The 144,179-nt window shown below is 40.8% G+C and overlaps 1 protein-coding gene across 1 annotated transcript; it reads right to left on the reverse strand.

Moving 5' to 3' along the window:
• Nucleotides 1–10,375: 10,375 nt before the first annotated feature.
• CCDC6 (coiled-coil domain containing 6) lies at nt 10,376–115,635 on the reverse strand. The gene is made up of 9 exons (XM_012762811.3): nt 115,152–115,635; nt 64,799–64,948; nt 47,502–47,630; nt 31,809–31,912; nt 29,792–29,952; nt 24,471–24,627; nt 21,654–21,754; nt 13,438–13,562; nt 10,376–11,697 (listed from the first exon to the last, which is right to left on the reverse strand). Exons 1-9 carry the CDS (start codon nt 115,452–115,454, stop codon nt 11,503–11,505), a joined length of 1,425 nt encoding a protein of 474 aa, XP_012618265.2. The 5' UTR covers nt 115,455–115,635; the 3' UTR covers nt 10,376–11,502.
• Between the last annotated feature and the right edge of the window lie 28,544 nt (nt 115,636–144,179).

Below are 144,179 nucleotides of genomic sequence, written 5' to 3' on the forward strand. Positions count from 1 at the left end.
GTCCAGGCTAGAGTGAATGCCGTGGCGTCAGCCTAGCTCACAGCAACCTCAAACTCCTGGGCTCAAGTGATCCTCCTGCCTCAGCCTCCCGAGTAGCTGGGACTACAGGCATGCGCCACCATGCCCGGCTAATTTTTTATATATATATCAGTTGGCCAATTAATTTGTTTCTATTTATAGTAGAGACGGGGTCTCGCTCTTGCTCAGGCTGGTTTTGAACTCCTGACCTTGAGCAATCCACCCGCCTCGGCCTCCCAAGAGCTAGGATTACAGGCGTGAGCCACAGCGCCCGGCCAACAGCATATGTTTTTTAAAGAAAGAAAGGAGGCACACCTAGTGACAGGGAAAACCCTCTGGCGCCGGGACACGGCCACTTGCCACCTCCCCCTGCTCCACATCCTCGCGGGCCAGCGCTGCACAGGCCGGTTGGAGGATGCTGCAGTGCGAGCTGCTGGGGCCGGGCCCGCTGTCCGCCCTGCTCAGGTGCTCAGCCTTCTGCTCCAGTCCTCCAGCGGAGCCGGCTGCTCAATCTTGATTGGACATTTTGAATCCCACTGTTGCTGATTGGGTGTTAAAGCTTGGTGCTGATTGGATATTAAAACTTGTTGCTGATTGGATGTTAAAGCTTGGTGCTGATTGGACGCTTTTTGAGTCCTACCAAAGGTATAAAAACAGGAAGAGACCAAGGAAGGGGGATCAGAAGTAGGTTGAGCTTGCTGGAGGAATAATGACTATTCTCTGACTCTTCCTGTGCTGCTCGGTTCATTACCTGGTCAAGAGCACTAACGCTAGTAGCAACTGAATTTACTCCCTGTAGCCAGATTCCGTAAGAGAATCAGTCCTTACATTCTCAGAAATTAATTAAAATGGAGAGGTCAAAGTAGACAAACACTAGCCAGGTCAAACCTGGCTCAGAGTTTGATATGTGGGTACTTTCTATCCAGCCTTTGAAGGAATTCTTATAAGGAGGGCCAATAACATGAATAACCTTCACTTTATCTGAGTGGCAATAAAACTTATGTAACAGTTGAGGATCTTAATGTCAACCTAAAGAACCTGTTCTCTAAAGCACACAGAAAGGAACATAAAAATCATTTGGTTTTTAATTGCTTTGCAAATAGAATCACTCCTTTTTCTATCCAAGCTGTTATAATTCCCATCTCAGTAAACCACCTCTGGATAGCTAAGCCAAACTAATCTCTGAGGTATTTTCTTTGGGACAAGGAAACCAAGCACGTATTTTCAGAGGAGGGGACCATGTACGAATACAGGATTCCTTGCATTTAAGAAGGTGCCAGTAGAATCTGATGAACCCTTTGCTGGTTCCATGGCTCTAACCTAGATTCTGACCCAATCAGATTAACAAACTTGGCCCTTGAGGAGACGTTAGGAGAAGAGTAGAGAAGACTGGAGGTTTCCTTCACCCTACATTTCTCTATTTTTTAGTTCTATTAAACTAGTTTAGTTTGGTTTAACAGCTAAAGTGAAAGGTGTGATGATCCCTTTAGAGAAGAAGCTCAGAGTATCAGAAATGTGCTGCCCAGACTCACATGGCCATTTACAATTTTTTTTTTTTTAAGATGGAGTCTCACTCTGTCACCCAGGCTGGAGTGCAGTGGTATGATCATAGCTCACTGTAGCCTCAAACTCCTGGGCTTAAGTGATCCTCCCCTTTCCCAAGTCGCTGAGACTACAAGTGTGAGCCACTGTGCCTGGTTTATTTTTACAAAAAAATTTAAAATTACTATTTTTAAGTAACGACCTAGATAGAGCTAGTAAGACAAGTTAAAAGCTGCCACAAATCTCTGAAATTGGTCAAACCAGACATTAAGCCTACCTCAGAGCCATACAATCAGTGAATTGATCACTTAGTCTATATTTCACCTTGATTTTTGGTCAGCTGCGCTACCCAACCTGGGGTTATTTGTTGCATAACTTGAAAGGCTTCTGCAATGAGTCACAAATGCCCCAAACAGAGAAAGGCCAGCAATTTAAAAGGCATCCAACAGTTGAACCTTATATTTCCACAAGGAAATTGAAAAAAAATATGGTAAGATGACTAATGACTTCCTCTTCCTAATTGGTTCTCCAGTTCTGGCATACTCATGGGTGTACATTTGGTTCCATGTGGATTATTTCTTCAGCAGCCTTATCACTGATGTAACTTCTTAAGGACTGCCACACCACGTGGATTCATTCCAACCTTCTTATGGTCCCAGAGTTCCATGAGGTCAACTCAAAATATAATGACAGCAGTATCACACCCCAACTAAAAAACTAGAACCCCATGGGGCAACTGCAAGTGGGGGCCTTTCCCAAGCAAAAGGGAAGCCCCCACCATGCCACCCCTATTGTCTGTGGGAAAATGTAGATAGGAACAAAGAGAATAAAGAGAGAACATTTTCTTGCTTTCGACTTCACCAAGATGTCAATCACCCCAGATGCCCAGAACCCACAACTCAGAAACTCGGGAAAACTTACCTCAGTTCAGAACAACTCCTTGTCATGTTTCTCATGTTGGAAGGCGGTGTATAAAATACGCTTGCTTTCTGGCAAAAATTAGAATTTTCTATGGTGGCATCTCTAGCACTGTCTTTCCTAAGACTTCCTTCTTCCTTTTCATCCTTAAAATCTCTTGATGCCCACGCTCTTCATTTCTGAAAATTTTCCTATAAAAATCTTAACCACACACCAAAGTAGAGAACAGTCTAATGAACACTCAGGTGTCCATCACCTAGTTTAGGCAGCTGACATACTGCCCGTCCTGCTTCCTTTATACCCACAGCCACTGCACCCTCCCTATGAATTATTTGCAAGCCAACCCGAGATAGCATACCATTGTCCCTGCAAGTATTTTATTTAAAAACCTCCAAAAGATACAGATATTTTTTTAAATACTCTTTTTATTATACAGATAAGAAACAGGCTGAATGCATTTTATACATCAATAAAAAGTAGACAAAATTATTATGACATGGGAAGACTACTGAGATTTAGGAGTTCCCATAAATCAGGAAAGAGTCCACCTTAAACCTGAATCTGCTGCTGCTTGGACTTCTGCCCTTTTCCAGGCAAACCCTGGTAGCTCTCAGGCAACCCTTCCATCTCCGGGCTGGCTCTCCTGAGTAAGCCTTTGAACTCGGGATTATGGGGAAAGCTCCCCCGGGTACACAATCTGCCTAAAGCCCTGGAGAAATGTCTCACAGGCAACCTGGAATCTTCCCCAGCACCTTCATTCCATGGTGCTGACATTTCCCATGGGGATCTGGGGCCCAGGTTCTCAGGGAAATGGCTGTAGACTAGGGAAAGAAAGAAAGAGAGAGAGAAAGAAAAAGAGAGAGAGAAAGAAAAAGAGAGATAGAAAAGAAAGAAAGAAAGAAAGAAAGAAAGAAAGAAAGAAAGAAAGAAAGAAAGAAAATAACACAATACTATTATCATAGCTAGAAAAGAAATTAACAATAAATCTTTAATATCAACTATCCAAGGAGTGTTCAATCCATTTCTCCTGTGGTCCAGGCGTCATGGCCACGCAGGTGCCACACTGAGTGTGGAGAGGCAGGGCACACCTGTACACACGTTCGTCCGGTACCTCTCCAAACAAGGTTCACAAGCTTCCCTTCTCTCCAACGTGAGCCAAATCAGCCCCCTTCCTCTTTGCTCCTATATCTCCGACAGCTTCCTAAGGATTTTGTGGCAGCTGCCAAAGGCCACTGCTCTGAAATTCCTTAAGTCTGCCAGGCCTGCCTCACAATGCCACACCCACCCTGTTCCCACATTTTTTTTTTTTTTTCCCATCAAGTGGTTAAGATCACATGTTCTGGAGCCAGCCTGTCTGGCCTTGTCACTTACTGCATGATTCTGGGCAAGTTAATTAAACTTTGCGTATCTCAGTTTATAGTCGAACCAAGACAAAGAGGAAGGAACAAGGGGCAGCCCGTCCGGTCTGCTCTGCCTGACGCCGAGCACAGAGAAAAGCAATCACCCAGTGCAGCTCCTCTGCCCCCCCTTGTAACAGCCCTGCTTCTGCAGAATCAACTTCTGGCCTCCTGTCCTGGCTGAAAATTAGGATGATGGAGAGAAGATGGCAGGCTGAGGAAGAAAAACTGTGAATGCAAAAACCTAGCTGCCAGGGAAACTTGCATACCCAAGCTCCTGAGGTGAGCGTGCCCCGTGTGACTGACAGCCTTGCACTTGGCACGTGGGACACTTCCCACAAAAGCAGCTGCCTCAGCTGTCTTGAGAGTCCTGAGGGAGTCTCCCTCAACCTTTTGTCCTGTGCCAAGTCCAGACCAAGCTTGCTCTGAGCCTGCAGCTGTGACTGGGATTTGAGCTTCCCAAAATAAATTACCTTCCCCTCTGTCACCACTGCACTTACACTGGGACCTCTAAACACCAGAGGCCTTCTGAAAGAAGTGGCTTCAGCAACCTCCTGGGCTCAGAGATATGCTAGAACTATCTCAAAAAGGCTCACGAGAGCTGACTGTGAAATTTCCAGGAATCTTGTGAGCTGGTTGTTAAAGCAGACACTATTACAAATCATACAGAATTACAATTTAAAAGATATTAAAAACAAAGGTAATAACTACTCAACCCTCTCCCCCCACTTCATAATTATTTTGCATTGTGCTTTTTTCATTCTCTTAAGGTTATTTATATTTATTTGTATGGTAGAAAAATTATATTATGGTGTGCTACTGCACATCTCTCTCCAAGTTCAGTGACTGCACACTGTGGCTTAAAACCTGCTGTGGTGGGGAGTATTTACACCACGGAAATTGGCAAGCAGTACAGATCTGAGCTTCCCTCCCAGAACAGAACTGTTAAATACTCAGCAACATACCCTCTCCCCCCCTGTCTGACTCACTCTATGCTTCTAGACCTGTGAGTACATTCCTCACCTCAGGCTGTTGAAACCATGCCATATATTGAATTTGGGGACAGTAAGGGACAAATTAGAGTTTCACAGCTGAGAGAACCCCGTAGTACTTTCATTCTATCTCATGTCAACCTTGGGGCTCACAAGAAAGAGGTACACCAGTCCCCTGTGTGTCTACATACCACCTTATCAGCTGGACTTGTGCAAGGAATTTCCAGCGTAGGGCTCTCTCCAAATGAGGCTTCAGTTCTCACTTCTCCTCCCCCGTCCTCCCTTTCCCAAGCAAACACACAAGCTCTATGTGTGTCAAATTCCCTTCTTTTCTTAAATGCCTCATGCCAGGGGACCACAAACTCAAAAGCCTGCTGGGGTCATCCTGCAGGAACTGTGCGTGGGCAGTGATCACGGTGGCTCTGAAGAGGGGCAGGTGGTTTCCGCTCTCCAGGTGCAGCTACTGTCCAGCCCCAGCTGACTGTGCAATGCAGGCATGTGACCCTGCTGCCATCTTATTTTTCAAGAGAAATTAGGAATCTGGATTTTTTTAAATTAAAAAAATCCCCCTCATCTTGAATGAAAAAGTATTTCAAACTGTCATGAACACATCGGGCCGAACCCAGTGACAGTGAGCGATACTCAGCCCCCAGGCCCCCCGGAGCAGATCTGGTGCAGTGCGTCCTGAGGCCCACCTGGTTTCACCGTGGACGCTCAGCCACCTGCCAGCATCCCTCGTCAAGCACAGGCTGCCACTCGTGCCTTTGCTGCCTCAGACTTTCAGGGAAGCCTCTTAAGCACAACCCAGAAAACCCAAATGCAGTGGGGGTCCTTCTCCCCAGGGGCACTTTCAACAACTGGGTGAAAGGAGTTTGTAGATCCCAGTCCCAGCAGCCCTGTCCTCTGGTGGGACAATGCTGAGGCATGTTCTGAGTTATTTGTTGGGGATACCCCAGTGGACTTGAGCTCTAGCGGTTCACATGCTAACCAGCTCCTTTATTCACTTTCTACTGGAGTCTCACTTTCTCCACTCTCATTCCACTTCCTGCAATCACCTTGCAAATGTGCTTCCGGCACCCAAGTCCTTGTCTCAGGGAACCCAAACAGTCGCCACTTGGAGCCAGGCTCTTACCACCCAGTCCTCACTGTGCTGGTTCTGTTCTAGACTCTTAACCTAAATCCCACCTGTTCCTCAAGACTCTGCTTAAAGATCAATTCCTTTGGGAGTCTTCCCTGGCCCATCTGTCTTCCTAACATAACACTGTGGGGTCCCCATCCCAACACTGACTGCAGCTGTGAACTAACTGGAAGCTCCTAAAGAGAAGGAACAGCAGCTTTCTTGCTCCCCACTGCATTCTCAGTGGCTGACAGAGCTGGTGTGTTAAGAGTATTTGTAGAATGAGTGAAATGACATTGGAAAGAGTGAAGAGGTTGCAATACAAAGAACTTTGGAGTCTAAAGTTTTAACACTAACACATTCATTGGATTCTAAAGACATCATTCTTATTCCTACTTTATAGATGGGGAAATGCAAGCTCAGAAAACTGCACAGGCTTAGATCAGACTTGAACTCACAGGACACTTTCTGCAGTACCCTTCCACCTTGTGGCTGCATGCCCAATGCTAGAGTGACGAATTGGTGTGGTAAGTCCCCAGAGTTAGTAATTTCCCAATAGTTGCCCGCCAGAACCCAGGCAAAGCTCTTTGTGGGAGAAGGGAAGTCTGTCAACCAGACTTGAATATAAGTAGCTGCTGTTTAATGTCTCCCAGGTACATTTAAAGAGCACAAACCTAAATCTACAAAAGACTTAAAACAAGTTCCTAAAATGAATGGATGTGGGACTACTCCATGTCTTACCGTATGATAGACTGTATTGAACTTTCATATCAATTTTCTCATTTTAGCAAGGTATATATTGTTATTTTATAGGCAAGGAACATTTATCCCAGAGAGGTTAAGTAACTGGTGCAGGGAGAGAACTGGTACTCAAACCTAAAATTGGATCCTAAAGCCATGCTTCCTATAGAGTAAGGAAAAAACATACAGATGGAATTGAACTTTTAAGTTGCTCATTAATGTACCGAAGTGACATCCAACTCCTGTACATGTATTTATATGTAACGTGTTTATACGTAACATTTTGGGCCTATGTGGCTTTTCTTTTCATAGCCTCCTAGGTTTACTGCTTTAAATTGCAATGCAACACAAATACGGAACAGTGCACAAGTCATAGGTGTGCAGCTCAATGAATTTTCAAAATCTCAATACATCTAGGTAGCCAGCACTCTAAAACACAAAACCGTACCAGCCCCTTTCGTGTCATCTTTCTAAGCTTTACTCTGTAAGGCAGCCTTTAGAGTTTAGATTTAAGTTCTGCCTGTCAGAACAATAGGGAAATAATAATGTGTTTCCCCACTCGAAGACCAGAAAGAAAGAGATAGGGTTTAAGGCTCAAGAGGTACATTTTAAAAAATTATCTTTATTTAGGTTTCTGATTCAGCACATGTATCAAAGACTAATCAACATAAAGGAGTAAATAAGACATTAATTGGAAGTCTTACATCTCTCTAAACTCTGACCAAGAATGTCAAGATTGCCACTATTACCAGAACTCCAACCTAGTCAAGCTGTAGACAAGCTATCATGAACAACATACAGTGTGCACGGATACGCAGAGGCAAAAGGCATGCTAGCACTTGGCTCTCTTTTCCTTGTTGACATCTTTCCGTTTGACAGTCCACTTTTGCTTTCCAGGCTAAGTTCCAAATAAAGTCCAAAGAAGGCTCACGGTCAACCTGACCAGATACTCTTCTGGAGAAATGCACTCTTAAACTGTTGTGCCTGCAACTTTGTTTTCTGCCAGGATGAAGTTCGGACCGAGATGCATAATACAATCTAGATGACGGTGCAGACTAAGTCAAGAACTAAAGTTGAGCAGTAACCCGAGTTAAGGCATGAATGCACACACGCACACGTGCACACACACACACAGCACCCACACTATCGTGAACATAGGATTCCTTCAATTGCCCAACAAGAGGCAAACTGGGCTTGGCAGTTAATCACAACTGCTGAGCATTCTAACAAATGCTCCCCATAACTTTATGCTAACAGCTGTGTGTACGTTTTATCAAAAAAATTTAAAGAGAAAAAAATAATAATAAAAAAAAAAGTAAAAAGAACACCACCAAAAACCTAAAAACCCCTTAATCTCTTACAATGGCTCTTGAGCATGGAACTCATGTAGCAGCGTCAATGGCTGGCTCTTTAACAATTTGGAATTAAAAGGTTGTTTTACTATGTATTTCTTTGGTAGTCATCACTACAAAGTTTTCAGTGTTGGTTACCTATAAGACAAGTACTAGACAGAAGTTATACAGAAATTATTTCTTCTGTGCTGATAAGATACAAATATTGAGCTCTCAAAGCACAAGTTACTACACTTTTTCTTGCCTTATAGGGCATCCTCTACAAGCAAGGCTTCGTGCAGGAAAAGTTCATGTCTACCTAACAAAAGGTGATACATGTTCTATTTTCCTACAACTGAACAATGAACAAAAATTCACATTATCAATTATTTCTAGTTTGAATCCATTAGAAGCCAATTACAAAAGGACAGCAGCACTTGGTGTCAAAGCCACATTCTGGTCACACATTCATTCCATGGTTGCTAGTCAGTATCTCAGGAGCTCAGAATTTAAAACTCCTTCCAATCAACAAAGGAGTAAATTAAATGAAATCTTAAATACTTCCATCATATGCCAAATTTCTAGAATTCTGTCTAGAATGCCAGCATGCTTGATGAGAGAAAGCAGTTCAGAGCCCAGAGAGGTGTCAGGTATTAGGTAAGTTAATTTGGTTTTGTATAAAAGGCATGGTAATCTGGCAACAGAGTACTTATCCTATTAGCAGCACAGTGGTAGCCAAGGGTCTCTGTCTGCAAGACAGGAAAAGGAAGCTACTGAAGCCACTGTTGCTCCCACCTGCCTGCAGGATGGCTACTGATTTTACAAAGGCCTTCTGGGAGTCAATCCAGGGTTCACCTGGGCAGGTGGGCAACGGAATGGCAGTAACCATGTCTGGCCCCCATGAGAAGTGCCCAACTGAGGGAAGTCAGCTTCCATTAGGTGAGGGGGCTTCTTAACTTTATGGGCTCAGGATGTGAATCTTATGGTTCCCTGGGTGGCTAAACAATTGCTAAGAAATTGTCCTAGCAGGTACTGCCCAAGTGTTACAGGCTCCACATGGGGTTGTCAAACACTTTAAAAGGACATGAAACATCATAAATTCAAAAGAGTAGTGTTTGTTCTATCAGTTCTAAATGTCTACAGGGAGAAGCAACTAGAATTATGCTGAAAAAGTGCTGCTGAAGGAGCTGTGTTTTACGTGGAAGTGAAATGAGCATAGGGGAACCAGGAGTAGGGATCTGCATTAGTCTGAATGTCAAGAACCTGTCTCTAAAAGGCATTTAATTAGGAACTGTTTGCTCACTCTGAGTGCTTTTTTAAAAATTCACCATATGGCAATGTTTTCGCTTTTGTGCTTTCAGGAGGTAACTAAATGAATAGGAAGCTGAGGAAGATCATTACATACGGACTTTTCTTAATTTGAGTGCAAGATACTATCCACAGCATTGAAATCTATAATCTCACAAAAGATTCTTGTAAACACACACCATATTTTTCTCCTATAAGAAAAACCGAGAACTGTACCATGAAGGCAAAATTTCTTTGCCTACTCTCAGAATTCCTAGGAATGGAAATGTACCAGGAAGGTCAGTGAGCTGTTGAGTAAAATCCCAGGTTTGACATGGCCCAGTCTGATCACATGAAAAATCTAAAGCCTCAAGAATTAAATGCCAAACTTCTTCCCCGCATCTGAGAACTGTACTATGATTATGTATATTACACATACATTATAAATAAAATTTATATAGACCTACGATTTCTTCCAAACAATTGAGGAGTGATGTTCTCAGTTTGGGGGTGGAAGCAGGAAGAGGTGAAAAAATCTTATTGTTGCTTTCACGCTCAAGTTCTTAAAATGCTAGTCAAACACTATTATCCAACAAGACTTTTTTCATTCTGTTAACTCTTAAATATGCATTCGAAGGCAAAAATGGAGGTTTCTATACTGTACAATGTTAAATATCTACAATGTCATGGTTCCTTATTTTTAGGAGTGTGTTCAACAAAGAGTTAGCTATTAGAGATGGTTGTCACAAAACATGGACTCTTAAAAATTACTGATAAATTTTCAGTTCTCTGATTATATCCAACAGATACACATTCTCATCATAAAATATACATTCTCTAGTAAGTTATTTTCATCCACAGCATATATAAATATGCAAACACAGGTGGTAAAAATCACTTTACTACCAAAGTACAAAACAGTAACTGCTGAAAAACAAAAATTAAGGTGTTGCAAGTATTAAGAAAAAGAGTGACTCCGAGTTCCACTGCAAAGTGAAACCAAACAATCTATCTGTGCTAAATGAATGGAAATAATGTATTCAGAATATATTTCTTTGTACACTGCACTTGCTTATACTGGGTGAAATAAGCAGTCACCAATGCTAATGTGCTACTTTCCTCTAGACTTCTCTTCTGCCAAGCAACACAGTATTTTCTGGCCACGATGCCAGCATATTCCTATAATGTCCATTTCAAATAGTATTTTCTAATAGTATTTTGCACCTTTAAAATATTTGTTCAAACTCTATTTTAGGAGAATGCAAGTGAAGAAAGGAAGGGGAAATATCACGTTGTTTTTGTTACAATCACACTGCCTTCTGCAGCAGAAAAAGCATATTCTAATCAGCCACTGAAACCACTGTGGGGGTAAGGACAACATTTATCGACTCATGTAAGAGGGGGGCCAGGTTAGGTAGAATAACACTAAGGATAAAAGAATCACATCTTGATACACGATAATTATCCATCCCATGTATGTGGAGAAGTACAGCCACGTGATTCATTACTTTTGGCCATCTGTTTTACAAGAGACATGGATGTTGATGCACACCAGAAATAACCTGTAAAAAGTGTATCTGTAGACAGCTCTATTAAACAGAACATATGTCTTGGGCACTGATTCATCTAGCTTTCCATTCTACACTGAAAGCTAGATTTTCAAAGGTCTGTATTGTAGTGCTGACTCGTTGGCATGTTCAGTAAACACCGTTAACATGGGAGAAGGGATAACAACAGCTCGGTAATTTTTTGCAAATTCATGGGGGAAAAAATGTAAGAAAAGATATCCCTTTTTCTTTTTCTTTTTTTTTTTTTTTTGTACAAACTTAGAAGCCAGGAAAATGAAGCTCTGGGGCCAAGCAAAACCGCACACTGCTGCTGCATTACCAAATACCGAATAGCAAATGTCCCAGGCAGGGAATGGACGTACATGAAGATTCAAGTAAAACACTGATGGAAAAAGTCATCTGGTTAGTGTTGTAGACCCACAACACTGGCTGCGCTTCTGACAGACGTTTACAACACGATGAATAGTGAAGCCTAGATAACCTCAGTGCAAATAGGTCAGATCCAAATATGCCAGGGAAGGAAGCCTTTGGCGTTGAGTAGGCGGCTCCATTGGACGAGTCCCAACTTGAAATTCAGACTAAGCACATGCATTAAGGCTGGGAGGAGGGGTGCACCGAATGTGGCGAAGGGCTGGGCTGCGAGGTGGCTGCCGAGGGCACCGCGGGCTGCATGGGTGGCGGAGGTGGAGGCGGAGGCGGCTGGACTGGGGTCTGTGTGTTGGGAGACGGAGGTGGCGTGGGCCGCTTGAATTTGTCAGGGCTGTTGCTTCTCCGTGGTGAAGGCCTCTGCAGGGGACAGGAACAGCGGGTCAGTCTAGACACAGACGGCTCATCTCTAACACAGCCCGACTTGGCCTGGAGGCTAATGAAAAACTGACCAGCCGAGACAAGAAACCAGAGATTTCCTTCTTTACCCACTGGGTTCTGAACTAGTAACGAGAACTTCAACAAGGCAGTGTCTACACCTATGAAAAAGCTATACAAAAATCACTAAAAAACTTGCCTTGGCCGGGTGTGGTGGCTCACACCTGTAATCCGAGCTCTCTGGGAGGCTGAGGCGGGAGGATCGCTCGAGGTCAGGTGTTCGAAACTAGCCTGAGCAAGAGCGAGACCCCTGTCTCTACTAAAAATAGAAATTAATTGGCCAACTAAAAACATATAGAAAAATTAGCCGGGCATGGCGGCGCATGCCTGTAGTCCCAGCCACTCGGGAGGCTGAGGCAGGAGGATTGCTTGAGCCCATGAGTTTAAAGTTGCCGTGAGCTAGGCTGACGCCATGGCACTCTAGCCTTTTGAGACAGAGTGAAACTGTCTCAAAAAAAAAACACAAAAAAAACTTGCATTGACCAAACTACTGAACTTGTGCCCTTCAATGAGACAGTTGTGAAACTAAAAATGGCTGTCATGTCATCCTCTTAAATCTTTTCTGTGAGTTACATGTCCCTAATTCCTTCTGTCACTTGTCTCAAACAAGTTTTCCATAGCCTGAAAGCTACAGTTCAATGAAAAAATTCCTATTTTTACATAAAGTCCATCAAACTGTCAAAATGGTTTCAGATATACCTTAAATGCTTTCTTAAAAGAGTTCTCTAGGCCAGGCGTGGTGGCTCACGCCTGTAATCCTAGCACTTTGGGAGGCCGAGGCGGGCGGATTGCTCAAGGTCAGGAGTTCAAAACCAGCCTGAGCGAGACCCCGTCTCTACCAAAAATAGAATTAATTGACCAACTAAAAATATATATACAAAAAATTAGCCGGGCATGGTGGTGCATGCCTGTAGTCCCAGCTACTTGGGAGGCTGAGGCAGTAGGATCGCTGAGCCCCGGAGATTGAGGTTGCTGTGAGCCAGGCTAACGCCACGGCACTCATTCTAGCCTGGGCAACAAAGTGAGACTCTGTCTCAAAAAAAAAAAAAAAAAAAGAGTTCTCTGAAATATTCTCTTATTGGAAACACCCTCAATTCTCTCCAATTCTCTAATGCTATTAGCTACATTTCTAACTGCTCTATTAGTTAACTGTATTGACAGTTCTAAAGAAAACACTCCCTTGAGTGAGTTGAACCAGATGCACTTAAGCTTCCTTCTAATTCCAGGACAGATAATTCTGATAAAGCTAGAAACAAGGCTAACTCCAGGAAGAAAAGTGAGGGTCAGGGAACTGTGAAAGCGCAGACAATAAATATCTTTAGACACTGTAGCAAAAAAAAAACAATAATAATAATAATTCTTTATTGCAAGGAGCTGGCCAGAGTTCAATCAAAGCATTGGTCACAGTTCAAATTATATTTCACAAAAGGTAATTGTTCACAGGAAGCGAAGGTGAAGTTGTGCCTCCTGGGAAGCATTTTAGTTTCAATATCAGACTTTAGTATCAAACTATTGGGAAGTCTCTATAGTTTTAAGGTGAACTGATGGGGGAGGCGAGAAGAGAGAGAAATGTCTAAGGGCATCAATCCTGGTCTCCCAAAGAGGACAGTAGGTACCACGATCAGGAATAAAAGTGCTGCTTCCTACCCCATGGAGACTTACTGTGATACCATGGGATGTTCCCATGTGCTGCACATGAAGCCCCGGGGAATTGTAGTAAGACATTCCGGCTCTAGTCAGTGAAGTTGGTGGCGTGAAACCAACTGTGTGACTTGCATATGATAGACCTGAAACACAACAACAAATTATCATTTCTAACTCAACTGTCTGATGTCTTCAACTATCTAGGAGGTTTCAAAACACAGTTCAATCACTCACAAAAATAAAAACAGATGAGAAGAGTGGTGGGCTCACTGAATGGTATGCTAGAAAATGAGGGATATAAAAGTTAAGCCCTGGGACAAAACAGAGACGCCAGGAATAAACCCATGCATATACGGTCAACTGATCTTCAGCGAGGGCGCCAAGAATACACAATGGGGAAGGGACAGTCCCATCAGCAATGGTGTTGAGAAAACTGGATAGCCACATGCAAATGAATGACATTAGATCTTTATCTTCTATTACACATGATGAGCAACTCAAAATGGATTAAAGACTTGAATGTAAGACCTGAAACTGTAAAACTCCTAGAAGAAAAACTGGTCCTTGAGATTGGTCTCAGCAATGATTTCTAGGATATGACACCAAAAAAAGCACAGACAACAAAAGCAGAAATAAATAAGCGGGACTACATTAAACTAAAAAGCTTCTGCACAGCAAAGGAAACAATCAGAGTGGAAAACATCAACCTACAGAATGGGAGAAAATATTTGTAAGCCATATATAAGGAGTTAATATCCAAAATATATAAGTAACTGCTATGACTCAATAGCAAAAAAACCCCAAATAATCTGATTAAAGGTGAGCAAAGGACTTGAATAGATAGTTCTCCAAAGAAAATATACAAATGGCTAACAGGCATATGAAAAGATGCCCAACATCACTAATCAGGGAAATGCAAATCACCTTGTACCTGTTAGAATGGCTATTACTTAAAACAAACAAACAAACAAACAAAAAACAAAACAAAAAAAAAAAAACAAGAACAACAAAAAAAAAACCCAAAGATAACAAGTATTGGCTCAGATATGGAGAAAAGAGAACTCCTTACGTACTGTTGATGGGAATGTTAAATGGTTCAGCTGCTACAGAAATTAGTATGGAGATGACTCAAAAAAATTAAAACCAGAACTACCATATGATCCAGTAATCCCAGTTCTAGGTATTTATTCAAAAGAAATGAAATCAGGATCTCAAAGAGATACTAGCACTCCCACATTCACTGCGGTATTATTCGCAATAGCCAAATGTGAAAACCACCTAACTGTCCATCAACGGAAAACGTCGTCTGTAAGGTCATAATAGAATACTATTCGGACTTAAAAAAGGAAATCCTGCCATCTGCAACAACACAGATGAACCTGGGGAACAGTCTGTTAAGTGAAATAAGCCAGTCACTGCAGGACAAATACTGCATGGTTAGTCCATCTCATAGAAACAGTAGAATGGTGGTTCCTAGGGACGGGGAGGAGGAAACGGGGAATAAGTATAAAGGTGTAACGTTCAGTTAAGTAAAATGAAGCAGCTATAGAGAGTTGCTGTACAACATTTTACCTATAAGTTAATACTGTATTATACCTTTAAAAATAAGAGGGTAGATCTCATGTTTAGTGTTCTTACCATAACAATAATTATTTTTAAAAAGTCAAGCCTTGCCAAGAGTTCAACTGAGATAAGTCAAGAAATAGAAAGATATAAGAAGAAACAAGAATAAAGTAGAAAAACATACAGCAATGCGATAAAAACCAGATGCAAGTAAAACAGAAGTGTCAAAGGATGTATCAACAATGAGACAGGAGCATTTCTGTGTATGTGTGTGTGTGTGTGTGTGTGTGTGTGTGTGTGTGTGTGTGTGTGTGTGTGTGTGTAGCAGCCATAACAGCAAACAAAACCACTGACAACTCTGCAACTTGAGAATATCCAATACAGGGGACAAAAGCCCTATATATGCTAATATTCCCTGAAAGAAGCTAATATTTAAGGAAAAACCATCCCCAGCCCACTCCACTATAATGTTCCACATAGTCTTCACTTAGGACCCCGGAATCAACTCCAAAGTGTTTTAAAAGGACAGGTGACTAGACAGCTCTGGGTTGGAGTCCAAACATCTATATTTTGAAAATGTTCTGAAAGTGATCTTCACCTACATGCAGTATAAGCAGCCTTGGTCTTTAGGGTTAGGTGCAGAAGGTTCCACCGTTCTGGGGCATCACTTATTTATCACTGCATGAATGTAGCTAGTTGTCTTTGTATTTTTGAGTTTCCAACAGCTACCAGGATATCGAGCACAGGGTAGGCTCCATGCAAATGAATGGAGTCAAAATAGAATCGAAAACAATTTGGGGGAGTCTGGATGGGAACTGCCTATTGTCAATCAATTTGAACCTAGGATCAGCTATTGGATGCCAGGCAATATGAACTCTACCTATCACTTCTCTGCATTACATGAAAACAACAAGCTGTTAAGAATGCCTTTCTATACTGTTTTTTTTTTTGCTGCCATGACTGAGATAATCAGCCTCCAAGCCTTCCTTTGGTTGCCCTGCCTGCCACGGGCCTTTTCTATGCTCTCAACATCTAATGCTAAGAGTTTCTTTCTTGATTTGACTATCAATCACTGATGCTTTCTACACATTTCTATTTCCAATTGTGGATCTTTGATTTGCATTTACAAAATGGAGGTCTAGAATAAAGTACAAGTCTTTGGGAGCTAAGCAGCCATTTAATGTGATATTTACTGGTATCATAAGGACTTCATTCATCTGGGAGAGGAAACACAACGTTTTCTTTAAACAGCTTTGAGGAATAAAACCCTAATTGTATTTCTTATAAAAATGATGACATTTAAGAGAACGGCCATAAAAATGGATCCTTATTCCCAAGTAGGGGATTCAATTCATTAAAAAAAAAAAAAATTGAGTCCATTTTCTAGTATTACTAGGTTAATTTTTTTGAAGGGTAATTATGAGTATGTTAAACCACTAATCGAGAATCTTCAAAGACTCCTTATTATCTACCTAACTTAAGAAAAAAAAGTCCCTGCTCTGTCTGCTATAAAGGCTTCAAACTATTAAATATCTTCTCAGCCTCTAGGTCAGTGGTTCTCAACTGCAAGTATCAAAGCCCTGCCTTGCCTCACTCCAAACCAAATGAATCAGAATCTCTAGGGAGCGGGGCCCTAGGGCAGCCAGTGATGAGAACCACAGAGATCTTACTGCTCCTGACTCAGGTCTCCGTGTCCCTGTTTGGCCTGCCCTCTGTCTGGAAATGTCTTCCCTCTACCACAGTCCTTGTTTCTTCCTTCCCCCACCGTCACTCAGCACCTCACACACCCTTTGGAGAGGCAAACCACCTCGACTCCAGAGCCAGACGGCCGGATCATCTCGGATCCCAGCTCTGACACTTGGCACTGGGTGACAGTGGACAGGTAACTTAATCTCACTGTACTTTAGATCCTTCAACTGTCAAATGGGATCACCGTAGCCGCCCCTCAAGGTTGCTGTGAGGATGAAATGAGTTAATATGGCAAAGTGCTTTGAGAGTGCCTGGCAAAAGCAAGGGCTCAATAAGCTTTAGCATTAACCCCTCTCGAGGCCCGTGGAGAAAGCTCTCCAAGCTGGGAGCTCTCTGTTCTTTGAACCTCTTTTAAAACTGTTTTATCTTGGGGTTGTTAAAAATTATTATAACTTTATATTTTGAAATAGTTCATAACTCACAAGAAGTTCCAAGAATACTACAGGGTTCCTGTGTACCTTTTACCCAGCTTCCCCTGACAATATCCTACCTAAAGGCAGCACATTGTCAAAACTATGAAATTGACACCAGTATGACACTGGTAACTAAGGTTCAGCTTTTATTCAGATTTCATCAGTTTTTGCATGCATTCTCCATATGTCAATGCATGTGTACAGCTCAACCATCCTCTCCTTAATTCTAACCCCTGGCAATGACTGATCTGTTCTCCATCACTATAATTTTGCCACTCAGAATGCTGCAGAAATGGAATCATACAGTATATCACCCTTTGAGATTAGCTCTTTCCATTCAGCATAATGCCCCTGCCATCCATCCAAGTTGTTGTATGTATCAATAGTTAATTCCTTTTTATTGATGAGTAGGATTCCATTGAATAGATATACTGCCATTTATTTAACTACTTAACTTTTTAGGAGTATAAAATATGTAAAATTTGTGTAATTTATGATATCCGGCCTCATACTATGAGTTTTTTTTTGTTTTTTTTTTTTCCAACCTACTTTCCCAGGTCCTATTGTTGATTATAAGCTCTTAGAGGCCAGAGACCATGCCTTACTAATTTTTGTTTTAAGTTCTAATCAACATGCATCTCACCTTCTGGCCCAGGAATGTAATAATGGACAAAAATCAAAAACAAAACAAAACAAAACAAAACCTAGCTTGAAATTGCCAAACCACAAACACCAGCTTACTAAAGAGAATAATATAGTTTTATAAAGCCATTGCTGGGATAAACTTCTCTTGCTTTGGTATGGAAATGCATTCACTACAGCAAAAATTTAAGATTTATTTCACTATTTTACTGTCAAGTTCAAGACTGCAAATTTAAAAGTTGATTAAAGGCAACTAATGATCCAAAAAAAAAAAAAAAAACCACAAAAAAATAAACAGGAGGCAAAATACAGCAAGATACAAAAGTATTTCATAATATATATAAAACCAACTACCTAAAGGAAAATTGCAGGGTACCAGGGCAGGGAGAAGAGACACGTGAAAACACGGAAACATGAACACTGCCTTTAGATGGAAGAATTCGGGGTGATTTTATTTCTGCTATTCTGTACCCTCTGACTGCCTCAATTTTTCTTTAACATCTCTTTGTGAAAGAAAAGAATTTTGGAAACAAAGGCACACACCTTTTTTCCCTTTAAAAATTTTACACACAAGTCACAGATGAAAACATCCTCTGTAAAAATTCAAATAATTTAGGTACAATTTCTTCTTTAAGTCCCCCTGATCTGGCCCCTGTCCCTTCCGGATTGCAGCAGTTTCTCACTCCATCAAAACTGATCTAAGGTCAGCAGTGAGTTTCGTGTTCCCACGTGCAACTGCCCTGATGGCCACTCCTCGTTCTACTTGACCTTGCAGCCCACATGGCTGGCCACCCCCTTCTCACTGAAACACTTTGTCTTGACTTCAGTGACATTGTATATTAATTTCCTTTCCACATTTCTGGCAGCAACTTCCTGGTCTCCTTTGCCAGGTTTTCTTTCTATACTTGACCTCTAAACATTATATATTCTCATAGCCCACACTTAAGGAAGTAGAGAGTTATTGCTACCTCAAGGGTGGAGTATCCACACATATTATTTGGAATTCTAACACATTTGTCTCTTTCTCCCTTGCTTATTTATCAGTAAGGATTTAGGACATTTGTTTTATGTTTGGATTATATTATAATCAAATATTACAATATTTCATTATTGCTCAAATTGTTCCAGTTTTGGTGTTTGGAAGCTCCTTTATCCCTCTGACATTCTCCCATTATTTTGTTTTCTGAATACTTCTCTTCTTGCACTATAAGATGTCTCAGGCTAATCTTGTATGTTTCATGCCCCTGCCCTGGAAACATTCATTTCTCCAAGTAGCCCTAGTTTTTTTCACTGGAGAACAGAATCATAAACCAAGATCTGGGTACTGGGGTATGCTCACTACTATTAGGGTGCAGATCTATTTTTAGTCCTTATTATTACCTATTCCTGATTTAGACACATCAAAACATGCTAACTGGGAATGCCTTTTTCTTAGGCTGTATAAAGTAATGGACAATCTGAAAAATAATTGTTGAAAAGTAACACTGGTGCCAAGTGTAATTCACATAGAGAAGTCCACATATCATCAAAAGGATGTTTGTTAAGTTCTAGGCTATATATCTTTTAATCAAATTGTGAAACAGGATGCAAAATATTTCAAGTGAGTGAAAATGCAAGATTTCAAATGTTAAACAAAAATGGAAAGTGAGGAAGAAGAGCCAAAATGTTTACAATAGAAATGAACACATTCAAACAGCACATTTCCATTAAGTAAGTGATTAGCTATTCTTAATACTGAGAACTGCAAATTTCTCCAATAAAACCTAAAGTGAAAAGAAAACTAAAATATTCAGGTTTTGGTGATCTACTACGCAAAGCACTGCAATGTACTAGATGACAATGGAGTAATTTTGCTGCCAAATAAGAGACAAAAATCTACTTTGTTGATATTACAGAACTTAAAACAGAATAAATATATTCTCATTTAGGCTAGCTGAAAGGGAAAAAAATCTAGCTGTTACTTATTACATAGTTTAATGAAATCAAATAGCTTATCCATCCAATCAAGTCCCACCCATGATATAGGGCCCTCTTGGGGTACAGGTGCAGTGACAGTCAAAATTACATAAATGGAATCCAAGATTTTCCTGCAGAACATTTGTTATAACAGAAGTAATATTCCCAACCAAGATCTGACATTTGCTTTTTTCTCTTTTCAATGACAGTAATACTCTTTTTAATCAAATTGGAAATTACATGTCTCTAAGGATTTCTGTAGGCTTAAAGAAATCAAACAGGGTATTAAATTATACTAACTATGAATCAGCATCACCATGGACTACAAAATAACTTCCATCTTGCTTCTTCCTGACTCACAACTTCCCTCCACATCAATAAATCAGAAGGCAAAAAAGACCTTTATCATGGTAATGAAGCTCAAGAGCTATTTTGGGAAAACTGACAGGCAGCTAGGAAAAGAAGCCTCAGCAGAGAGACTTAAGGCCACTGCAGACTGCAGGGTAGGGGAAACCAGAGTCAGGAGCATCCTTTTGGGAAGAACAAGGGGTGATGATCATGCCACTGAACCAGGATAGAAAGTCCTTTTGGTCTGCAGTCAGCCCCTCCTTACGTAAGATCACATGGCCTAAAGGTCCAAAGGCTGCCAAACTTGGGCTAGACTTTATCTTTTGATTGTCTCCTCTTAAGGGGAGAAAAAAAAAGTTACAGCAGCACAGTGCTGGGCTAGATCCTAAACTAACAAAACCAAGCCTTTTCTGTCTCACGCTATCTATGGCAACCTGCATTACAGTGCCCTTCCCCTTTATGAGCCCTAAGGCCATCCCTCATTTTAATTATTAAACAAAATGAAATGTCACTCTAAGGCAAAGCTGTTTTACTTGCTAAAAACCTTGATGCTGCCACCCTTCAAAGCAGTCACCTCACTGTACTGTGAAGCGCCTCCTTCCCCCCACCCCACCCCCACACTTTTCTCTCCAACTCTGCTGAAAATCTGTTTACCAGCAAGCACAAGAAAATCAGTCTCCTCATTTTGGTCACAAGATGCAATCCTTTGGCCTGCCACCTTTTCTTGTCTCCCTCCCCTCCTCCCCCTTGCACTCAAGCTTGGCCACCCATCTCCTCCTCTGTTTCCTCTTTCTCCCGGGCTGGATCATTTACTTGCCCTCCTGGCCTGAGAGGCCCATGCAGTGCTGGTACCGAGCCAGAGACCTCAGGGAGAGTGTTTTCAGGGTCAGATGCAGACAAGCAAGCCTTTTTGGCTTGCTGAGAGCAAAGCCAGCAGGACTGCCTGACAGAAGTTGGCTCTTTCTTCTATAGCCTGCCTAGAGTGGCCAGGTCCCACTCACAAACCGCTGGAAATATCAGGAGGCAGCTCATGCTAGAAAGCACATGCAGGCTTTGGCGACAGCAATACCCTGCCTTGGCACTTCCTGGCTGTGTGATCAGTAGTTAGTGAACCTCTGAATTCCTGCTTCCTCATTTTAACATGGGGAAAATGATGCCTACATTAATTATTCTGAGGCTAAAAATGAGATAACATATGTAGACTATAGTAAAAGAACCCGTAAAAGATGTGCCACGATGCATCTTGGAAATCTACCTGTTTTTTTGTCCATCTACCTGTTTTTTTGTCCATCTGTTGGCACTTAAAATCACAATCAAAGACCGTCTTCTTTTTAAAAAGGTGTTTTGAAGTCAAATTCCTTTTAGGTTTAACAAAAATGCCGGCACTACAGAATTTATGCTTAAAATTTTCAAGCTAAGATAGTGATTTGTTTTTAATGTTTTCGAAAGACATAACCATTTTCTGTTTATAGGATGTTTACGTGCTAGAAGGGAACATAATTGGGGTTGCCTATTAAATATACCAGAAATCAGTCACTCAAGCAGCCAAAGACAGGAGCTCACCGGGTGATATGGGCCTGCTTGAACTCGGAGAAGGTGTGTAAGGGATTGGGCTGGACACAGTGCGAGGTCTTAGTCCTTGTGCAGACATCTCATTAAAATACCTAAGAGGAGAGAAGAAGAAATGATCAGAACCAATATTTAAACAGTACTTATGAGAGTTTGTATGAGAAAATGATTGGGGTTCACATCTTGAGGTCAAAATCCTGAATGCTTATAGAGTGATGCTATAGCTAGGAGACATCTAGAAAATGAATTCTTGAGTTACACCATTCCACTGTTCGACAAATCTCATGCCCCAGAATCATAGGTTAGGGGATCTAAGAAGTTTTAGCTCAAGATGAGGCCTGGTGACAGAGCTGTGCCATACGACAGAGTGGACCAGCCTTTTTCCCATCACACAACAGCCATGTAGAAATTCACCTCCCCTGTCCCAAGGGCTACAAAGATGCCCACGCTACATTTCAACCGCTACGTTTACACTGTTATTTGAAACTCAAAACCAAGTAAGCCCTCGGAGATTTATGTTGTCACAATTTATGTTGTCTTTAAAGCTTAAAGACACATAATTCCTGTGAATGGAATGTCAACTGTTTACAAGCAAGCCTTGCCTAAGTGACAGTCGCATAGCTGAATTTAATAAAAGGCAAGAGGTGCCAAGCACCTACGACGGGTCACGCTTGGCCACACCATGCTGAGTCTGACTTCTTCCTGGCAAACTCGGAAGTCACACCAGACCTGAGAATGCTGAACTGCAGACATCGGGAACATCAGCTTTTACTCTGTGAAATGAGCACAGCGTGCTGACACACGGAAATTTCTGCCTGAAAGACTTCCTGATAAACCATCCTCACGGGCCTGTGGCCACAGACGCGTGCCCCTTTATCCCAGCGAAGATCTCAGCCCTGGTGTCACCAGTTCATGTGAGGAACTCCGACACAGCCATTCTAAGCAGGTTTATTCAGCTTGAACAAAACAGACTTCCTAATTTGACACGTATCTCTCAACCAGATACCCACCACTAATTCCTCCTACTGTCTTTAGAGCAGCCCACCATAGTGGCACCGGGTGGGACTTCTCACTAGGCAGCTAAGACGCCTCCTGTCGTCTTAAGTGCCAGACTATTTTCTTTCTACCCAAGTTGGTATCATTCCTAGTAGAGAGAGAAGTATTTACTGGACAGCTGTATTCTATCTGGGATAATCTGACCTACAAAAGGTAAGACAAACCTTTTGGAGTGAATGCCAATTTTGGGAAAAAAGTTATTTATTTGGAAGCCTGAAGTAGCTTCAGTATTGTCACAGTAGTTAGAAAAAACTGTCCCCGAGAGTGTGTCTAATCCGAAATTGAGTACAGGATGCCATATATGGTCTGTTCTGTGCCTTAAGGTAGTTAATAAAGTCGTTAACATGCTATTTAGTATTCAAGTTGATGTCTGTAGTCAAACGGTTCTCAGAAGGAATGAATTTTAGAGGGTTTATAATACAGATTTTTGAGAAAGAAATAATCCTTATTCTTTTCAAATGAAGGATACACCTAGATATTTAAAATTGGATAACCTGTTACTGTCTTTATAAATTTTTTCTCAATACAAAAATATAGACTTTCATTATAGAAATCTTACATTTTCCTTAAAATGAAAATAATACCGCTGTCCACAGCAAACTAAACGAAAGCCTTGTTAGTCCTCTAGATTTATTCCACAATAGAAACAGATGTGCAACTATTGCCTGCATGTTTTTGGACATGTTTTGGCATCACTGGTACTACCTGCCCCAGGCATTGGCAGACCCTGGCCTCAGACACTGGATGCTCAGACCTGCTGGAGGCCCCCGGGGATGCTCAGTCCCACCTCTCACACTGGGGTATGGCCTGCGTAAGGCCAGGGCATCCCTGATCCAGAATGGGAAATTTCCCTGCAGAAATGATCTGGTTCAGAGAAAGGCCAATTCCCTAACTGTTGGGTTTCTCTGCTGATTAAACAATTTTTTCCACTTATATTTGTTGCTTATCTTAATAACCACCTTATTCCCACGTTTAGAGGAGGAGGAAGAGGGAGATCTGGATGAGAGGCAAATGCCGAGACCAGAGAGACCATTTCCTCTAGTTAACAAAGGATGCCTCTTATTCTGGTCCATGTCCCAGTAGGACAGTAAGGGGGTTCAATGCTTGGGCTTTAAGAGATGAATGCAGTGTATTAGGTTTTTTTTTATAAGTAGTTGCAAAAAGGATCAAAAGTTATCAAGTGTGTTAAGGCAAGTCCTTGGGATTTCAACAACCTCTACCTGTCTCCTGCTAGTTCTTTTCAATTATGCATGCATTTCTTTCTTCATGCTATACTACCGCTTGCTTGTCCATTCACAGTACGGCAATTAATACACTCCCACGCTATAAACCAGGCGTCCTCAAACTATGGCCCGAGGGCCACATGCGGCCCGCCAAGGACATTTATCCAGGCCATCAGGTGTTTTTGCTGCCGCTGCCTGTCCTGCTTTGAACTGGCCCCCTGTTGAAAAAGTTTGAGAACCCCTGTTTTAAACAGGTATAACACAGGATTAGACTAATTCAGCAACAAATGCAAACCCTGCCTCCATTTCTCTCCCCACCAAATAGTTTTAGAGAGGCAATTTTTTCTTCTTTTTGTGTTTAAGGAAAATGATCTATCTTCTTCATTTACATCCCATTTTAGCATCTACTTTAATGCGGTGGTTTTCATCAGCACAAGAAATAAATATTTAAACCATCTCCTTCATCAGTGCAAAGAGAAGGCTCATGGAACCTGTTTCAAAAAAAAAAAAGGCTCATAGCAGATGCACACACCTTTCATCATCCATTTCTAAGCTGGACTCACTCTCGGAGAGCTGTCGACACAGGGCTTCTCTTCTCTCCATCTCCCTCTGCAGCTTTCTCTGCAGCCTCAAGTTCTCTTCCCTCATGTGACGTTCCTCCTCCAGATACTGTGCCATTTTCTCTGAATCTGAAAAGCCAGAGTTATCAATCAAACCATGTTTCATGCAATCATACCCAAATCTAAAAAAAAAAAAAAAAAAGGCTCAAGTTCAGTCCCTATGCCATAGGCAGAAGGAACTGTTTCAAGACAGTCTTTCTTGCTCTCACACACTCAGATGAGATCCGGATTTAAAGTTTATTCCAAGTATCGACGTTTATCAATGATTTGCATTTAGAAAAATATATAGAAGGCGGTGCTGGGAGGTTAGGCATCTCCACGCCCACTCACTTGCATTCTAAAGTGCTTTATGTGGAAGAGGAAATGGTGGGACTGTAGCTGAGTCTGGAATGATCAGCTGCCAGAGCTCCTCTCTCTGTTGCTGGAGCTGGGAGAGGACAGAGCCCAGATTCTGCCCACAGGCTCCCCTCCAGGCACCAATTTGGCTGACTCTCATCTCCAGACCCAGTGAGTCATCTAGGGAGGCCTGTCACACCCGTCAACATGTTCACCGTGCATGGTGCTGGGGGCTGAGAGCCACTGCACTAGAGGAACACATCTGATGACAGTTAACACTCTTTTTATGAAAACAGAAATTGACATAGTAAACAGGAACACTTTAGATTAATATTTCTAATAAGTCTAACTTGTGGCGTGTGCACGACTCTGTTGCCCTGACTTGCGCATGACCTAAGTCAGACAGCAGGTAAAGACCTGTCTACAGCCTGCACCTCTCGGGATGGTGTCTTGCTTACGACGAACACTCCTCCCTCAGGAGCTGCCCCTTTTTTATCCAGGTCTCTCCAGTGCCTGTCTCCCGAGGCAGAGCTGGCTAGCCCTGCGGCTAGATGTTGGACTCAGGCTGAGCCATTCCTTCCCCCAGGGAATCTGACGTGAGTAGCTGACATCTTCATGGCGTTCCAGAATCTCCTTCAGCTAAGTTCCCCGGAGCTACCACAACCCCTGCCGTTCTGAGGTTATTCTTCGGCACACCCCACACCCTTCCGGTGAAAGACGTGTCTTCTGCCATCCCTTTCCGGTTTCATCTCAGACTGTTGTTACCAAGTAACCAAAATAATCTTAATATAAACTCGGCGTCTACCCATCTTCTTGCTTCACTTTTTCCTTTGTCTCAGGTCAATAAACTTGGGAAAAGTAAAATCTCTTTATTCTCCTCTTTTCTGACAAACAACTACAGACTCAGAGTGGCCATGAGCACATCTAAGAGTTTCTTATAGGTCGCTGCTCCAAGTTATTAGCCCAGACCGAAATCAAAGGAAGAAGGAAGGAGCTGAATGCTACATTGAGCATTTCTCTCCCACAAACTGACCCTACTCTAACTCTCAATGTCCATCCAATTAGTGTCAGCTTTAAGCAACTCTACAAAGGTCTGGACTTTCAGCAAATAATGACTTCTGGTGATAAATATTCAGTGATTTCCAAGACAGCATCATTACGGAATATACAAAAGTTCTAAGATATCCTTATTTTAGAAAATTGAAATAAAAATACCCAAATTATTAAACACCATTATGTGCACTAAACACTAAATCCCTTGGTTGTTTTCAATCTAGCCAGAAACCCTGCTGGCTAATCCAGACACAAAAATCTCTTTAATTGAAGGCATGCTGGGGAAATATTTACAAAGTACACTTTTAATATAAATGATTTAAATTATTTCATCCCAAATATGCAAGTGTGCAGAATTTTTCACTTAACTCTACAGGCAGCACTAGATTGGCCCCTTGGAGTATTGACTGTTTCTAGAACTAGAAGGTAAACTGTGAGAGCAACTTGACTTTCTTTTCCATAACAGGCACCCACTAACGTCTTGTTGGAAGTGTGCTGGAGAGTGACACAGAATCCTTTGCAGAACTGAGAATTCACGAGGCTCCAAGAATAATTTAAGAGGAAACGCTGTCTTTCAAAAGAAAATGGCAATCGTTTAGCATCTAGGGGTTCAGCAGCGGGACCCTTAAACAGTAATCTATAGATAAGAATACCACCTGAGGTGACCAGCTGGGAAGACGTCTTGGCCGTTCGGCAATTAACCTAGAAGCCAAAGGCAGAGAAGGGACCGGGTCCAACACCTCTGGTGTCAGAATCAGGCACAGATAGCTGACATCATGGCATTCCTCAGGTGCCATTTGCCACACCTGACTGGATTTACGCCCACGAATCCTCCTCCTTCCTCTTGCACTCAGAGCTCCCTAGTACTTAGGGGCCACGGCATACACCTCCCCATCTTCAGTCATTTCCCAGTACGGCAGGTCCTCACTTAACATTGTCCATAAGTTCTTGGAAACTGTGACTTTAAGTGAAACAATGTATGTATGTGGGAGGAACTTAATTCTTGTTTATATCAATTAGCTTATGATAAAATCGGTTTGGTTATATGGTATGAGATTTTTCTTGAAGTCACAGTTCCCAAGAACCCATGGGCAACGTTAAGTGAGGACTGTATTCAAAGATACCGTGAACTGAGTCCAGACAGATTCCAAAGAGGTGACTCCCAAATGATCCGAAGGTGGCCTGCACATTTTGCGTTTCAAGTTCAAAATTAGGAAATACCAATCCCACACTCCACTCCAAACCAATAAAAGTAGAACCCCTGGGGAACAGGCCTAGCCACAGGAGATTCCAGTCTTTAACCATCATTGAGAACTACCAAGAGAGGTTCAAGTTCAGGTGCAGTTAGGCTTGGCAGGTGAAGCACCACCTGCCACAGCTGCATCCAAACGAGCCTGGGTCACCTAACCTAAGGAGAATGAAGCAGCTGGATGAGATAAAGTCATTACTCGTCCTCTAAGCTCAATTCAAACCACGGCAAGCAGCTAAGTGCCACTTGCTACTTTTTTGGTTCAGTTTTCTCTGTCCTCACAGAATCAAAATAGCACTTATGGGTACCTGTTAGTATCTGCATTCTCTTCAAAGACCAAACAGCACAGTATGGAACAAGTCACAAAGAACAAAAAATTCTTCCCAAATTTCTTCTAAAGGTTTTGCTTGGGGCATGACAAACAAATATAAATGAGGAAGATAAATGCAACCTGATGGCACTGGAAAGCAGTTCAGAAAGGTGTTAAAAGGTATCTGTCTGCCCATCACAGCAAAAACTCAAAGCCATCCTCAAATAATATTTGAGAAGTCTCTGATTCATCTCATTTGTTTTCACAGAATATATGCAGTAGTTATTAATCTGAGGTCGAAGTCAGAATTATTTGTATTTAAAAAAAAAAAATTCAGGGACAAGGCTGGGGACCAGGCTTTACCCCCAGAGAAAGCCCAGAAACCTGGATGGTGTTAGAATGATGGTCCCTCAAAGAAGTCCACATGCTATCAATCCCCAAAACCTGAAAATGCTATGATCACACATGGGGACCAAAGGGCCTTTGCAGATGTGACTGAGCTAAAGACCTTGAGAGGGGGACTCTATCCTGGATTATCATGGGCAGGGGGGTCAACACAGTCACAACGGTCCTAATTACAGCAGGCAGGGGAGTCAGAGTGAAAGGAGACAAGACGACAGGAGCAGAGGTGGGAGTGATGCACTGGGAGGAAGGGACCAGGTTCCACAGAATGCAGGCAGCCTCCAGAAGCCAGAGAAGGCAAGGAAACAGCCTTTCCCCCACACTCTCCGGCAGGAAGACAGCCCTGCGGACACCTTCATTCCGGTCCAGTTGAGTCTCATTTCAGACTTCTGACCTCAAGAACTAGAAGATAATCATCTGTATTATTTTAAATCACCAAGTCTGTGGTAATGTGCTATATATCAGAAATAGGAAACTGACACACCATACTTTTTAAATGTTCTAGGGATGATCTTGATGCACCACAGGATTAGAACTTGCAATGAACTTCAAAGAAGGAAACAAAGATGAGAAATGCTGAAATGTTAAATGCACATTCCGTCTGATGCAGCAAATCCCTTCCTGGAATCTATCCCGAGGTATTCTTACACAAGCATCAAAAACATGTGTGCAGAGATGTGCATTGTGGTTGTGGCATAATCACAGAAAAGGGTCCATTAGTATGGGACTAAGCTAAATTACAGTATATCCATACAAATACTATGCAGTCCTTAAGGAAGGGACTGAGGCAGCTCTGTGTATACTGATGGGGAAAAATAATTGCATGACATAGTAAGTGGAAAGAGAAAGGTGTAAAAAAGTATGTTCATCGTACTAGTACAGTTGTCTCAATATCTGTGCAATGATTGGTTCCAGGACCCCCGAGCATACCAATATCCATGCATACTCAAGCCCCCCAATCAGCCCTAAGGAACTCATGTATATGAAAAGCCATAACCATAGGTTTCACATCCCACAAATACTGTATTTTCCATCTGCATTTGGTTGCAGATATGGGACCCACAGATACAGAAAGCTGCCAATATTTATTTTTTTTAAATCTGCATATTAATGGACCAGCACACTCCCATGTGGTTCAAGGGTCAAGCGTATTTGTATAGAAGAATGTTATATATACACACGTTCACATATCTGGAAGAATATAGCAAAACTATCTAATTGTGGGAACTGGGAGGCTGGAGACCAGGAGTTCAAGAGGGACTTATTTTTTCACTACATACTCTTTACTGTATTATCTATTCCAAAAAAATTAATTTGAGCAGCAAAAAAGCAGAAATAGGAGAGACCTAAAAAAATGACAGGGACCTAATCAAGTATTCGGAAATCTAGTCCCTTTGATTTTCAACTCAGCCTCTTGGCCTCTTCCAAAATGCTGAGCATAAATTTCCAAAGCATTTACTTTTCAAATACCATGAACAAATGTCAGCTAAGGCTAAATTTAGTAGTAAGGAAGGTAAACACTCTGTTCTGTGCCTTAATATTCCAGAAGTGCACTGAGGTCTCCTGCAATATTTTTGTTAGCACAATCCTAGAGGTGAACACGGGGGAGAAGACTAAAAATGTTATGTGTGATTCTGGGCCCTGCTAAAATAATTTAAGATAATTATTTGAATTATTTTCTAAAAGTATTCTTAACTCGCTTGCCCTCCTCTACTATAATACTTAAAAATATATATTCCAGGATGATAAATTTATGCAAACATGTGTCGTTAATAAAATACAATATGAATTTAATTCAATAGTGTATAACTCAGTAATACTCTGTATTTGGTAAACGTGTTAATTCTGCAGACAGAAAGTGAATGAAACCAGAGGCTACGTACGCTGTAACTGAGCAGCTCTCAATTGCTTCTTCAGCCGCTCCACTTCATTCTTTAAAAACCTGATGTGGCGCATCATGTTTTCTGGAGAATCAATCTCCATGGAGATATCCCTAGGCGATGGTGGAGCAGAGACGGGCTGGTCTAATTTCTCCTGCAGGATTCTTCATTGGAAAGAAAAATTCCAACAATGAAAAACAGTTTGCCTTGAAAAGACAAAACAGCATGCTAGCTGGCAGGTCTGTTTTGAAAGCAAGTGCCTGTTAATTGCCAGAATTCACAGGGTTGCTTTCCTTTGCCCATTTTACATCAGCTTCTGGTCAGCCCTTACCTGGTATCTCGGGTCAAAGGGCAGAGCTGAAAGATCTAATCTCTTTCTCTTTTAAATGATCACTGGTAATTAAGCAACACTGAAAAGTCTTTAACACTTGGTTCTTATTATGACGACTGGAATACAGTAAGGGCTCAGAATTATCTGCTGACTGACTAAATGTTCAACATGATGGGCGAGGGCATGCGGATACGAAAGGGATTCTGCTCTCTTACTGCTTTTGGTTAAAACTATGAACTACCAAAAGTCTCCTTGGAAGGTGAAGTCACATAAAGAGACTCAACTTCTAAAATTGCTGCAAAACCAATCCTGAGGGCATGGCAAACTGGACTGAGAGCCTTTTGCGTCCAGCAACAACAAAGGTAAAAAGTTAAAAAATAAAAGAAAACCAAAATTATTGGCTTAGTAATTGGTGGCATCACTTTCTCCACCGATTATTGTCAGGTTGAAACATAAAATGTTGACATTCAACAGCTTCTGACCTACCAAATGACAATTTCATATGGCTCAACCCAGTAATTTGGTACTAATAGATAGGTAAAACCTCCAATTATTAATACTTTCTGGAAAGAAGACTGAGCTGTAACATATCTCTGTGTCCCTTTCCATAAGCTGCTGGGGCTTTCGTTTTCTTTTATTTTTTAACTTTGAGCCTTTGAGTTTGCCTAAGTGCAAACTGAATTAACCTCTAAGTCTGCCCTTGCTGAGAAAACCAGTATGTTAAATATTGTAACAGTCTCTACTTTTATTCTATAAAATCACTTTTCATAATTCAACTTATTAGTATTGCTACAATAATAAAAAATATTGCTGATTCAATAATAGCTTGATATTTCCTATAGTTATAAGCTCTAAGTTTCACGTTTCTTATGGTTATGTGGTATATCTGTATTTTTCAAATCAAGAGATGAACTCAAAACAATTTCTAGAATATGCAGCTAAACCAGATACTTAAGGCAGAAAGACTTTGGGTGGTAAGCAAGCCTGGTGAAGTGGACTAATGAACATTTTTAAAAAACTCACTTTTTATGCACATACACACGTCCCACATACAGATCCTTCCTGCCATTTTTACAGGCTCTCCTCTACCTACCCCAAGCATTTTCAATGCTTGAAAATTAGGGCCTAACAGTGTCTTGCACAAAGGGGTTCAAGAAATGTTTGCTGTTGAATTACATTCCACATCTACATACATACATTTAACACAAAGAATCGCATGGGTGTTTCTTTACAGGTTTTAAGACAAATAATGTTTCTGTTAAAATCTTAGTCTTCCTAATGAAGTAAATCCTAGGGAAGTGTAATAATTAACAGTACACAGTATATCCTAAGTTCTTTAGAAGAAAACTGATAGAGGCCAGTTCAGTAAGGTGAAAAGTTGAAATTGCAACCATCCTTGAAAATAATTTAAAGGTGAACAATAGTCCCATGACTAATTCTGTCACAGCCCTGTAACATCAGATAAAAAGAAATTCTACTGGGACAATATAATAGCAAAGAATAAAGAGGTGACCAACATGGGGATAGTTCAGAAAGCTTTCAGCATTTTCTTCCTTTGTCAAATTAAAATGATATGTATCACCCAAGGAATGAAAATGCCCCATTGTTATCCCTCAGTCACATCCAGAACAGTACTATAGACACACACACATACACACACCCCATATCGAACAGCAAGACTAAACAAACCGCTTTTCAGCTTCAAGTTTATCCATTCTTTTCCATAGACGATTAACTAGTGCTTCTTGTTCTTGTTCCAATGTATTTTCAAGGTCAATCTTCTCTCGTCTCAACTAAAGGAAAGAAAAAAAAATTTACTGAGAATGGTAGGCTGCTTAAACTCTGTTAATTACATTTTTGATTAAATTATTAGGATGCCTTTACTTGGAGAAAACTGAAAAGACATGGCCAAATTTCTGGCGCAGAGGCATTAAGTACATCTAGTTCCTAAACTTTAATTGAAAAAACTGAGACAGATTCATTCTTGGATGTTAATGCTTAATTGTTGTCTGGTACATGAATTGCATTTCTTGTTTCAGCATTTATTCAAGGCACATGGGAAGTCTTCCTTAGAAGGGGTTGGAGGATTCTGTTCACTAGTCATCCTGGGATTTTTCTGGGTTTGTCCCTTAGTCCTGCATATAGTTCTATGGTAAACCAGAAAAGTTGTATTACTATGTATATAAGTATATAATAACTCTTAAGTGCCCCCCAAACAACCCTACATACTGGCTAATGGAAGTAAACAAACATCTACTAAAATATAAACACATGAAGAAAAATGATAAAACACCAAATTCACAATACTGGTTACCTCTGAGGATTTCAGGGAAGAAGGGAGATTTGATTTGGGGGAGTGTACATGGTAAGGGAGGGAACCCCAAACCATATCCTATTTCGTAAAATGAAGCAAACATGGGAAAATTCATTTAATCAATCAATATTGAACAATATGTAATAAATACTGAGAATAATGCCAGACACTGCATAAGAGGAATGTCGCAGTGAAACAAAGAGTGAGAAATTTCTGTTCTCACAGAACTTCATTTTAATGGGGGTCAGGTGAGTAAATGAAGCAATTCTGTATTTGTGAAGGAGTGTGAAAGAAATATGAAGAACAGGAAGGCTGGTTAGAGGGATAGAAGGTGTGATGATAAATGGGTTTCATAGCAGTGGGGAGAGGGAACGTGTAATATTCTCTGGACTTGTTTATGTTTGAGATATTACATAATTTTAAAAGGAAAAAATTTTTTTTTAAAGACAGAGAACGCATGTTACTGCCCCCAAGCTGTCTCGTCAGCCAATGGTAGTTCATCTCTTCAGTGGCTGAGTTCACAGTTTTTCGATTGCATAGCTACAAAGATGTCAACAGACTTCACATTTCCTTAGTGAGTCACACAAGCAAGTTCCTCACTGATCAGAGATCCTTAAGGTATCCAGAAAGGTGGAGCCAACAGTAGGTGCAAAATGTAGTCTTTTAAAGCAACCAAAGCATCAAACATCAGAAAACAGTATCTGAAGTACAGTTTTAGTTTTAAATCCTATATGAAGCTCTTTCTTTCTGAAACTGTTCTCACAGTAGCTTAGTCTTAGGAAGCACAAAGGAAGCCACAGACATGGTTAGTATAAGCCACCCCCTGTCAGCTCAGAGGGCAAAAGACTTGCCCCTGTTCACACAGGAGCACGTGACCGCCCTGCGAAAGTGAGCCGCCACTGTTCCACATGAGCCAGAATGACCAGGGACAAAATCAGTTGTCTCAGAACCAAAACGATCAAGACCCAGGAGGAAATGATGTAAGGATAATGAAATGATCATGTCTAAAGTTCAGGGAAAAGAAATGGGTCTCGAACAGATGGGGGAAACGCTCACAGATGACAGACCTCTCGGCTTTTCTTTTCTCTTCTCACCACAAAAATAGCTGTAGAAACAACTGGCCATTTGAACAAAATATTTCCTATAACTTGGGCAAAGCAGCAGCTTCTCTCAGAAAGGCCGTGGAATGAGGTGGTCATGATTACAGACCTTGAGCCGAATGCCTCAAATGGGCTCAAATATCCCAGCTCTACCATTTACTAGTTAGGTGTTGGGAAAACTACTAGACACAGTTTCATCATTTGTAAAATAAGAGATAAAAATAACATCTGCCTCATTGGGTTAACTGTGAGCATTAAATGCGTTAAGCCATGCAAATCATTGATAATTGATTGGCACTTAGAAAGCATTCGATACTTGTTGGCTATGATAATCACCATTCTCTGGTTATCTGTTCCACTTCTGTTGCAATTCTCCAGAACACAAGTGCTACCAGACTTATATTCTTGTCTGTTTCGTCCATAGATGTATCCTCAGTGTCTAGAACAAGGTCTGGCCCCTTGCAGGGCATCAATAAATATAGGGGAGCTTATTTGGCAACTGAATGAGCCTAGATCACATAGCAAACTGAAAATAGAGCATCAGGATGTTTTGTTTGCATGGTGGAATAAGACTCTGAGGAACAGCTCATGGGTAAAATGGGTAGAGGGGGCAGGGAGTCAGAATAAGTCGGAAGCATTTTGTGCCCCAAAGTTAGGAGCAGGCTAATGCACCTCAGAAACACTACAACAGTCCCTACCTGCAGCAGTGAGGAGAAATCCTGAAATACATCACTGAACTTTTTGATTCTCTGTGCTCATCACAGTTTTGGCCAATCTTTGAAGTACAATCCAAAGCCATGTCTTTAAACAAATATCAAAATCCCAAGGTATTTACCCTTTAAGGACCTTGTTCCAGTGTTCAAAGGCATTACAGGAGGTAGTAGGTAAGCAAGAAAAACATTCTAGCAGGCATCATTTTGTAGATGATGTCTAGTAGAGAAACTTACACCCAATTACTTTTAGAGTAATCACGTGTAATGCTAATCAAGAACTCTGAAAAGCAAAATCAAGACAAAACTGCTTTTATCCATGTGTAACTTACTAGTTAGGTGGCTTTGAGCAGGTCACTCGCCTTCCATGAGCTGGCATGCTCTCATCCATGGAGTGAGGTTGGCCTGGGTGAGTTCTGAGGTCCCTTTCTGGCCTACCCTTGCTAGTCTTCTCTGCCCAATCTCCAGTTGGCAGTTGTCTTTAAGCTAAGCTAGTTCTGTCACAGATTTTTGGAGCTAGAAGCAGCAAAGTGGATCATTTAAATTCACCCTTTTATTTTAGAGCTGAAGAAACCAATAGCCCGGGAGATGACATGAGTTAGGCCACGTGATGCTACCAAGACAGGAGCGGATACTGCTGGGTCCCATCCAGCCAGCAAGTACAGGGGCTCTGGAGGGAAACATGGACTGGGGAAAAATTATAGTCTGTGACCTTATCTCCTGTGTCAACACCACCCGGGAGTAGCAGAGTAGGGTATAGCTAACAGCAAGGAAGCAAGAACAGCTTAGGGAGACTAAGAGTATTCAGAAACAGATGGGAACAGGAAACCATGGGTTGAAAATACACATAAATCTTAGCTTCTTGGCACCTGCTGGTAGAGTTACCACCAGCTGTCAATCTACTGCCTTCCTCAGGGAACCAGAGCTCCCTGGGCAGAAAACTGGGGTTTGCCACCCCAATTTGATTTACTAGTTTATTTATAAAAAGTAGACAACATAGGAGGCCCAAGCTGAGCAACTTGGATTCTCAACTACAGCAGGTGCTTGAAAGTTCAGCATCTTTTTATTATAACATCGATCAGAAAAAAAAAAAAACAAAAAACAAATTGATTCCCAGCTGAGAACTCAAACTGTGTGTGGAGTTTGCACATCCTCCCATATCTGTGTAGATTTTCTCTGGGTGCTCTGTTTCCTCCCACGTCCCAAAGATGTGCACACCAGGTTAACTGGCATGTCTGAATAGTCCCAGTTGGACTGAGTGGGGGTGAGTGCAAGTGTGCCCTGTGACGGGATGGCTTCTTAGCCAGGGCTGGTTCCCACCTTGCACCCTGAGCAGCTGAGATATGCTTTGGGCACCTGTCACCCTGAACTGTATGGAATAAGCAAGGCTAGAAAATGAAAGAGTTACTGTAAAACAAATGTTCTCAAACTATAAACAGATGCACAATAAATTATGCAGTATGAAAGCGCTCTGTGAGCCTGCCATATTTGTTACTGTTTGCTTTTGAACTGTGTGGTGGTAGGAGGTCCTTACAATTTTCACTTTGCAAATGTCTATGCCTTGATTTAACCCACCACCATGACCTGTCACTCACTGACTTACCAAACATTGGGTAAATAATTGTGTTTACTAATCTTCCTGAAATGCATAGATAGTGCACATGTATATTTCAATGTTTAATATTAAAAGTGTTTGGGGCCTTTATTTAGAAGTTTGGGGACATTTTTGTGACCAGAAATATGCCACAGGAACTTAACGCTTGTTTTATATCAATTAGCTTATGGTAAAATTGGTTTCCTTATAGGTCGTTTCACTTAAAGTCGCAGTTTTGATGACGTTAAGCGAGGACATGCTGTGTTTCGCTGCACAGGCTGGCAGTGCTAAAATCCGTATTATCTTTAGCGTTACAAAAAACAGGGTCTCTCATCTTGTTTTTCCAGTTTTAAAAATCTCAACTTTTTGGGAGCTCTCACTGGCGTTAAAGAGCAAGTGGAGGAAATCATATTAAGCCACTTGATTAATTTCCCCTTAAGTCCTTTTATCAGCTCCCCTCCACCGCTACCTTCCTGCCTACTGGTTCCATATCCTACACATCTAGAGCCAAAGTGCACATTTCGGTTCTGCCAATTCAGACAGCAAATTTTCAGTGCTTATACTGCCTTGGTCACTGCACGATCAGATAGTTTAACAGATAGTTTAAGTTTCCAGGGTTGTAAGCTGGAAATTCTTGCTTGAGATGGAAAACATCAGCCAAGAGACGTGGTGCTTTCAATACGCAGGTCTCTATCTGTAATAATCTCCCATTCCATTCTGATCATAGCTGATCACTTTTTTTTTTTTTTTAATTCAAGGTTCACACACTCATCCATCACCAAACATCTAATGCTCGGGCAAGCCTGAGCCCCTTCTGACTGTGATTATCCTGTAAGCACCCAACACCCAGGGAAGTAGTTGATCTGCAGAACATTCATTCGAAAGACTGCTTTGTAATTAAGTTAGTTCTACAGACTGCCAAATTCCTTACTTCTCTTCAGGGGCTCTACTTCTCATTGCAGGTTAATTAACGTCAGGCCAAGAGTTCTTCTTATGTCCCCAAAATAAATTTGGAACTTTTTCAATGGATAAACTTAGTGCATAAAAACACAGCTGGTTCATCTGCATTCATGGTGGTCCTAACCTGTGTCTTCTCAGCAGGTAGATCCTGACCGCCATCAAAGCAGCAGAAAAGGTAGGGGGCAGCTGAGAGACAGCTCCCAACTTTATCATGTTTCTTTCTTGCTGTACCATTTTCCCATTTAAAGAAGACTATGATGCTGGGGCAGGGGAAAGGAATGCCTGGCAAAAAAGCCAGATGAGAACTTCTGCTTAACTCTCAGCGATGGGATTTTGAAAGGTTTTAGTGGACCTCTTCAATCTATTTAATAATTTGAAAGGCTTTTTTAGTCTAACTACCATTTCATCACTGTAACCATGGGGAAAACGTCTGACTTAAAAAACAAATTTTGGAAAGCAGCCCATTACAATTAAGACATTTTGTAATCCAGGCATAAGAAAGAAAAGGAAAGGTCTATGAAATAAAGGCTATCATACAGGCCGACACAGTAGTTTATGCCTGTAATCCCAGCACTTTGGGAGGCTGAGGCAGGAGGATCACTTGAACCTAGGAGTTTGAGGCTGCAGTGAACTATGATGGCAACACTGTACTCCAGCCTGGGTGACAGAGACCCTGTCTCTGAAGAAACAAACAAAAAGGCTATCACAAAAACAGAACACAGACACAAAGTTTGTTACAACATATAGTAAAAACTACTTAAAATGATGACATGAGGAGTTTACATAAAGTTTAAAAAGAAATAGCAGAATACTCTGATATACATTAACCAAACTCTTAGTTGTTCAGATTTTTTTTTTTTTTTTTAATGAGAAAGAGGCAAATCTCAAGAAAATGAGTTATGTGTTGGGTATTAACATGACAACCCCCTATCAGGTCAGTTTATGTCTGAAGTCCATTAAAGGTTGACTCCAAGACCTTATCGCTTTATTTTGTAATAATACCACATACATGTTCTAATTTTCAAACTGCTGACCTGGAGGCACATCAGAATCATCTGGGAAAATAACAGTACAATGTTCAAAAAAAAATGACTAAATCAAAGTCAGAAAAATGGGCACAGTTTTGTTTCTACTACAAAAGCAGAGATTACAAAATACCTTACCTCAATTCTGTCCTACTTTCCCACACATCTGAGTTAAATCAGGTTTCGCCTATACATTGGAAAGAAGTGACTGACAACATTCAAGAGGGAGCTATTAAAATAAATCATGTGCAACTGACGTGAAAGTAGCCGAGAACAATGCACAATGGTCTTTGCTCCAGGACAAAAGCTGCACAAAGTAAAGCATCAGAGACAAGTGCAGTAAAACTTAAGCACCACCCTGTGTTGGCATCAGTTCAGGTGATCAGTGGAATTTTGCTTAGCCCTGACAATTTTCTTCCTAAGGTGGAAGACATCTGACCCTTGCCTTCTGGAAAATATTCTTTTAAAGAAATCAAGCAGCCAATCTGTGTTACAGATGAATTAAGACAGGTGTTCACATGTCATAGAGCCCCCAGAAGGTGCCTGTTTGATTAATCGAGCTGCGACTTCTTTCAAAATTAAGAACAAGTTCTAGGTCATCACCATGGCTCGTACAATGCTGAGCACAGTAGGACCCAATGGAAATCTGCTCATAAGAAGCAAGAAAAACAGGGAGAAGAGATGATCCCTTTCGAGTCTAGGAGGTCAAAATTATAGTTGAAAAGCAATGTATCTACATCAGAAATATAGAAGGGAAAAAAGAAAAAGAAAAGATGCAAAAACAGAAAGTCAGAAAGAACTATACAGCCAGATAAACGTGGTTGCCCCTTGGGTAAAAGTTGATTCATCTTCCCACCTTTTCCTGCCCTACTTGGTTTCTTAATGAACATCTACTGTTTTTATATTAGAAAAAACTTGAACATCTAATCTTAAACTGATGAGTTTCCTAATAGAACTGAAGTAATAGTACATCCAAAAACAGCAATCCATTAATAGGGTGTTAATTTACACATCTAAAATACAGAATGAGCCAATCAACTCTCAGAAGGATGATAGTGAAGGCTCAGGCTCACTCAGCTATTTTGAAAACAGAATATTCCACAGCGCCTAGAGTTAACCTCCTTTACTAGAGCTTATGTCTTTTTTCTTCTCAAAAATTATGCTCCTATAAAAATTAGACATGTCCTTTGAAACCGATATAACCTCACAATACTAATATCCCATTATTATTATTGTGTGAAAATGACATTACTTCCTTGTTGACCAGTTCAATAAACTTTGTTTTTCAATGATGTTGAGAAATGAAGCACTTTTTATTAAGTAGACACACATTTAATTACTCAAATTCATGTGGTTTCTGGACTTAAGGTTTCCATCACTTTGCCATCAACATAGTATTATACACATTTGCATACTGGGTTTGTTATTCTAGGGGGTTCTTTTACCAAATGATTACCACTGATGGAAAGACAAGTTTCAAAGTCCTGGGTACACACTCTTCTACTGTACCAAGAGTTTGGTGGAGAAGTCCTTGGGGAAGAAATGACATCACAACCGTAGCAGATACACTATCGCACCAGTGACTACCATCAATCTATCACCTAAAATAAGCCTCTTTATGAAAATAACATTAGGGCAACTTCTCTAGATATGTTTTATCCAAAAGAGAAGTTTCCTTGATAAAAGAAATCATTGTCACTAACACATTCATCCCACTTCCTTACACAGGGATGCTAAATTTACTTATTCATTTGTTAGCTACGCATGTTCAGCTAAGGAGAATGCCTTTTTAAAGTCACTGACCAAATTCTGTTCTGATCATAAAGAAATAGACTCCATGAATTTCAAAATTACAAGCAACCAGAAAGTCTCAGCACAGTATCTCCAGATTTGACTAATGCCCTTCAATTTAACAGGCAAGGTCTTTGTCCCCAGTGCATGACCAGAAAATGCACACCATTGGATCATGACGAGGTGCCTTTCCTTTTACACAGGAAATACATTTTGAGTTCTTCCCCTTTCATTGTGTATCATCATCTATGCAAATTGATCCACATGGCAAATGTTATCTGATGCTTCAAAATAAAGTATGACAAGATGGAACAGAATGAGTTTTTCTATTTAATTGAAATGGAGTCTAGGAAAGGAATTCTGGGGGATTTTTTTTCCTTTTCCATATCCTACAAAAGAGACTTATCCATGTCACCTGATGGAGCTCAGATTACTTTCACAAGTCTGGAAGTGGGACTTCTCTGTTGGCTTCATGACATCCCAACAACTCCTAGAGTGCAAAACAAATCAAACTGAACAGAGAGCCTGTTGAAGCTTCTTTTGGTATCGGGTATTGATCCTGGTTTGCTTACTTCCAAGGCACAAAATCTCACTTACTCTTTAGCTGTGATTTGAGGCTTCCTTCACACCTCTCCTGAACAAGCAGCAGGTAGAACACTTACACCCAAGCTTTCCAAGCGACTGAAACATCCTTAAGGGTTTGCTATCATCAAAATTCCACCAAGCCAACTTCAGGGTTTACTAATTATGTCTGCCTGTGTTCCAGTACAGCTTAGCTAAATGTGCAGACACAGGTTATAATGTTTTATTAAAAAACTAATAAGGAGGGCAGCAAATGGATACACCAGTATTTTTAAAAGGAAGAGAAGAAAGAAGAAAAGTGGAAGATGAAGAAGAAAAATAACAGTTGTTCTGGGGATTGCCATCTAGGTAATTTTATTCCCTTCATTTTTTATACTTTTTGAACTTGTCTCCCAAATTTTCTTAAGAGCAATGGACTACTTTCATAATGCAAATGTTTAACTTAAAAAATGTTTCAAGACTTCCATAATTTGAAGTTAGTATTTACATCAAACTTCGAATCATGCGTGGTGGTGACTAAATTTCATCTCCCTAATGCAACTGAACCCTCAAGGAACACAGTGGTCCTCTGTGCTTCCAAAATGGCACGTGGAAATCAGCAGGTGTTTTACCCGGCACTATTACGACAGACTCTTCTCACTGCCAGAATCTGCAAGGGCAGATGTCAGCATGAGTGGAATACTAAATAAAACCCAGCATGGCCATACTACCTGTGAGTTTAAAAAAATACCTCGTTCCACACAAAAACAAAAGAAACAAACAAAAAAAACCCCATCAAGAATACAGACCTGATGTGAGTCACTAGCCACTCAGTTCACTGTTGCATAAATCACAAAGATACAAAGATTATCTGTGTAACTCACAAGAGTTCATCGCTGTAGCTACTCAAGTAATTAGCATCAGAACTATACAGGGACTGGCTGTGATGTCAGTTTGGCTCATATGTTCAATGAATTACCCTTCTAGACAGGTAAAATAGAAATGCCATCTTGTATCCTAAACACCACTATCAACTGATTTTACCACCTTAAGTAAGAGCCACTGTTCTAAGGGCTGGAAACCTAAAACTTTCTTGTCTTCCGAAGAGAACTCAAAATATACCATGCATTTCCTTGTTTCATTAAGAAAATAAACAAAAATAAAATCTTGTTCTGAGGATTCAAATTCATTAGTCTAAATCCCAGCCTCTGATGTGCTGCAGCTGTAGACGGTGAGGGGGTACTGGGACCGGTGGGGGTCACTCCCTGCACTGCCCCTGGAAGCTGGGCTCTCATCAAGCCCCTGTAGTCACCGGATGTTGTCTAGCAGCTGAAGGAAGCACCCAGGTCTGCACAAGCCCTAGTATAGCTACGTGATTGCCTTCTGTAATGACAAACTTAAGCCCTTAAAAATACCACACAGCAGCTGCCAAAACCCCTTCTCTCTCCACACTCCATGAGGATGAGGAGGGGATGTTCAACCTGCATCTCCTTCATGAACTCTTTTCTCTGTCCTTAGCATCTCTTCTCTATGCAGTGCCTGCAACCACCTTTTGCTGCCTGCCTTCCCTCCCATTTCTGTCTCCTCTCCCAACTCTGCTTTTCCCTGCAACACAGCAGGACTCAGACGTACCCAGCCAGTGTGTCTTTTCTTCTGCATCCATCTCAGGGGAGCTGCAGGCACTGTCCGCTGGGTAGGGGGCTGCTGTGCTACAGGGGGCATGCCACTCTCCTCCACCCCAGTGCCTGCCCGGAGCATCTCTCACCACTGGCCACACATCCACTGGCCTCCCTGGACCAGGCTCCTCCAAGCGAAGGACCTCCCGTCATCTTTCTTAAGAGTTTGTGACACACAGCCGGCACGTAATACAAGTGCGTGGAATGAATGCAGGTTGCATATGCCATACAATGCATCAAGAGCAGCATGAGTGAAAAAGAAAGTCAAACAGGCCAGGTCACAAATGACATATGGGCATAAATGCATCCATAAATGAAGATCCGTAAACTAAAGAGACACATAACCAGTTCAAGGAAGGTGAGAAGACATCTGAGGCTCAAATAACATGTACACTCATTTTCCTGGAAAATGGGGAGGGCAAGGTAGCACTGGAATTAAATGACAACTTTCATTATCAATGGCAACGACTATAATTTTGGGAAGAATAAACAGAAGAGAATCTCCAAGGACTCAGTATTAAAGTCAACGCAGTCCCTGCCTTGCTTTACCTTACAGGGAACTTACAAGACAGAAACAATTAAACAGCATCCTGAGCATTACAAGAGTAGGTCTAAATATTATGGAAATGCTTCATAGGACAGGCACCTAGCTGATCGGAGGAGGGAGATCAGTAAGGCTAGAGAGCAGGGATGGGACAGGGGAGGGAAAAAGTGTTCCAGGCAAAGGAAACAGATCCATGAAGATCTGGAGGCAGCAAAGCATTTGGGACGGCAGAACATGTTTTTCAAACTGCAGGTCATGACCCATTACTGGACTGTGAAATTAGTTTTAGCTTTTTGTGACCTCCATTTTTGTAAATATGAAATAGGATTTAATAGAAAATCAGAACAAAGCATGTACGTATTGTTTGATGAAACTCACTGCAGTCACATACACAGTTATACAACTCATGTACTAGGTTATATAGATTTCTTGTTGTGCAGTTCATATTCGAACAATCCTACATCAGAAAGAACTTCAATACACGTGGGAGTGGGAGGAGAGGCAGGAAAGAAGATTAATCCCTCCCCCCCAAACCTACAAATAAGAATTAAGCATGCTTCACAAAAGAGGTCAAATTGCATGCCTGAGGTCACATAGCTTATTACACATGAAAGTGAGATATGAACTCTGGAAGTTTCCCTAAGCTACTCGGGCTAGGATGTTGTCTTTATAAAGGGATTCTAATGAAGTAATCTTACCTATACCAATTCTACATCCAACCTTTGGATATAGGTTTTAGTGCTTTGGGGAAGGAAGGACATCTCAGAGAATATACCCACAAATTCCAGGAATAACTGAGAAAGCTACACTGGGCCAATTATAGAGGAACAAAAGGCACCTGGTACATGGTAAGCGATCCTGTTTGTGAACGTCTGCAAACACCCGGTCTTTCCTGAGACTACCAGAACACCAGGCTGAGCGCCAGGGGACCATGCCTGCCACTCATTAGCTGTGTTTCCATTTCCGAGAAAGGAGCATGAATGGGTTGGGCCACTTACAGGCTACACTGATCCACCAACGGCAAGACCCACCAAGTCCCCTCCTTCTGCAGCAAGTTCTAGAGGGAGAGGAAATGAGAACAAAAGGCTGTTGTCCCAAATTCTAGGAGTAGAGCTAATGCCCCATCCCTGGATTTCCTTGTGATCTGACCCCAACCCCCAACTTGGTCCATCTCATGTCGCCACTAGAGTTGGGGGGGATGAAGGTAGTCTTCCCTACAACATGGCCTTCCAACTCTATGAATTCTCATACTATAAAACAGCAACAGAACCACTTATAGCCCAGAGACCTTAATGATCAAGCTTCTGACATTCACTAATGAAAGGATTTCAGATTCTGGGTCTATGAGAAGAATAAATGCTATCTAATTAAAGCGTCCATGCCAAAGGCCTAACTTTTTGGTAGATAAATTTACAGTGAGGACCTTCTGGCATGTGAGTTAACTGGGGCCTACCTTCCAAAGGTAGGCTCAAGCCTGAGTCACAAACCCAGTTAAGTTCTCTTTTATAGAGAACAGGAAGGTGCCTATTTAAAAACCATGACGACCCAAGCTATACCTTCAAACAAACATGCTATAGCCAACTCAAATCCCTGGCACAGTGTCCCCCAATATCCCTTCTAGAGGTTCAACCCACTATCTGCAAAATACAGATTTTAAAATTTTATTTTATATAATTTTAAAAAGAATTACCACATGACCCAGCAATTTCACTGCTAGGTATATGCACAAGGCAAATGATAACCTATGTCCACACAAGAAATTGTACATTGAATATTCACAGCAGCATTATTCAAAATAAGCAAAAGCTGGAGACAACCCAAATTTCCATCAAACAATAAATGGACATATAAGACGTGCTATATCCATACAACAGAAAATTGGCCAGAAAAAAGGAAAGTAGTACAGGTATATGCTACAACAGAGATGAAAACATTATGTTAAATGAAAGAAGGCTGTCATAAAAACCCACATGACTCCATTTATATGAAATGTCAAGTATAGGCATTATGTAGACAGAAGGCAGAACAGTGTAGACAGAAGTATGAACAGTGGGTACTTAAGGGGAATAGGGCTGACAAAGGGTACGGGATTTCTTTTTCAGGTCATGACAATGTCCTAAAATCGATCATGGTGATGGATGCACCACTCTGAATATACTAAAAGTTATTACACTATACATTTTAAATGCACAAATTATGTGATATGCATATTATATCTTACTAGAGCCGTTATTAAGGGAACTAGCTAAACTATTAAGCAGAGGAAACAAGTTCACACCAGGTTCCTTCTGAGTCAGTGCCCAGGCCCTGAACGTTACCCTGTCCTACCTTCTACATACCAACGACCACTCTCCATTCACACGCCCAAACCTCCACTCAAACTGTTCTAACAAAGCAGCAGTACATGTGTGGGAACACACAGGATGATTGCCTTCAAACAGCTTATAGTTAAAATGTTCATTGTCAGATATGTATTATATGCAAAAGCAATGCCTAGTATATGCATGTACTACATTATACTGCATGTCTTTGCTCTTCTGACAACATACGGTTTAAAATACAGACTATAACACAGGATGGCATATAACACAGGTGATAATCCCAAGAGACAACTCTAAGAGCCGGCCAGATCATGCCCATGGAAACTCAGAAGAGATTTATTTCTACTCAAGGGAAAAAACAAACATCCTTCCTCAATACTGACTAAAATTATTTATGTTTCAACAAAATACAGAATAAAACCCTCGATGTTTAATCATCCTGGATATACCCAAAACAAAGGGGGGAATTTTTATGATGATGTTATATTTCTCAATTTTAATTAAAACATGGCTTTCTATGTTGGCTCTGAGGTTTATTTCTAGCAGGGGCTTTGAAATGCACATCTGCCACTGTGGCAATCCATTTCTTCACTGTTGAGGTCTGGAATAAGGGTGAAAGTTCACTAAGTAATTAACTTGGTATAGAGAATATACGGCCTGGACTTCATTTTAAAGGGATTCAGATATTGAAGTCTGCAAAGGATCTTAAGATGGTGAGGCAGTTGGTCCACTCTCTCCCAGGGACTACAGGATCAGATGCCTGTCTGACGCTAGGCCACTACCTCCCCCTTGTGGCCACAGCTAAGTCTCCTTTAGGAGCCTATGCACAAATACCAGCGAGAAGGTATTACTACACCCTGTCATTGTGGGTGTAGCCAAGCAAAGTTCTCCCAATACCAACTACAGTGAGGATTTCCCTTGGTCACTTGGTTAACTCTTGATTAACAAGTACCAGTAACAAATACTTGGTGTGTCACAGACTTAAATTAAGAATTCTCGAAGCTTAATTTGAAAAGAACTCAACTTATTGCCTATTCTGAAAATTAAACAGGTAAACTTTGGAACAAAATGTTTTTCAATTGCTGGGGCAGGGCATAAGAGTTGAGGAAGGTGTCCTCCTCTAAACTTAAACGCTGCATTTAAATTTAGATGAATGGTTAGAATAGATTACTCTGGATATATAGAAAACAGTCAACCCTTGAAAACCAAATTTTTAATTTCTTTTACATGGAAGGGATAAAGAAATTTTTTAAGGCCATTGTTCACAGTGTTAGAAAACCCAATAACATTCCCTCCTTTGAGACAAGAATAATACAAATAGCAAAAGTCAGTATTAATTTAAAACAAACTCCAACTCCTCCTCAAACTCCACAGTACCATCACTATTTCATACTCAGGTAAAATGTTGAAACTAGAGCAGTCCTCAGAGTGATGAACCGATCAGCATGGACTAAGATGACAGCAAGGATCCCAAATTTGAGATAAATCAGATAACTCTGCATGAAAGGCTTAGGCAGATTATCATAAGGACAATCAGGATTCAGAATAGAAAGAGCTGGAATATCTTAATCCACTACTGAGTTTTACTTGGAAACCCAGGTAGCAGAACACTATGGTCAGCCTCTTATAACTTATCTTAGGGAAAACAAAATTGCAGGCCACAAAGGTGGGGAGAGAGCATGAGAGAGCACTGAGGCTAGGGAAAATAGGTATTGTAGCCTGACACACCAACTTGGGTGAGTGGTAACGGCTACCCACACAGTTCTGTGTGGTGAAGGAGTATGCAGTCCAGTCCGGACCTCCAAGGCAAGCACTGTGATCACACACCAATGTCTGCCAAGGGGAAAAACAAAGGGATTGTGTACTAATACTTCCCACCTACTGTGCCTTGTTAAATTTGCCAATCCCGATTTTAATCTGTCCTGCTCTGTTTGAGAACTTGGGCCCAGAGAAGTTAATGCAAAGTCATACTACTAACTCATGATTGGCTGACCCAAGATGAGTTACCAAGTCTAGGACGCCATATCAGCATTGACAAGATCAGCTGGGAGAAGACAAGGTTCATGTGAAGTTGCCAATCATTTAAAGAAGAAAAATGTTAACTATTTGTTCTGAAGAACCTTTGAAAGAAAAGTTTTAGCTCCACACCAACAATGTCTCAGGAACTTTCACAGAAACTATCCTGTGGTTGAAAACATTCTTCCCCTTTTGTTTTGCAAAAAGGAACCTGACATTTCCTGCTATAAATCAGAACATCGTAATGTATCTCCTGAAGCTTTATCAATTGTGGTTAAAAAAGAGAGGGAGTGTGTGAGAGAATGATAAGAACTGTGTCAACCTGTGGATACTTCAGAAATGAAGTCCCCACTATTGGGAGAAAAGGCTGAAAAATATTCTTCACTTATATTTCTTAGGGCATCTTAGAGCTTAAAAGACTTAAGGATACCAATAAAGAGATTGTGTAATACTTCCCACCTGTTGTACCTTGTTAAGTTTGCCAACCCTGATTTTAGTCTGTCCTACTCTGTTTACAAATGGAGAACTTGGGCCCAGAGAAGTTAATCAACTTGATTCAAAGTCATGCTAACTAGTGTGTGGCTGATCCAAGATGAGTTACCAGGTCTATGACTCCATGTCTGCATTGACTAGTTGGGAGAAGACCAGGTTCACATGAGGTTGCCAATAATTTAAAGAAGAAAAATGTTAACTGTTTGTTCTAAAGAACCCTGGAAAGAAAAAACAGTAAAGAGAAAAAACAATGTACAGGAAGAACTACAAACGCTTACCTGCTCTAATGTAAGTTGCTTAGAAATGGTATCATTCTCCAGTTTTTTAATTTTCTTCATAAGTTTGTTGACCTGAAATTCCTGCTCCTGTTCGAGATGCTGTTCTAGTTCAGCTTTCTCATGCTGCAACTGGAAAATGAAAAAAACAAATACAGATGTGGAAATCAAGAAACTCAAACTCCACAGAAACACTGGCTTTAAAGGGTGATACTGCTGAGTAAAAGGAACAAAAGTTATGTTACTCATTTCTACTCATATACACAAATGTGTACCTAGTAACATTTTCTCAACTGGTTCTTCTAACTTATAACCAAAAATCACAGGGGAGAGAAAGGAAACTTACTTTTCAACATATACACTTTGGTACCTTTTAAGTTTTATACCATAGGCATATAGATTTATAAATTAAAAACAAATCTCACACCATCAGTTTTTATTAAATGAACTGCAATTTACTCAGATTTGTGTCATGTATGTAGAAAGAGATGTCACAATCACAAAATATTCTTAGTAAACTATTTAGAAAACACTATTTTCCAACGTACAAGTATGCATGTTTTGGCAAAAATCAGTATAATTATCTTCCCATGAAGAGCTCGTACATCACACCTCCTGTATCTTCCCTAAAAACCAAGAGAGAAACTCTTTTATGCAGTCAAAAAGATAAGGCAATGGTGCCTTTACTAAGAGAAAATTTAAAAATGACTTCAACCTTCAAATCCCAAAGGGAGTAAAAGAAATTCAGTGGACACATGACAACCAGGATTTCCATTAATAACCACGCATTATTTCTAACATTCTCAGTTGGGAGTTTTTGTTGATCCATGGCAGGGGCTGGCTCGATGTTTCAGAACCAAGGATAGGCTAAGTGAAACGAATTAAAAAAAAAAAAAATTAAGCACAGAAAGTTTTATTTTGTGCCCTAAGATGACATGGCTCCCTAATTTTACATTCAAAACTTTCTTTGGGCAGACACTGTACACAAGGTTCTTCACATGCATCAATGTGGGCACAATCACCTCCATTTTACAATGGGACAAATGGGACAAAGCAGGTTACCAGACTCAGGCAATATAGCTGGAAAGTGGCAGAATTGGGGACCTGTCCCCTATTCTGAACACCAAACCAGTGTTTCCCCACTAGTATCACTGAGCAAAACCAAGAAAGGTCACCTTCAGACTACTCTACCCTCTAGTGCCTAGCACACCCTGGGCATTTGGAAGGTCAAGTGATTAAATACAAGGAAAAAACTAGCTGTGAGTGCTTGCCCAGGGGATGCTATGTCTCTTTGCAAACCCTCCACTGGGTGCAATGGACAACTGAGAAAGCTCAGCTGGGCCTAATCAACCTCCAAATGGCGACACCTAAGCACATTTGACAAAGTCCATTGCTCTGAAAATGTACTCAATTAAAAAAAAAAGTTTTAAATCTGACATAGTCTTCAAACACTGGAAATGTTGACTAAACAGATGCTGTTTTCCCTCCAACTGTTTTTGATGTGCAAGTCCAAAAGAAAAAAAAAAAAAAAAGCTGGTCAACCTTGCAGGGGACCCAGGAGAAAAGCAGGTGTTAGAAGATGCTTACAGTGACAAGTCTATTTTTAGCTAGTTCTTTAAAACACAAGTTCTGCAAGACCAAGCAGCAATTAAAAAAAAAAAAAAAAAAAACTAAGAAGAATTGAGAGAGAACAAGAGTTCCCAACACTTTAGACACTAAGGACCCCAATGGAACCAATATTACTTATGAGGAAAAAAACAGCAAAGCACATACATCTGAATCCAAGACTTTCACTCAAGAAACATGTGCTCTGTCTTCTATCTGCAGGTGTTATGCTAGTGGTAGGTGAAACCTACATTGTTGAAGACATCATCCCTGCCCTAAAACAGTTTATGAACAGTATGCTTAAATGGTATCTGCTAGTTTTAGAGAAATGATAAAACTGGGTCTTAAAACCTTTAAACCATTTGCATAAAGAATTTTTAATATAGTAGCTGTGTTTTCCTCCAACATGTTTTGAATTGCTACCATTTTTATTTGAAAGAATCACCCTCCTTTTATTTTTTTTTCAAGCATTATACTTGTGCCCTCAGGTAAATAAAAGCAATAAAGGACTCAATTTAACATTGAAAAATCTCTTATCCACTAAGCAGCATTTGTCACAGAATGTTAATCTGAGGAAAGGTAAGACTCTCATTGGCTTGTAGGAAAATATTCATATTTAGACAGATGGTCTAACAGTGTCAGTAGCTGATTAGGTACTTCCTTTAAGATTACAGATTGAACTAGTAATAAAGGCTATAAAAGCTCTCAATGTTAGGAGGCTTTTTCCTCTCAAGAGCTATACCCTAAGGAAAACTCGATGGTAAAGCTGTCATTACCTGAACTCAAGTAAGGTCCCTGGGTTATACTAACCCATTTGGAAAATGACAAGCCATCCTGAGATCTAACTCTGTTTGCTCAAGATTCACAGTTTTCATCATCCCCCAAAAGAGAGAACAGAAACAAACAGCTCTGCTGCCAGCTTTGTCCTGCCACTTCTCAGGTGACATGCAATAGAAGCAGGGCATGGCGTTCCTGAAAGGGACACTAGAAACACAAAATAGGGTTCTTCCTCAGAACCAAGAAACCTGCTAATAAAAAGAGAAATAGAGAGATACAGATATATCCCAATGTTCCCCCCAAATCATGAGATGAGCGTTAAGACAGACCAGGGAGAGGTGGCAAGAAGCAGGGGCAGGGACCTTGAGGAACTAATGAGTTTGCCTTATATAGCCTGCCTGAAAAAAAAAAATCCAGAAACTGTTTTAATCATATACCATGTAAATCCAAGCAACCTGACCCCCAACATGGCTCAAACCAGCACCCTAAGTCTACCCGACTATTTTAAAGCTGTAGCTCATGACACTACAAACACAAAAACCCTAAAGGGAAGCCTGGTGCAGGCTGGCTGGGAAATAAACTCTGGTTTCCCATCTGGTGCCCATCTTCAATACAGGCAAAGGTTTCCAGGCATGATTTTAAATTTCTAGTCAATAGGTCTTAACATACTGCGATATGAGCAATTTTCAATCTTCCAGTAAGGTTTAAAGGTTTTGTTTTTTTTTTTCCAAAGTCATAATTTTCTGTAAATACACTTTATAAAGCCAATCTCAAAGATTCTAGAAGTTTATAATCTTTATTTGTGAAGACATTGTTAACACTAACAAAGAAAAAAAAAATCCTTGTGTACCTGGAATCATATTATGTAACAGATGATCCCCTAGAAGGTCATTTTCAACAGAATCAGAATTATATAAATAAAAGTTGAATTGTTCCTTGTGATTCAGCATGAAAAATATATCAATGTAACTGAAAAAGCCATAAGCAGAGATACAACTATATGCTCAAATATAAACCAGTACAATTTTAAAATTCTAAGTACTAAATCTTATTTTGTTATTTTATTCACTGATGATATATAAAGTCCCAAGGCAAACTACCAGCCCATTAAAAAACACAAATGCAGCATTAAATTGATCTCAAGCAGGCTAGCCTTAAGCATCATTCAATTACCAATAATTGTTGCCCTTGCCCTTATAATTTATGAAGGCTTTCTGGAACCACTTCAATGAACCAGGCCTCTTATATTACATATATTAAAGATTCAAGAATTCTGCACCAAATGACTTTATTCTCAGCAAAATTCTCTCCAGTAGATGCACGTGCAGGTTGGCGGCCGAGCCAGCTCTTCCCCGCAACCCATGGTCAACCCACAGCAAGTCTGCTGTGTGAGTGTGCTGGGCTTGTCATCAAATCAGCTGTCATTGATGATGGAAGCGAGGCTTCTGGCTACTACCCCTAGGACCCAGCTTTCTCGAGGCAACTTGACAATAAACCCAAGACGCCCCCACCTCGGTCCTCACTAGTCAACACTCACATTCCTGTCCGTGTACTACCTGCCCACACAGTCCTGCAACTGACATCCTTGGTTTATGACAACTACCAAGGACCAGAGCTACCTGCACTGGACCAAGCTAAAGGCCACCACAGTAACTACATGAAGTCATTAGATGATCAAAGACAACGATCAGATTGTTAATATGAAACTTTGAGAAAAGTTAAAAAATCTCTCTCAAAACAGTAAGTCTTTCAAGAACCAACTTTTCAACGGTTTTACTGAGCAGCCTGAGTAGAAATTCAGACTCCCACCTCAAACTCAGTACTTCCCCACCAAGTGCCTCTTGGGCCCCCACTTGTTCCCACCTCCTCCCCTGCTGTTACTGGTACCATTATTCTGGGTCACCGCCTCACATCTCAGCAGTTATCAAGCAGGCGAAGTCGGCCTCCATAACAGCTGTCAAACTCACACTCTTCTTTCTGTGCTCCCAGCTCCAGTCTAGGTCGCTCCTTTTATTCTTCTTTACTGGGCTACTGCCAAAGCCTCCTAATGGCTGTCTCCAGGTCCACTGCAGATCATCCCAACAGACAAGCCCTGTTAGCAGTGCCATGCTCAAAACCCTAAAATGGCTCCCTATCACGTGCTCATTAAGTCTAATCTCATTGGTATAACATTCAAGTCCTTCCACAGTCCAGTCTCTAAGGAAGATTCCTGTGCCTGTCCTCATGCTATATTTGCACTCAGTCCAAGTGACAGTCCAAGGTCTGCAAGCATAATGCCTTCAGGGTTCAGGCATCCAGCAAACAAAGAATGGATGGGTCTAAGCAAGGGAGTGACGGTGACTGCAGCTAAGGCAAAGCTCATGTCTTTTTCTAGAGACTCTTTTTCCTTAAAAATAAAATAAAATAAAATAAAACCCACCATGCTGGCTAAACCTCTGTGGAAACCACTCTGGTCCAGAGGTGTACAGGGCACAACTCCTGCTAGTCGTGCCAGACCACTCTTACGGAAACTGCCACTAGCTCTGCCGCCACGCCCTGCCCGTGCTGGGCCTCTGGAAACAGGACCTGAATCCCTGCCGCCAACTTACTGAAACTGGGGGGCGGCTCAAAAGACTTCCGAGGTGCCTTCCCACGGCATACTCCCCCCCACTCCTTTAAGCTGTGACAAAGCACATTGTTGTCTGTGTGCATTTTAATGTCATCTATCTCGTGGCATTTTTTCAAATCTTTTCCATCAGTTACTTCTAAAAGCAGCTAACGCTTCAGGACACTTACTGTGTCTCAAGTACTTCATAGACGTCAACGCCCTTAATTGCCATAACTCTATGGTAGACATTATTATCATCTGTATTTTGCAAAGAATGAAACCACAGCTTAAAGAGGATAGGTGACCTTGCAGGTAAGGGATAAACCTCACCCTTACCCCTGGTTGTGTGCTGCCACCCTAGAGTATGTGGGCAGTCTCTCAATCACCAGACTCGAGGGCTGACTGCGAGCTCTGTGACAAATAGTGACTAGGATTCCACTCCAGAGCATCTAGAAGATGCCTTGTGAATGCAAATGCTGATTGGATAAGTGACGACATCCTCATATCATGTAGAGTGTTTGCCCTAGGTTAAGCCTCAGAATGAGCAAAACAACTAGGCAGGTATAAAAAATACCATTAAGAAGTTGATGGAATTAATAACAAGAGATGAATATGATCATTATGATGTAGAAGTTAAATTACACAGGATGAACCTGTTAAAGAGGCTCTAGTACACTGAATACCAAGGAGGATTTTAATATAGTCCTCTCAGCCAACCATCGTCCAAATCAAGAAATAACCTCACCAGCTCCCCCAAAGTCCTCTAATCACAGAGGGAAGTGGGAATCAATATCCTCATTCTTATAGTATTCCCTTCCTTGTATCTTTTTTCCAAAAAAATTTTTTGCCACCTATATATTTCTAAACAGTTTTGCCTGGTTTTGTATTCTTTCTTATCTGGCTTCAGCTAAATCAACTTATAATTTCATTCACAAGTTACTGAGTCTAACTGTGGTTTGTATTTTTATAGTCTTATAGTATCCCACTGGACGAGTACACCACAATTTATCCTCTCTACCAATGACAGGCATTTGGGTCATTTCTAGTGTTTGATTATCATAATCAATGGCACAAAGAACATTCTTCTACACATCTGGTACACGTGTATATGTAATATGTGGAACTGTTGGGTCAGAGAATGAATGTTTCCATCTTAATTAGATAATGCCAAACTGTTTTCAAATGAGTGTAACGATTTCCATTCTCTACCAGCACTGTCTGTGAATTCATTAGTAGTATCTTGTTGTAGTTTAATTCACCCTTCCTGGCTACTAAGGAGACTGTATACTTTTTTCTTTGTTTACCAGTCATTTGGCTATCCACTACGTGAAAAGTCTAAGTCTTCTTCCATTTTTCCTCTGGGTTGTCTGTTTTTCTTACTGATTTGTATTTCTGTGTTGTAGTCTTACATATGTTGCAAGTCTCTTCTTGAATTCCTGTGACTGATCCTTGCATTCTCCTTACATGATTTCCTTTGATAAGTCTTTGACCCTTTTCTCTGAGCACACCCCCAGACTGACAGCATTAATCCCCATGGCAATACATTTCTAATGACAATACTCCCAAATACATCTAACTCAGACGTGTCTGTTGACAGTCAGACACTCCATTCAACTGCCTATATCTTCTCTCCATTGGGAAGTCTATTTCTTTCTTTCTTTTTTTTTTTTTTTTTTTTTTTTTTTGAGACAGAGTCTTGCTTTGTTGCCCAGGCTAGAGTGAGTGCCATGGCATCAGACTAGCTCACAGCAACCTCAAACTCCTGGGCTCAAGCAATCCTGCTGCCTCAGCCTCCCGAGTAGCTGGGACTACAGGCATGTGCCACCATGCCCGGCTAATTTTTTCTATATATATTAGTTGGCCAATTAATTTCTTTCTATTTATAGTAAAGACAGGGTCTCACTCTTGCTCAGGCTGGTTTCTAACTCCTGACCTCAAGCAATCTGCCCACCTCGGCCTCACCTCCCAGAGTGCTAGGATTACAGGCGTGAGCCACCTCGCCCGGCCTCCATTGGGAAGTCCAGACATTGCAACTCAACTTCTGATCTACCTACTCTGCTAGCTCTCTTTCCCACCTTAAATGATGGTAACTGAATTCTTCTAGTCGTCGAGGCCTAAACCTAAGTCCGCTTTGATCCTCTCTTTTTTCCATACCTACTTCAACTCCATCCATAAATCTTATAGGCTATTTCTTCAGAATATACCCAGAATCCAATAGTCACTATCTTCACTACCACTATCCTGGAATAACCCACTCCATCTCTTGGTATAACTTACAGAATATCCTTCTAACAAGTCTCCTTGCTCCCACCTTCACACCCCACCCCCCAACCCCCGCTCCATAATCTCTTCATGACACAGCAACCAACACAATCATTTTAAAAGTCATGTAAGATCATTTTAATACTCTTGTTCAAACTGCATGCTGACTCCCATGACAGAGTGAAAACCCAAGTCCTGATAGGAGCTCCCAAGGCTCTCAGGGGTCCTCAAACTTTTTAAACAGGGGGCCAGTTCACTGTCCCTCAGACCGTTGGAGAGTGCACACTGGGGGCCCGGGATGAGTCGGCTGCTAAGCAGGACAGGCAGCAGCAGCAAAAACACCTGGCGGGCCGGATAAGTGTCCTAGGCGGGCGGCATGTGGCCCATGGGCCGTAGTTTGAGGACGCCTGCCTGTGTGATCTGCATGCTGGCATCAAGCCCCCAGATCCATCACCTTTCCATTTTACTCCTCTCCATCTTACTACTCTCTCTCCGTGACTCCAAACCAACCACACTGGCCTCTCTGCTACTTCTCCAACATGGTGGGTACAATCCTACCTCAAAGGCCTTACCACTTTTTTATTCCCCCTGGCTACAATACTCTTTCCTCAGAAATCACATGGTTAGTTTCCTCTTCTCCAAGATTTTTTTTTTTTTTTTTTTTTTTTTGAGACAGAGTCTCACTTTGTTGTCCAGGCTAGAGTGAGTGCCGTGGCGTCAGCCTAGCTCACAGCAACCTCAAACTCCTGGGCTCGAGTGATCCTTCTGCCTCAGCCTCCCGAGTAGCTGGGACTACAGGCATGCGCCACTATGCCCGGCTAATTTTTTTTTTATATATATATATCAGTTGGCCAATTAATTTCTTTCTATTTATAGTAGAGACGGGGTCTCGCTCTTGCTCAGGCTGGTTTTGAACTCCTGACCTTGAGCAATCCACCCGCCTCGGCCTCCCAAGAGCTAGGATTACAGGCGTGAGCCACAGCGCCCGGCCTCTTCTCCAAGATTTTGCTAGAATATTACCTCAATGACTAACTTACCTAAAATGTCAACTGCCCCCATACCTTTTATGGCGTTCTATATTTTTCTGTGGCACTTAATCCCCTTCTTAGTTTTTAATGCAATCTTTTATATTTTCACATTTAACTGTTTGTGGCTGGTATATAGAAATAAGATTTTTTCATGTGAAAAAACAATTCTAATTACTTACCTGTAGATTCTTAAGATTTTCCATTTAAACAATCATAAATAAGTGGCAATCTTAGTTCCTTCTTTCAATCCTTGAATCATATCTTTTTGTTTCCTCTCTGCACTGGCTAGGAATCCACAATAAAGATAAATATAGGTGAATGTAGCAGGTACTCTCATTCTTAATTTTAAAGGGAAAGTTGTAAACTTGTCATAATTACACACAATATTTGGGTATGCTTTTTGTAAACACTTTTTTGAAAAAAAATCAGATTTAAGTTCTATTACTGGCTAAGATTTTATTATGAATTGTTACATTTATCAAATCCTTTTTCTCTATTGACAAGATCATGACATTTTTTTATTCAGTGAATGGGGCAAATTTCACTTACTGATTTTTTACTGTTAAACCAACCTTGTATTCCTTGTATAAACCCAACATGATCATGGTGATTTATCTTTTTAATATATTATTGTTGGCTTCATTTTACTTATATTTAGAAATTTTGTTCATGATTAAAATTACTTTATAATTTGAATTTCTTGAACTGTACTTGTTAAGTTTCAGCATCAAGATTATGTTAGCCTTAAAATACAGTGGAGAGCCTTTTTCCCTTTAGAGTTATTTCAAGTTTGAATGTAGAACTTTTAGTTAAGCCATTTGGACCTGGAATTCATTTTCTGTGAAGACTATTGATCACTGATTCAATTTCTTTAATGGTTAGAAGAGTTTTTCTAAGAATTTACTCATATCATCTAAATTTCAAATGTACTGCCATATAGTATTCATATGTTTTTCACCTACCATTTTAATGTCTGCAAGAAAAGTGATGTGTTTTTAGTTTTCTGCCAAAGATTTCAAGCTTGGCTTTTATTTTTATTTCTAAGCATAGTAAGCATGGTTGCTTTGAAGTCTGTGCCCGATAATTCTGATATCTGAAGTATCTGTGAAGTCCATTTCTGTTCTGTGTTTTCTGCTCATTTATATTCACAGAATCTCCTACCTTCATGTGCATGGCTTTGACTGTGGGCTGAATACTGTATTTGAAAATTTATTTGTAGGAGAAACTTGTGGCCTACAATAGTATCTTATTCCAGAAAATTCCTTCTATCAGGCACCATGAGTCTAGGTCTATCTTAATTCAAACATCAAAGCTTTATGTCTCTGATTCACCCAATTGATGCCAAATTGGTTCATTCTTAACCTGAGCATGTATCTCTTCATGATTACAGCTTAAAGTCGGCAGTGACTGATCACTGTTCCCAACTTTGGCCAGCCAATCACTGACTTCTGTAGCCCCAAGTCCACACTACTACCAAAAGCACAATTCAACATCTCAGGAGTTTTTCTGAATGAATTGCAAGTGCCCTTTGAATAAAAGCAGCCGTAGGTGCTCAATTCCTACAATCCTCCAGATCTCTGATCAACAGTTCTTCACCATCATGTTAGTTCTTTGATATTTTTAATAAAAATTTAAAAGCACTCTGTTTAGCCTTTCAGGGCTGTTTGTCTGAATTATCTCAACTGCCATTTTCTAGATGAAAAGCCACATAAAACTTTCGTAAGGGGGAAAAATAATAGGTAAGTCCTTCCAGAAATGAACTATTTTTTATTTTGGTAGCTTGTCATCAGCACTGTCAACATGGAGTCAAGCCCTCCTTTCTGAGCAGATGGCTTCAGGGTAACAACAGGCTTCCAATCTACTTGGAATACCTAAAGAGCTAAGTCTGAGTTTCCAGTAGCATGATGCCACTAAAAGCATTAACACCTGGGAGGCTGAGGCAGGAGGATCACTTGAGCTCAGGAGTTCAAGACCAGCCTGAGCAAGAGCGAGACCCCATCTCTACCAAAAAAAAAAAAAAAAAAGAAAAGAAAAGAAAAGAAAAGAAAAAACGAAAGAATGAAAGAAAGAAAAGAAAAATTAGCCAGGTGGTGGTGCACACCTATAGTCCAAGCTACTTAGGAGGCAGAGGCAGGAAGATTGCTTGAGCCAAGGAGTTTGAGGTTGCAGTGAACCACAACGCCACCACTATACTCTAGTCAGGGTGAGAGAGTGAGACTTGTCTCAAAAAAAAGCACTAACACCTTTCAATAAACCTGGTTAAAAGGAAGATTTTTAAAAAGATACTACATGAGGAAGACTTTAAAAGTCCTTTATATGACAACCAGAATGTCTAGAAAAGAAGGAAAAAAAGAAAAAAAATTAAAAAAATTTTTAAAAATATAAAAGTCCTTTAGACTCTGGAATCAACCTACTGCATTGAAAATCCATTTTATAAAAACCAGCAGTTTCTTCTGAGGTATTCCTCAGAAGTGCTTAGCCCAGAGAATTCATTCTAAGCTGAGACATTAATGAAAATTAAAAGTCTCATCTTCCTTCCTTAGTTCTTAGTTTATAAATAAAGAGGAACCAGAGAGGTAAAGACATTTATCGGCAGGATATAACTCTGTATTTTAAGGTAACTATTGACTATGCTGTCTGTAAATTGTTCGAAAATCAAATGCAAAACACTGCAACATGTACAACTACAAAGTTTTAAAATTATTTCAAAAGAATTTCTAGTGATGGGCAAAGCCTATCTATAGTGGGGAAAAGTAGCCTTCAATAGACAAGATGCACCCTTCAAACTAGAAATATCAACACTGCCCACCTACTCCAGCAAATAAAGCAATCTGTCACCCTCGCTTTGCCTAATTATTTTTATATTTATTTTTCTTCTACCTTAATATTTTCCCCCCCTACCTACATTTTCCTCACATTTTATGTCAGAGAAGTCAGCATGGAAGCTTCTGAGCCTTTACTCTTCCCCTTACCAGTTTTGGGACCCTGAGACAGCACATCAAATCTACACATGCACATGCACACACTTTAAAAGAAACTCAAATTTTAAGACTGAAGAACTACTTCCGGTATAAAGTATTTCCTAATCATAACAAATTTTGTTGCACTGAGATTGTTGGCATGCTACTAAACAGGAGAATTCTGGCTTATACTTTGGCCACTGGTGGCTGCAGAATTTAAAATGCTGTAAAAACAACCCAAAAGCTCTTTGCAGATGTATTGTAGAGGCAATGTGTAAACCCCTCCCTCCGTGAAAAGAAACGATCAGACAAGGCTGAGGTTCAGATAATTTGAAATGAAAACAAGAAAAAATTCTGTTCCAACTGTTTTGAAAGCTATTATATGACAGCAAGTTTCTCTGATCAGTCTTAATAGCACTGAAAAACAAGAAGCCAGGAGGGCGTCAGAGCTAGCCATCTTAATGAAGAATGTATTTCAAGATCTCTTCTCCCCTACCATACAGAGAACCGAGTTTTCATCTAAATGGATGCAATGGTAGCCTCAACCTTGAAGCCTTGAAATTAACAGTGTTTCATATTATCACCTTGACGTGTGATTTTGCTGCCTGCACCAACAATTTAACTGTCGTTTTAGTGGCTTGGGAAACTTCAGGAAAGAAGGCAGCGCTGGATCCTACGTGGTTGCACACACTTGAAGAGAAGGGAACTATGAGTCTACACTCACTCCTGATACCTGCAGATGTGTCATGCTGCTCAGAGACACATCCTTTCTGGGGTGAGGGAAACGTAAGCTCTAAAAGAAAACAAATCCATTAAGATGGCATTGGATGGAGAAATTACTTCTCCAGGATTGAGAGGAGGAGAGTGAAAAGGCAAATGGAGTGACAAGCCTTTTGTCTCGATGAGTAAGCAGAGCCGGGGACTTTCGGAATGCTTCTTCCCAGTTTTATTCCTGTACAAACACAGATGGAAGAATAATTCTGTTGCATGACAGCCCTCTGAACTGCTCAGCTATAAAGCACTTGGTAGTGGTAGCTTCAGCAGTTGTTTTTGCCCACAACTTCCTTCCTATCCTCTATATGTCATCTTTCCATTGATGCTATTAATAGAAAAAACTTCAACTACTTTAGTTCCAGAATGCTTTCTAACCTCAGGGACCAGTCAATCATAATAAAAATAAGCCATGCCACTTAACAAGAGATCCAGAAAACTTTTCTTCAGTATTTCCAATCATTAAGAAGAATATGTCCCTATTAGGATAAGAGTATAGTAATTTTTAGTACAGGTAGAATGGTATTGTTTTCTGAGAACAAGATCTGATTTCAAATGTGAACCAAAAGTACAAGACTATAAACCTATGTTATTTTTAGGTGTGAAATTTCAAAGTTGGATTAGATTGAAGAGATTAAGATATATATAATTCTCAGTATACTTGTTATTCTAGCCTTGTTCTAAGGGCAGGGGAAGTACTCATCAATTTTGGGCAGTGGTATTTGGTAAGAGCGTGAGCTACAACACAGAACAAGTTAACAGGGATCCCCAAAGAGCATGAAGTGAACCTGGTACAACAGGTTTGCACAGAAACAGGCGGGAAAAATTCTCAGTTGCTAAATCCATTATCAATCTCAGCAATGTCAAGTCCTCTAGTTGGCACTGATGAGTGGGTGGTTAACAGTTTAGCCAGAGGAATGAGGAATTAAAGTTTTATGATAGAGGGCGCCAGCAGAGTTTATCATACAAAGACTGACAAGATAGTTCAGCTAATCATAAGAACATTCTGATTATACTAGTTCTTGATGTGGGCAGCCCAGAATCCTCTACCACTTGCAAATGAGCCCGCCCCTGCAGGGGGCTTCAGTGCACTGCTGCCTGAGACGAAAAGATCCAATAGGCAGCTGAGCTCTCAAAGACGCAGAAAGACAAAACAGACATCAGAATTTTTAAATTCCCTTTTTAAGAAATAAGACATTTTCTACTCACAAAAGTAATGCATGTTGCTTTTACAAAATTAGAAGGAAAGAGGCACAAAGAAAATTAACCTGTCAACTCAGCACTCAGGCATAATTACTGCTAATATTTTGGAAAATAGCCTTTTAGACTTTTTTCTAATGTACACACTATACAGCAGGGTCCTCGAATGATGTGGTTTTGTTGTAATGTTGATGAGGAGAAAAAAAAAAAAAGATTCCCAGCAGGGCTACTGTAAGTATGGAGTTAGCATGTTCTCCCCACATCTGTGGGAGCATTCTCTGTATACTCCGGTTTCCTTCCACGTCCTAAACACGTGCACATTAGGTTCACTGGAGTGTCTAAGTGGTCTGGGTCTGAGTGAGTGTGGGTTTGTGTGTGAGCACGCCCTGTGATGGGATGGCCTCCTGCCCAGGGCTGGTTTCCACCTGGTCCCCTGAGCTGCCAGGACAGGCTTGGACCATCCTCAAGCCTGAACTGCAATAACTGGGTAAATAATTATCTTATTTTTAATTAACCTTTCTTAAACATATGTATAGCCCACATATTTCAATGTTTAACATTAGATGGGTTTGGGGTATTTAGAAGTCTGGTGTTTTTGTGTGTGTGTGACCAGAAACATGCTATAGGAACTTAACTCTTATTTGTATTAATTTAGCTTATAGTAAAATTGGTTTCATCCTATGGCACTTTCCTTAAAGTCAGTTTCTAAGAACCTGTTGAGAAAGGTAAGTGAGGACTTACCATAGATCAAATTCTGTTGAAGTGTTTGCTCACAAAACATTTGTTACAGATTTTAATCACAAATAATTACTAAACTACAACCTTTCTTAAAGGCACACCAGAGTAGAATTTAGCTCTAATGCAGGTTTCATGCTGAATTCAGTACTAGAGGGTTCTTTTTAGGACAGTTTCTTGCCAGATAGTCAGTCCTCTAGTCTGGGCTCAGAAAAATGTAGACTTTTCAGAAGAGTTTTCACAAAATATAATTTTGTATCTATTGGACACAAAAGCAAGGGAGAAGAACTGCATGCTCTCTTTTTGTGTATGTTTTCATTTGTTTCAGTGAGATTAACATGTCTGGAGGTGTTTAGGCTATCTCCCAACCTGATCTCCTAAAGGGCAAAGGGATTTCCTCTCATCTACACACTTAAGTAAACTTGATTCCCACAGCAGATAGGAAGGGATGAGTCTCCTCTATAGCAACATTCTCATTTTGTTCTTAGGATCAAAGAATCCCTTTGAAATGCACATGAAAGCATTGTCCAATTACTATCAGAGATAACAGCCAAAGCCCAGTAACAAAACCTAAGCTGTTCTGTAAATAGCCTTTTGGTGGCTTTAGGGTGAAAAATGCTAAACACTTTCATGGTGATCAAGACAATTCACCCATTTGTCTATCAGTGACACCTGCTATATGGTTTCTCTTACAGGCTTTTCCAAACAAGGTCCTGTCCAGGATGGCAAACATCCTAAAAAGCCTTATTAAAGTAATTACATAGTTGGAAAAGTCTATTGGTATCAATTACTCAAAAAAAAAAAAAATCTTCCAGATGGAGAAGTGTATTTCCATGCTGGGGGGTGGGGGGGGGGGCAGAAAATGGCAGCATTCTATGAATGGCTGGTGAAGCTATTAAGAAAGTACATAGAGCCTGGGAGATGAGTTGCATAAGTCAAATAGTCCTTTTTTCCTGCAGCTAGGAGATGCCTCCATCTAACTGGTCAATGGAACTCAGGTTCTTGGGTATTTATATCACAAAATGGACATGGTGTGATACCTGGGGTCAGATCACCTATCACGCCACAGAAAGGACATAGCTCGAGAACTTGCAGGAAATCTCAACCTTACCCTACCTGCTATCTATCTCCTTTCATAAGCCTAAGGACCAGGAGAAGGTAACGGGGCCTATAATGGGTACAGAGTTTCAGTCTGAAAATTTTCTAAAGATGGTTGGATGGTTGCACAACAACGTGAATGTACCTAATCCTGCTGAATTGTACACTCAAATGGTTAAAAGGGTAAATCTTGTGTTATGTATATTTTACTATCACAGTATTTTTTAAAAAGGCTAAAACCAAATTGGGATGAGAGAATGCCTCAGGGACATGCTAACCCATCCGTTTGTCCCAATTCTGCAAGTTCAACAGGCTCACACCTTCATCCTATGCCCTTTGTTTTGGCTCAGGGCAAAATAAGACATAGCCACATGAAGACAAGGGCTATACATTATATACGACTTTTGACAAAAACCTGTTTGTGTTGTTCAGTTTATATACTATTCAATCTCTTTGGAAGGATCCACCTCCCCGTGAAGAAATCTTCTAAATTTTTTAAATGATTTTTTTTCTCCTGACCAAATAAAATTTTTTACATATAAGAATTATGCAAAAACAATCACTATATGCCTCCAAATTGCAGCATTTATAGGACACTCATAGCTTAAATTCTGAGTTCAAGGCTTCTTATACCTAGTGCGTAAATTCCTTTTCTATTGCACATGATTCTCATTTTTCATTCTTTTTCGGTATTTTAAGGGACAATGTCCTTGGAAAGAAGGTGGCCTATGATAAGAGGTCAATTATAAACTACACAACCACTTACATTGGAGATAAATCCTTACAGAGAAAAGAAACATGATCTGGCTCATTTTCGATCACTCTATAATTTACTTTGGTCAAAAACCCCAAATATTATATTATGTAAACTGAAAAAGATTCCTGCATTGTTAAAAATTAGAGCACCTGATTATACATTACACATTAAACTCAAGAAAAACAATCCATAATTGCATCCCTATGGTTCTAGAAGCACCATGCAGAGTAAGTCATCTAATGTTGCCAACGTGAGAGATAGTCAAAGATCAAACTAACCTTCTCCCTCCTTTTTTCTCTAAATCACCATGCAAATGAATAACATTTTGGTGTCAAAATTTTGCTATCAATCTGCTAGACAGTAATGCCCATGTATCTCTATTCTTCACATTTCAACAGCTACCATATAAATCGAATTTTGTGCAAGACTAACAATAATTAGGTAGAAAAATTAGACTAAAAGAAAGATAGGGGTAAAGTTGTCTGGACAACTTTTGATCTTCACACTGAAGTTTTCATACCAAAGTTTCCAATATTCTCTTACAGGATCACCTATGCAGGGAGTTAAGTGAAGAATTCAGGAAGTTTTAAAAAAAAGCCTCAAATATCTTATTACAACCTCCCTAAAATATATACTTCAAATTAATTAATGAAACTGTGAGTGTGATGGTGAATAGAAAATAAATACAAGGGGGTGTTTTCTTTCACAGACAGCTAAGGACAAAATGATAGTATCTTTCCTCTTGTGATAATTTTATACTTGCTCACTATCTTGGACAAGTTGTGTTAAATAACAAAAACTCCCCATCCCATTTATTCATAAATTCATACTAACAAACTATTTATCCTAAACAAATTACTTTGTAACTTTACTAGTAAGCTTTGAAGAGAAAAAAAAGAAGGCAGAGGGAATGAGCTTCTGAACTAGAGAAACCAAACCTTCCTAAAAGTTTTGTGTTTCTATATATTAGGGATTAATGTTAAATTTTAATAGCAATCTTATCTGCTCAGTAACGTATTACTAATCCTTTTGAACATGGGTGATTGTGTAATTTTAACTATCATGGATACATTTTTATTTCCTGAAGACATTTCACTATATTATCTTTTTATTTTATTGCAAAAGATGCACTTACGACTGCCAAAAATCTTTATGTACTCGTTTCAGATTCAACATAAAAGGAGAAAGAAATCTCACATTTGGTGTTAATCCCCATGCTTTCAAAGTGCTACATAATAATATCTCCTATGCTAAGGTCTCATGCTTGCTCATAAGCAATTTCCTAAACTGCTCAGGATACAAAACAGCTTACCTTACCTAAGCAAATGAGCTACGGAGCCACCATCTTGAGTGTCACATGGCTGTCATTCTTACCTGGTATTTTTAATCACCAAAGAACTTTAGCTACAACCTCATCAGCAAATGTTTCAAGCAAAGTGCTCTATCACAGTCATTTTTTTTTTTTTTCCTAGAGAGGCAAACAAGGAAGAAAGATGAGAGAGTAAAAAAAGATAATTTACCTGCATCAATTTTCTGGAGAGCTCATTAGTGAGGAACTCTTCTTCCTTCTCATAATTTACAGCAAGGGTTTCTTTCTCCTTCTGCAGAGCCTGAATTTTCTTGAATAAAGTGTTACTGATGAACTCTTCTTCTTGCTCAGCCCTGGCTTGCTGTTTAAAAATAAATAAATAAAAGAGAACAAAAACACATGGTGAGGAGACAGGAAGTTTACTAATTGAAATATAGTTCTTAATTCCAGACAGGGTGCCCATTTTAATTAGAGCTCTATTTTTAACTGTGAACCCACACCCCCCCAAAGAAATACAAAACAGAGGAACTCGGCAGTGGCCATAAAAGTGAATATTACACAAGCCTCAAAGGGCCTCCCTCTACTATGTATAGTCCCTTTTTCTCTTTGCTGATCCAAAATTGCCTGTTTCGGTTCTTCTTCTTAGAGTGATATTTTGAAGACATTAGCAAAGATCATACTGCAGTTTTTACAAAGCAGTCCCAAATCAATAACCAGAATACTGAAAGGTCCTTCTAACGTAGCCAACAGGTCTGATCCTGGGTGGGTACATACGTACATGGATTCATGATTACTCTCCGCCAGTCACTACATCTCAAAGATTTATAATTAAAATATCTCAGTAATTTTTTTTTTTACACTGGAGCAGAGTTCAACTCACTTAAAAGTAAAATCATGTCACCTCTTTCAGATGTTACTGAATGGGTTTGGATATGCTATTTAAAAAGCAATATAGGCCAGGCACCGTGGCTCATGTCTGTAATCCTAGCACTTTGGGAGGCCGAGGCGAGAGGATCGCTTGAGCTCAGGAGTTCAAGACCAGTCTGAGCAAGGGTGAGACCCCATCTCTACAGAAAATAGAAAAAACTTAGGCAGGCATGGTAGTGTTTGCCTGTAGTCCCAGCTACTTGAGAGGCTGAGGCAGGAGGATCACTTGAGCCCAGGAGTGGAAGGTTGCAGTGAGCTATGATCATGCCACTGCCCTCTTGCCAGGGCAACAGAGCAAGACCCCATTTCATGAATGAATGAATGAATGAGTAAATAAATAGCAATACAGAGACACAGAGACACATTTACATGTTCACTGAATAGTTACTACAAGGAAATACATTAAATGGCTAAAAAGTAGTTATAAGGTAGTGGCAATCTAGGGGGTAAAGGGTAGGGATGGATGAGAGGGGTTTCATTTTTTACATTATTTCCCTACTAAGAATTTTTTGGAGGTGAAGGCAAGAACAGGCATTACTGAATTTAAAAACAGAAGAAAGGAAAGCCAGGCATAATTCAATGGAGATGAAAATATTCTTCTACAAATAACAATCCCCAACCCAAAATGTTTTAATAGACTAAACAGAAAAACCTAACCATCCTTGAAGGAAAACTAATCTTTTCAGAAAGAGCATCCTTGTTTCAAATGGACTCAACTCTATTCAAAGCACTTTTTAAACTACATCATTCTGATGCACTTATCCCAAATAATGCGTTCTTGTTTTATCTGCCAAGTCGAGGGAGGGAGAGCCACATGAATTCCATCACCTGTCATTGATAATATTATAAGAGATCCAGAAGGCAGGAGACAAAAGGGCACCTGCATTAAACAATCACCACTTTTTACAGTATAAAAAAAAAAAAACCAAAAAACTGACAATCACTCCCCAGTCTGGTGGTTTGGATTTCTGCATATTCGCCAGCTTCCCCACATCCATACCCTGATAACATCCAAGGTTTCTCGCAGAGTCCACACTCCCTGCTCTCTGTCACTGTGGCCAAGCAGTTCTGCAAAAGAGAGCCACTTGTAGTACTTAGACTGAAAATCAGAGCTACACAGAAAGTGGAAACTTTGGGAGAAGTTCCAGCATCCAAGTTTCTTAAGACGCCATTCTGGGACAGTCCGGGAGAGCTGAGCAACAAAGAACACATCCCTTGGCTAATAAATTTGTATCATCAGCCAAGAGCACCCAGTGAGCAGTCCCTAGGTCCTCCCATGGTCCCCTTAACACACCTCATATTTCATCAGCACTCCTCAATGCCTTACTCTTTCCACTACGGTCACGGTCATGGAAAACTGCTGAGGATCTGAGCCTCACCTCTTGCTCTAAATCAATCCCCACTTGTCTTCCAAGCTCACAAACTTCAAAAGATTGTGTAGCAAAAGACTGTGTACTAGTGCAATGGGTAGGAATCCAAAGTGTTTATTTAAGACATATTTGACACATACATCCAAACTCGCAATCTGTTTGAGCTACCTGTTTCTCTGATTTTGACTGACAAAGTCCTGTATGATTTGAATTCTGATGATTTTAAGTTATACAACAGAAAAGTTGAAAGGAACTGTAATTCTTTTGAGGGTGATTCTGGACTTTGAAATTAAAAAGGGTGTTTGCCGTAAGTTAATTTCATTATCAAGTCAGACTCATTCATTTGCACCCTGATCACACATTTAGTATTTTAGATGACTGGTAAATTTCATCATAAGCAGTAAAAAAGGAACTAGACTCAGAGGCTATCTCACTTGCCCCCACCCCCATCCCCTTCAGGAGGGGACAAGTTGAAAATAACAGGCTAAGAGTTTATTCCCATGAAAAGTTGAAAATAAACCCTAAGAGTTTATTCATGTAGCTCCCCCACCCCATTTCATCCAACCATTAACTTATAGAGACTACAGATTTCATTCTAATATAAAAAAGAACTGTAAGATACAAAGTAGGTTAGTAGTTAGGGGGTGAGGGCAGGAATGGGGAATGACCATGGCTATAGAGTTTCTTTTTCGGGTGGTGAAAATGTTCTGGAATTAGATAGTGCTAATAGTTTATACAACCTTCTGAATATACTAAAAACTAAACTCTGTACTTTAAAAGGGTGAATTTTATAGTATGTCAATTATGCCTTGATTTTTTTTTTTTTAAAAGACTGATAATTAGAGTCTTTATTTCACAGAGCCCCAGTTTCCTTTGTAGTTCTTCCCAGGGAAAGTAGCAAAATTGAAAAAGGATGGGGATAGGGGGGTTGGGGGGAGGAGATGTTGAAGAGTGCTAGGCCTGTTCTAAAAGTACCTTCCAAAGTAAATAACATGTCACGGGTCTTGGGAGGCTGAGAGGCTTTGGCAAACAAAATTATTCACCAATTTAGAATAGTCACTTATATCTAGGCAAAGCCCATTAATAGAAAATGCCACTCTCAGAACTGCTGAATGACCATGAGAAACTGTTCCGTTGAAGCCTGTTGAAGTCCATCGAGCTTAACAAAGGGTTTACGTGGCCTAACGCAGCTTCTATCAAAGGCCTCCCTCCAGCTAAGTTTTTTTGCTACTCTTTAGTTCTAATTGGGAGTCTGTTATTTCTGCCTCTCGCAGAATCTGAACACCCAGTGAAAACCATCAAGACACGATTTCAGGTTCCCCAAATTTAACACCCCAGCTTCCTCTGTTTCCAGTTGGTACAGATCATCTTAGGAATGAACACATAAATGAGGACAAAAGACAAGATGGTGTAATACAGCCTCAGTGGAAAATGTCTTTAAAAAATCAGATATAGTATACTGCCAGTATGAGTAAAGCTGATTATTAGAAAATGAACCATGCATCACAGAAAAGCATTAACCATCCATTTGATTTCTTTCTCCCTGAAGGTTTCTACCCAGACTATGTGTGGCATCATCTCAATGTTAGTCTTGGTCCTGGCTTTTTTCTTCCCCTAACCCTAATATAGGCTTTATTATTTATGCCATAAACCAAATTACCTTTCCAATTTATTTCCCAAAAAGAAACCAGGAAGAAGCCAGGGAGATAAGGGCCTAAATCTCAAATGAAAATGTGAGCAAAAAAAAAATTAGGAACTTTTTGAAGGCAGAAACCTTTTCTTACAGTTTTGTATGTGTCTGTAGAATTGACGACTGGGAAAATCTGGAGGAAATCGAAGAACCTGTGATTATATTAATATTTTCATGTTCAATATGGCTCTAGTTGCTAGGTTTAGAAACAGAACTTGGTCTGATCACAATCACTTATTAGTGTCTATTATTTAACCCACTGCCCCTCACCCAGCAGGAATCACTCAAATGTCTGTTAATGTGAACATCAGACCATAAAGCACTTTCCCCATCCTACCAAAATTCCAACATAATGGGAAATAAAAAATGAAATTTACCAAGTCTTCTGGGAAAACTAAACACCAACAAATTCTTAGAAAATATTATTTTCTCCTGAGTCACCCCATATTTAGGCAACCACACTCTAAATAGGCAACATTTCTTGTGGACAATGAAAACACAAGTTTGTTCTGACCCACTGATACCATGACCTGGGCACAAATTTGACAGGAGATTCCAGTGTGACTGTGTAGTGTTTCTGTTCTTTTATCAGTGCATTTTAGAGATCAAGGGTGAGTACAGAAAAGAGAATTCAAAAACCCTCCACATTAGTACTCAACTGCTGGTGATAAAATCCAAGTGCCAAAACCAAAATCGTGTAGGATGATGCAACTCATGATCTTTTAAGCATAAGAAAAAGAACAGCTTTCCAAAGCAAGAAATTACAGGCAGCCGTAGGATAAATCAGGACAAAGTTCAAGTGACTATCAAATAACACATTTGCACTAGTTTTTTCAAAAATTACCTTTTAATTGGTTGATGACATTTTAATAACAAAGAATCATAAAACTAAGTTATCCTGAAGTTTTAACCCTGAAGAATCCAGGCAAGCTTTATTTATTCTTTTAACTATTTAAATGTAGGAATCTATTTAAATGTATTATTCTAATTAATTAAATTTATTATTCTGCTGTCTAGTAACTTAAGACACAAAAAATGACCTTAACATCTCAATTGGAAATAGCATCTGAAACCATATTGTTAGGATGGCAGGAACACCCAACACACAACCAGGCAACTGAATAAAACTCTCTTCTTTTTAAACTGTCATTTTCTGTATACCACTGCACATAGCCATTGTTCTGGGAGACAGAGTTTAGCAGAATCCCTGGTGACTGATGACTGGCGACTCACAGGATTAGCTGGAATGTTGTCACACCAATGGGTTTATCAACACAAACCACTGTCCTGCAGAAATCTCTTTAACATCTAAGTACCAGCATGGCAGGAGCGGGTGGCAGGGAACACAAAAGACAAGTCCACTTTTACCTTCATTTCTTCTATTAGAAGAACCAAGGAGAGGATTTCAGGCACATGTCTAAGAATTACAATTCTCCATCTAGTCTGTGGAAGCACTAGACTATTACAGCTTGTACTTCCTCCACATACGGCACACTGGCTTACAACAAAAGCAATTAATAGTTGATCAATTAAGGCATTCATATTATTTATTCCGTTCCAGTATTGCCAGCAAGTCATGAACATAAGCAGGGATCAGAGCAGAATCATTACTGGCAACTGGACTTATGCTGCCTCAGATACTAAGACTTTGTTACACTGTTATAGGGCTGCAGGGCAAGAGAGAAAATGGCACCAAAAGGTGACTTTCTAGACCAGAAGAACTCGGTATATCCAAAAGTTAAAAATGACCCTAACAGTTACCAAGTTTTATCAACCTATGGTGCCTCTCAAACCAGTTTAGTAAAAGACCAAGTAGTCTTCCCCCATACCCATCTGCAGTGGACAGACACATGCCCTTCTGTGCACGTCCCATTGCCCATAACTGGAACACAGCTCTGCATACACCCCTCACCCTGGGAATTCAACAACACCCGACCTGATTGATCTACGCCTGGTTCAAGAAGATGAGTCCACTGGTCAGTTGCTTGACTACTGAGAAATGAGAAATTACTAGAAAAGTTGCTAAATGTTTATGCTGACTTGTGAACTTATCTCTTCATGGGCCAGTGACAGCTGGAGTACCAATCCTCAGGCCACACACTTTGGAGGAGGTTCACATGCACTGTCAGACTCTAGAGTCAGACTGCCTGGTCTATAAGGTGGCTGTGCTGCCTATCTCCAGCTGTGACCCCAGGAGAGTCACGTGACCTCTCCAAGGTGCTGCTTTCTCTTCCGTGAAGTGATAATAATGGCACCTCCCTCTGGGTTGGTTGTGAAGATAAACTGAAATAATTCATATAAAGGGCGTATCATACTGCCTAGCATGAGTAAGCACTCAAAACATACAAATATGGACCAGGTATGGTGGCTCACACCTGTAATCCTAGCACTTTGGGAGGCTTGGGTGGAAGGATTGCTTGAGGTCAGAAGTTCAAGACCAGCCTAAGCAAGAGTGAGATAGAAAATAAAATAGAAAAATTAGCCAGGTGTGGCAGTGCACACCTACAGTCCCAGCTACTCAGGAGGCTGAGGCAGGAGGATCACTTCAGCCTAAGAGTTTGAGGTTGCCATGAGCTATGATGCACTCTAGCCCAAGGAGGCAGAGCGAGATTCTGTCTCAATCAATCAAGTAAGTAAGTAAGTAAGTAAGTAAGTAAGTAAGTAAGTAAGTAAGTAAGTAAATAAGATGGGGAGGGAAGGGAACATGAATAGGAGGATTAATGGGAAAACAATGAAGGCATCTAGAGTCTCCATTTAACTAAAAGGGCAAATGGTCAGAATTATGGTACATCCATGGAAAGAAATATAGTGGCGCTACTAAAAGAATATGGTTTGTATGAAAAATATGCCCAGCAACAAATAGTTAAGTAAAATACTAAAGTTGAAATGTATATATATAGAAGGTAGAAGGATGCTGGGATCCCAAACAAAAATCATACATCAAGAACACAAACCACTGTGAACAAGTTAGCAGAAACAATCTATTTAGGACTCCATGCATATATACTACCGTAGCCTCATGATCTACAAGGCTTCAAATAGCCAAGTTCTCTTAAACTATAACACTTTATTTAAAACATTTAAAAAAACAAAATATAGTGAATAAGCAGCAAGAGACTGACACAAAAGATCAGACAGGTTTAAGAAAATAGAATTTCATGAAATATTAATACATCTTTAAACTCACCTTGGATTTTATATTTCAACAGTAAATCTGACACCACTGAATAGCAAAGCAAATAACCAAAGACAAACCTAAGAATTAATCCAAAATGGGGCACAAAGAAACAAGATGATGGAAAATGAGAAAGATTATCAAAGGACACAAGAAAGAAACTGAAAAGATTTAACTCATATCTAAGTAAAGACAAGACTAAGAAGGAGAGGAAAGAGGAAAAGAGAGGAAAAATATCTTAAGACAATGAGCTGAGAACTTCCCAGAACTAAGGAAAGACAGGAATCTACAGACAGTGCAACATAAAGGACCGAGGGAAATCCATGACTGCACTCGTTAATGAACTATACAACATCAAGACAAAATCTCAAAACCACCCAAAAGAAAAGGCAGGTGATCCACAAAGAAACTAAGATTGGCAACTACTTCAACAGGAAAAAAATGAGACAATACAGGATATCAAGAAAAACTATCTTTCAAGAAAGAGGTAAAACGCACATTTCCAATATAAATCAAAATTGAGAGTTTATCACCAATAGACCTACACTAAGAAAGCTTCTAAAGGATGAGCTTATCCCTGAAGAAAGGTCTGCAATGCATGAAGGAAAGGTAAGCAAATTATTTTTTAAAAAAGCAAAAATCTAACAAATATAGTTATCTAATTCATGAGGTTATGACTAAAATACTAAATAATATCATAAATCAAAAGAGAATGACAATTAAAATGTTGTAAGGTTCTTGTTTATTATCTAAACACATCAGACTTTAAGTTAAATACACATTGTAAAATGTCATGGGCAACTAGTACGAGAACAGAAATGGAGAACTTGTAAATCAGTAGAGGAAAAGTTTCATTTAAAAAGGTACACAGAGAAAGAAAAGAGATGGTAGAAATGAGAAAAATATCTGTAATTACAATAAACACAAGTCGACTAACAGCCAGATTTTGACATTGGGAGGTGGGAGTGTGGGGGAGAAACACCTAAACATCTGGATATAAAGGTTGAAAGTAAAGGAATAGAAAAAAGTACACCAAGCAAATGGTAGTCCCCCCCATTCCTCCCCCTCAAAATGGGTGAGTTATTGTATTATATGTTTTGATCAGATTTTAAGGCAAAACACCTTTTTAGGAGGCTCTAGCCAAAAAATAAAAAGTATAAAGATCGGCAAAGAAGAAACAAAACACCATCACTGGCAGCACTATTTGGAAACTATAAACCATACAGAAAGTTCAAACAATTAAAAGAAAGACAAAGACCATGACATTTTGTATATACCAGCCACATTTGAAAAAGATACTATTTAATAATACAGTCCTAAAAACCATAAAGCACCTAATAGAATCAAAAGATGTCCAAGACCTACATGAAGAAAATAAGTATTGAAACATATTCAGTGAAACATAAATACACAGAATGATTACAACATTCATTACTACAGAGATTTCAGTTCTTCCAGTCATGAATCCAAAGAAATTTAATCAAAATATAAATCGATTTTTCTAGAAACAAACTGATGCTAAAACCTGTGTTAAAGTATACGCGCCAAGAAGACCAATGACTCTTGAAGAATAACGTATAAGGAAGGAACTTGCCCTATCACAGATAAAGACTTATAAAACTACAGCTATTACCCTCTGACACTGCTGGTGACAATATAAAGCAGATCACTTTGGAAAACATTCTGGCAATGATAAACTCTCAAAGTTAAACACAGTTACCATATGATTCAACAATTACCACTCCTGAGTATATACTCAAGACTGAAAACATTTCCACACAAAACTTATAAATGTGTGTTCATAGCAGCATTATTCACAATAGCCAAAAAGTGGAAAAAGCCCAAATGTCCATCAACTGATGGACAGACAAAATGTGGTGTGTATATATAAATATATATGCAATGAAATATTATTGAGCCATAAAAAAAGAATGAGATATTGATATATATACTATAACATGAAAGAAGTCAAACATAAAAGGCCACAAGTTGTATGATGCCATTTATATAAAATGTCCAGAATAGGCAAATCTATAAAGACAAAAAGATTAGAAGTTGACTAGGGCTGGGGGTAGGAGGAATGAAGAGTGACCGCTAACGGGTTTGGTGTTTCTTTTTGGGTTGATGAGAAGGTTCTGGAAATAGTGGTGATGAGTTGCATAACCTCACTAAAAGTTACTGAATTGTACACTTTAAAAAGGTAAATGTTATGGTATTTGAGTTATTTTTTTTTTTAAGACCTTAAGCCACTTTGAAAGGGACAGCAAATTCTGCAATCCCCAAAAAATAACACTAGTAAGACTGAAACCCAACTCAGTTACTGATTAAATTAACTCAATCCCGCATTAATGATCTATAGAAGAACTATACTCACTTCTAGGCATAAACACTATTTACCCTGCCCTCTTCTGGTTTTTTATATATACTGTCTGGCATTTAAATAAAAAATTACAAAAAAAAAAAAAAAAACCCACCACAGAAATGTAAGAACAAAATCAAGAGATAAAACAATCAACAGAGAAGACTCAGAGATGACAAGATGTAGTAATTATCATATGTGATTTTAAATAACTATGCTTCACATGATAAAAGATCTATAATCAGTCAAGGGATTAGTTAAAAGAAAAAGAAGAAGAAAAGATCTAATGGAAAAAGTAAAAAAAATAAATGAACATATGGGAAATTTCAACAGACATGGAAACTAGAAGGGTTAAAAAAATGTTACTAGAGATAAAGAATTCCTTCAATGGGATCAGCAGCATGTCTTAGGAAAGGCTCAGTAAACTGAAATATAAGTCAACAGAAATTATCCAAACTGAAATAAAAATTGAGGAAAAGAATGGTAGAGCAGAGGGACAGGCAGACAGATCATCCAAAGATACTATCAAGTGGTCTAACATTAGTGTCCTGGAGTTACAGAAGAAAAGAAGAACAAACCACAGATCTAAGCAGCTCAGAGAATCCCAACAAAGATAAATACAACAATAGAAAACAGACACACACCCTCTAATAACCATAATCAAACTGCAGAAAATTAAAGACAAAAAGAAAATATTGATGGTAGCCAGAGAAAAGGACACTATAAAATAGTGAAAAGGCAGCCCTCAAACTAAAGGATATTAGCAGAGCATGTAACAAACAAATGACTAGCATCCAAAATGTATGAAGAACTATAAAGAAATAAAGCCTCCGATGGAAAAATGACACAAGCAGGCATTTAGAAAAATAATTTGAATGACAAATTTTAAAAATTCATAATCACCCTCACATAAGTAATCAAGAAGCTTCACATTAAAACCACTATTTCCTACACCCTAGACTGACAAAAATGTACAAGTTTGATAATATCAAATGCTGACAAAGATAATGGACACATGGGAATTCGAGAGTGTGTGAACTGGTGGAAGTATTTTGAAAAACTACACATTTTTACACTCTATGCACCAATTCTGTTAAGTATATTCCCTACAGAAACCCTTCTGTGCATATAAGAAACCAGTTTAAAAATATTCATTGCATTCTTGTACTTAAGTAAAATAACGCAAATACATATTCAGAAGAGAAACAGTATAGTCACATAGAAAATTAAAAAACAATGAAATCAAAAGAAATACAGTTAAGCACAATATAAATGAATCTAAGAAACACAGGATAGAGTGAAGAAAAGCTGCAGAAAAAAAATTTTTTTAATTCAACTAAAAAAGGCAGAGTAAATGATAAATTGTTTAGGAATATATTTGTGAGATGAAGAGGTAGGAGGGACAGGATAGGAATGAAACTCACAGGCAGATACAATAGCATCAGTGCCATTCTTGCTCCTAAATTGAGTGGTAGAAATCCAGATGCTCCTTTTGTCATGCTGTGTAACTTACATGGTGTGATATGGTCCATTTATTCTTTTGTTGGAATAAAATATTACATTAATAAAAATGTTAAACAATGGTTGTATATCCCTGGTGGATAAATCGTTTTCCCTTTTAGAATTCATACATGTTATAATATAAGCCCCAAAACATTATGCTACATGATAGATGCCTGACACAAAAAACCACATACTACATGATCCCATTTATGGGCAGTGTCCAAAATAGGCAAATTTATAAAGACAGAAAGATTTGCGATTGTGCAGGGCTGGGGCAGGGAAGGGTGAGGAGGTGGGGAGAAGAAGAATAAGGAATAACTGCCAATGGATACAGTTTCTTTTTGGGATAATGAAAATGTTGGAAAATTAGATTACAGTAATGATCATACAACCCTGTAAATGTACTAAAAACCACTGAATTGTATATGTATAGGGGTAAATTTTATAACATATAAATTGTCTCAGTAAAGCTGTTCAAAAAATATCTAACAAGTATGTTTTTAATTTATGAAATATATAAAAATGTTAAATGGCCTAAGAAAGACAGCAATAAGAGATAGGCCTTAAATCTATAACATAATTAAAATATGAAAAGTCCTAACTTTATATCACTATAATAATTCACTGACTTAAGAAATAATTAGGCATGTCTAATATTTATCATTTTGAGATATTTAGAAAAATAGCCTATTCTTCCAATATCATCTCTACTATGGTAATAGGCAAATTATAAATGCTCTAAAAGTTATAAATGTTCTAATTTGTAAGCTGGTTGTTAGGATAACATTTTCTATTATAATAACATAAATTGCAGTTAATTCCCAAGGCCAACTTTCAAAAACTCATTCATGCCATGATGTAAACGAATTCTGCTATGAAAAAGTAACTGCCTGAAGATGGCTTTCTAAAAGCAGAGATTCTATAAAAGTAGGAAAAGGAAGACTTTTTTCCTCCTCTCTAAATATGAAACCAGTTTAAGGCATAATTTTCAAAAGCTTCCTTGGTTATTTTCTCATTTTTCCTCTCAGAATTCTTTATCGTCTATTGCTATATTTAACAGATACATAGTCCACTCAAATTGCTTTAAGGCTCTTACCCCAGTACAGAATAACACCCAAATAATCCTTTCCCAAAAATAAATCACGCCCCCAAATCAGCTACCTTCCTTCCCTTACAAAACAAAGCTAGTACTAATAATACTTTCAGTTGGCTATTGAAAAGAAAGCAATCTTTTGATCCAAAATTATACTATATATTATATATAGAATAAAATTATACTATATATTTCACATTTTAGTATAATTTGAATCAATGAAATTGATCCAAAATGTGAAAGACTTTCTTAACTCTGATGATTGTTTATCAGGGGATAGGAGGGCATGATAAATCCCTGCCTATATTCACTCAGAACAAGCTTACTCAATGAAGCTATGGAAGAAACCATGCCAAAACTCAAAGCTATAAACAACAACAATGTATTGTCATCACTGATTGGGTTGATGGGTGGTTCCTTGGCTGGTTTCACTGGGCTCACTCATGTGGCTGCATTCAGCTGGAGGTTCAGCTGAACTAGAGACCCAAGATCAAAGTCAACATCAAGGGATAGGAAATAGACTCCACCTCTTAATGAAAGAAACAGTATAGACTTCCTCAGATGTATAAGCAATATATAAAAAGATCAGACAAAAAAGGTCTGTGCCTAACAGAGTCTCAAACCACACATGAGAGTCACAAACTGGGAGTGAGAAATGAGCACACCGGTGCTCTATGTTGGTGATTCACAACACTGATTAACTTAAATACATGATCTTCAGGCTGATAAAATTACTACTTCCAAAATATACCTTAGCTTAGAAGCCACTGGGGGAAGTTATTCCCTGCCCTTGGAAAATGTGGCATTAAAATTGAGGCCTTTATCGGTTTTGTACAAGAAAACCATCAATGCCACACCCTCTACACCCCTGTCCTTATCCTTGACACCCGAGGTTTCCAAACCTGGCGCTGGGGCCATGGCTGAGACCTGGAGAACCGGGATGTGGGTTTTCTACAGCTCTACATGCTTGGAAAATGTGAGTTGCTTATAAGGAGTTAGTCAAGCACCTCCTACACTTCAATGAATCAAGAGGGGAGCTCTGTGATAAAGTGACCTCTGGAACAGGAGCTAAGGCCAACTGCAGACAAAGAAAAGGAATCCGAGGCTCTCCCCACCCTTTGTTTCTGATCTGACATGAAAAAACAATAAAACAAAACTTTGAGCAAAGAATAAAACTCCCTGGCAGTCAATCTCACCTTGGAGGTTGACTGACTGTAAAACGATGGTACATGAATATTATTCCAGATGAAATATTGGCCGCACATCATTCACTGTGTGCCTATAGCAAAGCTTCCCTACACCGGGAATCCTGGATTTCCAAACATGTCACCACTACCTCTGACACGAGCAAGGTGAACCTCAGCTACAATCATTAGGTTTTTAAAATTTAATTCAACATAAATGACAGAGCACCACCTACATGGCAAGCACTGTGCGGACATGGCAGTGAATACCACAGCCATTGTCCCTGCCCTGAAGGGGTACATAATCCTCCTAGCAATTAAAGACAAGCTACATCATTAATCCATACATTTAGCAATTGGCCTTGGAATGATCTTGTCTTGGCTACATAAATAGCCTGAAGAATAAAGAGATTTAAAATGGGATTAAGCTGCACAGAAGAAAAAGCTAAGAGTTTTATCCACTGCAGTAACAGAAGAAACACAGGAGGCTCCCCAAGCCCTAAGGCCTGCCACATAAGCACTCAAACACCTGCTGAATAGTGAGGAACATAAGCATACACAAATATAAAAACTTCATATATATAAATATATATGTAAGTCCATGGACAATAATCCTTGATAATGGCAATCCATGTTTAAGTACTGATTGTATTTCTGGCACTGTGACAGGCTCTTCCACATAGCAGCTCATGTAACCCACATACTGACTCCACATTTCACATGTAGGGAAACAGGCCCAGGCAGACCAAGCAACTTGCCTGAGGCTCCAAGCTACTAAGTACCAGGGCTATAATTCAAGCTGAAACTCTGGAGTGACTCCAAGCTCCTAGTCCTTCCACGGCTGACTTCGCCAATCCAGTGACCACACCTTGCACGGATCCAAGGGTTTGCAGCATTAGGCTCCAGGAGCCAAAAGCCACTAACTGGCTTGCAACTAAAGCCAACGTTATTTGTGCTGTCGCACAGTGCCTGAGCGTCACAAAGCAGCTCATCTCTAGGAGGAGATACCCTATAATTTGCATTCCCAAACTGAGAGTAACTGAACCTTGGGTGACTGACAGGTAATCTTTAAGAACTGCAAAAGGGGCACTTTCTGCTATTGCTACCACCACTTCGAGAAGGAGAATACACATTTCCTGACGGCATACACAACTGTACGTAATTTAACTTGGCTCCACCAGCTCTTCTCTTTCAGAATGAATAAAGGCCTATATGTTGGTGGTAAGAGAAGACCTGTCAAAGAGGCCACAGGGGCAGGTCAGCCACAAGCAAGCCAGTAGGGACATGGATTGAAATCTATAAAGAAACTGCAGGGTAAAGAAAAGGCACATTCCCTATGTGTATAAAAGAATTAACAAGGCTGGCCTAACTAGTATCCTCTGAGAGTTTTACAATGTTGGCCCTTGGCTGGCAACTGGGAACTTGGATTTCAGGAGAGTTTCCTCCTCCCTGATAAAAGTGGCTCACTGGGCCTAAACTTAAATAATACGGTTTGTGATGACCACCTGCCTTCCTTCGAGAGTCTGGAATTTTGGTACATACTAAGCAGAGAGTGTCTAGATGACCAGCTCCCAACAAAAACCCTGGGTTCTGGGTGTCTAATGAGCTTCTCTAGCAGATAATGCTTCACATGTGGTTACAATTCAACACTGAGGGAATGAAGTGCATGCTTCGTGGCTCTGCTGGAGAGGACTCTTTGGAAGCTTGTGTTTGGTTTCCTCTAGAATTCGTCCCATGCACCTTTCCCTTTGCTGATTTTGCTTTGTAGCCACGTGCTGTAATAAATCTTAGCCATGAGTATGACTAGACACTGAGTCCTGCAAGTTCTGCTAGCAAATCATCAAACCTGAGGGTGGTTCTGGGGGTCCCTGACAGACTATCTAAAAAAAGGGCCTTTTAGTCTATCTTTCAAAAGCCAAGGAGGGCCACTGGAAAGGGAACCTCCCATGCCACCATGCCCTAGTGACCTCATTGCAGTGGTACAAACTGTAACCCAAAGTCTTGCAGTTCAGTGCAACTTGACTGAGAGGGACATGAGAACACTTAGCCAGAACAATCTCCTCAGACTGCCAGGCTCTTAACCAACTGCCAACTCACCATCTCCCAGCGGAGATCACATAGGCACCCCAAACATAACCAACCCGAAACACACCTCTGCATTCCTTCCCGTCTTTCCTAAGCATCCAGGCACCCAGTTGTGCCACCCAAAAATCACAGAGTGAGTCTTGGTTTTTCTTTCCCTCACTACCCCTGTGCCCATTTAGTCCGTCAGAAAGTCCTGTTTCTAATGGGAATAGATCCAGATTATCTCTGGCCTTCTCACTGCCTTTGTTCCATCATCAAGTTTACAACAGCTGCCTGCCTGGCCCTGCCGATTCACCCACTCCTGCTCTCATACCATCCCTGTTCCATCCTGCAGAGAGTGTCTTCAGAGATGGAGAAGTAACCCCTTCCCTGCCCTGCTCAAACCCTCACAAAGGCTTCCTTCCCATCACACACACAAGCAGAGATTCCTTCCCCTCATCATCCACCAGCCCTCCCCCGACCCAGCCCCTGCCTGCCTCTCCCCTGCGTGCTCATGACATTCCAGCCACACCAGCACCTGCTCTCCCACACACCAGGCTGGGATCCCTGCTCTGGGGACTGGGCACCAGCTCGGCTCCCTGCCACACAGCAGGCTGGCTGTCGTCTCGGATCTCCCCACAGAAACCGTGTCCGCCAAGGAACCTCAAGAGCCCTCGCCACCACTTACCACCCCGTTACCCGGCTTTCTTTCCATCAAAACGATCCACTGCCACCAGGACTTAGCTTTTCACTTCCTTGTCCCTGTGACTGCTCGCCAGACTGTGAGCTGATGAGGCACCGCCGGGTCTACTAGTGACAGCCGTAGCTCCAGGGCCTAGAACCACAGCTGGCATATGGCAAGCATTCCGCTACCGGTTAACGCACAGGCACTAAACAAGACACGGAAAAAGCCTTCTCGGCCTCTGAACTGTTTCTCCCCATGGTCCTCTGCTGGTTAACTGAAGTTCAAAGTGCTGGATCAGGTTCTCGTGCCAGAGATATAACGAAGGTGCTAGCGTTGTGCTCTTTGAGGAGCTCACAGTCTAGCAATTCCAGATCCTTCACTGCTCTGTTACAGGGGCTGTCAACACCAAAACACAGCCCTGAATGTGGTAGCTCTAACTCTTCCATTCTTCCACCCTGTCACCCCTGGGATAATCAGCCTGTAGCTGGCAGTAAAGCAGGCGTCCTCAAACTACGGCCCGCGAGCCACATGCGGTGTTTTTGCCCGTTTGTTTTTTTACTTCAAAACAAGATATGTGCAGTATGCATAGGAATTTGTTCATAGTTTTTTTTTTTTTTAAACTATAGTCCGTCCCTCCAACGGTCTGAGGGACAGTGAACTGCCCCCCCTGCTTAAAAAGTTTGAGGACCCCTGCAGTAAAGTGATCAACCCCTATTTCTTCATCATCCTTTTGAGAACAGGCCCCTTCTACCTTCTAGTGGGACACATGGCCACCCAGCCAGATTGCGCAGCCCGGCCTCCCAGCCCTGGGACTGGGACTGAGTCTCTGGGACTAATTGCTGTCAAACAGGAGGTGAAGGGAAGTGCAGTTTTGGAGTCACATCATTCAAAAAGGAAGCAGTTATCATCCACGCTCTTCCCCCTCACTTCCGGCAGGCTGGAATCAGAGCAGAAGTTACAAAAGCCAGCTCCTGCCACGACCGCAAGGTTAACACCCAGAGACAAGGGAGAGCAACGAGCTAAGACCACCCCAGTGAACATCATCATGGAGAATTCACCCACCAGCCCTGGACTATTAAGTGAGACCACAATAAACTGAGCCATTGTATTTTGGAGTCTCCCTTTCAGCAGTTTAGCTTCTACCCTAATACAATTCCTGAAATGAAAGCTCATCAGTACGAGAGGCGAAGCAGATCTATGTTTAGAAATGAAAAGCTCCCCTATGATACAGTATATTAGAGAGGCAAAATGCTAAAGAGTATGCACATTATGATCCCATAAGTAAAGTTTTATTTAATAAGAATATATTCGGGAGGCTGAGCCAGAAGGATCACTCGAGCCCAGGAGTTTGAGGTTGCTGTGAGCTAGGCTGATGCCACGGCACTCACTCTAGCCTGGGCAACAAAGTGAGACTCTGTCTCAAAAAAAAAAAAAAAAAAAGAATATATTAATATAAAGTACACTCATGTAATAATTATCAAAGTTTATATAAATATCATATATATAAATAATTATAAATATTTTAAAAATATTACTGTGCTCAAGAAATGTTAACAGTGCCTCTGGAGTTGCTAAGAGGCTAATTTGTCGCATTATATCCATGGGACCGAGAACACTGCCTTGTACATACCAAGCACTCAAGTACTATAAAAATGAGTAGTCACCTTGTGCTTATATGTGCATACACACACCCACAAATCTGGGAGGGACTTTGTAGGCAATGGATTCCCAAAGCCCAACATCCAAGACTGAATTAGTACCACTCACTATTCATTAAAATAAATAAACCAATAAATAACTACTGACGCCCAGACCCTCCCCTGACATAATGTGTCAGCTCCAAGGGATGGGGCCCCAAGGTTCCAGCAGTCTGGTTGGTGAACCAGGAGCAGATGAAAGGACAGTGACCTCAGTCCTAGTCCTGGCTTTGCTGTTAACTCTTAATTAACCTCGGCAAGCTAATTTCTCTCCTAAGCCTACATTTCTCCATCTGTAAAATGTGAGATAATCTGAAGTCCTTTATGGCATAGCGGCTGATAAAAATCACATACTCAAGAGGAATTCCGGGAAAGCCTGTTATAAAAGGAAACTGAGGCCAAGGAAGACAGCCAGGCAGTAGGAAACAGGGAACCAGAACCCAAATACGGTACTTCTATTCCCCATTCAGTGCTCTTCCCACTTCTTGTTGCCTGAACCCGGGGCAGTGGAGCTATGCTGCTTTGGACAGCAATTCCTACCTACAGAAGTACCTGTAATTTGCCAAACTCAGTTGGCAAATGGCAGGGCAAAAAGATAGCACTTTGACTAAACGTAAGGATATAAATTCTATCTCAAAAGTAAAAGGCCCCAGATCAAGGGACTTAGAAAGGAGGAAGGGAAAAGAACAAGAATAGATTACAGAAAATTAGAAAATTCTCAAATTTAAACAAAACAATCAATTGTGAAAAGCACTGCTAATGTTACCCATCTTTTCTAATCTCTATGCTTATACATTTTATAAAATTGGTTCACATTATATGCACACTGATCCCTCACCCTACTTATTATTATGCTGTAAGTATTCTGTGATTAAATGTTCCTCCAACAATTTTTGATGTCACAAATATCCTATCTTACTGATGTGCCAAAGCCATCTCCCTAATGGCTCATATTCCTTCCAGCTATTTCCAATGCTTCTGCCATAAGACTTGTTACAACAGACATGCTTGAACTTTGTCTGACGCTGTACTACTATACTAGATGGATGTTCCTTCCAGTAGATTCCCCAACCTTTGGTATCGGTATTCAATTCAGATATGCGGATTTAAGCAAACTGCTGCCTAAATTTGCGTGACAAAGCTGTGTTTCCTGTGCAGTTGCAGGTGAGAATATGATAGCCCATTTACATTCTGTTCACTGTCCACTTGCTCATTTAAAGGTGTCTAGGGATTTGGCTTCTAAACACTGCCTTTCTATGGAAGCCAACCTCTCTGAAGCCTGGAAAGGCACACTGCTTTGGTTTAATCAGAAGGCTGGTATCATAATTTTGGGGTTGGTTGATGTATAAGGATTTCCCCAGTTTTCAGTGAGGGAAGAGGGGTGGAAAGGTTAACTTCCAGCAAGGGGTGAACTTTTAGCATAAAGTTTCTATTCTGGTTGGGCATGAGGATATTGTGGTCACACTACAGCACCACCTTGATAATGTGGGGTTGAGCGTGTGCACCCGGTCAAAGAAGAGAACTTCCCAGAGATGGGGGGAAGAGAGAAAAAGATAGCAACATTAGATAGAACATGAGTAGTAACTCTCCCCTGATAGAACTTCCAAGAAAGCTTGCTAATCTGATGTTAGGAATTCAGGTCAAAATCCAGCACAGGTCTGCAATCCTTTAAATTCCAAAGTCCAAAAGACTGAAAACCAAAAGCTACATGTGGCAAGAAACCAACCAACCTGACCTGCATTCGTTGGTGGCAAAGACTGATCTGAATTGACACGAGGATCTGTGAAGCTTTCTCATCACAGTGTGTCTGCTCACACGTTTTGCTGATGTTTTTGTGTTTGCTGTTCCAACCCACTAGGGGTGTTATGTTATATATGTGGTAATGTGCACCAGTATTACCTTTCCACATCCCCGCTCCCATTTATGGGTTGAATAGTCTTAAAGAAAAAAAAAATTGAATTCCCAAATACTTGTGAATTTAACCTTATTTGGAAATAGGTCTTTGCAGATGTAATCAAGTTAAGATGAGGTCATTAGGGTGGGCCCTAATCCAATATGACTAGTGTCCTTATAAGAAGGGAAAGCCCAGACGGAGATGATTGTGTGAAGCAGGGACTCAAGTGCTGCAGCTGCGAGCCAAGACTTGCCTAGAGCCACCAGAAAACCGGAAGAGGCAAGGAAGGATCCTCCCCTTGAGGCTTGTGTGCACAGCCCTTGCCAACACCTTGATTTCAGACTTCAAGCCTCCACAACTGTGAAAGACTAAGCTTCTGCTGTTTAAAGTCACCTATTCAGTGGCACTTTGTGACAGCAGCCCTGGGAAACCAATACACTCCACCCCTCCCACCAAAAAAACATTAAACACATCTGGCCCCATGGATAAGGGACATAATTTAATATGTCACTTTATTCTGAATATTTCAAACTAACTCCAGATTGTTCATTCATGGTTTCTGGCAATGGTATTTATCTAAATTCGTAAAGTACTTTGTAATAAAATGTTTTTATTATTTAAAAAAGAGAAAGAGACACAGCATGCATGTAGCCCTTAAGATTAGCAAGACAGAACAGTGAAAAACCATTCAAGTACGTCTTAAATGCTTTATACAAGAAAGGAATGTTCCCCATTTCAATGATGTGGAGGCAGTATCACATTCAGGCACAAAACAGCTGTCAACATCCAAAATGCTGCAAAACTAACCATTCAGACAGATCTACTGACATCTAATATCAAAAAAGAAACGAAGTGGAAGAAGGCTACTAATGCGGAAGCATGTATGTGTAGTAAGTGTAGACACTCATTTCCTTACACATTTACCTAGCGCAGCAAAGACTTTTGTCAAGGTCAAAGACCTTTTTTAATCTATCTCTGAATGCTGAGTAGATAGAACCTCATAGGCACTTTAAGCATTGGCATTTCATTCTAAAGCTGCTGCAATCGCTTCTCGGCCTTTTGGCTAAGATCAAGTGCATTCTAAAGCTGCTGATCTGTTGACAACTACTCAAGTCCACGCTGCATCTCCCAAGGAACTAAAAACCAGTTGGTTCTCCAGTTAGAACATGGCACGGTCTGAGGGAGTAGTATGTCCCAACCTTACTGTTCCCTCAAGCCCTAATACTTTTAGTGTGTGATTCTGGAGGGAATGCCAAGTTTTTCATGAATACATATCATGTTAGGACAGAAACACCCATATTCGATTTGATGATTAAGACCTATAAGGTATGGAACTGACCAAAATTGATCAGGCCAAAAGCTCCGCCTAGCCCAAGCCCACCATGTGGCATTCTGAATGTGTTTGATATATGAAAAGGACAATGCTATTTGGATATATATCAGGACTGTTTGCTCCTCTCAAAAATACGAAATTAAATTCTACAATCCCTGAAAAAATGGTTGCTAAAAAGTCTTGAGGAGCGATAAATTTTACAACCCCAATCATGTGTCAGCAAAATGCACACACATGTCTGCCTGTACACGCATCTTTTCAGAAAACCATCATCACTGATGTATTACATGCCCAACTGCCTTACTAAATAGATTATCTGCCACCACTATTCTGCCACCACAAAAATTTCTGACATTTTTGAAAAGGCTCTCCTATCTAGAAAGGATACCAGACCAGATGTTTCATACAGGTATGTTCCAAACTCTTAAGGACAACTGCCACGTTACATAAACTATACCTGCTAATTAAAGCTACCCCTTCTGAGAATATGTATCCGAGTGTCAAAAAAAAAAAAAGAGAGAGAGAAAATATAAATGAATAAAGTTAATACATTAAAAAAAAGAAGAAAAGAAAAGAAAGCTACTCAAATGAAGGAAGCCTACCCCAAAATAGCTCTGCTTCCAAACTATACAACAAAAAAGACAAAGGCCACTTTTACATAACATATAAAATATTAACAGAATGAATACATATAGTAAAATATTAAAATTAAAAAATAGCATTGGAGTTTATCTCAGAAATAAGTAGATAGTTCAACATTAGATCACTGTATTTCATTACATTGAGTTTTTAAAAATACAGTCATGCATTGCTTAATGATGGACATACATTCTGAGAAATGCATGGATAGGTGATTTCATCTTTGCGCAAACATCACAAACCTAGATGGTACAGCCTACAACACAGGCAGGCTGTAGGGTTCAGCCTATTGCTTCTAGACTATAAACCTAGCATGTTACTGCACTGAATACTGTAGGCAACTGCAACACAATGGTCAGTATTTGTGCATCTAAACATAGAAAAGGTGCAGTAAAAATACGGTATTATAATCTTACAGGACCACTACCAACCCAAACATCATTATGTGGTGCATGATTATATAATCATCTCAATAGATAGAAACATTTGATAAATTCTGCTCGCTCATGAAAAGCAAACAGAACCGAACAAGTATCCTACATCCAAGCACCTACCAAAAACTTTCATCAGACAACATAGTCCATAAAGCACTAGACTCACTCCTGTAAAGTTGGGAACAAGAGGAGGATGCCCGGTATCATTAATGTTATTCAGTGCTGTGCAGAACATCCTAGCTAACGCAAAAACAAAGGAAATTTGGTGGAGGTGCTTCTTATGTTAGGGTTGGGTTCCAAGATCAGGATGTACGTGGGAAATGGCAGAAAGTTGGGTTTTCTTTGATTATGACATTTGCTGGGGGTTACGAGGTGTCAGGGACTCCTGTTCTATAGAAAACCTGCACCAGTGGAAAGCTATGTGGAAGGTGATGGGGCCAACTGAGGGAAGGAGACTGATCCTGAGCCTGCAGACACTGATGGAGTAGGAGACAGTGGAGGAGCCTGCACCATTTAAATTATTCCTCTCTTTGGTGTAGTAGATGTAAACAGAGAACATGTTAAGTTAAATGTGAGTATGACTCAAGGCTATGGTAAGAGACTGGAAGATGCCAGAAAGGATGGTACACAAAACTGTCATTCAAGACATCATCCACTTAGATATACAAATCCAAGAAAAACCAACCAACGATTATTCATCGAGGTAACCAGACACCCAGCAATATAGAAAAAACAAAGAACAAAATCATTCCTAAAATATAATGAGAAAGTGAAATATTAAAAAATCCTTCTTGGCAAGAACAAAGCACCTCCCCCCACAAAGCACCTCCCCCCACAAAAGACTGAGCACCGGTAAATCCTATACGAAGAAAAGTATTTTCAAAACCTCACCAGATGGTTAAAATGAAGAGAAAATGAACCTTAATAAATGGACAAACTAGAGGTTTTTAAGATATAAATCCTCCCCAACCTAAAATCCCCAAAGGATTTAAGGGATGTAACCATATGCAGAGAAAAATCGTAATAGCCAAGAGAATTTTGAAAAATGTGTCAGAACTTGCTTTTTGGCACATCAAAACCTACTAGAGTGTTACAATAATCAAATTAGAGTTATCAACATAAGAATAGAGATGAAGGAATCAGAAAAGACTGTGCGTAACTCAGACTGGCTATGTATGTAATTTAAATGCCATTTCAAAGCATGTCAATGGGATAACTGGCCAAATACTATATTTAGACAAAATTAGACAGTGCCTCAAAATATGATGCACAAAGAGTAGGACACTTAACAACAAGAGTATCTACATTTCCAGCTCCCCCTTGTTTATTTCAATCCGCTTGTACTGGTCTGGGCTTTGATTCCATTGATCCAAGCACTCCTCCTTTTTCCCCTTCCTTTCTCAAATATTATCAGGCTGGATACTGCAAGGTAAGGCTCACCATTCTCATCAGCCAGTTTCACTTTGTGTCCCATGAAACGGGGATGAGAAGTCACCACACAGATGTGGCTCACCGATACGGCTACCTTTACAAGCATTCAAACAGCAAAAGTGAGGTGCCGGAAATCAGAAGGTTAAGTGCTCTGCTAAACAAGAAAATGAGAAAAGTATGTGCTCATCAAGTCCCATTCCTAGCCATGTGCAAAGATTCAGGAGTCTAAGGTGACCCAGAATGTGACACGAAGCCCCTCTGTCTTCACAACCAACCAGAATATTGGGCTCACCAAAGCATAAAGTTGTCCGGCTCATACCCTGCTTTGAAACCAATCACAATGTGATATTTCAGCACCTTCCCGGGACACCCCTATTAAGTTTTCTTAGATAATGCATCCCTCCTTTCAAAAAATCTTTTCTTCATGGGCAAGGAGTCATTGCAAGTGTTCACTTAGACCATGCCATGAGGGGAAAAAAAAGGAGAAGATACTGCTTGGTAGCTCAGAGGGAAGGCATATCTTCTTGGCTACCTTGAATCCTTTTTGGAAGTAGGTGCAGTATAAGTTAGCAGATATCATTTCACTGTGAGGGCCAAAAATTACATCACCAGGGGCTGTTAAGAAATTTGGGTCACTGTTATAATTACCCCTACTGAACAGGTAAGGAGAGAAGGGTCAAGTGTGATTAAGCAATTGCCAAAGGCCCACATGACTCCACAAGGATTACCTGAAACCTCAAAACTGGTCCACACAAGGTAACCCCAGTCATTTAAGAAGCCTGAAAACAAGGATCTAAAGGGTAATGTCCTAAATATACTTCCTGTTCGGAATACGCACTTAATATCTTAAGGAACAAGCAGCTACTAAAGGTCAATCGTATTTTATGAACACCCACATTATAAAGTATAGATTTATGAAAAACAAGAACCTAGAAATTTCTCTGAAAAACAAAAAGTAGCCAGGAGCTGATGGGATGCTCACAGCTAAACCTCAGTGTTCTTACAAACTGATCTGACACTTACAGCTAAGTCACACTGTTCTCTTGTAGGACATAAACAGTCTCAAAACATCCACATCAAACAAGGTCGCTCTGAGCCTGTGACAAAATGAGACAAAATAAGATTACCGTGAATCCCACAAAATATCAAATATCCCCCTTTTGGCTGCAAAGAGTGCCTGCTACTTCTTTTCCAATTACAGTTTTAGAGTTGCTCTGATCCACCCTAAAGACTTACAAAGATACCCAATGGCAGACTTGCTCCCACTTTCTGAAAACACCCAACCTAAAAAAGAACCTCTGCTTCTGTCGCCCCTTTCCAAGATTACTCATCTAAAGCTCAAAGCCCCTAATAGCTTCTAACACCCCCAACCTCATAGTGTTTTCTCTCACTGCAATGAGCCATAAACCCAGCTTGCTTGAAGACAGGTATGTTCATGGTGGTCTTTGGCTGAAGGACACAATGATTCACCATTTTACTAATTTCCCATTTCCTTCACCATCAAGCTCCCTCTCATGCTTACACTTTGATAAAAACCAAATTTAACTTCGTCTACAAAAGAACTTTTCAGGATCCTGGTTATGGTACAGAAAGCATGTTACATCTATGAGACAAAAATGTCTCTGGCAGAGACTCTGAATGCATCAAGACTTTCAATCCATCCATTTTTTTAAAAAAAGTACTGAAGACATTTCTCTTTTGGTATACAGAAAATACTTTGTATCAAGAACTCTGAAAATCCAGAGAGCCTTTTCTCTTAAAGTTCAAAGCATGGCAAACTGTGACAACTCCTAATGGATCTTGTTTTGCAAATTTACAAGCTTTGAAAATACCGACCATAGGCTAAGGGAATTTTATGGCCCTGTGGTTCAAATGGTTTTTCTGGGTACCCTAGGGCCTAAGAACTAACCTCAAAAAGGAAGGGACCAACAATACTGATAAACCCCACAGACATAACATTGGGAGAAAGCCATTCACGCTGAAGAGTACAAACTGTATAGTTCCAGTTAAGCAGAGTTCAAACTCAGAACAGTGGCTCCCCTCGGAGGAACAGACGACTGGGAGGGGCAAAGTGGGGTCCAGGATTTTAGAAACATTCTGTTTCTTGATCCAGGTGCAAGTTATAGAGGTACCTTCAATCTGTAAAAGTTCAAACTGTACACTTATCATACATATGTATTATGGAAGTTATACTCCAAGGAGAGTTTATGAAGAAGGGAAGGATAAAGCAGTGGCATGTCACAGAGCAGGCTCCACTTAGCCAAGACTGTGGAGGTGGCACATTCAGGCCAGTTCCTTGACTTCTCTGAGCCTCATTTTCCATCTGTAAGGGAGGCTAATTTATACTCACAGAGTCCTTTTGAGTTACATGAGTTACTGCTTGTACTTCGCCCGGTGCACAGAGCACGACAATTCAACCCACTGGATGCCCTACCGCCCAGTCTCTGCCCAGCGCCTCCTCTGTGCAGCTCAGTGAGGGATGGTCAGCTCTGACTTGATCAGAGGAGAGGGCTCCCTTCCATAACCTGGCACAGAGCACAGCAATGTCTCCCTGATACCCTGCTGCACTCCCTTCACCTCCTCCTGCCCCAACTAGGGCCCTCTAGTCCCCTCCAGCAGGTCTCACCAGGCTCCTCGGCTGCACATGCCTTCAGACCAACTCCACACTGTTTCCCACAATAATAGCTGTCTCCACTCTCTAAACATTTTTTCTGTACCATGCAACCAATACCCTATGTACTCTTTTCACCTTGTTCTCACAGAGGCCACCATGAAGTGTGCTCACTTCCCACCATTCAGCACTATCCTGAGCCCCTGGAAGTGAAGGTCACTGCAGGCCACAAGTGGCAAGGCTATGCCACTAAGAAAATGAGGCCCAGGGCCCTCACTGAGAAGTACATGTGAGCTACACTGTCACATATCCTGTTAAGAATTAAGAATGGTTTTAAGATGAATATCAAGGCAGCATATTCAAAAGAAAGTATTGGGGTTTTACATAGGGGAAATTCCACCTGCTTTACCATGGTGTCCCAGAAGGGGCACAATCCAGTGAGACAATCATGACCCCTTTCTCTCTTAGGGGTCAGCTGAGGGCCTACTGCAATTTTGAGCTAATTTTTATACACCAATTTATTCCAAAATTCACTGTGGGCTCTTTGCATAACTATGTAAGATTTAAAAGGGGGAGGCGGCACGGATGGTCCGGGGAACAACAAAAAGTCCCTCAGTCAGATGAAGTGAAAGTCTGTGCTAATCAACAGGTCCCACGCATTTTAAAAACTCAGCTCTAAGTGTCCCAGCTACCTAGCGGTTTTTGCTGCCCAATAACTGAGGAGCTTTACTTGGTATTAAGACCTAAGAAAACAATTTCTTCCATGAGTCCCCATAAAGGGGACACTGTGTGACAGAGTAGATGGTAGCCTCAAAAATATCCTCACTCTACGTCTCTGTCCCTGGGAGATGCACACTGAATCCTTAGGAATGAAGTGACCTGATATCTGAAACCTACTTTCAGATGAACAGAGAGAGAGAAGGAGAGAGGGAGGGAGGCAGAGGGAAGGGGAGAGGGGAGGAGGGACAGGGGAGGCAAAGGGAAGCACAAGTGGTGATATGAGAGTGTTATGATGTTAAAAATTGGTGAATTTAGTGAGGAGCATAAGGGTGTTTATCATACTGATCGACTTTTTAATTGAAAAAGCTTTCACTCAGTAGGGGAGGAAAAAAGACATTCTCACTCCCAAAGCACAATGAGTCCCAAGGACTCTGAAGGGTCCTATCAACTGGGTCCATTGCCCACTGTGGTCTCTCCACTCTCTATTTTTCTGCACCATCGATGGCCTCCGAGTCTTAGGTCTTTGAGTGAAACACCATGTGTCTTTGCAACAAGCAGATAACATATGAGTTATGCAACAGACTAAAGTATAGCAGTGAATGAATTACGATAGTAGAAGCTGGGGGACAGGGAACAAGGAAAGGAAACAAACTCTCCCTTTCGTGATTTCCAAGTGCAATGATAGCATCGATATCTTGCAAAGGATGAAAGTCAAAAACTAAGATGTACTGAGGTGTCCCAGATGAGCCAGTGATACTAGATGCAGTGCTAATACCTTTCATGGGAGCCATCATCTCCCTCCTAAGGCTCTGTGTTTAAAACCCCAGGCTTTCCTTTTACTTCCCTTCGCTGCTTCCAAGTCTATCAACTGAAACTATCATATAAGTACAGGTTAATCAAGGGAAAAAACTTAATGTATTAGAAAGTTTTATTGCAAGATTACTCAAATTATAAATCCTTTTCAACTGGACCATAATATTCAAAGCCTGTGTTCCCTTTATTAGTTTAATTTACACAAGTTGGAATGAACTCACTTGATTATATATTTAATGAGGAAGTCCACTTTGCTCTAAAACTCCCTAAAACATATTTGTGGACAGAGGGCTAACTAAGATTCCTATCATGTGAACTGATGGTGATCAGGGTAGAGCCTGTTTTAAGAAACTTTGTACGCAGGATAAAGTTTAATATGTTGTCAGAGTTCAAAACCCTCACATTTGACAGCCCCAAACTTTGAAAAAATTTCCTAACATTTTCTAGCATTTACACCACACCTTCTTATGTGACTTAAGGAAATGACTTATACTAACAGGAGATAGGTCTTTCATGGGGCTCCAAAAATAGTTCGTTTGAACTCCTAATATCTACCAATTTGCAGGTTCTTACTAAGAGGACCATTTGGTAATAAAATCCATTATTCTTTCTGACTTATTTGTAAGTTATTTAGGCAAAAGAGGAGTTTTCAATGCTAAGAAAGTTGACTGTGTTTCAGGGGGAAAAAATGTAAGCAACATGGCAGTTTTTCCTAAGTAAAAGCAATCCTTCAAAACTCAAAACATAAGATGTTTCCTCCTACAGGACAAAGAAAAGGCAAGAGTGTGAGAAGGATGGATTTCTCGTCAAGAACAGATGACAATAAGCAAAAGATGATTTAATACTGCCAAACAAGAAACAATAAACAAGAACATTTAAAAAGCACATGCTCTTAGAACTGGTAATTCCACTCCTAGATTATCCTACAGATAATACAAACCACTGCTAAGACTTATGTTAAATTTTTTTTTAAAGAATGTTTACTGTGACTTCGTAGTAAGCAAGAGACTAGAAACAATCAATAAAACAAGAGTCAGATACACAGTGCTCCCATTTCATGGAATAATACTTCACAACAAGGCCTTAAAAAGAATGGGGTAGTTCTAGGCCCGCTGATAAGAGACAAACTCATGAGATGTGTTGTTAAGTGGGAAAAAGCAAGATACAGAACAGCAGGTACAATGTGCTCCCATTTCTGGGTATCTTTTAAGAGGACAGCGTAGGCACACGCTTGTATATGCATAAAATATATCCCGGCAAACATTTAAAGGCATCAGAAACTATTTACTAGTAACAGTCTCTTTGGAGACAAACAAGTCAGGGACAAGAGAGAGTCTGCCTTTCACTTTTACATGGCTCGAGTTCCAAATGCGTCATTAGTTTTTTAAACCTACCTATTTATGTTTTGCAGTTTTAACATGGAGCCCATGGATTATGTAAGAGTGACGCATGAGTCTCAGACAATCGCTGCAAAGAGAGTAACTAACAGCAGAGGGCTCCACGGTGGGGTCAAGAGGTGAGCAGTAAAGAATATGTAAATAATGATGGGGTAAAGAAGGAACACAGACTGTCCCCTGGGGGAAAAGCCAGGGGATGCTCCTGCCTATCTTCATCTGTAGACTTAAGCCAACCACAACACAGAGACGCAACAAGCCTGGGCTGGAAACGCAGAAGTTATGTTTGCTTACAAACTTCCTAAGTAAGCAAGCCCTGTTCTTGCTCCTGGTGCCCTGTGCAGAACCAGACCACACCTGCACAACCTGATTCTTCTTCACTGACCTCCCCAGGTGGTGGATGATCCACACCACGGAGGGCATTTTCCTACACCTGAGCCCTGCCTATCTAAGTCTCTAATATTAACTGTTCCTCCCTACGCACCTTAACCCCCTCTCTGACCCCAGCCTCTGGCCCACCTCATTTGTAGTTCCAGCTAATGCGCCTTCTCTTCCAGGCGTGCTTTCCGTCCCCAACAAGATCCAAATGTCCACACGAGACATTTCAGTGATAAACACAACGCAAAAGACACAGGCTCCGATAAGGGAGGGTTGGTCTAGAGTCTGACTCACTCAAGGTCCAAGTTAAAGGATTCCAACACATCAATAAGATGCCGATAAATTCCACCAAAGCACAGTGAAGAGTCTAACACATGAGGACCTAAAAATCTAACAGAAGAGGAAAAAGATAGTAGAGGGTATGTTCTCACTTGTACAAAGGAAGCACAGAATGGGCTACTCACCTTTCAACTTAGAAAGGGCAGAGAATAAAGCGTGAATGAGGGAGAGAGGAAGAGAGAAATCTACTTTAGATACATTTGCTGTACCTACAGTCCTCCCATCTCCATTCCTTCTTCAATCCCCCAGCCAAGTCAGAAGACTTGCTTCACAAGCAATCAGTCAGTCCTTCTGCCACATCTGGATTTCAAAATATGAAGACTATTGGCAAAAAATACATCCTATTGAAAAACTTAAAAAGGATGGACTAAAATACCATTTTTGCAGGCCAAATTTATTCAACCGAAGAAAGTTCTAGATTGGCACAGTCCCTGGAATAAAAAAAAAAACTATTACTAATTTGAAAAGCACATGTGCCAACTTTACTCCTTGGAACAGATTCAGGTCTAGTTCAAGACTGAGGACTGTGAGCCCTGTCAGACCAGGCCCCTCCTACTTCCAGATCCTTCTTCAGACCACAACCCTCGCATAGCCTGACCTCACTCATCTTTCAGTTCCTCACGCCTGCCCTGCCTCTATTGCTTTCAGGATTTTTGCATAGCCTATTCCCTTGGCCCAGAACATTCTTTTACCAGTCCTCTTCGTGGTTAACATTTTGTCTAAACAATATAGAGATGATGGATGGCAGCCTACATGTCACCTCAGGGGAGACCCTCTGGCTGCCCCAAACGAGTTCCGTTCTCTCCGTGGTAACTTCCGAGAAACACACACCCATCTTTTGAAGCATTTATCACCATTTCAATCCTGAAACTGTGAAATCAGCTGTCTTATTTTTCCCCAAAGTGTAAGTTCCAAGAGGTAGGGACTGTCCCCAAACCTCTTAGCACCGTACACAGAATAATCTCAGTAATATCTGTAGGGTGTACAAAGATTTGTAATATTTGTGTTATTGGTAGTATTTGTGAGATGAAAACAGAAAGTTGGCCAATGGGAAAGATTACATTTGAGGTCCAAAGCTTTAAACCCATCTTTTATCTGGGGAAATGGAAAATACTGCGGAGTAAACTGAAACCAGCAGATAAACAGAGCCTTAAACTGACCAAGATAGAGAAACAATGCCAATCACACTGGAGTCCAGTTAAGAAGCTTCTTAAAGGGAAGGGAGAAAAAGGCAACAATAATAGTATCCAAAATGCAAACAATTCAGTAGTTGATCAAGTCAACACAGGAGATTTATCCTAATTCAAGATCTCATATAAAACATAAAGAGTTACTAATAGAAGCCGGGCGCGGTGGCTCACGCCTGTAATCCTAGCACTCTGGGAGGCTGAGGCGGGCGGATTGCTCGAGGTCAGGAGTTCGAAACCAGCCTGAGCAAGAGCAAGACCCCGTCTCTACTATAAATAGAAAGAAATTAATTGGCCAACTAATATATATATAAAATTAGCTGGGCATGGTGGTGCATGCCTGTAGTCCCAGCTACTGGGGAGGCTGAGGCAGAAGGATTGCTTGAGCCCAGGAGATTGAGGTTGCTGTGAGCTAGGCTGACGCCACGGCACTCACTCTAGCCTGGTCAACAAGCGAGACTCTGTCTCAAAAAAAAAAAAAAAAAAGAGTTACTAATAGAGAAACAGGAGGGAAATAAAGACACCAGGAGATATGCCTCTGATGTTCAGCTGTCAGTTCAAGTAGTTAAATGCAATTTAAAAGAATATCTAGCATAAGGATGCAATGCTTCTATGATTTCTTCTTAATCTCTTAAGGGCATTATGATTTAAACAAAAAACATTACTAGTCTGTTCTACTCTTTTCAAAAAATTACACAATAAAGTTTTCCCAAACATCTTAGCAATATTTCCTGTAGATTATAAATAACATTAAAGCATAAAATAAATTTTACCATGGCCAAAAAAAATTTCAAAAGCCAAGCCAAAAGATAAATGACAAGCGGGGAATTTTTTTGCAACTCAAAATTGGAAAAAAGGGCAAGTCACTGTAATATATAGAGAGTGCTGAGAAAAATGGGCAAGAGAAAGGCCAAGGTCTCAAAAACACAAACAAAGGATACGAACTAGGCAGCTACAGAAAAAAATACAATCAGCTCTTAGAAACACAGGAAAAGATGCGTATCCATCCCCTTGAGATAAATGCAAAGACTGTACGAAGACATCATCCTCCAGACTGGCAAAATCCAAGTTTGATAAAACCCTCTGACCCACAGTATGGAGCTCCATATCCCTCTCAGATCCAGCTAATGGAAGTATAAACTGTACAAGCAAAAACTATTCAAATCACACATATATGAGGCATTGGACCCAGCAATGTCATTTCTGGGAATTTACCCAGAAAGGCAGTATCAAAAGGAATTCCTCTGGAGTCACCTTACCTACATGTGAAGTCTGGCTTTGCCACTCTCTGAGGTGTGACTCTAGGTAAGTCACCTAACCCTCTGAGCCTCAGTTTTTCTCATATGTAAAATGGAGATAATAATATTGGCTACTTCACAGGACTGATGTGAAGATTAAGTGAGTCAACATAAGGAAATGGTTTAAGAGAGTGGCTAGGAAAAAATGATCTACGTTCAAGGTTACTACAAAATGATGAGACCAAAGACTGAAAACAAATTAAACGCCCAATGGTAAGAGACATCTGTACAATGGCTTACTATGCAACTGTAAAATAAAACAAGGAAGTCATCAATGCTCTGATATGGCAAAATCTCCAAAATATAATTAAATGGGAAGGGGAAAAGGCACAGAACCAAGTAGCATACACACCCCTTTTTGCATTAAAGGGAGGGAATACTAGATGATGCCTTTCCCATTCAAAAAATTCAATTAGAAAATATTATAAAAGAAAAAGCATTATTTCAAGACTCAGAGGAAATTATTATGTGCTCACAAACACATAGACTAGTGGTTCCCAAACTTTGTTGCTGGGTCAAAAGTAATTTCAGAATTGCTTAGGAATCTTGGTATTCAGTCCCCTTTGTTTCTAAGTGGTGAACTACCAGAACCCTTTTTTTTTTCTTCTCTGCCAAGGAGGTAAGAGAAGAGAGAAGCCTGGCCTGGGAGTCAGGCCCCCTGCCTTGAGATCCCACCTGTCCCTTTTACCAGCACTGCTCCCTGGCCAATAACTTAACATCGTTTCACCTGAGCCCCAGATCCTTAGTTTAGAAGGAGGCTCCCACTACCTACCCCCCAGACTTGCTGTGAGACTCAACTGAAATAATTTAGTTGAAACCACTCTATAGATGCTGCCCAAGCCACAGGTGTCAGAGCTGGAGATTCTGGGCCAAGACTGCTGGGTTTTCTACCTGTCCAGAAGACATGTGTCTGCACACGCTGCCCACAGCCTCCTGTCTGGTGCTCTTCAGCCCCGCGTTGGCTTCACACACGACACTGCGCCACTCTTTCTGGAAGCCATAGATGCCAGGCCATCTTCTAAGGTGGGATTCCCCCAGGATGCTACTCAGGCATCTCTCAGTGGGAAGCTTCCAGGGAAGGCTGCATACGATAGCTCACCTCTGGTTTACTTAGAGTGGAGCCACTAAAACCAGGTCTTCGACAAACACACACACACACACACACACACACACACACACACACACACACACGCGTGCGCGCGCGCGCAGTGGTGCTGCTGTGTGTCGCAGGGGCTGGGAAGCCAGTCTGCATACCTCCTGAAGACAAAAATCAGCATGAGTGGGATGCTCAGGGGGGATGGAGACCAGGAAACAGGGCAGCAGGTAAAAGGCCCCCAAGCCTGCAGTCCACAGCTCTAGAGAGGGCAGAGGAGGGTCAGAGCTGAGGCCAGCAGCCTCAGGGCTCAGGGGTAAAGGATTAACCCTTTGCACTCGCTTGCTTTTTTCTCCATTCCTTTTCACTACTCGGGATTTAGTTTTTTAAATACCCCACATTTTACGAAGCGCGCCAGTAGAATAAAAAACCGGAGTTTCTTTTCATACAAACTTATTTATTTGGATTTTTTTGTATTTCAAATTATTGATACATTCAAAGAGTAATTTTAATCTCTATAAATTTTGCTAACCGTGTCGACATCCGAGCGCAAAGGGTTAAAGCAGAGGGGAAGCAGGGATAACATGTTTGATCCCAAAAAAGCCTGTTTATCTTTCAAACACAAAATTACCAGGAAAAAAAACCACTGCTAATTTTGTTAGGTATGATAATGGTACGGTAGTTATAAAGTCCTTATCAGAGATGCAAAGCTGAACTATTTACGGGAGAAATTATTTCAAGATAGACCATGGGTCAGTAACTGGGGAAGCTGGCAGTTTGTATATTCACTGTACTTTTTTGTGTATGCTCGAAATTTTCCATAATAAAAAGAGTTTAAATGAAATCCACTATCACCATAAAAATAAATTTCACAGCAGGGGAATGTGAGAAAAGTACTCGAACAATCTGATCGTGTGCCAGACATCCAGGGCTAGGAGACAGGGCCTCTAAGACACTAACGTGGGCAGCCATTCTCCTCCCAGGACATCTGCATCCTCATCAGCGCTGGGGCCTGAGGGTGCCATGGGACCCAGGCACCATCCACTCGTCGACTCCTTTCTAGTGCTGCTGGGGCACCCCAGCCGCTCCCCACTGGTTAAATAGATGGTGCACGCTCTGTACCAGAGCAGCTGGCCTGGAAGATACTCAGGTGCAGAGCCTCCCATCTGGCATTCCCTGCAGGAAGATGCGCATCAGCCACAATGACAAATGACAACACTGACACGTGAGAAAGCATTCTATGGGAGGGGCTTCTGAGGCAGGAGGAGAGGCAGGAAAGACCTCTAGGATCAATCCAGCCATTCGGAGCCGCATGCGATGCCACAAGGGGAGCCTGCTGTTTCAAGCTGCCATGCCTTTGTGTCCATGCTGTTCCTTCTCCCTTTTACTCACATCTTCTTCCCAAGTAAACAAAAACCTGAGTCCTCCAACCTTCTGTTATCTGCAAAGTGTTCAGTAACCGCCCAGGCCAGACACAGTCACACTCCATTTTCATTTCTTCCTGGGCCAGTCCTGGGTCTGTCTGGCCCAAGATGCCTTCACTGTCCTTCTCCTGCTCTGCAAGGTAGGGGTGACTTCTGTGGGCTGCATCTCCCCGTTGCCAAAGCAAGCTCATGGGGTTCGGCCAGTGAAAGGCACTGGCAAGACTTGGTAAGGGTGGAACGAAGGGAAAATTCTCCCCTTTCTCCAGCTTGGGCAGCACCTGTCTCAGGGTCCACTGTGGTTCAGGCTTTCTCTGGGTGACCCCAGCCCCTGGGGCTCTGGTAATACCACCTCTTTCCTTCGTCCTCTAGAGTGGGAATGGCGACTCTACTGCTTGCTCCTGGCCTGCCTCACTGCCCTCCCATCAGTTTCCCAGCAAGGTTACCACTGGGACAACCAGTTCCCTGGATGGTGGTCTTCCTTCTCATTCCACAAGATTTTCCTGTATGAACCCTGAAGGACAGACTGACCACTTTCCTTCACCCAGTGTGTGGTCACTGCTTTCCCACATCTCTCAACACTCTGCACCCCTTCAGAGCAGACACAAGGTCCTCCTGGGCTTCAGAGGCCTGGAGCCCAGGGCAGGGGCTCAGTTATTCATACCCTGCCTTGCTCCTAGAAGAACATCTCAAGCATATAGCATTTCATAGGTATCCAGACTGTCAAGTTAAATGAATGCATGGACACCCCATAATCTATACAAATTGAAGAAGACCACAAGAAAACTCTTAGAAACATCAAACATCTTTAAGGGACAGAAGAAGGATTCTTTTGATGGGAAAATTATGATAAGAATTCACCATCCAAAAATTAGGGTAACTGGCCAGACTATAGGGCAAAGATTTAGATCATGAGTTTTCAAAAAAAAGAAAAACAAAAAGGTGCTATATTCCGAACTCCTACAAGGAAGTTCACAGACCCTCACAGCTGCAAGCAGTCAGAGCGGAACAACAGACTGTGGTTAAGAACAGAGGCTCCAAAGCCAGGCTGCCAAATCCTGGCCCCACCACCTATCTGCTGAATGACTCTGGCAAGTTAACTTCTCTGCACTTCTGTTCTCTCAATCTGTAAGGCTGCAATAATCATGCCCCCTGGTTTTGTTTCAAGGGCTAAATCAAGATAGTGCACATTGGTCATTAGTCGTTATCTACCCGCATGCTCCAGGGGGCTGAAACTCAACTGCCATCACAGTAGGAATTAAACAATCATGTGAAAGCCCCAGGAGAAGCAACAAAGAATGGTGACACCTATGACAAAATAGAGCTTGAAGGTCTTTCAAAACTCCAGAGCCACACCACTCACCTGTGGGCCAGAGGCAGGCTGCCAGTCTGCAAATCCTGAGTTCCAAACACACCTTTCTCAGGAAACTGAGGAGAAAAATGAGGCTCCCCCCCAAAACATACATGGACTGACACGTGGTCCCACAGACAGGGTTAGGCTGAGAGGCTCAGTTCTCCCTGTGCCACTGAAGGCTCGGGAGGAAAGGAAATACGAAATAAGGCGGTTGGAAACATCTGGCCAAGTAAAGAGAGTCCAGAGACACCCAGGCAAGATGGCTTCCAGAGGGGGCATGATAAGGAAGGTGGTGTGAGGACAGAGGAGGAGAAAGCAAACTGAGAGCAGCTGAGGGGAAGAAGACTTCCGAGAGCCCCACAAAGGAGAGGACACTGGGCTGGGCTTCTTCCAAGACAGCAATCTGGTCTCAGGTCCACAAGGGAGAAAACAAGCAAGAAGCAAACCCATAATCACTGGATAAAGAGGGAAAAGACAGATGGGTACGGGATGTGTCCTGGAGGCTTTCACCAGTCACGTTATTTACCCCTAAAACCAGAGAGCTGAGATAGCAAAGTCCCTTTTTGGGGAAGGCAACAAGGTGGCTTGGAAGTCAGCTAAATTGCCCCAGGATCACACAGCCAGGAGTGGAACTGAGATTTTTAACAGAAGTCCTCTAAGCTCTAGGACTACCAGATAAAACACAGATTGTCTAGTTAAATTTGAATTTCAGATAAATAAAATTTTAGTATACAAATGTTCTATGCAACATCTGGGACATACATATTCTAAAAAATTATTCACTGTTTATCTGAAATTTAACCGTGGCTGTGCATCCTGTGTTTTCATTTGCTAACTTTGGCAATCCTACTTTTGGTTTCTAAGTCTCTCTCCATTTTACCCAAAGAAACCTGGGGTGGAAAATCAGAAAGGAGTTAATAAAACTGAAAGGAGGAATAATTTACATTGAGGGCATAAGAGAGAATGCTAATCTATAACACATGAAGTTAAAAAGTGTAAAGACTTTGAGAACTGGGGAAAGCAGGAAAGCCCACTGGTTTTCATTTGTGGGCTAAAAAGTGAATTCCAATTCCCTTTTCACATGACCCCGTTCAGGTAACAATGACCTAGACCTGCAAGGCTCTGGGCCAAGTGAAAACCAATCAAATAACGGATTACTGTCATTAGTGCTAATCTTCCTTACCTGAAAAAGACTTCAACAGGAAGGTGTTCAGACAAGCAGCAGGGAGGGGGACAGGGAGAAATGAAGAGGCTCCAATAATCTTGGCTGGAGTCTCACATCCCTGGTAGACAACAGCCAAAGAGGTAAGGGCACTCCTGCGTTCAAGACAGCTTACTTTAACTTGTTTATTTACAGTGCAAGCAGAGTCCCCAGATTAAATATCCTCCTTGCCTTCTCTCACCCTGGCAAAAGCCTTCACATCAGGCCAATAAAAGCAAAACAGTGTCTTGGGGAAAAGCATGCCCCTAAACCTTCAAAAAGTCCCCAGGCTACCACTTCTATTGCTAGAGAGAAATCCAGAGGCCACAGAAAGAAAAGAGGTCACTTGAGGAGTCCCTTGCAAACAGAGAAAACGATTACCTCCCACAGCCCTGCCTCTGGCTCATAACCCGGGGCTCTCTCCACCGTTTGGGTACTGCGGCCTGCACAGTAAGTCAGTTTCAAAGATTCATGTTTGGGTTTCTGTTCTTCAAACCAGCAGCTAAGCAGAAGTGGCACTAGGGCGTCAGCCCTCAAAGTCCACCTTCTGGAAAATCCATACCCCACGAAACGGGGTCAAAAGCCACACATCAGAGAAGCCGGCTTTGAGAGTCTTCTGTCTGCCCATAGTGCTAAAGTCAGAAAACTAGGAAAAGAATGGGAAGAGCCCTACAACTGACCTACAGGGGGGAAAAAAACCCAGATCATTTAGGAAGTGTCTGCCTCCTGCAGTCCTGTTACTTTTACACAGCCACGCAGGCCTGTCTAATCCTGGCTCACCAAACCCTAGAAAACCCACCAAGTTTCCAGAGCAACACGGCCCTGGGGCCAGGCTGCAGTGCCCCAGCCGGAGGTGTACAGGGAGCTCTGTGCCACCTTGAGACCACCCACCCTCAGCTTGCAAGAGGTTATTTCCCTACCATCATATTATGGGATTATCTAGAGCAGGAATGATCCTTCAAAATGTCTTAATATTTTGGAGGACAAGAGAAAAGCATGTGGGGGTGGGTGAGTAGTAATAATCTTTAATATTTTCTCCAGGAATAATAATTCACAAATTACCAAAACACTCTCACATGTGTATCGTTTCATTTCATCCTCCTAACCACAGTGGGAGGGAAGCAAGGTTGGGGTTAACCCTGCAGACTACTGTTTTAACAGGTATGTAAACCAAGACCCAAAGGCTCCAAATGCAATATAACCCAGCTAGTGAGGTAGCTAGAACCTCAATTAACTGGAAGCCAACTCTCTGAGTGCCTGCATGTCCTGTGCTGTTCCACATTCCTTTCACATTGTCCCAGCAACCAACAGGGAGGGAAGGCAGTGGGGCCCCCCAGAGAACAGACACTACAACTGCAAACAATTTCACAGATACTCGGGCAGAATATTGCACAGCAGTAAAAAAGAACTACCGTGATATGCAACATAGGTACTATTTAGCATTAGGAAATGAACTAGAATAATCAAAGAATCCAGACACATAAAATACATTCTGTCTACTTCCACTTACTTGAAGTTCAAACATAAGCAAAACATATCTATATTGAGAAAAGTCAGAATATGGTTACTATTTGGGAGCTATGATTGGAACAGAGCATATAGAAGTTTCAGGGGTGCTGATCATCATGTATATCCTAAGCTGGGTGGTGGCTGCCCCAGTGAATTCATTTTTAAAATCACTGCACACTGTTCAATAGTTTTGTGCAAAGCGTGTACGCTTTACAGTAAATATATTATGTTCCACTAAAGAGTTAACAAGAGTAACCATGAGCAGGTCTTAAAATAAATTCCACAAACTTTATTGAACGGATATTGTGTTCAGGCTATGGGAAAACACAAGTGACCCTGCAAATGGCAAGGTCTTTATGTGCCAGTCACCATGCAAGGTACCGGCAGGCTGCTGTGTTCAAATTCCTGCTCTGTCACTCGCTGTGATCTTCAAGGGGTGGCTGGGACTCCCTGTACCTCGTTTCTTCATCTGTGACATGGAGATCACAAAGGGATGTCACGAGGATTAAATGAGTCCCTAAACATAAAGTGCTAAGAACTGTGCTGTGCACACAATAAGACTGTGCACTATGTGGCAGTTACCATCATGGAATAAGACAGATCGTCTTCCAGATGATAAATGACCAAATGCCTATCTCCAAATAGTTCCAAAGGAAAACACCAATGTCTGCACTAAGCAGCCAGACACAGAAATGCCTGGAAATGCCCTGCCCCTCTCCCTCCCTGTCCTTCTGTAGAGAGCCCCTTGATGGAGCCCAGGAGCACAGCCCACCCGTCTCGCCCACCCGGCCTCATTTTTCTCTGGACATTCAGGTTCTGCCCAGGTGTGGAAGGAGTGCCTTCTCCTGCCACCTCCAACCCCTCACCTTCTTTTGGATTAACTTTGATTCATCCTTTAGGTCTTAGCTACGAAATCCCCTCCTGCCAGAGCCAGCCCTCTCTGACCCTGGTCCCCACTCCTAGGCTGAGTCAGGGGTCCGCCAACTACACCCCCAGCACAATCTCATCCCGGCTATTAAGTATGGGCATACTGCCTGCCAGCCAGCAGGCAACTCAATATGTTTGTTGAAAAAAAAAACCCACTTGTGCTAATCAGACTATTTTTAAGTATAGGCTATAACATAAATACAAAGGAAGAAACCAACTGCAGACAGGGATGGACAGGGAGGGACAGGAGTCCATATGGCTATGCTATATGCAGAGGACAAGATGCAAGGGTGGAGTAGACAGAGGCCAAATAGAGGGCAAAGGCCAGAAAGGGGAGCACAGACCGTCCCTCATGCACTGAAGGAACCCTCTGCATCGTTGTTTCTTTCCCAAGACAGGGAGCTTGCTACCTTGGCAACACTCCCTTAGGCCCAGTATCCTGGGAATTTGCTGCGGTAATAGGGAAAGGCCTGACTCCCCTAACTGAAGGACTACAACTGTGTAGAAACCACTTAGAGGGAAATGCCCACGATGAGATACAAATCAAAATGTCCCGAAATTAATTTATATCCCACCTTCCCATAGGCTATGTAACCTGTGCTTAAGCTCTGAGGCTAGACCTGGGTTCAAATCCCAACCCCACTGAATAACCATGGAACCTCAGGCAAGGGATGCAACCTCTCTGTGCCTAAATGTACAAGTTCATAGCTATGGATAACAGTAGTACTGAATTAAATGAGAGCATGTATGCAAACCCCTTCCAACACTGCCCATTCCATGGTAAGCACTGGATAAATATTAGCTGTTAGTACAGCAACACAAAAAGATCTGGAAGTGGACAGTGCCAATGAATAAAAATTCAAGCTTTTGTTCTTCTTTAAACCTTCGAGACAGAGTCTCACTGTGCTGCCTGGGCTAGAGTGCTGTGGCGTCAGCCTAGCTCACAGCAACCTCAAACTCCTGGGCTCAAGCCATCCTCCTGCCTCAGCCTCCCGAGTAGCTGAGACTACAGCCATGCACCACCATGCTTGGCTAATTTTTTCTATATATTTTTACTTGTCCAGCTAATTTCTTTCTGTTTTTGGTAGAGATGGGGTCTCGCTCCTGCTCTGGCTGGTCTCGAACTCCTGAGTTCAAACGATCCTCCTGCCTCAGCCTCCCAGAGTGCTAGGATTACAGGCATGAGCCACAACACCCGGCCTAAACCTTCTTAAATTATGGTTTCCTCAAAATGCTGTCAAGGAAATTAAATGCTTACGACACACATCAAAAAATAAAATAAAAAGCAATTATCTTTGAGGTGTTAGGGCAAAGTCCTTTCCCTCTTGGAGGACAAGCCCTCACTGTGGGTTATTCCCTCATCCGGCATTCTCCACATCTGGCAGCTTACTCCAAACACAAATTAGAACAGTGGGTGCCAAGCCCAGGGCCAGGCATAGGGGCTAAGGGACTGTACATGTTTGCTGAATGACCAAAAAGAACCAGATATAGGAGAACTGACAGGCAATAAAAACTTAAGTTGAAGCAAGGTATCAACAGCACTTTTATGAAAACACTTTAGATCCAAATTTATAACTTCAAGGCCAAGACAATAAAAAGCAGCTAGCTGCTATTGTAGATCAGAGTCAGTTTTTATTCTTAAAAATTTTTTTTAATTAAAAATTGAAATAAATAAAAATGTTTAAAAGTCACTAGGAACAGAGGCTAACAGAGGAGGGGAAAATAGGCAGTTATTGTTTAATGTGAACAGAGTTTCTGTTTGGGATGAGGAAATGTTCTGGACATGGATAATGGGATGGTTGCAAAACAATGTAAATGTACTTAATGCCACTAAATTGTATACTTTAAAATGGTTAAAAAGGTAAATTATATGTTGTGTATATTTTATAATTTTTAAAAATTGCAAAAAAAAAGTCACTGGCCCTGTTCTCTAGGTACTTGAGGTATTTCTCAGTAATAAACTCCATAAATTCAAGGTTCAAATGGTGTGAAACAATTAATATATTTTCCAAACGACAAGACCACTTACACCAGGTAGTGATTTGGACCTGAAGAAATCCAACCCTGTACTTTATGGCATATATACTTAAAATTGTATTCTATGGTTAACAAAAATGTTAAAAATCACCTACTCAATTTTTTTCCTCCAAGTTTAGAGGACCTACGAAATGAAGCAAAGACACAATGTTTTGACTCAGCAAATGTCTTTTTGAACAGTCTTCTGTTCTTTTGACATGTCTTCTGTCTAGTGAAGAACCCTCCCCACAAAAAACAAATCTCCACAGAATAAAAGCTATAATTTGCATTGGTATATTAGGATAATTGCAACAACAACAAAAAAATCACCATTTATATAAAAATAATTTCATGAGGTTTTTTTGTTTGTTTGTTTGTTTTGAGACAGTCTTGCTCTGTCACCCAGGCTAGAAGTGCCATGGTGTCAGCCTAGCTCAGAGCAACTTCCAACTCCTGGGCTCAAGCAATCTTCCTGCCTCAGCCTCCTGAGTAGCTGGGACTACAGGCATATGCCATCACATCCAGCTAATTTTTTCTATTTTTAGTAGAGACGTGGGTCTCACTCTTGCTTAGGCTGGTCTCAAACTCCTGACCTCAAGCAAGCCTCCCGCCTCAGCCTCCAAAAGTGCTAGGATTACAGGCATGAGCCACTGTACCCAGCCTAGACCCGGTATAATAACTTTTCTCAAATCTGTCCCTTTTAAAAAGCCCCTCTAAATTCCATTTCAAAAAGCAGGTATCACAAAATACTCAAACTATTCACTTATAAAACACATGAAGTGTTTAATGCAAATAACTCAATTTCTAAGAATTTTCTTTAGCTCACCCATAAGGCCTGCAGTTTTCATTCTTTTACTCTCTCCTTTCCTTCTATGGAAATCTGAATTATGACTTATGTCTGGCTGAACATCCCCAACCTGCTCCTCGGTACCGAGTGGCCTCATTTGATCCTCAGTGCCCCGAGGTGCCCTGGTGGGTATTAACCAGATCACTCTGGACACACACCTGGCACCCGCCAAGGCTGGATGGATCTGGAACAGATGCTTGGAAGATTAGCCAGCCCATCAATCACCACTGCTTTTTTAAAAACCTGGAATTCAAAATTGCCTATAATTTTACCTCAAGAAGTCTTTGCTTTCAGATAGTTTCACATTAAAAACTCAGGAAACTCGGTCCATCCAGCAATATTCCATGAAAGGAATGTGAGTGGGCCTCAGAGAAGAAAGCACCTAGACAATTTCAATCTACTGACAGATGATGCAAATTATGAAATTAAAATAATGACATTTCTTTTCAGTCATCACCACATAAAAACTAAAATTAAAAACAAATCAAAGCCTCCCTGTGCTACCTCAGCACTGATAAATTGAGCAACAGCTCGCCCCATCTCTGTCTTACAAAATAAACTACAAGCTAATTAAACTGTGAGTGAATATGACACATTGTTTTCCTTAAAGGTATTCACTGAGATAGAGGAACTTCATTTTGGAAGGTGGAAGGTAAAATTCCCCTCCCTTGGAACCCAGAGAAGAGCCCGCCTGAACTTCCTTTCTTGCTTCCGCGTGTTTGTGATTTCTGCACTTCCCAACCCTCTGGGCTGGAAAGAGACTGACAGTTTCCCTCTGCTCTGAATGCCCCACAGCACCAGGCCAGGGCCAGGCTGAATGACAGTCAAGTGCAATCCTTGCCAGGCTACTGGAGGAGCCCTTCCATTCCTATCGGATATTTCCAGCACACAGTAGGCCATACATAAGCACTTGGGGGCTGAATCCTGCCTATTTGAGGCTGTATTTATTACATGCCATTTTGTACCTAAGGAAGCAAAGGGGTGGGGTAAGGGTGTGGGTATCTGAAAATTTCCCAGCATTAAACAAATGAGTACTGTAATGAATTGTAACCACGACATTTAATAGGGACCAATACGGGAGGGTTAATGCGAAATAATTATCAATCACATTGCTAAACCCCCACACACGCACTTTTTTTTTTTTTTGGCTTTCTTATCTCTAAAGAGAGAACCCACACAATATGACATTTGCAATTCACCAGTATGAGGGTTGGGATAAACTTCATAGCTCAGAAAATCTGACAGTCTTGGGGGAGGAGGAAGAATCTGCAAGTTAACACCACTCTAAAGCTCTGATGATTAAAAATATTTTCCAGAGCATTAGTTTCTCTGTCAAGAAAATTGCAACCACCAACAAGCAGGAACATACTGAATCCTTGAACCTATACTCTGCCAGCTTTGACAATAATTCAACATATCTAAAAGCAACCACATTGTCATTGAAAACAAAGGGCAACACCTACCCGCTGAAGAAGAGAGTACAGCAGAGGGGACAGGAAAGATTACTGTTACTCCTCACTCTGCCTGGCTGCAGTTTAATAACTCGGATTAGCATTGTTAGGGGTAAATGCAATATATCTCTATAAGACATGATTCGAGGGGGGGAAACACAGACATAGAACCCAAGCACACTGTGTGACACTGTATCAACATCCCACCTCCACTCTGCAAGGCACACACAGACATTTGCAAGGGTTCAGCAAGTCTCCCCATTCCGTTTTCAGATGCTTTCCTAATCAGAGCTTCAAGTGACCATATTTGCACTGATGCATCCCCCTATGATGGCCCACAGTTGCTTCCTAGAAGCAGCTGTGGGGCATTTCAACATTAAAGAGTCATAGGAAACAACTGGAATGATCTGTCCCCATCACCAAAGCCAAGGCAGCAAATCTTAACGCTTGCAACAGGGCTACTTTTTTCCTGTAAGCCTTGCTCAGAAACCCTTGGAAAGGTAAACCTGAAGACACTTTGTCCCTTTTCAGAGGCAATGTATCAGGAACACCCAGGTGTATGCTACAAGGTAGCCTACAACATCACCCAGGGCCAGGAGGCAAGGGCTTAGGGCACACACTAATTGCAGTGGTCCCCCAAAGTATACAGCGTATCCATTCATCCATCCCATCAGCTTCACCAACCACAGCAGAGAGGGTGACTGCTCTTGTGGCAGGAGAGTGGCTCCATGAAGACAAGCTCCAGGAGACAGTATTAGCACCTTCACCCCAGACAAAAACAAACCCCACAAAACAAAACAAACAAGCACACACATACCCATGCCTCTCCCGCATGCCAGGCACTGAGGAATGTGATGAACCGGGCAAATTCTGGCCCTAAAGGAATTTACACATCCACTGGGAAAGCTCTATGTGCTGGAGGGTTAGTGACAGAAGGGTTCTATGGACTCACAGGAGCACGCACATAACTCAGTGTGTGGCTGACGAAGAGGCAGTGCCAGGGCCCGCTGGGCATCAGTTTGGGTAGAGAAGACAGTACAATCTACTTGAATTTGCAAGGTGGAAGGGATGGCAGGAGTGGAGAAGTGCATTTTAGGGCAGGAGGTACCTTCTGGAGAAGCCTACTGAAACTGCAGGTCCTGGGAGTTCAGGGAGTGATGTGAGATCTTAGAGAATGACGCTGGGCTAAGTGCACGAGGGTTATGGCTGGGAAGTGAGCAGGAACTTCCGATCACACAGAGCCTGGCAAGACACCAGGAAGTTTACCTGGATCCAAGAGCAATGGGAAACCGTTGAAGGTTTCTGAGCAAGCAATTAACCACATCAGATTTTTGCTTTAGACCAAGTCTCTCTCCGGTCTTGGAGCAAGAGTCACCACAATCCAGATACTGTGGATTGATTCTCTAACTACTCCCCACCTTCAGCAAATAAATAAGAACAGCACTGTAAAAAGACTGTCATGACCTCCTTTAAAGTTTTAGTTTTTTCTTAAGCACAAATAGATTATATGAAGCACACAGAAGGTACCTACAAACGTGAAAAACTTTAAATGCGGAAGAAATATAGGAAGATGTGTATATGGTTAGACCTGTGAGGTCATACTTTTCTCACAGTTGTGTCTAAAGTTAAGAATCTTAGAAATACTTTCTCTAAAGACGGGGGAGGAAGGGAGTAGATACACTATACCTCTTTACGAGGGCAATGTTGATCTGATAGCTTCAGAGAGTCTGCCAAAATGAAGTCTTAAAAATGGAAAACAGCATATTAGCCTTCCAGTATAAATAATCCAAAATACTCATTAACTATATGGTAGCTTTTATCAGTTAATGAAACCATTATGCTGTTAATGTTTAAAACTGACAGGTTTTCTAATCATGTCATACCAACATGTTTTTCTATAACTTCAAAACACATTTGTATTTCTGTATTTCCCTAAACTTCCATAATGATTAATTTTATGGTCAGAAAATGACATTTAAATGCTAGTGATTCATTATAGGCCTTTATTTCCAAACCAAACACATACTGAAGATCTGAACCTGCCTAGAACAGGCACACACCCTAGAGAACCAGCTGAGGCCCTGCTTATACACTCTGAGAATACCAGCAACTAGTGAGACCCTGGAAGTCTTCCAATTACTGCCCACAATTACATTTCCTCACCTTCTCAGAGACCACCGCCCCCTGACAACTCTCACTGCACTGAATCACATAACCCACAATCACACTCTCACTCATAGGACAAGCCAGAAAGATCTGGACTAACAAGCAAAGCTACTCAAAAGGGTGACTGAGCATACGTTGTTTCCCCCTCTCCAAAAAAATACATTATTTAATCAGCAGCCTGATTCCACTGCTGATTTAATGGAGAAAAATTGGATAATCACTCAAAACATTCTATACCACCTCTAAGCCACAAATAAAATGCCCTAGGGAAAGCTATAACACTCACAGATACACCCAGCACTTGCAGACTCCGTACAGTTGATGCTTCCCCACAGGTGATGTTTGCCTCTATTACACTGATGCTAAGAACACAGACCCATGAAACCAGTCTTTTATTAAGCCAGTAGCTTGATCAGAATAAGCTTATATAGTGTTTATATAGCAGAAGAGACAGAAGAGATCATTGGTTAAGAGCTTCTATTGGCCTTTGGACTTGACTTTTTTAAGAAAGATGGAAGGGGGGGACAACAATGAGATGTCGCACCTATTAGAATGGCCAAAATCCAGAATACTGACAATACTAAATGTTGGTGAGCAAAAGCAACCCTCAGTCATTGCTGGTAGGAATGCAAAAATGGTACAGCCACTTTGGAAGATAGTTTGGCAATTTCGTACGATATTAAACATACTCTTAACATAGAATCCAGCAATCGTACTTCTTGATATTTATCCAAATAAGCTGAAATCTTCTGTCCAGACAAAAACCTGCACACCAATGTTTACAGCAGCTTTATTTGTAATTGCCAAAGCTTAGAAAGCAACCAGGATGTGCTTCAGTGGGTGAATGGATAAAGTATATACATCCTAAGGAAACATCATTCAACACTAAAAAGTAATGAACTACTGAGCTTTAAAAGAAACATTTTTACTAACTGAAAAAAGCAAATCTGAAAAGGCTGCATGCAGTATGAGTCCAACTATATGACATTCTGGGAAAGGTAAGACTATGGCAAGTAAAATGATCAGTGGTTGCCAGGAGTTAGGGAGAAAGGGAGGGATGAATAGGCAGGGTGAACTTTCAGGACAGTGAAACTATTCTGCATGGTATTGTAATGGTGGATACATGTCATTCACTATGTTTGTCCAAGCCTAGAATATACAAGACCAAGAAGGAACCCTAATGTAAACTATAGACTTTGGGTGATAATGATGTATCAGTGAAGGATCACTGATTGTAACAAATGAACCTCTAGTATAGGATATTGATAGTGGAGGAGGCTATGCCTGCATGAAGGCAGGGAGTGTGTACAAAAAAAAAATATCTGTACCTTATGCTCAATTTTACTGTGAACCTAAAACTGCTCTTAAAAAAATGAAGTCTATTTTGTGCTAGGCAGGGCTCGCACCTGTAATCCTAGCTACTCAGGAGGATTGCTAGAGCCCAGGAGTTCAAGACCAGCTTGGGCAACATAGCAAGACCCTATTTCTAAAAATATATATATATATAAAAATAAAATTAGACAGGCAGGGTGTCCCAGTTCCTCGGGGTAATCACCTGAAGCCTAGGAGTTCGAGGCTGCAGGGAGTTATTATGATCAGGCCACTGTGCTCCAGCCTGGGGGACAGACCCAGACCCCACCTCTTTAAAAAAAACGGTAAATAAAGTCTATTTTAAAACAAACAAAAAGGTGCCTCTCTATTCTCCAGTGTGTGCCTGAAAGGCAACATGCCTTGCTGAACATATTCCAGGAAAAGGAAAGACAGCCATAATCACCTTTAGTGCTCAAGAACATGAACGTAAATATCATCATTAGAGGACCTAACAGAAGCCAGGGAGGCAAGGAATAGGATCATAGTACCATCTTCCCTTCAAATGAACTACAACAGGGAAAACCTAACAAGGCCTTCAGTTTACTGAATATCTAAGCCCTACCACAAACTTCCGAGGCAGCTACTAGCAAGGGCAATGCCCAAGTCAGAGTTGTCAGGGATTGGACAGCTTACCCTTGACATAAAGTGTTGTTTAACTAACTCTCTATATCCACAGACCCATTTCAGAGAGTCACACATTTCTCCTCCTCCCACATTACATACCTGAGAGGTCAAACTCACCCCATCACAATCTGGATCCTAGGTCAGTTAACAAAACGCTCAAAAGCTTTAAGAAATCTCTTTTCTGCATTTGTCATTTAGTTCTTTAGTAACACCTGCCAAGTATTAGGGAACCGGGCAAACCACGAGCACTTTTGTCTCCCCTGAATATATTAGTCAGAGATTAAAGAAGAACTGAGAGGCTTCTGGTACTTGTAAGACTATCTCTAAAACAATTTTAAAACTTTACTCAGTAAGACCACAGAACATTTCACAAAGCATATCCTGTTGGGCAGTCAGTTTTGGTTGAGGGTAAGTGCTAAGAAAAAGCCCAATACCTAACACACTCTTGGAGCCAAGTATCCAGAAAGGCTCTAATCTTACACACCAGGAATGAGCATGTTTGTCTCTGAAAAGCCAATGTGTGTGTGTACAATTTACAGACCTACTTATGATATGGTCAAAGTGTCAAACAGATAACCCTTTCATAGTCTCTCCACCTCCCATTCCTCTCTCCCAAACAAACAAAAACAGTCTGAATTGCTCACTGTATGCAAGAAGCTAGAGATTTTGTTTCTTATATGTAAGTTTTACTGCTTTCCACGGTTCACAATCTCCAAGAGACTAACCCTCTCATTTACTAAGTCAAACCTTAAATAAACTGCCTCCACCAACTTCCCTCTCTTCTCTACCCCAACTCGGCAGAGACATCTTTCTCAGCCAAGAAAGCCAGATAGGAGGCTTGGAAGTGGCTGCCTCTGCAAATTCCTCCCCCTTCCACCAAAAGGGCACTTCAAGAACTTTATGGGTTTGCGGGCATACGAAACTTGCTCCAATTCCATTCACCGGCACTGGATTTGAGCATGCAGAGTGTCTTTCTACAAATCAACCGCTATTTAGGCTGCTGATCACATTGAACTTTGGTGGAAACCTGCTTTCTACACAAATTACGAATGCCATCCAGTTCTCATGTATGAGCCAGCAGCGGGGGCGCGGGCGCACACACACACACGCGGGCGCAGACACACACACACACACACTTCTACTGAAGACTTTTTCCTAGCACAGGAGGCATCCTAAACTTGCCCCATTTCTTTTCCAAAGTGTGACCCTCCACCGCCAAATTCATCCCATTTTTGTCCATCTCAAGGTTCAGCCTAATCAGCTATTGTGTAGCAGCTATGAAAATTTATCCCCTTGATTTCTTGACATTTCCTTCTCTGCTTCTGGCTGGGAAACTGTTTTGATCTGAATAGAGTTGTCTGTGCTGGGATTCTGCATGTTAATGATGTGGCGAGCTGGCAGAGATGTTAGGTGAGAGCACACTGTGTACTTTTTATAGTTACGTTTCGCCTCATCACAGCTATAGGGGCCTTTCTAAATGCCTGCTACACCAGGAGAGAGACCTACAGACCTCATCTCACCCTTTTCTGGGAAGCCTCCACGGGCCAGGTAGAAACGGAACAGATGGCCTATTCTCCACTCAAGTATCTGGACTCAGGCAAGATAGTCCCAACCACTCCACCACCAATGAAGCAAACACACGTACATCTGGCTCAGCAAGGGAGTCACAGTCGCCTGCCCCTGGTTTCGGCCCCAGCTCTGTCCAGGCCAGGATGCTGCACTTTCCTTGCTGTATACCGTCCACCCTCCCACCCCAAAGGAAAGGACTTCCAACGGAGGTGGGAGCATTAGCTCCGGTACCCGCCCTTCCCACTCGATCCTGGCCAGAAAACTCCACTTCCCGGATTCCCGGCCACTCTCTCCCGCCCCCTCCCCGGGCGATCCAGCTAGCGCCGTGCTGATGCCAGCTGAGTGCCCAGCCCCGCCGCGCACTCCAAGCCAGGCCCCAGGAACAGACCCCGCCTCCCTCGCTCACCCCCAGACTCTGGTTCCCCAGATTCTGGACGCACCCCTTAGGCATGCTAGGTCTGAAATAAGTCCCACCCCGCCCCCCAGCCACGCCGCCAGCCTCCAGCGCTACCCTGGAGGGGCCTCATCCCCAGAGGCTAAAAGGGACCAAGGGTGGTTGCCCCAGTGGGCTTCCCACACCCTGCGAGGGTCCTGGACCCCCGAGGAGGACAGACCCTCGTGGCCCCGAAGGGACACCTCCCTTTCCCCCCCGGAGGCTGGCAGATCTCCGCAGGGAGTGTGCCAGCCGTGGGTCCCTGGGAGTCTAGGGGAGCCCGGGGGCTGCCTGGATCCCGATGCTACCCCTCCCGGGGGCAGGCGGAGGTCGGCGCTGCGGCGCGCCCCCGGGGGGCACTCACGATGGTCACGCTGGCTTTGCGCAGGTCGCGGTTCTCCTCCTGCAGCGCCTTGCACTTGAGTTTGTAGGTTTCCAGCTCGATCTTCAGCACCTTGTTCTCCTGCTGCAGCGAGGCCAGGCGGTTGGTGAGCTCCTCCAGGCGGAACGGCGAGATGACAATGCCCCCCGACTTCCCACCGCCGCCGCCTCCTCCGCCGCCACCGCCGCCGCCCGAGGTCGACGAGCAGGACGACTGCATGGCGGCCGAGCCGCCGCTGTTGCCCCCCGCTCCGTCCGTGTCGCTCTCGCTGGCGCTGTCCGCCATGGCCGCGGCGGGCTGGGGAAAGGAGGAGGAGGAGGAGCAGGGAGGCGGCGGCGGCGAAGGCTGGGCTGCGAATGAGTGGGCGCCGGGTGAGCACAGGGGAGCGCCGAGCTGGGCGCCTGGCACCAGGGCGCAGACTCGGATCGGCGGCGAGAGAAAGAGAGGGAGCTTCCCGCTGCCAAGGGACCTCCTCTGCCAGAGAACAGAGACCCCGCCCGGGCTCGGGCAGTATTGCACTGGGGCTCGCTCCAGCCGGGCCTGGCGCGCTCGCTAGGCCGCCCTGCAAAGCCGGCCGAAAGCTCCAGGACCCACCCGCCGCCGCCTGGCGACCGCGGGCGGGCTGGGAACGCGCGGGCACGGCGGGTGCGGGAAAGCCAGGCCTGCCTGCGCACCACCAGCTCGCCGGCCGCACGTGTTCCGAGGGAGGGCCTCCGAGCCCCCGGACCTAAGCCCACGGCCGCCCAGCCCCTTCCGGGCTCGCGCACGCTCGGGAGAAAAGGAAACCCAATGCCCCACCAGTCTCGCAGGTGCTGGGGACACGTGGAAAGGTCAGCCTGGCTCCGGCATCCAGCCCCGGCCCTGTAGTGGCCCCATCTTCCGCCGACTGTGTGTGCGCGTGTCTCCCTCTGTCTGTTGCACACATACACGCAGTTTTATCTTAGTGGGGAAAGTGCTTTCGACTGGGAAGGTTTGGATAGAGCTGAGAGAACAAAGTTCCCCTGCAAAGGGCTGAGTCGGGTGAAACAACAGCAGCCACAGGTTAACCTTGTTAAGAAAGAATTTGCAGGAGAGACACACCGCCCTCTAATCATCTCCTAAACCACACTGCGCTCCATTGTTTAAACAAGGTGCAACTTTTTTTTCTGTTTTTCTTTGCATCTTGCAAACATTTTCAGCACATGTCACGCAGTACGATTAAGACAATAATGTTAGTCTAATCAAAAAATAAAAGACATTTTTGTAGAAGGACTGAAATATATTTCTAAGTGCCAATTTTCCGAGGTACCTGCAGACATGATATTACACTATACAAATAGTCTCATGATTAAGTAGGAATACAACATTAACCATCACCCTTCTTTGCTATCCTCTTGCTCACGCCTAGAAAACTTTAGTTTGTAAAAATAAAGCAGATTAATTACTCTAATGTGGTCTAATTCAGGGTTCTAGCTCTGAAGAATAAGAAATTCAAAATTAAATGCTTTTATTCACCCTCCCTTCTCCCAAAGAAAGGCCTGCAGGAAATTGGCCCAGCAGGTGATACGATTCTAAACACTTTACCCTGTTGACACAAAACAGCTTTCACTTATGTATAAAAATTGGAAAGTGAAACTGACCAGACTAGTTTTACTATCCAAGCTTAGTCAACGGAAGAACAAATATATGGAAACAGAAAATACAGGAAAAAAAGTGTAAAAAGTTTTCTATTGCTTTGAACTTTTTGAATGATTTATAGTGTTAAGAAGAACACTACAGAGATGGCTTTAGTGATTGCTTAGTACCACTTCGTTGTTGATCTTTAAACCTAAAATTGGTCTAATGATGAAACTGTTATTCAATGGCTCATGGAAACTGGTACTTCGGAATAAACTCTAAAATACCAGTGGTTCCAAATGACATCTTTTACCAAGTTGACTACCTCTAGCAAACAGCTAAGAAATGCCAACTGCAACTAAACTCCAAATTTCTCCTAGGTATTTTTTTAGTTTAATGCTAGGAAGGCTTTTGAACTCAGTCACTGTTGGTGTAGCAGGGGGAAAAAAATGTTTGGCTTTGCTGTTTGTTTGCTGTTTGGCTTTGCTATATGTTTTATCATTATAGCCAATCTTAATAATTCTGCTATAAGTGATCCAGTTTAATTTTCACAGAAACTTATTTCTCTCCCTGACTTTTCAGGATCTGGTACCTGAGACAATCAGCTCCTGAAGTCGGAAATGGCCTCTGGAAAACTCACTTGATGGGTGAAATGGAAGAGTAAAGCTTGCAGGGTGTAGCACCATGGGTGGGGGGAAACTCAGATCTAACGCATTCTTTCCACTTTATTCAGTACTGTGATAGAATCTTAAGAGTGGTCCTGGCTTCCATACCTCACAAGTTTCTATTGTTCCCTATCCCATAAGGCTTCCACTCTTAGAGCTTATTGCAAGAGAAACATTCCTTCCAAGCAGGGCAGGGGGCAAATTAACTCTCTCTTAGCTTCACCACTAAACCAAACTGCCTAGGAAATGCAGCCTGACTGCTTCAAGTCAGCAGAGGGGTGGAGTTTAAAGCGCCTGGCTTTCTTAAAGGGCCCACGTCATGGTAAGCTTAAGAACGTATTGGTCTTCAATAGGATTTGGAGGAAATCTGCATTTTGACATGGTCCTTGTAGGCAGTAATCGTGTTTAGAAGACTTTAGGGGGAAAGCCATCTTCTAAAGCTTCCCTGCTGATACAGATGGGAATAAACTGGAGAATATTTTTTCACTGTGGTTTTTATTGTTATTGCAAAGCAGAAGCGTGTCTAATTTTCTACTTCTTGTAAAAGTGATTTCCCTTATAAACAGATCATTTATCACAACACGGGTTCAGTAATAGCATTACAATGGAAACACCAGTTACAAAACCAATAATATCATTATAAAACTCCTTCTCAGCTTTCTAGGGGAAATGAATCAGAAGAATAAATGGTAGCATGTGCTGCCTGAAGGAAGATGGGACAAATTTAGATAATCACTTCCATTGAAATAATGAAATTTAGCTTTGCCCTAAATTTAAGCTACAAAAATGTATGAACAAAGGAAAAGAATACCTTGTAGTCTAACTGCAAAACACAAGATCAAAATCTTTCTTTGTCTAATGCCATTTTTGCAGCTAATTTACTCTATGGCCTTGGAGCCTTAGTGTTTTCAATAGTAAAATAAAAATAATTGCATAAATCATAGGGAAATTTTGATGTTTAATTTTTTCCTTTTTTTTTTTTTTTGAGACAAGGTCTCTATCGCCTCAGGTAAAGTGTAGTGGCATCATCATAGCTCACTGTAACCTCAAACTCCTGGGCTCCTCCTGCCTTAGCCTCCTGAGTAGCTGGGACTATAGCCGTGTGCCACCACACCCAGCTCATTTTTTCTATTTTTGGTAAAGATGGGGTCTCAGTTTTGCTCAGGCTGGTCCCGAACTCCTGACCTCAAGCGATCCTCCCACCTCAGCCTCTCAGAGTACTAGGATTACATGAGCCACTGAGCTGGTCTTTGTTGTTTAATTTTTAATGGCCATAACCATACATATCCAATTATATTATATGTCAGATCCCAGTGATTTTATTCAAATTCTGAATGGATTTTAGTGGTTGCAGGACCCAACTTTACAGTTTTGAAAAGAATTGAAGTGAATCAAGTATGAGTGGCTATCACAGAGCATCAGAATTTGGATAAAATCATAAAAGAATGTATGCCTGTACAGCTAGCATTTCTTGAAACGTAGTAGATAGTGTATTTCTGTAAATACACCTTTGGTTTAGAGGCTGTGTGTAGTCCCCAGGTCTGGCAATAGGTTTGTGCACTTTGGCAATACTGACACTTGAAACTGAATAATTTTTTGTTGTGGAGAGCTATCCTGTGCATTATAGGATGTTTAGCAGAATCTCTAGCCACTACCCAGTGGATGCCAATAGCATGCCAACAAAAATGTCTCTAGGCGTTGCAGAATGTCCCCTGGGAAACCAAGATTTCACACACATACCCCAGGAGCACTGATCTACAATTACTTTGGTGGAGTATAGGCAGCCCCATATGGGAGTGGCTTTTCTGACAACACATTGATTACCTACCCTGAGTCATCCAGTGAATTTCACTCTCACTTCATATTGCCAATGTTAACTAGCCAAGAGAACCCAAACAACCACATCTACACTTCCGACTGTTGCTATCTTCAGCCTCTATTTCTTTAACATGCTTTTTCAACATTATACATTTCTTAACATTATACTAGTCTTTCACATGCAACATCCCACCCTGGAAAGAGATCATCACTACAAGATTAATTACATATCTCATCTCTGTCCTGTTTCTGTTCACTTATTATTGGTTCACAGGCATCAAAACCATTTATACAGACGACAGCCTAATGAAATAAGTCACCAGCTAAAGTAAATCAGATGAGAAGTAAGAATTTCAACAAAAAATGAGACATATAACTTAGGCGTCTAGAAATTTGGCAACCTGTAAGACCTAAAACTTGCCCTGATGCAGAACATTTAGAATTGCTGAACAGGAAATGGTTTTTAAATCCTATTCAGTACACGGCAGACTCAAAAGACAGTAAAGAGAAATCCCAGGCCCCCAGTAGCAAAGAGGTAAATGTCCACCTACAATATAAACTCCATTATATTTGTGCAATGGAATAATAAACAGCAATGAGAATGAGCAAACTACAACCACATGAAGCAACATGAGTTGAACGTCACAAACGTAATGATAAGCAAAGAAAGCCAGACACAAAAAAGTATATGCTGTATGATTACATTTATATCTAGTTCAAAAATAGGCAAAATGAATCTATGGAGCTATAAGTCAGAATAGTGATTCTTCTTAGGAAAGAGTAAGTTGCTGGAAGGATACTGAGAGATTTCTAGTAATGTTCTTTTTCTTTATCCAGGTACTTGTTACACAGATATGTTCATTTATATAAAGGTGTTGAGCTATGTACTTATGATTGTTGTACCTTTCTGTATGTGCATTATACTTTAAAAAAATGTATGAATCAAAAAATGGGAGGGAGGGGGAACCTAAATCCAGAGTAGCAAGTCTGGCCACTGAAACCTGGGCAACAGTACTGTGGACTTTGCTAACCATGGAGTTAGAGTTTAATGCCCATCAAGAGCAGGACAGGAGGCCCTGGGACCACACAAGGCAGAAAGATGTAACTGAGATGTAACTAAGAACTATGAGAAAGCTGTACCACACTGAAAGGACAAACTAGTGGGAAAAGTCTTTCTACCAGAAAACAGGCAACAAGGAAGCTTGTTTGCATTAGACTTGATTCAGAGTTTTGGTTGTTTTTATAGAAATCTCTTTGGAAAATTTATAACCTAGACCTAAGCTACATGGAGTAGCTTATAGTAGTATATATACTTCATACTACCTACATGGTGCAGAGATCTCTAAGATGGCATACTATCATGAAAGTTGACCTGGAATGGAAACTCTTTGGGTAATGGACATGTTCCATATCTTGACTGTGGTGAAGGTGACACAAACGTACACATTTGTCAAATCTCATCAAACATATTTTAAAAGGGTGAATTCTTGCACTGAATTGCATTCTATGTAAAACTAAAAAAAAATAAATAAATAAACTAACTTAAAAAAAAATAGTTGGTGCTGGAATGATAATATCCTTGGGGTACCTAGCAGAAGCAAGTACAAATTCACTCTGGAAGGACACACTGTCAAAACGAAGATGAAATTATAATCAAAAATTATAAAACACACAGAGAAATAATCCATTTTGATTAAAAATTGGCAGATAGTAAGGAGCAGAATGACATCCTCATGAGTTAAGTTAATACAAATGCTGGATGGAGCTAGATTGGATAAAATTAAGTATGTTTTAAAAAATTAGAGCTATAAAAGGAGGAATAGAAGGCATAGGAAAGAAAAACACAGCTAGAATTAGGACCAGAACAATCAGAAATAAACTACATAGAATATCTAGAAGTTAAAAAATATGTTAAAACCTACTAACCAAAGATTAGGAGCACACCTGTAGTCAAGATAGCTGGCTTTATTTAGTTACCTGTAGCAAAAGAGAATACACAGCAGAGGAATTGTGGTATGGGGTTATTATAGGATTTGCACTTGAATTTGATGATTCTAAGCAGAAGTGAAGAAAGCAGGGTTCAGTTCTGGATCAGATGTTGTCAAGAAGTGGAGGAAATTTGATGACTGAGTATCTTGATAAGTTTTATGTAAGAAGCAGGAGTTTTAAAGGAGAGCTAGAGTTATTAGCAAAAGAGTCACTCATGTCAGTCAAGAGTGGGATGTAGTCATTTTTGTCACTCAAGACACATTTATAACAAAAAAAAGATACATTTATAAGCAATGGCACGAACCATTTAGTTCATCCATAAAGAACTGAGGGTACTAAGAATGTCAATGCAGTCTTTTTTACACCATTAACTGAAGAAAAATGGGTGCCCTTTACAGAGTTTTAAAGATTAGAAAACAAAAGAAAAGTCTGAAGGAGCCAAATTAGGACTGTAAGGTGGATACCTAATGATTTTCCATCGAAACTCTTGCAAAATTGTCCTTATTTGATGAGACTTTAAATGAGCAGAAGCACGGCTATGGTGAAGATGGATTCTCTGGTGCTAACTTTCCCAAAACACTCTCCTAATAAGCAGATGTTATCATTCTTTGGCCCTTCAGAAAGTCAACAACCAAAATGCCTTGAGTGTCCCAAAAAACTCTTGCCAGGACCTTTGCTCTTGACCAATCTGCTTTTGCTTTGACTGGACCACTTCTACTTCTTGGTAGCCATTGCTGTGATTATGGTTTGTCTTCAAGGATCGAACTGGTAAAGCCATGTTTCATCTCCTGTTAGAATTCTTTGAAGAAATGCTTCAGGATCTTGATCCCACTTGTTTAAAATTTCCAGGCAAGCGCTCTGCTCTTGTCTACAGCTTATCTGGGTACAATGGTTTTGGCACCTATCAAATGGAAAGTTTGCACAACTTAATTTTTCAGTCATAGTTGTGTAAAGCTGAGCCAGCTGAGATGTCTACCATGTTGGCTATTGTTCCTGCTGTTAATCATTAGCCCTCTTCAATTAGGGCACAAACAAGATTAATTTTTTCCTCAAAACTTGAGGTGGATGGTCTGCCACTGTGGGCTTCTTTTTCAATGTCATCTTGTCCCTCCTTAAAACAAGTTCTTCATTTGTAAACTGCTCATATCTTTGGGGCACTATCCCCATAAACTTTTCTTAAAGCATCAATGATTTCGTCATTCTTCCATCTAAGCTTCACCATATATTTGTTGTCTGTTCTTGCTTCAATTTGGGCAGAATTCATGTTGGCTTTGATAGGGGCTCTTTTCAAATTGATGTCTCATTGTTTTTAAGAGACTCAAACTAGATCCTGCTCAGACATGTTATAACAAATTAGCACATGTTTATTTCGGTGCAAAAACATTTTGAATCCACATATAGTTTTGTCATATGCATTTTCCATAAAAGCATATGACATTTGAAGACTGCTTTTGAAGACCGCTTGTACTTTATTACTAACAGCATCCAGCTGAAAGAATTTCTAAGTGATTTTCTAGAAGGAAGAAGAAAGATACAAGGAAGAACCATGAGCAAAGAAACATGGAACAAAATGAGTAAATGTAAACAAACACAATACATAAATATAAAATAATAATGATGAATAACAGAGTTCTAAAACAATTATAATAATAACTACTATTTTAGGGAGAACTAAAATACTGTAAAACAAGTGGCTAGAGGGGGATTAGAGTTAAGGCATTCTAAAGATATTGTTATGTTCAAAAAGACAGTAGAGAAAATGATTTATTTATATTTTTGTTGAGTAGTATATGGTCAAATTTTAAAGTAAATGAATAAAGGAACAGAAATGAAATTTTTAACTTCCAAATCAATTGAGGGGAATAAAAAAGAACAGCAAATACTTGCTCAATCCAATAGATTAAAAAAAAAAAGCAGAAAAGAGCAGAGAAAATAAATAGAAATAAATGGAAATCACACACAGAGAGAACATTTATAGAAACTTACGCAAACATATCAGGAAACATAATAAATTGAATCTACCTATTAAATCACAGGGGTGATCAGACTGGGAAAAAACAGCCATTTTTTTTTACAAGACTTAGAAGACTCTTAAACTAAGAACTTAGTAAATTTGAAAGTAAATTTGAAAGTAAAAGAGTACAAAAAAATCATGTAAATATCTACAAAAAAACTGGAGAAGCCATATTAAAATAAGACCCTCAAAGAAATCAGAAACACTATGATACAAAAGGAGGTAGACACGTAATAATTAAAGCAACAAATAACCAGGAAAATGCAAAGATTCTAAATTTTTATATACCTGATAATATAGCCTCAAATATATATATTAAAAATTAACAGAATTATAAGGATAAATTGACAAATCTATAATCATTCCAAGTGATTGTAGCACATGTCTGTGTTAAAAAATTAAGCAAAGGAAAAATTTTAAAGAATGTGGAATATTTGAACACAATTAACAAGATTGATCTAATGGACATATACAGACCCTCCACCCGGTGATTATAGAACGAGTATCCTAGTCAGGCACACAATAAACCAAAACTGACAATGAACTAGGCTACAAAGCAGGTCCCAACAAATAATACTTCATATTTATTAGATGCTTACCCTGTGCCAGGATTGGCAAAATGCTTTAGTGCTTTAGGCATATTATATTATAATACATATAATTATATATAGTTACATATTATATATTATTTTTATATTAAACATATATTGTTTAATCCTCACAGCAACCCTACACAGGTAGGTACTATTGTTATCCTCATTTTAAAGATGAGAAAACACAAGGTAGAAGAAATTCAGAAAATTGCACGAGCTCATCAACTGATAAATTGGAAGATGGGATTCGCACTAACATAATCTATAGATCTGCACTGTTCTTTTTTTAGAGAGAAAATTTTAAAGAGATACACACAAGTACAAATTCTTAACACCCTGAATTAATAAGTTTTGCCATTTGGTCTTATTTCCTAGAGTCTTCCTTTTTTCTAAAAGAAACAGAACACTTACAGTTAAGTCCCCTTTGGCAACCACTCACAGTTTGATACCAAAGCCCTTCTCTCCATGATAGATATATATCCTTCCAGTTTACATTTTACACATTTGTAATGACCACTACTTGTCAAACCATATGATATTGTTTTGGTGAGTATGTTTTGGTAAGTATACACATGCGCATGGGCATCAATTTTAATAGTTATATGGAGAAGATAGAAAAAAGCATTTTGAATAGGAAAAAAATAGCTTATGATGAGAAATTTAGTAAAGCCTGAGCATACCAGGGGTCCTCAAAGTACGGCTTCCCCCGCCCCCGGGTGTTTTTGCCTCTGCTGCCTGTCCTGCTTAGCAGCCCACTGGTCCCGGGCCCACACTGCCGCATGTGTGGAATGTGCACCGCACTCTCCAACAGCCCTCCAACGGTCTGAGGGACAGTGAACTGTCCCCCTGTTTAAAAAGTTTGAGGACCACTATGAAACACTGAGGAAGGAAATAGCAGAGGATGTAAACAGATGGAAATCCATTCCATGCTCGTGGATTGGCAGACTCAACATCATTAAAATGTCTATACTACCCAAACTGATCTACAGATTGAATGCAATACCTATTTTTTTGTCGTTGTTGAGACAGAGTCTCACTTTGTTGCCCAGGCTAGAGTGAGTGTTGTGGCGTCAGCCTAGCTCACAGCAACCTCAAACTCCTGGGCTCAAGCAATCCTTCTGCCTCAGCCTCCCGAGTAGCTGGGACTACAGGCAGGCGCCACCATGCCTGGCTAATTTTTTTCTATATATATTAGGTGGTTAATTAATTTCTTTCCATTTTTATAGTAGAGACGGGGTCTCGCTCAGGCTGGTTTTGAACTCCTGACCTTGAGCAATCCGCCCACCTCGGCCTCCCAGAGTCCTAGGATTACAGGTGTGAGCCACCGTGCCCGGCCAATGCAATACCTATTAAAATCCCATCAGCATTCTTCACAGATATAGAAAAAATAGTTTTACGCTTCGTATGGAACCAAAGAAGACCCCGAATATCAAAAGCGATTCTAGGCAACAAAAACAAAATGGGAGGTATTGATATGCCAGATATCAAACTATACTACAAAGCTGTAGTAATTAAATCAATCTGGTATTGGCACAAAAATAGAAATATTGACCAGTGGAACAGATCTGAGAATCCTGATATAAAACCATCCTCATACAGTCATCTAATCTTTGACAAAGCAGACAAAAACATACGCTGGGGAAAAGAATCCCTTGTCAATAAATGGTGCTAGGAAAACTGGATAGCCACTTGTAGAAGGCTAAAGTAGGACCCACACCTTTCACCTCTCACAAAAATCAACTCACACTGGATAACAGACTTAAACCTAAGGTATGAAACTATTAGAATTCTAGAGGAAAATGTTGGAAACACTCTCCTAGACATTGGCCTAGGCAAAGAGTTTATGAAGAAGTCTCCAAAGGCAATCACAGCAGCAACAAAAATAAATAAATGGAACATGATCAAACTAAAAAGCTTCTGCACAGCCAAAGAAATAGTCATGAAAGTAAACAGACAACCTACAGAATGGGAGAAAATTTTTGCATTCTACCCATCTGATAAGGGGCTGATAACTAGAATATACTTACAACTCACGAAAATCAGCAAGAAAAAATCAAATAGCTCTATTAAAAAGTGGGCAAAGGACTTGAACAGAAACTTTTCTAAAGAAGACAGAAGAATGGCCAACAAACACATGAAAAAATGCTCAACATCTCCAATCATCAGGGAAATGCAAATCAAAACCACAAATGAGGTATCATTAACCCCAGTGAGAATGGCCTTTATCAAAAGTCTCCAAACAATAGATGTTGGCGTGGATGCGGAGAGAGGGGAACATTCCTACACTGCTGGTGGGACTGCAAACTAGTTCAACCTCTGTAGAAAGCAATATGGAGATACCTTAAAGTGATACAAGTGAATCTACCATTCAATCCAGCAATCCATTGCTGGGCATCTACCCAAAAGATCCAATGACACTCTACAAAAAAGACACCTGCACTCGAATGTTTATAGCAGCACAATTCATAATTGCAAGGCTGTGGAAACAGCCCAAGTGCCCATCAATCCAAGAATGGATTAATAAAATGTGGTATATGTATACCATGGTGTACTATTCAGCTCTAAGAAACAATGGCGATATAGCACATCTTATATTTTCCTAGTTACAGCTTGAACCCATACTACTAAGTGAAGTATCCCAAGAATGGAAAAACAAGCACCACATATACTCACCAGCAAATTAGTATTAACTGAGCAGCACCTAAGTGGACACATAGGTACTACAGTAATAGGGTATTGGGCAGGTGGGAGGGGGGAGGGGAGCGGGTATATACATACATAATGAGTGAGATGTGCACCATCTGGGGGATGGTCATGCTGGAGACTCAGACTTGTGGGGGGAGGGGGAGAAAGGACATTTATTGAAACCTTAAAATCTGTACCCCCATAATATGCTGAAATAAAATAAAAAAAAATTTTTAAAAAGTTTGAGGACCCCTAGAAGCTATATGAAATCAAGTGACTACAGAAATAAATCGAGATTAGATTTGAAGCTTTTTTATGCTGCAGTAATAAGTTTGGATTTTATTCTTTAGGAAATAAATCAGAACTATTGTTTTCTTTCTAAGGAAGGAAGTGGTATGTTCAGATACTTTTATGTAAAATAGAGACATCATGATGTTTCACCCCAAGTAATTTTCCTACACCATCACAATACAATTATTATCTACAATAAAATCAATAGTAATTTCCTTAATATAATACCCTAATGGTATCAAAAATTTCCCAGTTGTCTCTAGCATGTCTTTGCAGCTGGTTTGTTCGAATCAAGATCTAATCAAAGACCACATATTGCATTGCATTTGGCTGCTTTGTCTCTTCAGTCTCTTTTAATAATGCCCTCCTATCAGTTTTTTCATGTCATTAAAATCACTGAAGACACTTATAGAACATCCCATTTCTAGATTTCCCCAATTTTTCTTTTTGATACTGGTTTAACCTTTTCCTCTGCCCTTTGTATTTCCTTACAAAACAGAATTTAGGTCTAAAGCTTGTTTGGATTCAGGTTAAACATTTTTAGTAAGACTACTTCGCAGGTGATGATGTGTGTTTCACATTGCAACCATCAGGAAGCACATGATGTCTAGTTGTCGACTAAAAATGGATGCTAAGGTTAATCACTGGGTTAAACATTTCAGGTCTCACCACAATGTTGTAGTTTACTTTTTTCTCCCAGCAAGTAATCTGTCAGGTGATATCTTGGCATTAAATACATTGCCATCCTGTCCCTATCATCACTTGACCTAATGGCTTTAGCATCCTTGGATGATCCTGATTTTGGTCAGTAATTTCTTTAAGTGTTACAAAATGGTAATTTTCTCATTCTGTCACCACTACTTGTTTTTGTTCAAGACAGAGTCTCACTCTGTCGCCCTGGCTAGAGTGCAGTGTTGTCATCATAGCTCACTGTAACCTCAAATTCCTACGCTCAAGAGATCCTCCTGCTTCAGCCTCCCAAGTAGCTGGGACTCCAAGTGTGTGCCAGGTTGCCTAGCTAATTTTTCTACTTTTTGTAGAGACGGAAGTGGGGGTGGGAGGGAATCTGGCTCTTGCTCAGGGTGGTCTCTAACTCCTAGCCTCAAGTAATCCTCCCGCCTCAAACTCCCAGACTATTAGGATTACAAGCATGGGCCACCGGGCCTAGCTCTGTCACAACTTCTATATGTATTATCTGACAAATTTTTTTCTTAGTAGCTGAGATTTTTAGTTTCTGTAACATACAAATCCTACCAGAAAATCAGGATAAATGCCTGATTATAGGGCGTGTACTCTTAACAACCATGCTTTCCTGCCTCTGCAAAGAACCACTATGAAGCTTTCTGATCATAATGCAATTAAACAAAAAATCATTAATAAAAATAACTAAAATAATGTGTACATTTGGAAATTTTAAATAGTTTTGAAATAAATTATGGGTCAGACATGAATTAAACATGAAAATCAATAGATATTCATAAAATTGATAATCTTAAAACTACTTATCAAGCATGTGGGATGCTGCTAAAGTAGCAAAGTACCAGACAGATTCAGAAAAATAAAATAAGGAAAAATAAGCAATTTTACACCAAGAAATTAAAAAGTTTAGACACAATGTATGGGTTTTGTAGAAAAAAGTAGTTTGCCAAGAATAAATAAAAAACCTGCATATAACCACTGAATAAATTAAATCAGGAGTTTAAAATGTTCCTTCCCCAAAAGCAGTGTCCACTGAGGTCAAAAAAGATTTATAAGAGAGTGTGACCAAACAAAGAACAAATAATCCCTGCCTTATACAAACTGTTCCAGAAAATAGAAAACAAGGCAATAACTCACAACTATTTTATGAAGATAATATAAACCTGATACTAAAACCAGACAAGGGCAGTGAAAAAAAAATTAAAGTCTTTTAAGCTACTAGCTCTTCACCAAAATCGTTCTCTCTTTTCTGGGGCACACAACCAGACAATATCTCTCAACTTCCCTTGCAATCAGATGTGGGCATGTGACAATATTCTCTACAGTGGAATAGAAGTGGAAGTGATGTGTGCTACTGACACATACGGAGCATAAAAAATTCCAATCACAGTCCTCCATGCTCTTCCTTTATGACGAACTGTCATGGTGATCCCCAGGGCCACCATAGAAGACACAAATTCAAGATGGCAGAGCCCCAGCCTGGGTCCCTCAAAGACTACATGTAGCAAACAAGAGATTTACATTTCATATAACTGACAAAGGATTGGTATCCAGATTATATAAACAAAACTCCTACAAGTGAATAATAAAAACCTTAAACAACCCACTAAAGAAAAAAAAAAAAGGCTATTAATCCGACAATTCAATGGAAGTAGAAAACCAATGGCCAATCAAGAAATGCCAAAGTGCTCAATCTCACTAGTAATCACTGAAATTCAAAGCAACACTACAGTAAGATACTCTTGCACAGCCTTCAAATCAGCAACAAAATTTATATCTAATAACATCAAGTGTTGCTAAGAACAGGAAGCAACAAGAATTCATTCTTTGATGATAGAAGCATAAATTAGAAAAAAATTTAGTAATATCTAATGAGGTTGAAAACATATTCTTATAATCCAGCAATTCTGCTCCTTGGTATACAGTCTAAAAAGTAATCACACATGTAAGCAATGAAACATTAAAAAGAATCTGTGTAGACTTTTGTCTTTGCACAAAAAGCAAAACAGGAATAAACATAAATGTTCATTAGCAGCAGAATGACTAAACAAAGTCATATGATATAGCAAGAAAAATAAATTCTCTAGAGAAATATGCATCAATGTGGATAATTCTCAAAAACATTATGTTAAAGGGAAACAAAACAAGTAGCAGAAGAAGCGTAGTAAAGAAGATATGATTTAAACAAAGTTCAAAAGCATGCAAACCGATCATAATTACTTAGATATGTAATAAGTGTATAAAGGCATATATAATGATAAACACCAAGTTCAGGACAGTGGTTGCCTCTAGAAAGAGAGAAAAGGTCTGTGGCCATACCACCCTGAATGCACGATCTCATCTGATCGCAGAAGCAAAGCAGGGTCAGGCCTGGTTAGTACTAGGATAGGAGAAAGGGAGAGAAGATAATAGGGAACTTCAACTGTGTCTGTAATGTTTTATTTTTTAAAAAATAAGTACATAAAGCATTCGATATAAAAGTAATATCCTCTACAGACCTGTTTTTCTTTTTTATTCACCTAAAAATGTGAATAAACTGATGACGGTTGTACTATTGATGGTGTTTTGGAGAATAGGAAATATGATCAGTTGAAGTGATTCTGATAAGCTTTATTGTTATCCAGTGATTCCATGAGAGGCGGGAGTGTGGTCAGTGATTTGGGAGGCACCTGCATGCTCCACCTGAAGCCCTTGCCAGCCTCTGCTCCACCTGAGCTGTAGAGACCATTCGGCTTCTTCATGGTATTTCCCCCCTTTCCTGATGGAAGACATAAGAGAAAAAGGGGAACAACCTCTGAAGAATAATGAAAGGCTATATCAGCAATGGGGGATATTGGTAGATTACAGGGAATAAGTGAGTGGTTTCTTAAGGAGAAGAGAAAGAATAGGAGGGTAAGATGGTATGAAAGCCAGATCTCAGGATGAATCTCATTCTACTGTTTTTATTTTGGAACCATGTAAGTGTTTTACATAACTAATAAACAAAATAAAATATTTTACATAGTTTTCAAAAACCAATGAATTCCTAAAAGTCAAAAACTAACTCAAATAAAGTAATATGGGAATTATCTATATACTATCTGTGTAACTCCTCTCTGTAAGTCTAAAATTATTTTGAAAGAAAAAGCTTTAAAAAACTTAATCTTAATTTTCTATCAAGTTGGTGACATGACTACAGAGAGAAGAATTTTTTAAATGTCTATATGTGTGTGGCAGGTAAAATAATGGCCCCTCAAAGATGTCCTCACTCTAAGGCCGGGCGCGGTGGCTCACACCTGTAATCCTAGCACTCTGGGAGGCCGAGGCGGGCGGATTTCTCGAGGTCAGGAGTTCAAAACCAGCCTGAGCAAGAACGAGACCCTGTCTCTACTCTAAATAGAAAGAAATTAATTGGCCAACTAATATATATAGAAAAAAAAAATTAGCCGGGCATGGTGGCGCGTGCCTGTAGTCCCAGCTACTTGGGAGGCTGAGGCAGGAGGATTGCTTGAGCCCAGGAGTTTGAGGTTGCTGTGAGCTAGGCTGACGCCATGGCACTCACTCTAGCCTGGGCAACAGAGTGAGACTCTGTCTCAAAAAAAAAAAAAAAAAAAGACGTCCTCACTCTAATCCCTGGAACCTGTGAATATGTTACATTATGCTGACTTTGAAGATGTAATTAAGGTTATAAATCTTATAACAGGCAATTATCTTAAAATATCCGACTAGGTCCAATCTAATCACATAAACCCTTAAAAGCAGAGAACTTTCTCTGACCATAAGAAGAGATATGACAGAAGGGGAAGTCAGAGAGGTTGTAAGCGTAAAAAGGATTCAACTTACTGTTGCTGGCACTGAGCTGGAGAGGCCCCATGCAAGAACTGGAAAGTGGGTGGCCTCAAGGCCCTTACAGTGGCCCCAAGCTGACAGCCAGCAGAGAAATGGGGACCTCAATCCTATAATCGCAAGGAGCTGACTTGTGCCAACAACCTGAATGAGCTTGGAAGTGGATTCTTCTCCAGAGCCTCCAGGTAAATGCCCAGGCTGGCCAACTCTTTTATTGGTTTTGCGAAACCTGGAACAGAGAAACCAGCCAAGCCAACGTGGACTTCTGACCTACAGAACTGTGAGATGATACATTTGTGTTATTTTAGGCTAATGAATCTGTGGTGCTATGTTATGACAGCAATAGAAAAGCAGTACACTTTATAACACCATATTTTGGCTGTATTTTTCCTGCAGGGATATACAGTAAGAACAAAAATAAATACAATAAATGTGAAACTTCATACTGAGTAGTCTTATTGGCAGTAATTACATTGGTATTATTATTTTGAGGCTATTATCAACAGATATCAGTCATGGTTCTAGCAAGAAACAAATAACAGACCCAAATTAGGAGAATTTGAGGCAAGTTTAATGGAAACACTACAGACATTGTGGGCAAAATGTAGGGAAGCACACAAAGAGTAGTGCAGGAATGTACCTGAAGGTACATTCAAGGCAAGGCAGAAAGTCATTCCTGGAACCTGTAAGTAGAGAACTATGTGAAGGCAGCAGACAAGAGCAATACATATTTGTTGAATAAATGGATGAATAAACTAATTTCATTAAATAGCATATAAACTACCCATGCAAAATACATAAGCAAAAAATAAAAGAGCCCTACAGATCTAATGCCAAGGACTTTCTCTAATCGGTCCCTCATGCCATTGATATATACTTGAAGATTTTTTTTTTAATTGAGCATATCGGTCCCAGTTACTTATTCCTCTCTAATAAAAATACACATCCGCCCCCTTACTACTTACCTTTGCAATGTCCTGTCTCTGTGAGCAGAGTGTTTTTCCAGTCCCATTGAAATAAGTGGAAACTTTAGAGGTGTTTCATGGTTTGGGCTTAGCCTCTGGCACTCCTGTGGTCCAACAAACACTGGTAGCTGCAGGTTTAAAAAGAACGTGGAGACATAGAGAAGACCTAAACCCAACTTGCATCCTGTAATCTAGAGCCTCAATCCAGAGCTAGGAAATGGCCATACCCAGTTGAACCCAACTAAGCCCAAACAAGCACAACCAAACTGGCCAGCCTACAGAAAACACATTGACTCAGAAATACTGTACTGGAGGTTCTAGCCTGAGCCATCAGGCAAGAAAGAGTACTATTGTTATTTATTTTTGTGAATGGAGGAGCCCTCTCAATACTTCACCATTCAGGGCCTTTTTCATCTGGCTTCTTTAAAGATGCTAAATGAAATGGAATCCATTTCCTCAGGTTGCTGATTTGGTTTGCTTTCCCTTAAGCTTTTTTATAGGGACACATAGGAAGGCAGTTCTTAGCCATTTTCAAATACAATTAGTTGTGCTATAACACAACATACTGCAAAATTGCACAATAAAAAACCACAGCATGAGGCCGGGCGTGGTGGCTCACGCCTGTAATCCTAGCTCTCTGGGAGGCCGAGGCGGGCGGATTGCTCGAGGTCAGGAGTTCAAAACCAGCCTGAGCAAAAGCGAGACCCTGTCTCTACTATAAATAGAAAGAAATTAATTGGCCAACTGATATGTATATGAAAAATTAGCCGGGCATGGTGGCGCATGCCTGTAGTCCCAGCTACTCGGGAGGCTGAGGCAGAAGGATCGCTGGAGCCCAGGAGTTTGAGGTTGCTGTGAGCTAGCCTGACGCCACGGCACTCACTCTAGCCTGGACAACAAAGGGAGACTCTGTCTCAAAAAAAAAAAAAAAAAAAAAAAAAAACCACAGCATGTAAAGGAAAAAAAATGGGTTTGGGGCACAAGTCTTTACTTGGTTAATGATACATTTAAAAATAAAATACATTATGGAAACCCAGTAAAAATGATGGCACGTTATGCACGTTAAATGGTAAGAAATGCGTATAATAAATATGGTACTTTATCTTGAAATATACCTGAAGTTAGCTTTTGGGAATGGGTCAATAGAGTTGCCTCTTGTGAATTCTTGTGCAGTGGAGGAGGATTATCTGAAATCAGACAGAACACCAGATGTGGATGGATGGGCTCATTGCACAGAAAGTGATCTGAGGTGGCTGGAAGATGTTTGAGGTGTGTGCTTGTGTCTTTCGTGTACTTCTACGTAGCTCTGTTCAGGTGGGTGCAGTTTTCTAGATTCCCCTAGTATTTTCTTTTCTTTTTTTTTTCCATTTTTTTAAATTTTAGCATATTATGGGCATACAAGTGTTAGGGTTACTTATATTGCCCATGCCTCCCTACCCCCTCAAGTAAGAGCTTCAAGCATGTCCATCCCCCAAACGTTAGACAAAATCCCACATAAGCAAGTGAAAATTTTGCCTTATACACATTATTCACTAATACACCAGTTGTATTGGAAAAAAAGCCTCATTTTCAAAATAAGTGTTATAGCAGTACTGAGAATGGTGAAGATGTTTCCATGTCCTCTTCAAAGTAGCACTGAGAAAATACATTAGGAAACTGGGGGAGCCTGGTGGGTCACTCAACTCACTGTCTGTACCACAGTTAAGATTATATGCTGTGGATATTCCAGGGCTGGAGTTCAATATTATTTTCTTGATGTGCATGCATTGATCATTTCTACATGTGTGTCAGAAAGGATGAGGTGGAATCAAACGAGCCTTTGATTTGTAAGTTTATGTGGTCTGAACTGAAAGGAATTTTTCTAGAGAAGTCTGTTCCTTCTGGAGAATTGCCTTTATCTTTAATTCATTGGATTTTTGGTTTTGTTCACTGTGAGCACTTTATTTTTTCTTTTCTTTCTCCTTCTCCCCAAAAGTCATCAATTTCAAAACAAATTTTACTGAAGTTCTCAGGAATGGCTTAACCACTTAGGAATGCATTTTTTTTTTTTTTTTGGTACAGAGAAATTTTAATTATAATAAAAATTTAAAAGGCCTAAAGTTCCTTATACACCAAAGGAAAAAAAAAATAAGAAAACATATATAATGTTTGCAATATCAGCACAGTATTTCCTCAGAGTAACAAATTCATGGAAGTTTCTTAACATTTCTATAATTCAGGAAGGAATAGGGCAGTACAGGAAAAGGTACCAAATGGACATAGGTAATTGAGTTATGTAGGTTTTATTTTTAGTTTATTGGGTCATATTGTAATCTCAGGTCCTATAACATTTCCTGGAATAAAAATTTATTGGAGTCTACTCCAAAGTAAATTTTATAGACGATATCATAAGGAAAAAACCGTATCTTTTCTCACCCCTTGCTAGGTTCATTGCTGAGGCCCTTATAACAAAAGACAGATTTATAAGAGAAAAGCATGCCAATTTATTTTTAAAAGTTTTGTATTACAAGGGAGCCTTCAGAAATGAAGACCCCAAAAAAGCAGGGAGACTTGTGTATTATTATGCTTAGGTTGATGAAGAGTAGACAGTCATGGAGAAGTATGATTGGACAAAAAGGGTGTGGTCTGATGGTAATAAACTGGGGGTAAATTAACAAGTTCCATTTAATCAAATTCTTCTCTATGTTCTTGGCTCTCAGCAATAAGGACATTCCTTTCTTCCAGGTATATAATGGGAATCTCTCACATAAGGGTTTACTTCCTACTTTAGAGAGAGGTCAGAGGATTATTTTATAGCCTGTTTCAGGGGGAAGGGCAGGAGAAAGTCAGAGAGATCCTCTTGCTTCTGCAGTTTTCTCAAATGCCACAGTGCTACGTTTTGGGGTAGCATTCCTGAACACCATCAATATAACTTCTCTACCGAACTTTTGATTATTTAAAAATAATCAATTAATAATCAATTAAGCAACAATCAATTAAGCAATCAATTAATTATTAAAGAATACTAGTTCAGTTCTTAACCTTCACATATGTACGTTATTTCTTCCCATAACTCTTTGTGATTTAGCTTTTTAAATAAGATGACTTTATCAGACTATAAAAAGCACCAAACATAATATAATTTTACAGGTAATAATTTCACGGTGTGCAAATAAAATTCCACTTGTTCCAAATGGTTATTCATTCCTTCAATGAAGTAATATTTGATTCTTAAAATAATGTTTCAGTGGTAATTTATTTACAGTTTTCTTATTTTCAGGAGATATATGCTGAAGAGAAAAATTGATATGCTATCTGCAACTTATTTCCAAATGATTTAGCAAATAAAAATATATCTACACAAACATACATTTAAAATAGATTTTTAAATGACAAAATGTAAAAAAAAAATTGCTGAATATAAATGGTAGGCATATGGGTGATTATTGTACTATTCTTTCAACCCCCCTTCATATTTAAAATTTTTCATAATAAAAACATGGGTGAGAGGGGGAAAGCTTCAATTTTCATTTCAGTGAACTGGGTATTAATTCTTACAGCTTATGTTACCATATCAGAGGCTTAAGAATATATAAGAACTCAGCAACCCAAAGAAAAAGGGGAAGGGAGGTCAACAATTTGGTCTCTTAGCATCACACAAATCTAAGGACCAATTTTCTTGCATAGAACCAGAAGCTTTCTCTGAACAGAGGTATATCCTGGCATGCTATCTCAGGACAGGTACCCATGGGAGAAAATAATTCTCCAAAATGCTAAAATTATCTAAGAACATAAATATAAATAGACCAGAAGGAAAGACAGGCTCAAGACTCTGAGGTGCCACCCTCGAGTGATCCTATTGCTATGCTTAATAAATAACCAGGAATCCTGGCCAGCTTTCAGTTGAAAGTTCCTGTAGATATCATTGCACCCTACTGAATACTAGAGTGAAAAAAATCTTAGATAACATTAGCCTGAGTCCTAAGAAATTGCAGATATGTGACCATTGTTGGTAAAAAAAAAATAGAAATTTCATATGGATCTACTTAATACTTCACTGTCCTCTACCACATCCTTGACAAAGCACCACCCAGTCTCTTCATATACAATAGAAAGATTAGATAAGAAGCCCATTTTATTTTCAGATAACCTTGTTAGGATAGTCTTTCCTATATCCAGATGAAATTTGCCATTGGGTAAGTACCACCCTCTCTCTGTGGTCAGGCTTGCTTCTTGACTGGCTTCCAATTTTCACAAGCTGTTCTCATGCTCTGCGAAGTTTCTCCCTTCTCCATGTCAAACATTTATGGCTCCTGCAGCCATTCCTCTTTTGGTAAATTTCAAGTTCTTTCATTATCATCTTTGAATTTCCTCTGGAGAAGCTGTTATATTTGAGATTCACAAGGCCGCAGGACAGAGAGACAGAGTCACCGAGGCTGTAATTATCAAAAGGAGTTTTATTGTCTACCTCGAGCCAGGGTCCGAGCCCCCAGAGTGCCATCGCAGTGGCCTCTTCTCCGGGCAGGGACCCCCCTTTGTGTGTTAGCCCCCTTTTTATAACTCGGTTGTTTACACACTGGTCATGCATCCGCCCCCACAGGGATTCTTACTTCATCCTGCCCCTGATAGGCTCTAACCTGTTCCGGGTCCTAGCTGTTCTTTGTCCACGTTCTTTGTCTTTTTCCTCTGCATCCCATAATGTACTCATAATGCCTTGCGGTTAGCAAACAAGCAGTAAACAAGCTGGAAGGTGTCCATTGTCCTTATAGCCTAGCATCTTACAAAGCGTCTGTTCATCAGTGGCCCAGAGTTCCTCATGTTGGAACTATTGACATCTTGGATTTTATAAATTCCTTGTTGCGAGGGACAGTCCTGTGCATTGTATGTTGTTTTAGCAGCATCTTTGACCTTTAAACACTACATGCCAGTAGTAACCCTCTTCCCCCAGTGTAATAACCAAAAATGTCTACAAATGTCCTCTGGGCAGGGGCGGGGGGCAAAATTGGCCTTAGTTGAATACTACTGCTCTAGCCACCAGAGACGGACATACTTATTATGCCTAATGTAACAAAGACTCAAACTGGAAAGCAAAACTCTTACACTTTGGGAAGAGTTGATTGCTCTCCATAATAAAGGAAGGAAAATTTGTAGTTTAAGAGGGAAGGTAGAAGTATGGAGAGGCAGCATACCCAGAGGAAAGTCCTGATATTTTTTTCCTGCCTAAAGGGATTTCAGTGCAGAAATGTCTAATATGGGATTTTAGAATCTGCTGCTGTGTTTATTCTGTAGCAAACCTCTACCAAGTTTATGATATCCTGGAAAGCTTTGGGTCAGGTTGTATGTTTTGTGAATTGAAGAAAGGGTTGATGCAGCACAGAATACAAACAGGCCGTGCACAAGAAGAGCCTCAAGATGGTGTAATGTACAGAACTGCTGTGGAGGACTTCAACCTTCCATGTGGTGTGGACTGTAGATTCAAACAAATCTTATCGAGTTTTTAAGAACCTGTGGAATCTTGGCTGACATCAGTATATTATGTCCATCCTTACCATCAGAGCAGGGGAGGAATATAACCTCTCTTGTTTGGACATCATTTTATATGGCCTAGTATTTTTCTCCTGGCCACATTACATTGATTATTCCTTTTATTTATATAGTTATTTATTTGGTGAGAAGTACTATTGAATGCTGAAAAGCACTGACTCTGGAGTTAGACTGCTTGAACTTAAATCATGGCATCATCACTTTATCTCTACTACTATGCTATGCTACTTCTTTAAGCTTCACTTTCCTCATCACTAAAATAGAGATAATAATATTATCTACTACCTCATAGAATTAGTTGTGAGGACTAAATGAGCTAGTGTATGTAGCACATAACAGAATCTGAAAAAGTATAATCGCTCAATAAATGTTCGCTACTCTTAGTCTATTCTCATCTGAAAACATAAGTGTTTTCTTCCATATATGCTAACTCTCATAATTCTTTCATCAGGGCAGAATGCTGTGTGTTTTTTGGTTTGTTTTTATTTTTTTGCTTGTTTGTTTTTGTTTTTGGCCCTAAGTGTAGGAATTTACATTCATCTCTGCTTAATTTCATCTTGATGAGAGCATGCTACCTGGAACCAGATAACTTGTTCGCAGAGTTAAATATTTCCTGTACCCCAATCAATAACATTATGATATTACTTGTCATATGCCTTATTGAAATCCTCTTCTAATACACATTTTATTAAAAATTCTCTAAGGCCGGGCGTGGTGGCTCATGCCTATAATCCTAGCACTCTAGGAGGCAGAGGCGGGCGGATTGCTCCAGATCAGGAGTTCAAAACCAGCCTGAACAAGAGCGAGACCTGTCTCTACTATAAATAGAAAGAAATTAATTGGCTAACTAATATATATAGAAAAAAATTAGCCGGGCATTGTGGCACATGCCTGTAGTCCCAGCTACTCAGGAGGCTGAGGCAGGAGGATCACTTTAGCCCAGGAGTTCGAGGTTGCTGTGAGCTAGACTAACGCCACGGCACTCACTGTAGCCTGGGCAACAAAGCGAGACTCTGTCTCAAAAAAAAAAAAAAAAAAAATTAAAAATTTTCTCTAATGACTTCATTACTTTCCTTCTATTTTTCTTAAGACCACTGCCTTTACTCCAGAAATCTGAGATTTTTTTTTACCTTAACCGATCCCTTTGAAGTAACTGAAGATGCTTTCTGATTTATTAGTTGAAATTCCGTTAAAAATTTAATGAGACAATGCGTGTAAACCACTTATCATTCTTGCCACATCCAATGCTTTCAAAATGTTAACTCTTAGTGTTATTAAAAACAATTAAAAACAATGGGATTTTAGAATTTGCTGTTGTGTTTATTCTGTAACAAACTTCTACCAAGTTTATGATATGAAAGGGCTGATGCAGCACAGAATACAAACTGGCTGTTCACAAGAACATGAAGATGGTGAAATCTACAGAACTGCTGTGGAGGACTTTAACCTCCCATGCGGTGTGATAATTTATGGTTTGTTCTCTTAAAGATCATATTTGATCACAATGGGTTTCTCAATCATGGATATGAAGGATACTAAGACTCCTCTTTTGGGGAAGTGTTCAGAATATTTTGAACCACATTTTGAAGCCTGAGCTTCCTAGTTGAGGGGATTGCTTGCGCTGAGAATCCTTAGGAAAGCAGCCAGGGAGTCCCAGGACGGGCCTAGGTGATGGGGAGGAAGGGCCACTGCAAGGGATGGGGCTGGCCTCCGTGCTCTAAAGCCTAAGGGGAGGCCAGTGACATAAGAAAGGAATCAGAGAGCCCTGGAGGGACAAGATCGAAAGGGCGTAAGAGTCAGAGTTCGGCTTTAGTTTCCCCCTGACCTCACATCCCCAGCACTGGGGCAGTATGAAAAAGCAGGGCAGAAAACCGGGTAGGATGAAAAAAGAAGGGTAGAGAGCCGCGCAGGCGCAGTGCGAACCTCCAGGAGGGCCCGCCCCACCACTCCCAGAAGACACCGCGCACCCAGAGGATGTAGGGAAGGATGACCTGGCGCCTGAATTCTAGTGCTTCCGAGCCGCTGCGCGAGACTTCCTGTGGGTATTGGGGTAGGGCAGTGGTAAGTTAGAACCTGAATGAATGTATTGGTGAATAAACACCCAAGGCTGATAGTCTGGCAGTATCCCCTGAGGTACAGATGCGGAGAGGGACCTGGCCGGCCTCAAGCCACCGACTCTTTGTCTGCACCTGGATCCCTGAGGTGCAGGTGGGACAGAGAGAGCCTCCAAGCCCAAGGGAGGTCAAATGCAAAATTCTGGCCTCCCAAAAAGCCCAATTTGTTGTTATTATAGTAAGTCCACATGAGATGTGACTTGGCGTTCTAACCATTTTAAACTGCACACTGCAGTGTCAAGTGCATTCACAACCAATTTTTATTTGGTTAAAATTTTAATAATTAAAAACATTTATTTAAGTCTTACAAAGTTATAGTGCAACAGTACGAATAAAATTCAGAGTCCTCATCCTGGCCTACCGATGATTTGCTTTGACCTTCAGGCAGGATTGGATGAGTTCGTTCTTTAAACAAGTATTTGTTGGTGACCAGTTGGTCTAAGTGCAATGGGGAGCCTAGCATTCAATGCAGAAAAAGGGTGAGAGTGTCGTTTTACAAAAGATAGTTGCATTTTGTTAGGTATAAGTCATTATATGGAAGTCTGCATATGTATAGAAGGGTGAGTAGCCAGGGAGTGGACAGTGCAGGCTTTTAAAGTATGAATCTCAACCAATTTGTAGGGCAGAAGAACATTTGAACTTTGCCATGTGTAGGCAGTCAGCAAAACCAGGTGGTAGGAAACTCTACAGGTTGTTAAAAGAAAGCTTCAGACAAATTAAATTTAACAGCTTAATTGAACAATGTATGATCACGATCACTAGTTAGGTGGAACCAAAATAGGTTCAGAGCAACTCTGGGGCTACCCCATGGTCAGATAACATTTATGCACAGAAAAAGGAAACAATGTGTAGAAGGTGGAAGTGAGGTACAGAAACAGCTGAGTTGGTTACAGCTCAGTGTTTGCCTCATTTGTACACAATTTAACAGTTGGCCACCTGTGATCAGCTGAAACTCTGTAATTGGTACAAGAGCAGGTTACAGTCCGTTTACACATCCAGTTAGGTTACAGTTCACTATGTATGGAGAAACCTTTAGGCTGAACTTAAAATATGGAAGGAAGCAGCTTTAAGCTAAACTTAACAAGTTAAAGACCTGAAGGTCACTCCTGTAATCCTAGCACTTTGGGAGGCCAAGGTGGGAAGATCACTTGAGGCCAGGAGTTTGAGACCAGCCTGAGGCAATATAACAAGACCCCTGTCTCTACAAAAAAATAGAAAAAATGAGCCAGTTGTGCTGGCATGTGCCTATAGCTGTGATGACTTTTGCACTCTAGCCTGGGCAACAGAGCGAGATCTTGTTTAAAAAAACAAAAAACCCTGAAGGAAGGGATGATGTGAATGCCAGGGGAATATCTGGGGGTGGGGGGTGCATTCCAGGTAACAGGTATTATACAAAGGCCATGGGGGGCAGAAATATCCAAGTTGTTGGAAGAAAGCCAGGAGGCTAATGTTTCTGGGAAAAGTAACCAAGATGGAGAATAAGAGCACCTGCATGCCACTGAAAGGATTCTGGATTTCATTTTGAATGAGATAAGTCATCAGAGGCCAGGTGCAGTGGCTCACACCTGTAATCCTAGCACTCTGGGAGGCCGAGATGGGCGGATCGCTCAAGGTCAGGAGTTCAAAACCAGCCTGAGCAAGACCCGTCTCTACTAAAAATAGAAAGAAATTAATTGACCAACTAAAAATATATATACAAAATATTAGCTGGGCATGGTGGCACATGCCTGTAGTCCCAGCTACTTGGGAGGCTGAGGCAGTAAGATCGCCACAGGAGACTGAGGTTGCTGTGAGCTAGGCTGACGCAAAGGCACTCACTCTAGCCTGGGCAACAAAGTGAGACTCTGTCTCAAAAACAAGAAGTCATTAGAGGGTTTCTCTTTACCCCACTGTCCTTTGAGGTGGGGAGAAATTAGATGGGATTATAGATCAAACACAAATGACCACGTGTCAAGAACTGTTGAAGTGGGATGATAAGTACAGGGGTTTTATTATATTATTCTTTCTTTTGTATTTGTTTGAAATTTTTCATGATAAAAATTAAACAAACAAAAAGAACCCTTCAGCTGCTGTGTTTAAAGTAGACAGAAGAGGGGAAGGTGTAGAAGTAAAGAGGACTAGTTAGAAGGCTCCTACACTTATCCAGAGATGATAGTGGCTTGGGATGTTTACAGTGAAGGTATTGAGAAGGGGGTGTTTTTTGGGTATATTTTAAAGGGGAAGTAGAAAGGTTTGGTTAATGGATTTGGATGTGTTTTGGGAGAGAAATAAGAATTAAGGATGACTGAGTAACTGGAAAAAAGGAGTTGTCATCAGCTGAGATGGGAAAAACAATGGGAGATCCAGGGGAAAGATCCTAAGTTCAGTTTTAATCTTGTAAATTTTAGATGACTATTAAAGTAAATATAGATGTAAAACAGTTGGATATAAGAATCTGACAGCACTTAAAGCCATGGGACTGGATGGTATCACCAACTCTAATTCTCTAATATTCTGTGTTTCTGTTGGAAAAGAAAGGACCGTTCTTCAAAAAGCTCATGTGCACACATTCATGCATGTGTGAGCACACACACAGTCAGTTCTCTGAGTGCAGAAATAATAGATTATCTGAAAAATGACTGTACTCAGAGCTCTTAGTGCACACATACTAATCACTTTTATGAAGGCTTCCAAGTGTCATTTAATAAATTGTATGGTCCTGGGCAACACTAAATGGAGTCAACTTGTTCTGGCAGCATGAAAAGAAATAATTTTACATCTTGGAGGGTATAATGGAAGATAAATTAAGTCATTCTCTTCTTCAGTGTCAGTAATCTCAGCAGTTTTATTGAATCTAAATTGTTTAGTGCATTAATATGCTAGTCATCCTTCTAATAATCTACCAGTGAAGATGCCCACAATTATTTAAACTGAAAACCACATGTGAGAGCTATGGGAGTCAGGTTGTACTTTCTCAGTCTGGGCCTAGTGAGTATTGTGCTCTATGGGGTCTTCTAGATTTTTTCCCACAGATATTTATAGTATTTTCCAAACTGGCTGATAATTATGATTGCCAGCCATGATTCTTGGGGCCTACCTTTAGAAACTCTGAGTCAATATGTGTAGGGTGTGGCACAGGAATTTGTGTTTTTAACAAGTGCCCATATTTGGGAAATACTGCTCAGCAGTTTCAAGAAGCATTTGATTTATTCTTTCTCTCCAGATGTGCTTCCCAGGCCCCATTCTCCTACCCATTACAAGATATTTTTTAACTTCTGCTTCCCTTTTGCAGTTAGCAGCAAGGAGCCAAAATCTAACGTAAGGTGGGTGGGCTATGGAAGTGCTGGGTTCATGTTGTGGGGACTCTTCTACCTTGACTCCAAAGTTATTTTCAATGGGCTCACCTTCCACAGGGGTTTTTCTTGTATAAATCCTTTAAGCTAGTAGGCCTCCAATAGGGTTTAGATTTAAACACAATCTTAGGCCGGGCCCGGTGGCTCACGCCTATAATCCTAGCACTCTGGGAGGCCAAGGCTGGTGCATCGCTCAAGGTCAGGAATTCGAAATGAACAAGAGCAAGACCCCATTTCTACTAAAAATAGAAAGAAATTAATTGGCCAACTAAAAATATATAGAAAAAATTAGCTGGGCATGGTGGTGTGTGCTTGTAGTCCCAGCTACTCAGGAGGCTGAAGCAGTAGGATCACTTGAGCCCAGGAGTATGAGGTTGCTGTGAGCTAGGTTGATGCCACAGCACTCTAGCCCAGGCAACAGAGTGAGACTCTGACTAAAAAAAAAAAAAAAATTAAAAATAAATAAACACAATCTTAGAGAAAAAACAGAAAAATGAAGACTCTTACTGAGAATCCTGCTACTTTTACCCTCTTGAGAATCTTCCTACTGTTACCCTCTTGAAACCATAGATAATCATTTGTATTATTTTTGGAAGAAGAATTGTAGGATTGACAAAATAGAATTATTTTGAGATTTTCCCTTCTTTGAGGGGCTGGGGCAGGTTATTTTTTCTCATTCAAGGTAATGAAGTCTCTGAATCTATGGACTTCTTGGGTGTGTCTATGGACCTCATGTTGGGTATCTCTGTCCTGAATCTATTCTTCATAGTGAAACCAGAGTGAAAAGTTTAAAAGTATAAATCAGAGCATATCACTCTCCTGTTAAAACTCTTGGCTTCCTCTTGCACTTAAAATCCGGAGTTTTTCAACACTCTTCTTCCCAGAAGCCCTCTATGATTTG

This window comes from Microcebus murinus, chromosome 14, assembly GCF_040939455.1.
Source record: "Microcebus murinus isolate Inina chromosome 14, M.murinus_Inina_mat1.0, whole genome shotgun sequence".
Classification (NCBI taxonomy): Eukaryota; Metazoa; Chordata; class Mammalia; order Primates; family Cheirogaleidae; genus Microcebus; species Microcebus murinus.

What these genes read in the sequence shown, in the direction of transcription:
- CCDC6 (XM_012762811.3), bottom strand. Translation starts at nt 115,454, where the DNA reads ATGGCGGACAGCGCCAGCGAGAGCGACACGGACGGAGCGGGGGGCAAC. An exon ending in AAACTTGAAGCTGAAAAGCG is followed by an intron (nt 29,953 to 31,808) that starts GTTTGTTTAGTC and finishes TTTCCAATGAAG; the next exon opens with AATCCTGCAGGAGAAATTAG. An exon ending in GAGAGCTGCTCAGTTACAGC is followed by an intron (nt 24,628 to 29,791) that starts GTACGTAGCCTC and finishes CTGGCTTTTCAG; the next exon opens with ATTCAGAGAAAATGGCACAG.